At 37.8% G+C, this 112381-nt stretch overlaps 1 protein-coding gene, 2 long non-coding RNA genes and 1 pseudogene across 6 annotated transcripts in view; 3 read left to right on the forward strand and 1 right to left on the reverse strand.

Moving 5' to 3' along the window:
- LOC149807781 (sodium-dependent glucose transporter 1A-like) overlaps positions 1-1640 on the reverse strand; it is a 9809-nt gene extending 8169 nt beyond the window's left edge. Inside the window, exons 1-2 of one of the 3 annotated variants that reach the window (XM_089970551.1) lie at positions 1501-1640; positions 566-828 (exon numbers count right to left, since the gene is read on the reverse strand). In XM_089970551.1, coding sequence (XP_089826677.1) covers positions 566-820 — 255 coding nt within the window. In that variant the 5' untranslated portion in view covers positions 821-828; positions 1501-1640. Of the gene's footprint in view, positions 1-565; positions 829-1361 lie in introns of all 3 variants that reach the window. The other 2 variants (XM_089970559.1, XM_089970567.1) reach the window with 2 other exon arrangements.
- Positions 1641-1750: 110 nt separating this feature from the next.
- Positions 1751-9396, forward strand: LOC149807782 (uncharacterized). The gene is made up of 2 exons (XR_016423474.1): positions 1751-1915; positions 9085-9396. It is a non-coding gene; the product is annotated as an uncharacterized LOC149807782 (long non-coding RNA).
- A 22534-nt stretch (positions 9397-31930) lies between these two features.
- Positions 31931-63927, forward strand: LOC149807783 (uncharacterized). The gene is made up of 3 exons (XR_016416844.1): positions 31931-32076; positions 62268-62364; positions 63801-63927. It is a non-coding gene; the product is annotated as an uncharacterized LOC149807783 (long non-coding RNA).
- Positions 63928-68069: 4142 nt separating this feature from the next.
- LOC149807784 (3'-5' exoribonuclease HELZ2-like) lies at positions 68070-93229 on the forward strand (annotated as a pseudogene). Its single transcript, XR_016421468.1, has 10 exons — positions 68070-71733; positions 72473-72558; positions 73997-74134; positions 75970-76095; positions 76793-77161; positions 77937-78286; positions 84556-84870; positions 85988-86138; positions 87031-87198; positions 87749-93229. The product of XR_016421468.1 is annotated as a 3'-5' exoribonuclease HELZ2-like (transcript).
- The last annotated feature ends 19152 nt before the right edge of the window (positions 93230-112381 follow it).

Genomic DNA, 112381 nt, shown 5'->3' on the forward strand with positions numbered 1-112381 from the left:
GCGACTAAGTTCGAATTTATCTGGGCGGAGTTATGTTCGCAGTAATAATGTTGTTGTTGTAATGATGAATATGTGCTTGTGTATTTAGTTCGGAATATGGCATACATTCATTTACGTAATGTTTCTTGTAGTGTCTTTTGTTTATACAATTAAGCCTTAGGTAGAATAAAAAAATGAGCATATAATAAAAAGGTTACTGCATTTGTATGGAAAAATATGAACTCATTTTGTCGGATCGATATACTGCACTCCCAAGGTCGTGCAGTATTCCATCCCAAAATCTTGTTCATATTTTCCCATACAAATGCAGTAACCTATAATTATCGTGCAAAAGGATTTTATTTTATTACATACTTTATGACGTGTTGTCATTACGTTGTTCTATTTGCTATTAACCTTATGTTTACATTTACAATGAATCCAGTATGTAGTATCTATAGTCATTTACTAATTTCTCAATGACTCATACATACATGCACACACACACATGGACACACACATACACACACACATACATACACATGTGAATGAGATATAAATTAAAAAAAACACAATGGCAGCATACCCCCACAATACACGAAATACATATCCACACTGTCAACAAGAACTTTGATCTATAAACAGCATCCATTCTAATTTTCTGGATGAATCTGGTTCGATCATTCGTGACAAATGAGGCATCCTTAACTAGATTAGCTTCAGTTGTTTCAACTTCTCCATCAACATGCTTGAGGAATGATGTCTCCTCTTGGCCCTTATACAACTCAGAATTGACTGTCACCTGATTTTCTTGTCTTTCTTCATTAAGATTGCCCGTCATTTCCGATTCTAGAAATATGTGTTTAAATCATATTACATGGGAATGAGTTAAGAAGAAAAAAAGTCAACTGTAAATAATACCAATGATGAACATTTTTGTTGTTGTTGTTGTCATAATTCTTTATTATTATTATTATTATTATTATTATTACTATTATTATTATTACTATTATTATTATTACTATTATTATTATTTTTAATCTTATTTTAATTATTATTATTATTATTACTACTAGTAGTAGTAGTGTTATACTTCTATTATCAAAGACATGTATAATTCATGTTTATTATTATTATTATTATTATTATTACCATTATGTTTATTATTATTTATGATTATTATCCAATACTTTAAATCATTTTCTCTCGTGAGAAATGCCGAATAGGCTGCATCTATCGTTGAATATAAAATAGCTACGCATTGTCTGAGAGCATTTGATACTGCTTATAAATTGTGTAACAGATATTGTAATGCTATCTGTGATCTGAAATTTGACACCGGGAATAGTTCGTTTCATACAAAGTAAATGTAGATTGATTACTTGATTATTAGACTTGTCCCTGGACCAGTGAATAGCATAAACAGACGTTTTCCAATACTGGTCCTGTTTTTAACCAGTTTACAGTGCAAGAGGCATATTCCAATACAATGTGAAGTATAGTTTACAATATGAAGTTTACCTTACTATGTTAAAATATACGTGACCAAAGGTTGCTGTCCACGTCAGGGTGTTAGCTGGGGAATCGAGTCAAGAACCAGACGAGATAACGCTAGTTCAACATTAAATAAAACATTACAGGGAATTACGTCACAATAATACTTTCAGTTAAGATCCCACAAATGTAGTTCTAGTCTATTTTTAAAACATTTTTTCCTCTCTCATTTTGGCGGTGATAGAAGTGGGGTTTTTGAGCATTTTTGGTAGGGATTTAAAGGTAACTGTTTATTCTTGATAATATGAGCTCATGGTGTTGTTGTCTGTGTGTATTTCGAGGACAGTGCACAGTGAGTAATTAGGCCTTGATGATGATCCGGAAGTGAAATCTAGCAAGTCAACATTTGACAATAATTTTCACCGTGAAGTCATCTTTGAAGGTATTTTAAATTAAAATATGATTTGTATTGATTGTCACACAGTGGAAAGGTCAGTACTGAGAAACAAATGTAGAGAATATATAGTAAAATTAAATGTGTTCTACGTTTACGTCAGCACCGAGTACATGCAGGAAATACAGAGAAAATCGGACCCATTAATTCTAGCTGTTCATTATTTGAAAATTCCAGGACAAATTAGTATTTGTACAGCTAACTGTCTTACAATCTTTAAATAAAGTAGTTGCATACAGATAGTAGTAGTAGTAGTAGTAGTAGTAATAATAATAATAATAATAATAATAATCTTGTTCCTATTGTTAGTAGTAGTAATAGCAGTAGTGTGTGTGTGTGTGTGTGTGATCTGGATTTCTAGCGTAGCTTCAACAATTTTTCAGTCATATCGCTATGATGTCTGCAGTGTTGCAGTTTGTAGTTATCTAGTACTGGAGCATCATGCTGCAGACATGTAGCGTGATGTCTCACGGAGTCACATTATCCTTACACCAGGCTGACCGTCCTAACACTAACCTCGTAATGCTGAGTGCCAAGCAAGGAATCTGTTACTACCATTTTAGTAAGTCTTTGGTATGAATCGGCGAGAGATCGAACCCACGATCTCCATCATCCGAAGCGGACGCTCTAACCACTAGACCACCGGAGCCGTAGTAGTAGCAGCAGTAGTGGTAGTAGTAATTATTATTATTAATTATTAAGTAAAAACCATTTCAGTACAAGTGAAAATAATACCAGTAGTAACAGTAGTAATCCGATAAATCAACCTCCCAAATCTGTGTTGATACTGTTGTTCGTCTATTCCAGAGGACCAGTCTAGTCATCCGAGGGTTGGAGGGGCAGGTTCTGTTCTTTGCGAGCGCATGTGGCTGATGAGGCCAATCCTTGCACGGAATGTTCGTTTGCGAAAGGGACAAGGGATGAGTGGGACGTCTCCAGGAGGGTTGATGGCACGCGATTTTCTGGCTTGCCTTTTCAGCTTTGCAGCAGCTGTCCTACTAGATTCGCACAACCTGGAGCTTTTGTTCACGGAGGAACGCCAAGTGACTCGATCGCTTGCTGTTTGCTCCCAGGTATCAGGGTTTATGTTCAACGCTTTCAATGCAGCTTTCAGATTGTCTTTGAAGCGTTTCTTCTGACCTCTGTGGGATCCCTGTCCTTTCTGTAGCTCGCCAAAGAAGAGTCCCTGGGTCAGCCGGTGGTTTGGCATGCGTACAACATGTCCCGCCCAGCGTAGCTGCGACTGCATCAGAATGGTGTTGATGCTGGGTAGACCTGCTTGGGCGAGTACCTCAGTGTCTGGAACCTTGTCCTGCCACTTGATGTTTATGATTTTCCTTAGACATGTGGTGTGAAAGTGGTTCATCTTCCTTGCGTGGCGTTGATACACAGTTCACGTTTCTCATGCGTAAACTAGTGTGGAGAGCACAACTGCCCTGTAGGCCTTTAGTTTGGTCTGGATGCTGATGCCTCCTCTATTTCTCTATGCCGAAAGTTGAGCTGGTTCTGGCAATGCGGAGGTTCATTTCGTCGTCATTAGCGATGCTCTGTGACATTGTACTACCAAGGTAGGTGAAGCGGTACATTACGTTGAGTTTTAGGCCGTTGACGGTGGTGTTGGGACCAACAAAGGAGTTTGCAGGGACTGGCTGATGCAAGACTTCAGTCTTCTTGATATGGAAGGTGAGACCGAAGCTTTTGCAGGAGCTGAAGAACTTGTCAACGCTGCAAGTCGGATTCTAGCCAACGTTGAGGGCGTAGTCATCAGCAAATAAGAATTCCCTGATGGTGTCTGTCATAACTTTGGTTTTCGCTTCAAGCCTCCTGAGGTTGAACATTTTTCCATCTGTACGGTACCTAATGCCTACTCCAACATCTCTGTCTCTGAAAGCATTAGTCAACATGGAGCAGAACATTAGACTGAACAGTGTCCGTGCCAGAACACAACCCTGATTGACACCATTGGTTACTGGGAATGTCTCAGACGTCTCTCCATTGTCCTGGACTCTTTCCTGCATGCCTTCGTGGAAATGCTGTACCATACATATAAATGTTCTCGGGCATCCGTACTTTGTCATTACCTTCAACAAGCCTTGTCTGCTGACATTATCAAAGACCTTTGTCAAATCGACGTAGATGGAGAAGAGGTCGGCGTTTTGCTCTTCACATTTCTCTTGTAACTGCCTCGCAGCAAACACCATGTCGATGGTCCCACCTTTTCGGAATCCACACTGGCTTTCTGGCAGGAGTCCCTAGTCAAAGTGCGTAGTGAGGCGGTTCAGTAGGATTCTGGCGAGTATCTTTCCTGCGATTGAGAGCAAGGATATACACTGGTGATTGTTGCAGTCCTGGCGGTTCCAATTGATCTTATACAGGTGGATTATGGAAGCGTCTTTGAAGTGGAGGGGATCGTCTCTGGCTGCCACATCACTAAAAACAGTTGGTGGAGCCTTTCTGTTAGGGCTGTGCCCCTTCCTTGTAGACTTCAGCTGAGATAGAGTCTGAACCAGGGCCTTTACCACTGGATAGCAGACGTGTCGTTTTCTGTGTCTCTAGCAATGGGGGGGGGGGGGTCATCCAGTGCTTCGTTGATGGGTAATTGGGAGAGACGACTAATGGCTTCATGGTTGATGGACGAATGGCGATTTAGGACGTTGTATAAGTGTTCAGCCCAACGTTGAAGAATCTTGTCTTTGTCAGTAATTAGCTTATCCCTGTCTGCGCCGAGAAGGGGGGAAGAGCCGGAAAATATAAGTCCATACACTTCTTTCAGGGCGTTGTAGAAGTTCTTCATGTCATGCATGTCTGCGTAGCGCTGAAACTTATCAGCTTTGTGTCTCAGCCATGTGTCTCGCATCTGACGAGTTTTCTGCGTATATTGTACGCATCTTTCCAGGAGGTGGATTGGGGTTGTTGAGGTAAGTTGGGTGGAGACGGTGTTTCTCATCTTGAACAGCTTTATCTCGTCGCAGTTCTAATGGAACCAGTCTTGATACTTTCTTGTTGAGGGTCCTAGGATTTCCAAAGCTGTGCTGTAAACCAGATCTCTGATTGCCGCCAGGTCGGTCTCCACATTCTGATTGTCCAGAGGGGTGGATTTCAGACGTTCTTCGATTTCATCCACGAGAGATTGTTTGGTAATGGTACGTGTCAGCTTGGTAATGTTTAGTCATTTAGGAGCCTTCTTTCCCTGTTGGCGTCGTTTGGGCTTAATGCGGATGTTGAGCTTGGTGATGATGAGGTGGTGGCCTGTCCAGCTGTCATCGCAGCACAAGGACTTGGTCACACGCACATTTTGCCTGTCCATCTTCCTGACAATAACGTAGTCGATGAAATGCCAGTGCTAAGAGTGAGGGTGCATCCATCACGTCTGGTATTGGGTGGGAGGTGGAAGATTGTATTGGTGAACAGCAGTTCATACTCGGCGCATGTCTGCTTCAAAATGAGACCGTTGTTGTTACAGTGACCCACTCCGTACTTTCCTTGCACTCCATCCCAGGCAACGTGATCACAGCGTACATTTACATTAAAGTCTCCAAGAATGACTAGCATATCAGCCATTGGAACGTCAGCAATGACGGAGTGAAGATCCTCATAGAACTTGACCTTCGTTTCATCCGGGTTGGTCAATGATGGAACGTAGCAACTGATGATGGTAAGGTGCTTTCTTCCAGACAGGAGAGGGAGTTTCATGGTCATGAATTTGTCGTTTACTCCCTTGGAAAGTTCAGCCAATCTGTCAATCAGTGCTGTCTTCACTGCCAAGCTGACACCAGCCTCGCGGCGCTCTTCACTTCCTCTGCCGCTCCAAAAGAAATTGTATCCGGAACCCTTTTCACCGAGTTTTCCTTCTCTTGCAAGCCGGGTCTCGCTAAAGGCAGCAGTGTCCATATTGTGTCTGACGAGTTCCGTTCCTATTAGGATGGTTCTCCTCTGGGGTCTTTCCACGTCATCTCTGTCCATTAAGGTGCGAACATTGCATGTGCCGAGTGTGAGAGGAACAATCCTCATTTAATTCTTTGTATTTCGACCGCTGAAGTAGGGTCTTTGTATATCCGGAGCCCCTCTCACAGAGTTTGCCTTCTCCTGCAAGCTGGGTCTCGCCAGAGGCAACAATATCCACGTTGTATATGGCGAGTTCCGTTCCTAATAGGATGGTTCTCCTCTGGGGTCTTTCCGCGTCATATCTGTGCAGTAAGGTGCACAAATTCCATGCTCCGAGTGTGAGAGAAACAATCTCATTTTCTTCTTTGTATTTCGACCGCTGGAGTAGGGTCCATGTCAACCACGGTAAGCTAGACAGGGAGGTTTAGAGCAGGCAATATTTACGGCATCTTTTCTAGCCCCTTCCTCATGCAAGGCAGTGAGCAGTGCATTTCTGAAGAGGGCTGCTCGGTCGCTCAGGGGGCTGCCGGACACCACTGCTGCTCCTTGTCAGTGTTGAACGACCCTAATGGCTGAGTCGCCTGCGTGCAGGTTTGCGGCTATGGCTGCTGATACAGACCCTAAAATCAATATCATCACGGGTGAGGGGATGATTTATCGGTCTTTAACAGTAGCAGTAGTAGTCATGATGGTCGCAATTGGGCGGGCGATACTACTGGCAACCGCTCGGGGTGCCAGTCGGGGTGGGGAATCATCATTTGGCAGAGTTTAAAGCATTTTTCTCCAAGTGTGGGTGGGTGGGTGGATGAAGGGGCGCCCAAGGCGATGTTCGCCCTCGGCGCTGTTGCAACTGAAGCAGTACTGGTCGTAGTTTAATAATATTTATTCAATTGTTTTAGGGCACAACTAGAGGTTGATAAGGTATATGCTGATGTTGTCTTCATCTATAACCACAACAATCTAGCACGGGTTTTTATGCATTTAATTTTTTTAGCTTACGTAAATTGACATTTTATTATTTTGTAAGAGGCAAACCATATAATGCCTGGGGCAGCAAACTGATGAAAACAAATGAACCCTATATTCTCAGGAAATTAAACTAATATAGCTTAACGTACGCTACGCCTACCTCTGATTGTAACTAAAACATAAACACTAGTTTGTAATTAGCAAGTTATACTATTTCTCTCTGTCTCTCTTCTTTATCTCGTGATATAATTTGGTGGCATATGAGAGAGACCGGCGGCATATAAGAAAGACTGGTGACCTTGATGTATATAGTTTGGTCCAGGTGGCGGGTTCAGTCGTTCTGCCTCAATTTTGCCGTATTGCTACCTAATAGCAAGGAAAGAAAACTCTCTGTATACATTTGCTTTACAGTTCCTAGGCTGACAAGCACCCTTGACATTTCTGCTGACCGTGGAACTCAAATTAAAGCAAAAGCATTATATATATATATATATATATATATATATATATATATATATATATATATATATATATATATATATATATATATATATATATATATATATAACGACCTTTTGGCCTCAGAGATAAATAAATTGATTCTGACAGATTCAAATGACATGTATTTTGTTTTCTAAAAATTAATCATTCTTTGACGGTTTGATCTAAATCTGGAGGACAAAATGTTGCATGTACACTAGACGGTCTTTTACTAACGCTGGTTACAAATGAAATTACAGGCCCGGCAATATGGTAAGGCGAATGAGGCAACCGCCTTGGGTCCGCGCTTTCTGGCAATACATTTTTTTGCTTGGGGCCTAATAGTTACGAGGCATGTGTTGGTGGGAGATAGATCACGCTCATCCCCTATCGTAACTGTCAATGTTAATGCTTTAGTTCGTTTGACTTTTGGACCCGATTACTTAACCATTTACTGATAGTGTTAATTTCATTTATAAGTAGCTCATGTAGGTAGCTTAACCTGTTAATGAACAATAAAATAAATGTAAAGAAATAAATTTGGTTATTGACGAGCATAGACAAATATTAATCTGCAATGCTATGATGAGATCATTCAATCCAAGATTCATTTGTACGTTTAAAAAAAAACCAAGAATAACCTTTGCTTTGGATATTTATTTTCTCCTCAGAACTCGTCTTCAAATTTAGATGATGTGGAATGTTCAAAACTTTATATCGCCTACCATTGGTGCTATAAATTCTTTGATGTTGACGTAGCTGTTACGTTAATGGTGGAGAATCCCCTATTCTGTAAATAGTTGCGTTGCAGAAGCCCTCAACAAGAATTCATAAGCTAAAGGCTCTAGAAATGATACAAAATATCTTCAAAAAACCAAAATAAAAATAAAAGAATTAATACATTTATAAAGAATTAAAATTATAAGGGTTTAATGTTGGTTTTTTTTCTTCTAAATTTATCGTGGTTTAACCTGTCAGATGCCGACTTACACAGTCATATAACGCCCTTTAGCCGTTGATCGAATCTTCGTTATTGTTTGTCCAAAAGTTTGACTTTTGGTATCCAGTCTCGGACGGAACACATACACATCAACACGAGGTTTGAACTGTCTATTTAATTACGTCTGGAATTAGATGTCTTTTGTTGCCAAAACTTCGGACGATATTTCTTCAAATTCATACGTGTCATTTGCATTTACAAGTCATTTTCCCCCAAACTTAGGTTACTGATTAAGCTGTGGTCGTCGGTATTCGATATTGCTACAAATGGCAAACAATATCTGAAGTTAAAATATATGTTATTTTGTTAATATTTAGTGCATAATATTATTGTTGATCCTGGAAGGGTTTGCTATAATGCTCCCACAAAACACAGGGCGTGGGTAAAATAAATCACCACCTGCTCAAAGGAACTGTAAGATTCATAATCAACATGTCCCTTGTAAAAAATTCAATCTTTATGAAAAACCGCAAAACTAATTCCAGAGTATTTAAACGGATGTGCCATTGATCTTTCAAGTGACGAACTTATTTCATTATCGACTCGTGTTGGGAAAGTTATAGGTAGACATATTTGTAAGCGCCTATAGAAACACCTACATTCAGATCATCTTATCTTCAAATACCAATCGGTTTTCTTCGAAACAAATTATATGTTATTTCAGCTAATTGATATTTTCTATACTATGTGTACTGCGCTTGATAGCAAAGATGAAGTGTGTGGCCTTTTGTTGTGTCTGTAAAACATTTGATCGAGTTTGGCATAAACGTTTAATACATAAATTAAAGTGTAGTGACATTGATAGCTTCTTATGTATTTATAGATGTTGTATATCACTCCCTCGTAGATGATCCATCTGTCTGCACTCCTAACTTCAATCTTGCACGTCATCTGTGGACCACGCTGAACCGCTTCCTGACAGGACATGGTCATTGTGCAGCCAACCTTGTCAGATGGGGCCAGGCCACTGATTCTTCCTGTTTATGTGGAGCTCTACAGACCATGTCACACATTGTAAACAACTGTATACTGACAAAGTTACCCGGTGTACTGCAGGCTTTGCACCTTGCTGATGATGACGCGGTTAAATGGAGGAGCACGAACTGCACACGATAAATAAATAAATAAATAAATAGTCTACAAGCATTTTTTGTAAGTAATGCCGAACAAAGTAGCCTGTATGTTGCAGCTGACGAAACAACAGAGCTCTGTTTTAGTTCCGTTACTATTTATTATGAATATTAACAATATCCGTGAAGACCTCTTGGGTGCAACGACACTCGTTGTTGGTGATAGCTCAAATCAAATGATATACGATTTTGTCTTCTATTTCTTTTCGTTTTGTTGAAATAAGCTAAGAAGATAGATGATACATATAATACTAATCGGTAAAATAGTTATAAACAATGAGATTTCATCACTGGAAGATGAAAGAATAGTGAAGAAAAGAGAACAAATAGAAAGAGAGAATTAATTTTTTAGATCATATCAGTTGATCAATAATGAAATACGTTATTTATTACATACACATCATACACTATAACGTACATCATGCTATAAAACGTGAATTTGAGTTATAACACTAATTTATCTTAGTCAACAGGTTAACAATGGTTCTCACTCTTCCCATATCAACATAAATGATTCTTTCTTTTCAGATTTAATTGCAGCATATTTTTCCAAAGTATAGTGGTCCTTAAGAAAAACGCTCACCTCTTCTAAACCAGGCACAATCTTTTTCATTTTATATATATAGAAGTAATATTTGACCAGAAGAAAACAAAAATACAAAGGTTATTCATGTATTCCATCTGCACACTTATCTCCCATTATTATAGTCTTTGCATTTGGCACAATATATATGTTAACTTTATTCCGAATCCAGTGGGGTACACCATTCCACAACATGTTTATCACATCCCATTCCCAAAACACGTGCATTTTTGTTTCCGGTTTAAAAGAAATTGTTTTATACTAAAGCTACATTTATCGGTATCAGACAATTGTATTTTATTCAATAATTATTCCTTGGTATAATTCTGTGGCTAACATGAAATTGAAACCATAGTAATTTTGAATCTATTGTTGTTTTAAAAACTTTAGATATATGTTAGGCCACACATCAATTTTCAAATTGAAAGTTTCGTTCCTTTTCTTTTCACATGTTGGTTTAACATCCGATCTCAAGTGTGGTTTGTAAAATTCTTTACACCCTTTATTATTATGAAATACAATTTCCAGAGGAATAAATGGTCTAACCTGTGTCATTATATCTAGCTGTTGCCAAAGAACTTGATGCATTGAATTATACCTTGAAAAATAAAACCACATTTAGCATTAAAACTATAAAAATCAATAATAATCATTCCCTGCATGTCACAAATCAAAATGCATTTTGCTGTTGTTGTCATTGTGGATAATGTAATCAAATTTTTCATCACCAAAAAAGAACAGGTGTTTAACACCAAATATTTCATACTCAAACAAATTGATAAATAATTTATTAAGGGAGTTCCACGATTCCATGTTATTTTCAAAGCAAATATAAATTTATCAATATATATATTATTGCAAAGCTATCTTTAAACAGGTTGATGCATAACCTTTCTTTTAACTTGATCCACTTTTGACTTCCATATAAAGTTGAAAAAAATTCATGTAAGTCCTTTAAAATTATTTTGATTTTGCTTCAGTCCACGCAACAGTCACTTGAACTTGTGACCAGATGTTATAGTAGTTTTATAAAGGGGGTGTTCTGTCCCAAACCCCTATTTTGAACATGACAGCACTATTCTCCCCCCTCCCAAACCCACCAAGGACTTGCCATCGAATCGTCGCCGTCGTCAAACAAAATAAGGTATGATCCAGAAAGACCACCTTATATAAGACTACTGACATATTTCACATACAATTGATAGCAATTTTTATATCTGATATTTCACACAAAATTACTATACCAAACATTCACAAAAATTCCAGTCCGCTATTAATAACTCGTTGTGACTTGCAGGTAAAACTTCATTTCAATAAAATGAATGCGTTATTGCTAACATACAGAGATTTATTTAAAAAATATATTTACACTCCAAAGAAATTAGTTTCTCCTTCATACAGTTATATATCTAAATTTCCTCTGTATATCTGTAAGAGTTCGGTAGCCTTGTGGTTAAGGTATACGGAAAAACGTTAGATCGACTACATCATGTGTCCGAGTCCAGAAAAAATGTACTGTCTTGCGTTCTTGCGACAGTAGCTATTATAACTGAGGAGCGCCTGGCAAACATTGAAAAAGACGTGATATTCTTTGACGGGTAATTCTAAAATGATTAAAAGCTAAATCTAAACCAGATGCAAAAACTAAAACTAAACCAGGTGGAACTCGCCTGTCACCTCTGAACCTCAAACCGCCCGGCGTTCGCTTGGGGTGGGTGGGTGGTATTTTATCAGCCTGGACAGCTCTCCGAATCTCTAAAATTCCGTTTCGCACTTTAGCGAATTCACCTAGGTTGATTGATTGATTACTTGGATTTACGTCGCGTGCGCCCAAAAGAGCATGTGCGACGGATTTATTCCCGTACAGCGGGATGCTAAATGTTCCTGGGGGAAGGAATTAGTGCCACATCCCACTGCTAAGTTAACCGTCATGTCGTAGGACTGTATGTCCCTAGCGACCTGAATGAAGGGCTTTCATGAGTGGGAATGGGCCCAACACACACGCATGTCAACAAAGAGTTGTTTTCAGCCCGTTATTGACTGTACTAGGTATTCACCCAAGAGGTATGTTTACCCACGACGGAAAAATAAATATAATAATTACCCAAAATAAGAGATATCCAACGTCATTCAACCTTCTCGTCAGGTACTCCATTTTGCCACTTTTTTACAGAAACTACGTGACAAAAGACGATCTTAATGATCTCATGAACCAGCAACATCAAATGGAATGATATAGTTCGACGAGTACTCGGTTCGGTCACGGATAACATCCCTGTGTTTACTGACGGCGGTAGAATCAGAGACTCAAGTATATCGTTTACAACCATCATAAATGAAATCGCTAATCGTTTAAAGAATACTGGTGAAACAATGACAGGTGAACTCAGCATGAGCGGAATTAAAATAGTAACGCTCGGAGACCCAACATCCGACGAAGACGCGGCAACAAAAAAAAAATATGTGAACGTTAACTACAGCACCGTAGATAATAAATTATCCACGTTACGGGCCGAGTATGAGGTTCATGTGAATATGTTCACGAATCTTCGTAGAAATTTTAGAAAAATTGATGAAATCGCGGATAATTTCTTTGGTACTCCGCTCACTGCTGACATGAAACTCTCTGATATCAAGACGAACATTCATACAACTAAGAAAACACTCGAAGACATCGTAAGTAGAATTACTGATATCGTTAACAAAATTAGTCTGATTAAAATTCCTTATGGAGTTACTCAGGAACAGATCACCAACGTAGTATACACAGTGTCATCCGGATTCGCAACACGGTCACAGCAGAATAAAACTCTCAAACATACCGCAACAGTTACTGGTGTGTATAGACTGCGTTCAGTGCTGCAAAATTTGAGATATTTACAACGTATCCCTGGCGGCATTCAACCGATAACTTTTTCTGGGTTGTGTCTATTGTGTTAAATAGCGGAACCGAAGAAGTATTTATTCTGGAAGCAGCTGATACGAAATTAACCGCAACATCTTACTGGTGGTGTCTGGAATTTGTTGCTGACACGCCTCAATTGGTAACTGCGTAAAATAATAATGGCCTTAACAGAGTTAAGAACAGTATCAAGAGTTCAACAATATAGATATGATCAAGTACGTGAATGGCAATCAGCGTTGAAAACCATCATTGAAAGGCATACCGTGAAAGTAAAAAAATACAAGCGGCGTGTAGTTACCATTGATGTTGTAGTTTATTCAGTGTCCACGTTAGTTGCGTCCACCGGTAGAGTATTATCAGCGCTGACTCCGATAACAGCACTGATAGCAACAATATGTTTCATCATCAGCAGCAATTGCAGGTGTTTTTAATATTATCGCGAAAAAGTTATCCACGTGCACGAATACAAAATTGCACGATTATGTTACGCGGTTACACAAGGCAACAGTAGCATATTCTAAATTATCATCACTGATATCATCCAGCATCGACGACACAGCAATATCTGATTTCGAACTTACCAACATGGTGAAGATATACAATGAAGTAATTGATTCAAAAAAACCACCATTTGAAAGAAAATGAAAATAATAATTCACCGAACTACGTCAGCAGATAGCCGGAACACAGCTTCGTTAAGAACAACGATGATATTGACAAGCTCAACAATCCCTGAATTCAGTATTATTTTTCCAACTGCGATTTCAGTAAAAAAAAAAAAACGTTTCGTTCAAGTTTTCCCTCAACTTCCATGAAGGCATCAAGTGGAAATAAAAACCTTGACGTCCGTTGCACTTGTAATTTTATGTTGTGTTGATCAGGGACCCTACATGGAAACGAATACTACTAAAACTCTCTTTTCCTTCGATCGACCGAAACAGGCTTGCCGATGTCGCATGTGGGTTTGCGTGTATTTTTGACTTGAGCCATTATTTATACATTATTGATTTTGTTCAATATCGTTTTGAAAACGAACAAATTCTCTTTTCTATTTTCCCATCACTGCATAGGCTATACACCGCTGAGCAGTTTCTGAATTTGGTAGTCGTTGTTGAGCGCTTTATGAATACTATTACCAATCAGGGCTGATATTATTTTTGTTTCAAAGTAGTGTGTATGTTTTTGGTGATTGTCGAGTCGCTAATCGTCATAGTGGGTATCCAGTCGATATAATCGCCTGTAATTTGCAATCCAAATTTTGTAATCGATCAGCACCAACCATTTTAATATTATCTACGACTAATATCGAAACCGATTTATCGATTGGTGAAGAATGTGATGACAAGACCTAGAGCATCTTTGGTATCTTTCTAAATCTACGAACGAAATCATGAACAGCAACATATGAGAGATTTGGCCTACAAGGGTAAAACAAAAATATGTAAACAGATTATTATGACATAAAATTTCATAGAGGCTTGGGTTAGTAGATATCAAATCATCGAATACCTCGGTCTATGCAAACACAAGCATTATATAACCGTGAGCAATTTTAAATATTGTAACTACCACTGATGGCGTCACGGGCTAGATTAGCCTGGGTCATGGTGGTAGGCTGTAAATGTCAGATGCAAGAATGGGTTGGGTTTTTTGCGAATCAAGTTGTTGTCTTGCCGTTTCTATTAGATACATTAACATGGTAAAATCTTTCTATTCATGGGTAACTAGTCCATATTGAGTGGTAATACCTACTTGCTAGTTAAAGTTATATGGCCTAAGTGCGGCTTGTCCAAACCCAGTTATTTCCATATATATCCACGCGACCCATACCTAAGTGTTCAACGGAAAAACAACGGATTTATTTCCTTACGGTCGATATAGATGTGATGTCGATACTAAATATATATATGAATATAAAGATATACAAATAAATCCTTAAAACTGAAGTGCAGATTTTCCTTCATAAATGTACTGTTTTGTGGATTCAGATAGACCGACCGATTAGCGACATTTTTTAAGTCTTAAGTTATGTTGTTTTATCGACTCGGTAAGTCACTATATCTTGCGTCATATCGCTTGGAATGGTTACCGTAGTGTTAATGAGGAGTTCTCAATATCGACTACATATCATTACGCAATTAACATAACATATTCAATTGCCCGTATATGGTTAAATATGTTTAACTTGTGATAATTAGATAAAAGTTAAATCCAAAATAAGATATATAGATAATTGCTTGTAGAGCTAATGTAACGACAGCATGCATAAATGGCGTTGTCGTTTTAAAGCAGCACGTGCCACTTGAAAAATATTATAATATTTGCGTGCAAAGTGCCACTGATGTCGCTGAGGATGGGGGGGGGGGTGGGGTAGTACGGTTTGTGTTTTGAAGTAGTATATGGGCATTTCACTGTATCTACAGTCGAGAGATTACAGTTAGTTGAGGATGACAACACTATTTTGGATGGAATGTTTGACATTAAGTTATGAGATTAAACTAGTGTCGAAAGCGACACCAAACTTATGAGAGAGAGAGAGATAATACAGGTAGCAGCAGAAAGGGCGAACAACCTCAAATTGATTCACACTCCGTTTCGCAAAGTAAGCCTTCCTCGAAAATCGCAACCAAAAAAAAAAATCGCGATTGACTCATTACCTGGTATGAGACAATCATGTCAACGAACTTAATAAACTCTAATTGGCTTACCCAGCCTATCGCTGATAAGTTTTTCTGATCGCGAAAAATTGCAGAAAAGTCAGCGATCGCGTCGGTGCCAAGTTTAAGACAGCGCCCTTTCTGCTGCTACAAATTAAATCATTATTATATCAAGAATGGCAAACATCGGAGAAGCATTTACCGATAGATTAGCTCAAGAGAGACTAGCGGCAATACAGAAATATCTTCCTGTACGAGATAGTGTCAGACAAAAATTACAAGCGCGTCAAAATCTCAGCTTGAATTTAGACAAGGTACAGAACAATTATTTAAACCAATTGTCGAACCAACCTAAAAGATCGCTGAGGCTACAACAGCATCACAGCAGGTTATCGCAGCATTATCGAAACAAATCAGCGAAGCTATGGAGTCTGCCGATGAAACACGTGCTGAAATCGGGGATGTTAAAAATATTGTCGAGGATTTATCTAAACCAGAATTAAAAACTAGATATTTTACTCAGCAGGGTTATACGCAAGTTATGGCCGATCCTGCTGCTGTTGCTGTAAGTGGGTATCAACTACGGCATCAGCTTCTAAAGCCAGAATTTTATTACAACCAGAACACGAGTAGGACGCTGGGGTATTTCGTGAGTACAAGGATATTTCACAAATCAGTAAAAAATATAAGCGCGAATATGATGATTTTATTGAACGAGTTTATGAAATGAAAAAGCTGCTTGAACTCCAGGAAAACAACAATGGCGATCACGGAGACAATCATCACCTGACCCGGGTGTAACCGAAAGTGGTTTTTCTACTCAAGGAAGTGGTCTTATCACTTGTCCTAATAATATTCTCGATGACGTGCAACGGTTAAGTTCTCGTAGGAGGACCGCGTACTGGAAATAATTCTCCGGACATAATCAACGAAGCAGCTGATATCTGTCTATGGTTATTTCAATGTGGTTTCATGGGTATTGATGTTTACCGGGAATTTATTGATGAAATCGTGGATGGATACCATAGTGACTAATTGTCACCACGATTAAACGAATAACTAACAAATAAGATGATCATACACGACTCTCACCGCAAAACCCAGATGGTATGAGTAGTAAACTCACGATTACCCGTTTACAGCACCGGAACGGGTTCGGCAATGTTGTCAAGGTTTTTTTGACAAGGATAGCCCCAAAAGTAGGCCCTATTGCAAAACAATTATCAATGAAAGCCATTGATGTTATTCGTGAAAAACTCCTGGTGCGAATAGTAATATTGCCAGTAAAGCATTCTCGGCAATCAAGAACAGACTAGCACGATTAATACGCAGACCGAAAGTGGTCCGACCACAACCACCAGTAAAATTACAAAGCACTGAAATGATGCCTGCAAATGTCAGTAAAGTAATAAATCAAGCCGCAAATTAAAAACTAGCAGAGTTGGCTGAACTAGTAGAAAAAAATATAACTTAGAGTTTGATAGCAGGAAGTGGTCTTCGTGTTAGACCATGATTTAGATCATGGTAATTATAATAAAAAATGTTTAATCGGAAAACCAATACAGCATTTGACATGAATGAACCAGTCAAAAAAGATGAATCCATGGGTGATTATGAGCATTATTCTTATGAGGCGCGTGTACCTGACGCACGTGGAAGAATCGAATTACAAGTTCAGGATACAAGTAGATATCTTCTACCCGCTGAAGCATTTATCGAGGTCAAAGGCAGGCTCGTAAAAGCAGATGGTACCGCATATGGAGCTAATGATCGTGTTGGTTTTGTTAACAACGGTGTAATGGCGTTATTTAATATCGCTATATACGTGATTGACGGAAAATATATTGACTCGTGTCTTCAACACGGCGACGTTGCCACGACGATACTTGCTCTTGCAAGATATTCCGACGACCACATAAGATCGGCTGGTCCGACGATGGTGTTTTCAAAAGACACATCTGATTATCCAGAACACAAACACGACCGTAGGTAATGTGAGAAACGCTGCTGCAACCGGAGAAACGCCTGTAGTACTATCGATGAAGCTTCACGTCGAGCAATGTTAAACGCCGATGGGGAGTTTTCATGCGCGATTCCATTGTCTCATATTTTTGGATTTTGCAGAGATTTTCGAAAGGTTATATTTGGCGCTAAGCACTAAGTAGTACTTGTTAGAAAATTCCACTGACAATGATGCAATATGGCGAGATGGTGCAGTTGATTCTGGTAAAGTAATACTAACAAAACTTTCGTTGTGGATGCCAACAATGACTCCATCGATCGTTGAAGAACAGCAATTGCTTTCTTTTATGGAAAAAATGGTAAGTCGCTGTTATCATGGTTGGCAATGACCACATATAGCACCTCTGTTAACTCCGCTGGGTTGTTTACGTGGCAAATAGCATCACAAAAGGGAGTATCAGCGCCACGACATATATTTGTTGCGTTTGAGGCAAATTCTAGATTAGAGAGACAAGAAGAAAATCCAATGGCATTTGACTCAATTGGAGTTTCTGAAGTCTCTTTGAGAATAAATGGACATCAAGAGCCCTCCGAGAATATATTTCTGGATTTTACACACAATGATGTTACATGTGTATATCGTCAATTGATGTCTTATTTGGGGCGTGATCAAAACATTGACACTGGGTTGCAAATATCACAGATTTTACAACGTTGTATCCGATCTATTATTTTTTGTTGGAACACTTGGATTTATTCATAAGATCTGTCGATGATATAACCTTTCGAGCTCATTTAGCTCGAATACCAGCGGGTGCAGCTGGACCACCGGTTATTCCTGGTGGTGGTAGAGTAATTGCTGTTATACTCAGTGATAAAGCAATGTTACTTGAAGGCGCTGGTGGATATATGAGAGTCGTTGATGCACCGGTGGAAAATATGTAAACAATTATATCAACCGCGTTAATTATAAAAATGTCATATAGTCACGTTAATGTGGCTCTGACTCCCGGTCAGGTGAAAAAATTACAATCAAAAAAACGCGAGCACATGTGGAGCAATAATAACATTGAAGCGAGATCAAATTACTAGTAATCGAAACAAGTTATCGTTGACTAAAACTCAACTAAAACATTTCAATAAGGCGCTAGAAGCAAAAACCGGAGTTCAACTTGATTTCGCTCTAAGTGCCATCAAAAACATGGTTAAAACCGGCGGTATAATTCCACTTCTCGCAGCAATACCAGCATTAATTGCTGCTGCTGCACCAGCTGTCGCAAAAGCAGCCAGATTTAGGGTCTGTTGGAACTGCTGCTGGAATGGCATTAAAGAAAGCAGCTGGGAAGGGAATTTTACACATGGAAAGCATAAGAAAAGATCATCACGGACACAAACACCAACAAGGCGTCCAAAAGAGTCAAGTATGCCTCAGCCGGGTCGTCTAATACTACCAGTGGAACAATACGGAGCGGGTCTAAAACTACCAGGAACTCCGCCCTCATGATACAGAAAGTGTTAAAAACACAGAGCGTTTCGCCGTTGTCAAATTTTGATTTACTTGATGCTGCTAAGCAATTAAATATAAAAATTTTCTAGAGGTGTTTTATGCAAGATCAATTACCACAACAACCAAACAGCGTTGAAACAGGAATTATTAATTTTGATAACAACGATGGTCCAGGAACTCATTGGGTTGCCTACGCGATTGATCCACGTGGAATTGTTTATTTCGATTCGTATGGGTTAGCACCGCCAGTTGAATTTCTAAAATATGTTGGAAGAGTACAAAGTACTCCGTTTCAAATTCCAGTTTGATACTCAACGCTACCAACACAAACATTAACCAATCCACCAATATGCAGCCGTGAAATAATTAATGTACTTGACGCGTTATTAAAATCAACCAAACCACATCACAAAGTCGTGCACAAGTATACCGCAGACAGGTTTAACCGTCCATCGTCGTTTTAAACAACCCTTAAAGATAATATGGTTGATATTTACGGAAGATCTCTCAGCAAAAGTAAAGGCAAAAAACGCGATGATATTGATTTATTAAAATATGCGACTAAAGATGAACCTCTCTGGGATTGACCGAGATGAAGTTGTTGTTTTTCAGGACCGATATGGTGTTTTGAAAACGAGTAACATTAAGTGGAATGACATAGACGTGTTCTTCGTGATACCACCGATAACATCCCTGTGTTTGCTGACAGTGGAAAAATCAGAGACTCAAGTATATCATTTACAACTATCAAAAGTGTTTCTAATCGTTTAAATTAAATTATCCACGTTGCGGGCCGAGTATGACATTCACGAAAACATGTTTACAAATCTATGTAGAAACTTTAGAAAACTTAATGAAATCGCAGATTTCTTTGGCACCCCGTTGACCGCTGACGTGAAACTCTCTGATGTCAAGACGAGCATTGAAACGATTAACAAAAACACTAAAAGATGTCGTAAGTGGAATTCCTAATATCGTTAACAAAATTAATCTGATTAAATCTCCCCGGGAGTAACTCCGGGGCAGATTACCAACATAGTATACATAGTATCATCTGGATTCTCAGCATGATCACAGCAAAATAAAACTCTCAAACATACTGCAGAAGTAACAGGTGTGTATAGGCTGTCTGTGTTCAGTGCTGCAAAATTTGAGATCTTCACAACGTATCTATGGTGGCATTCAACCGACAAGTTTTCTGGAGTTGTGTCTGTCATATTAAGTAAAGAAAACGAAGAAATGTTTATTCTGGAAGTAGCTGATAAGAAATTAACCGGAACGTCTTTCTGGTGGTGTCTGGAATTTGTGGCTGAAACGCCTCAATTGGTTACTGCGTAAAATAATAACGGCGTTGACAAACACAGCGTCAACAACTACATTAAATGTTCAACAATATAGATATGATCAGGTACGTGAATGGTAAATAGCTTTAAAAACCATCATTGACAAGTACACCGTGAAAGTAATAAAATACAAGCATCGTGCAGCTGCCATCGAGGTTGTGGTTTATTCAGTATCTGCGTTAGTTACATCCACCGGTGTAGTATTATCAGCGCTAACACCAGTAAAAACTGCCGTAGCAATAACAATATGCCTTTCATCATCAGCGGCATTTGCAGGTGTTTTTAATATTATCGCGAAACAATATTCACGTGCACGACCACAAAACTCAACGACTACGTTGTAAAATTAAACACGGCAACACGCGTGTATTCTAAATTATCTTCGCTGATATCATCAAGCCTCGACGATACAACGATATCAGATTCCGAATTTGCCGTAATGGTTAAGACATACAATGAAGTAATTAACGCAGAAACCCACCATTTGAAAGAAAATAAAAACAACAATGACAGAATTACTTCAACAGATAACCGCAAATACAACTCCGGCAAGAACCACGATGATATCAGTAAGCTCAACCAGATCTGAATTTAGTATAAATTTTCCAAATGTGATTCAGGTAAGTGAGATCGCTCTTGCACAGTTGCGAGTATGCCACAGTTGGCCAAGTATCAGATCAAAATCAGTCGGTAGATTACAATCAAATAACTCGCTGGTGTTTGCTAAAAAAAAATTTTAAATCATATGGAACCTCCGACTTGATCGTCGGTGGGATACCGAAAGGAAGTTATCAAATCGAACAAATCAATGATAAATTACACGCAGAATAAAAATATCACCGGGGTGGAATCCAAGAAAAAAAATAACAGTTCATGAACCAACATTATCATCTGCAATTGAGATAACCTCTCCGGATTACGTCGTTGATATACATTCTTCATCGATCAGAACAGTGTTAGGTTCGCCTGAAGTTGCACGGCCAAAACCTCCATAGATATCAGAACCGGAAAGGTCTGATTATGCCACGGATGAAAGATGTCATGATGCATTTCCCCATCATAGGAAGGTATTTTATTTAGAATAAAAAATGCAACGTCGGATAGTACTTTCTTCTTCAATAATAAGGACCTTATGTCGTGGCATTTTACTGAAAGAACCGCTTGAGGAGGAACTAAAACTGTGACTATTGAACTAGGTCACATTGTTGCATACTTTAGAAGCATTAATCGAGACATAAAACACATCGGGATAATGTACAGCAGAATTTTCAGAGGCATATTTTTAATATAACAGGTTCAAGTAGCGAAATCATGAAACAAATTGAAATATTTAACCATCTTGTGTCCAACATGGAATACCTTAACCAGCAAATAATTCAGGCAATAATTGATCATACTGACAACGATAAAAATCGTTCTAAACAACAATTTTTAGATGCATACTCGATAAATGAGGCGGATCTACCAAAATTTAAATTTCCCGGGTATAGCGTAGCTGAGTTAAGAAAATCACTCATTGATATCATTGATGAGTTCTTTCCTGAAATACTTGCTGCATGGAGAAAAACACTACCGCAGGCAACTTTTCTCCGACACGACAATGACTTAGAGGGAACCGGCCGCCATGTATCTCCGGAAATCATAAATATATCCTCGGTGATCGCGATCAACCTTGTCTGTGATGAATTTGATGGAAGCTATCAGATAAACACATAAATATCCACACAAGCACAGCAAGGATACATCTTATATACTTTTACACCACAAGTACCATCTGGGTCTCTTATTCTGCAAGAACCAGTCAATCCCGTCTATATGCGATGTCATAATTCACTGTTATCAAGAATAAATTTCAGACTAACTAACCAATCCGGGAACTTGATTGACCTTCGTGGGGAAACGTTAAATCTTAATTTATATGTAAAATCTTAATGATTTCCAATCGTAAAAATCTACGATTATCAAGGAAATAGCACGTCACTGATGATGTCTTTCTGCAACTGTCGCTCAGATTCATTTTTAGACCGATTTTGTAATTTTGGTGAGTAATAAGGTAGCCAAAATAGTGCAAATCGTCAGATTTGTTAATTGTGATAGGTAATAAAGTAGTCAAAATCGTATAAAGCGACTGATTTATTCATTCTGATATGGTAATAGGTAGTCAAAATCGTGTAAATCGTCAGATTTGTAAATTCTGATATGGTAATAGGTAGTCAAAATCGTACAAATTGTCGGATGTCACAGAAAAAAATCAGAAAAAATAATAAAAAAATTGCTGTGAAAATTGGTCACTAACAGCACAAAAAAACAATTCTCCGTCCTTGTCCTTGTATCAACGAGGTGGACTGACATACTACTTTCCCTTTCATTTTATCAAGGAGTCTAACTTTCATTTTGATAACTTGAAAAAATTTTTCTTAGTTGCCTCACACGAGTATTAATTATCTTCTTTGCTTCATATTCAGGAGATAATTCTGATCTAATTTTTCAAATGCACAAGAGAGAAAGACAAATTCCTTTACTTCACTTTCTTTTATTGTAGCTACAGATTGACAAATTGCTGTCTGAATCTTCTTTAAGAATCCATATTCAGATGGTAAAGTATATCCTCCCGCTTCTTTTCTTTCTTGCAGTGTCTCAAAATCGGAAATAATTTTTTCAGGATTTAGTTAATCAGATATATTTATGCCGTCGCGCTCGTATTTTTTAATAGCAGAAATAACATCATGATATTTTCATAATTCATTATACATTATATTTTACACTCCCATGAACTCCTAGGGTGTCATATCACATCCTAGCAAGTCCAGAGGAGTGTACACTAAGGACAACACATCCCAATATGTACCTCTAGGGTACCTAAGTGACATCCTACAGGCTCAGGGGCATACGAAACATAACCCCCTATGTGAGGCTCTAACTTGTCAAACAACAGTTTATTAGACTCAAGATGGCGTGTTTGCGAAGGACGGCACAACACATAGTATTTACATCTGTAAACTCCTAGGGTGCCACCGCATCTTAGCGAGTTTATAACGATACAGTAAACCTTAATTAAGGACAGACGGCGCAATTACCCATGTGAAACTTAGCGAGTTTACAAGGATACAGTAAACCTTAATCAATGACACCACAACACTTAAATCTTAATTATCTTAATTCCTTTGATTCTCTATGGTGGAGGACGGTACAATACGTTTACAGTATTTACGGTAAGGACGGCACGTTGCATGTATTTACACTATTTATGGTAAGGACGGCACAATACATATAGGACGGTACAGTACATATGGGACGGTACAGACAGATACGGGGTTATTTTCTACGCTGAACAGATTTTGCACACCTTCCCCCTAAAATCAACCCATGGGAGCGCAAAAGGCGCCCGCCACGTGTTGACATGGCGGAAAGGTGTGTTTGTTGAGTTTCTAAAACCTCAGTAAAGAATACGGACCCTATAGTATATAAACTTTACTGATACCTAGAAATTCAGGACAGGTGTGACTTATATTCTTAATTTTTTTCTTAATTATAATGCAGAAAAAATACAGATGAACCAGAAAACCAGACGGATTCAGTAAAACATATATCGTCTGTGAAAAAAATCTTATTTATCCCAATAATCAATTGCACTTGCCCGGGTTGACAGTCCTTGACAAAAATCAGTGGGGAGATATTTTACCTCCTTGTTAACCATTACCACAAAATATTCTGAAAGGACAGAGAGGAAAGAATAATAACTTACCTTTGAGTATATGAAAAACTGTAATGTGTATACAATTAAGAAAACACTCGGCTATACAAGTATAGATTATTAAAGGTAGCATTGTGATGCGCAGTATCGAACAACGATAGTGAAACTAGAATTAGGTTAATGAGAACAGGAAACTAGATAACTCTGTTAAGCGCGTTACATATCCTCAGTAGAGTTGTCTCCGTTCATTGCCTGTATCTTTATATAAGAGAATGAGATCCAGTTTTCGTACTTCTTTGAAAAGGACGATTTGTTTACTTTATTTCCGAGTTTTTAAACGGAAAACATGCAGGTGTCAAAATACTTGTCAGCTGCATACATTGACTTAAATATTTTCTCGTTACCGTTCTCTATATTGAAAGATTTAACTGCCTTAGGCTTTCTCTTTCCCCCAGCATTCCCACTTGCAATATTCTCGCTCTGTGCGATAGCCTGTAAACTTTGAGGAGAATTATCGAGTTTGTTATTTTGAATATGATCGATCACGAGATCGTCTTTGATCTCCCTGTGAAAAACCTTGAATACAAACCCGTGATTGTAATAATATTTCTTCCCCCGACAGTAAATTTAAGATAACCGGCATTATCAACTACACCGACTGGCTTTTTTCTTATTACACCATCACGAGATGCTTCATAATTTTTTATGATGGGATGTCTTACAATTTTTTTTCCTCCATTTATATATAATAAAATTTTTGTAAATTATAACTTAGCTTCAAATCTGGCTATATGGTCTTCATGGGTTCTTATAACCTTATCAATGACCTTGACAGAGTCAAGATTGTTATTTTTGTATCATAATATCGTTTTAATTCTCTACATTTTCCCACTAAAACACGCACACAGCTATGTTTTTTCTCTAACTCCAACAGCACACCGTAAACACGGTTGTGGACCAAGACTCACCAGTCGCACACTTTGCAAATCTTAACAGCAGAATTCCTTCTCGCCGGATGTATTACAAGGAGTTGAAGATCCCACCATCAACCAAGTACACTGATTTCTTTTTTGAGCCATCATATGTATAATATGTTTTATGTAAATACTTGCCTGAAATATAATATGGAAGAGTTTGAGAGATTATCTAGAATCCACTCTTGGAAAACTTCTAGATTCGATCTTGACAGAAGAACCCCTGACTTGTGGAGGCGAACTCTGATCCGACTAATAATCTAATTAATATTATTAGGGATGCTAAAAAGGAATTTCGTGATGATGGGGCATCTCACGTATGGTCGATATTCAAAATTATACGCAATGACAAAGTCATTGACAAAGTCAACGACGAAGTCATTGATGTTACAATGAACGATACGCGAGTGGAAAAGAAAATCGATTATCTCAACGATCAAAAATATTTTTTTTCCGAATAAAGTTTGTTGTGATGGCAGAACCAGATTCCGTTGAGTGGATTATCCGTGACAAACGTGACCCTGTCCTTGCTAATGGAAAAACCGCTGTGTTAAGTAAATTTTCCAAGCCAGGAATACTGACTGGTGTTGACAGACTATATTACAAACAAGCGTATCCTATCACAGCGATTGTTTATGAAATTTATCAACTAAATGATAAACCCAACGTCGAAGATCTTGCACCAATGAGATTTTCATCGTTGACAGAGTCAAGGATGAATTCTGTAGCCGAACGAGTAATTGAACATTTTACAAATGCGATGCGTGGAAATGGGTAAATTGATTTAAGACGTGAGCGAATAAACAAATGGGCTGAATCGGATAAGGATACCGGAGCTACAATAAACGATGTTGCCGAGTTATCAAGTACATTAAAATTTCCAATATTAGCAGAAAAGTTAACCAGAGAAGTTTTATATGAATCAGCAAATAAAGGAAAAGGAACACCAATTGAAATCATTGATCATGACGTGCACGCGTGGACTAGCGCAGAGCAATATTTCCACGAGATCGAACTGTAAGATTTTACCCGTCGGAAAATTCCGAAAAAAACATGTTTGATTTTGTTCACGCGTTAGGTAAAAACGATACTGTGTCAGTGTGGTTATTTAAAAGTCTTCCCGATGAAGACTTTGATCAATCTGTACGACCCAACGGTGATTTATATCGTCAAGAATTTCTTCACGAGGAAATGAAAAACTCGCTGTAAGATTTTCAACAGAAAACATTAACGAGTTGCTCAGTAATTGTTTACAGTTGCATCAGTCGCGGCTCATATCGCCCGAGAAAAGAATTCGTGGAAACCAACACGCGTTCGATTTCTCGAGGATGTTCAAGCTAGTTGTGTCGAATACGGGCATGGCGGTTTGTGGAATACTAGGTAAGCTCGTGACGGTATGATATCCGTTGACATTATAGTTTGTTATCCGGGGAGTTTTTTGGTTACGAAGAATGTCATGGATATTTTGCGCGGTTCGGACATTTCATGCACGAGATGACAAGAGTTTCAAACAATGGTCCATTACCCGATTTTGATTTGACAGGATTCGCTTGTGTAGTGTCGTTTGAATTTGCTATGGACCTTCATCTATTTTGTTATATTTGGTTTGGCAGACATTTCTCAGAGTGACGCTGGGCACCAATAGTGTTATTACGATATATGCTTGACAGTAAAATATTAATATCGCTGACAGTCAGCGAGGCAATTATGTCGTATCGGAAGCAGACCGAAGTTTGGTTACCAACACCACAACGTATCAGTCTTGATGAGATCATCGAAGAATATAAACAAGCATGTCCAAATATTCCTATTGATGTCATCGTTGATGAGGCTCCTAATATTCTCAAGATTAAACTTGGTAACGGTGAAAAATCCGCAAAAGACCTTGATAGAAATATAATTGGTAAATTTACTCAGGGCGGTGCATATGATCATCAACGGCATTGTGCAAGATTGATTATGGATCCCGCCGAATATAAATTCATCTTCGATGATGCAACAGCAAAAGATATATTTTGTGATCGACAAGCTGATTACTTGTCTAACGGAACAAAGTTAGGCACAGTTGTTAGTTACATTGATGGAGAATCTCCTCAGTATACTCATTTAAGATCTTCAATGCTCGCTTATGTGTCTATACACCTGTTATCGATGATAAATATATTTCCTCTCACCGCAGTCAGAGTTGCCACGGATTCGTTTTACTTGAATAAAAAATATTGAGAATTACTGGATCGTTTTACAACCACAGATTTATCATGGGGTTCTTGGAGAATAAAAGAAGAAACGTTTCATGATTATGATTTATCCGCGGATGTTGCGGTTAAAGATATTTATTATAGCAATCAGATATCAGAATTGTCGTCTGCGCCGTCCGTGTCTGATCCAGTATCCAGACACAAGACGGTTGATTTAAGCGGACCGGGTGGTTCTGGTAAGACAACTCGGGTGATCGAATTATTTCGACAGAAACACGATGACATGATTGTGTTAACACCAACACATAGACTTGCAAGAGAAATGAAATAGCGAGGAGTTAATTCTTGTACTTATCACAGTTTTTTTTAAATAAAGCGGTGGCACATGGACTCCTGACCAAATGGGAGAGAAATATATTCCCGGGGTCATCATTTGGGATGAAGTGTTTACAGTGTCGTTGGAAACATTAAAAACATTTCTTGATTGGTTATTTTTAAAGAATGTAGCTGTGACAATGTGCTGCGATCACGGTCAACCGCCTCCGTTTGTCGGGCCATCTCCACATTAGTGGTTAAAAAATTTTGTTGATTATTACTCGGAGATAAATGATGATCATAGAGCACTTGATGACGAATTAAAGGAATAAAATTCATTGTGAAATAGCGCGTAAAATAATTCCAGAAACTTCCATGAACGACTTTCTACAAACGTGGAGACCAAACGATTTGATAATAGAAAGTATAAAAATAGTCAGAGACACACTTCAACGGAAGTTATTTCAGTTACACAAGGAGAAATTCTCAGCGTTACGTGTACCATTGTGTTATAGACCAGCTGATACACGACGACAGAATATCGTCGTTGATATACCAGGACCCTTGACAGAGTCAAGGGAGAAACAAAATCTGGTGTTGAATGATATCAACACCGTTTTAGTTGATGTCAATGTTGTTGAGGATGCGCTACATGCTGACAAATCTCCGTGGACGCTAGGATACGCGATGACAATTCGATCATCACAAGGATTAACTATAACTGATACAGTTGTTTGGATCGTTGATGATCTTATCGAATGGTCGAATTTAGTTTATTTGGCAGTATCTAGAGTTAGAAGAATTTCTCAACTCCGGAGAATTGTCATGGACGCATTAGTGATCAATTATGACCTTGATAAATGCTGAGGCGACAACGATATGATAAGAAAAAAATTAGCCGGTTACAAACAAAGTGACAAAAAAAAATAAACACTATTTTGATCTTGACGCTAAATTTATCAAAGTGCTGACACAACAGCAGAATAATCATTGTGCGAGCTGTAATTGTGTAATGTTATGGCAGTATTCGAGTAATAATCCAAGACAATTTACCGTGGATAGAAATGATAACAGTCGCGGTCATACAGCGAAAATACGACGTTGACCTGTCTTGAATGTAATCAACGTAGGGGTGCTAGTTAAGTGATCGCGGTGGTAATTGAGGATCATACCACGCTGAAAATTTTGTGTATTGTATACTCCAAATAGGATCAGTCACTCTGTTTTACCGCCTTCAAGTTCACCTGGTTCATATAAATATCTTCCAGTCACTTTGCCCAGCACCGGTTGTTTTGAAAAATCTCGTCCTTGTATTGTTATACGCGCGCTTTTGATTGCATTAATTGATTTCAACGCAGTTGTTCGAGTAATCTCATTATTTAACGCGGTTATCACACTTGGTAATCTTGCAACCCATTCGCGAGATCTCTATTCTTGAATGAATTCCTTTGCGTATTGATATCCAAATAACCGCTCAGCAAGTGTTCGATTAAATCGCTCAACAATTGCCTGATCACGATGAATTGCAGTATGCCCTCGTCTGATGGTGACGTTATGTTTTTCATTAAAGATGATACTGCACCCTGAAATTCTTTGCCAGGATCAACCTGTAACAGCTTTGGCCATCGTAGACCACCTCGTTGATAAATTCGTTTAAACGACGAAACAACTTCAGATGAAGTTTTAGATGATAATGGATCTACATCTTTATATCTGCTTGCAACATCAACGATGGTTAGCGCGTATTTGTATGTTATTTGACGTCTTCGGATTTTAATGGTATCGTGTGGTAGAAATAAAAGATCCTCCTGATGAACTTCGTTTGGAACGCCAACAAAAAAATGTGCATAATGAATTCGTTTGGGCGGTGGTAAATAAATTTGTCATATTGGTTGTCGTGCTAACCACACTTCAGCAGTAACACGTGTAACTTTTGTTGCTTCGGCGAGTTTACTAATCGCTGCTCTACCTTTCCAATATCCCCTTGGGGAATAATAAATCGATTCCATTTATAATTAATTATTAGCACCCTAGCGCTAATTTACCTTTCATTGCAGATCTTACTAACCAATTAGTCAATGATTCCTTGTAAGATTTATTCGTAATGGAATTTAGCGCGTGAATTAATTTCACATCTGCGATATGTGCATGCTGTAGATCTTTACTTTTATAAGCTACATCATCAGCATGACATGCTTTATCAATTGCGTTTATTAGATACTCACCTGGTTTTGGTTGGCAAGTCTGATATCAAGTCGTGTTCCAGGGCCACAGTAATTATATATCCTGGGAGAGAGAAGCCTCATACTTGGCACTCAGTTTGCAATACCTTTTTTACGATTTCCAGGAAGGCTTATTTTGACAAATAACGAGTGAGTCAATTAGAGGTTGTTCGCCCTTTCTGCTGCTTGGGCCTATATTGAAAGATAAACATATTCGGATAATTTTCTGACTCCATTAATGTTCGATACAATTTCGGAATTGTTTTGTCCGCTAGTTCGTCATATTTGTCTCCATCTATCATTGTTATTGACAGACAGTCTATTGTTCTGCCAAAAGGTTGAATGGTAATATAGTCCTCAAATACGTTGTGTTGAAACAGAAACTATATTAAAATGTAATATCCTTTTTTTAAAAAAAAATCTTTGTTTCACCGTTATACCTCTCGCTTTGAATTTTAAAAGAGTAATGCTAATCTTGTATTCAGATTCAAGCAGGAAGCTTTCGTGAAAAGGAGAATTGCTATTATTTATCATGTGCATAACTGCTTACCTACACACATACTCTGCACATACTGACACACACGGTACCTACATACATACACTGTACATACATACATACATACATGCATACATACATACATACATACATACATGCATGCATGCATACACAAACACACAGACATGCATGCATGCATGCACACACACGCACGCACGCATCACACACACATACATACATACATACATACATACATACATACATACATACATACATACATACATACACTGTACCTACATAGCATACACTGTACATACATACTGCATATACGGCACTATACAATACATACATTTTCTGTACATACATGCATACACTGTACATACATGCATAAACTGTACATATATACAACAGCTGCATATTTTGGAAATAACTGTGATTGCATATTATTACGAAAAATAGAAATTCAATTTGATTTATACTGTATTGATAGTGTCCCATTTGGTCGAACATCCAAGTACATCCCTACTAGAAAATAGTAGTTATAGTATTAGCTTACCCTCACGGTTGCTTTTACCCTACCCAACCCCATTAAAAAAACAAAAGGCATCTAGTATATATAAAAATTCACGAAAAATGATCAATTCATTCATCAATATATGATATCTAGCCTAATTATTGCGGGGTGGGTGAGTGTATATACCACAGTCATTTTCTTTGAGTTTCAATCCAAAAAGAGTCTGAACAGAAGTCCGCATATCGACTCAGTGATTCTCATATAATTAATGCAAATTAAATGAAATCAGAATTAGATGAGAATTAATTACTGAATTGATATGTAAGCGTGTCTGCGAGACACAAATGCCTATACCAGCAACAGTGTAGCATCAGATTTTGGCGTTGTGCCCATAGGGTATAGAAGTCAGAAATTGCAAGTAATGCGATGCGTGCCGCAACCCTTGGTACAGGGTTCGAATCTTCGTAAAGTAGGATTTAAAATTTACCTAACCTGTATGATAGTATTATTTTTAATATTGTAGATAGGAAAGTAGATGTAGGTAAGAAGGAACATAGGTAGGCACGCAGACAGGTAGTCAGGTCGGCAGATAGATGGATAAATGCCTCAATTAATATATTTATCAAGCAAGTGCGATGACTTCAAGTATTTATCAGCCATTGGTCACAGCAACAATCCGTCCTACTGCGCCCTCCCCAAACCCACATTGCCTAGGTCTTAGGGTTTAGACAGTTCTCCAAAGTGTTGTACGCATTGAATATCAATGTGTTAAATATGTAACTTAGTCAAGATGGGGGGGGGGGGCTATGATCTAACTCTTGAAGAAAGACGGTTGGTATCATCGAACAAATTAAGAAATACAGGAATAATAAAACACATTTTACCTTAATTATTGATTAAAACTTGAATGAATAGATAAACAATTCTAAAGTTTTCTTTCTGAAGATAAATATAAGGTAACAAGCGATACGAATTGCATCAGATATTACTTCTGAAAACCTGTGGGGGGGGGTGCACTTTGTAGTGCAAATATCGATAATGTAGTCAATAGTAACAAGAGATAATCTGCATGTCAGTAGCGCACATGGTATTATCTCAGAGCTATGCACGATACTAGATTAACAATTCCGTCCGACAATGACATAAGGACAGTGCAACTGCAGGAAGAGCAGTTGAACGAAGATAATGCTCAACTGACGTAGGAGATGACAATTATGATTGATCGAAATATCCTTCACGCAACAGTTGATTGCCTCCAAGAAACATATTATTTAAAAATTTTGCCACTTTGAAGGTAACTCGCCTAGACAGTGAGGTAAGAATTTATTTGAGCTTTTATTTTGTATACATATACCACCTTTGAATTTAGAGACATAACAAATGAACTTTAGATTATATGGTGTGTGTGTATATGTATGTGTGCGTGTGTGTGTGAGAGAGAGGGATAGAATTTATTTTCATGAGTTTTATCTCTTTTCCCAAGATAGGCAACATGGTGGTCAAGTACTAGGGAAACTACTAGCAAACTTTCTCACATACCCACGTTGTTAGAGCCGAGACTGTTTCACATAGACGGAAGTAAAATGTGTGAGTGATCTGTAAAAGCGAGAGTCGTATACCACTCTACCACCCGGGGCCAAACCCTTTTGCTGTTTGATAGGTGGAACTATGTAAAACCGGGTTACAGAGGAAACGGTATAAACATATGTCACTGCTTCTCTCCACGCACAATAGGCTACAATTTCACGTTTGTATTCAATACGGAAGATAATGTTTATTCAGTACTTTATGCGTCCGGCCCATATTATCAGATACAGATTTGCAAAAACAGGTTTATAAACGTATTTACGGAAGTGTTTCTGCAATAAATTTTGTCGAGATATTTACGTCATAAACGAGTGGGAGGAATCGGTATAAGGTGATAAATGTTTCATTTAATTGTCACTTGCAGTTACTCATTCTGTTTCTCTATTTTTCAATTCGACTAACTTGTTCTCTCAACTAAACCTCGACCGTTCATTTAGCATATAATTTATTTCTACTCTTCTTAGCTTGACATATTATAAACAGATTAGCGTTCCCTACCCGTTGACAGCCATTGCATGGATCCAGTTTTTGTCGTGTAAGGAATTTGCACAGTTAAAAATACTGTTTGAACCAAACACCGTGCTCTTTGACAGCTGGAATTAAATAAAGCTATATGATTAGTACTACAATGAATTTAACTTTAATTTAACTTTAAATTTAACTTTAAATTTAATTTAAATTTAAAGGACTAGAAAAATCTGAAGAGGAAGCCGGATTACCGAGGAACCAATTTAAAAATATTTCACTGCTTCTTTACATGCACAATGGGCTACAATTTCACGTTCGCACTCAAAACCGAACGGAATGTTTATTCAGTACTTTTACGCCTCCGGCCCATAATGTCAGGTACAGATTTATAAATGTATCCACTGAAGTGTTTCTGCACTGTATGTTGTCGCGATATTTCCGTCTTAAATCATTTTTGGAAGATCTAAAAGGTGCAAGTATATTTTAAAATGTAAATCTAATGTTAAATAGTTCTTAGTGTACAATTACGACTTGTATTGACTGTTATATACATTTTTTTGTAGAATCAGAATCAAATAGACGATGTCTGAACCTAGTGTTTCTGTCATCTTATTTCTTGAGCTAGCTATTCATGCATAGCCAAAACGATGAGAAAATAATTTTATTTGAAATCTTTGCTGGCCCAAGAGCGTCTGCTGGCATCATCATCCAGTTTCTTAAAAATAATATAATATTGGAAAGGATCCCACTTGTAGCATCAGAATAATTTTAGTCCAGTAGTTTTCACATCTGAACGTGTAAGTTTCACTCGGAGGGTATCGTTCACATTTCCCCGAGTCTCACATGATTAATCAGAGTATTTGGTACGTTAAGACATCTTTAACCAAATGTCTTCTGAATTAATTTTATTTCTGGTAAGTATTTACACCCAATGTTTCTAAACGGCAAGATAACATTGGTTTCACCATAGCATCAATCATTTTAAATGTATAAATATTTCCTGATAGCCCAAACTTCTTGCTACTGGTGTGAAAAGCAACTACATATTTGTATAAAATGACGCTGTTTCAATAGGCATTCCCTCTTAATACCAACACAAATACTTTTCAGAACGCCACCGTTTAAAAAGACAGTTGTTGTTGTCTTTGCTAGATTTATTTCCAGTCTTGTTTCAATACAAGATACATATATGGCATGAATTCGTTTTTATAGTAACATTGAAGTTCTAGCGCGATTAGCCACATACTATAATACAATAGGCGAAGATCTCTGAAATATTCTATGTGTTGAAAATAACCGTATCACAGTTAGATTGTAACGTTTGAACTAAATAATCAATAAAAGAGAAAAAATAATTCAGCTCTAAACATCCTTGTCTTTTTCAAACACTGCAATTTTAATATATGGTTTGTCCTCAAAATCAACAAATGAACAGTAAAACCCTCCACAATATTTACATATATACTTATAAACAATTGTATGTAAACTAAATATGTAATTACAGGTACTCTAGTGATTTATAAAGTCAACCTGAACTCATCTATAAAACTATTGCTTTCTGTCCATCTCCATCTATACAACCGTTTGTTGAAAATAGATGTGAATATTGAACACATTGTATTTATTAGAGAATGCCCCCTGTAATTGCTTGGGTCATTCCGAAATATTGGACATATTCTTTATAAGTTTGGACCATTCATTAGGAAATTCATTCTTTTCAAAGCTTTTATTAAAAAGCACAGTACGAAATGAACTAATGCAGGACAAAGTCAACTGGTAACAAATGACCGGAATCTTTTCGGGACCTGGAGTTTTATATTTCAGAGCCAGCAAACTATCAATAATTTCTTGACGTTTATTCAATTCGAAATTGTCATTCTCATTTCTTGCAGTACAATCATCCTCATCCGTATGTACATCTATTGCAGACGTTATTAATTAACTAAAATAGTCAAACCAGTCACTCTTTGTTACTTTTTATTCACTTACACATACCATGTTCCAGTCTTTTCCCTTCACCACTTACCATACGTTTTTGTGTCATTTTCTAACTTTACAAGTTGACTTCTCCTTGTCTTTTCATATAAAGACGTGTTTTTTTTTCTTCTTCAATTTACACACTCTTTTAAATGGTTTATACTCTGAACGTATGCGTCTAGATTACAAATTTGACTTGTTATCTTGTGTTACGTGTTTATGCTTCAATAAACAGTAACAAAGAATGAGTGAAAACAACAAGCATTGAAAAATTTAATAAAATAATTTATGTCTGGAACGACAATGGAAAAATGGAAAAAAGAACATACGGTTTTAATAAATCAAATCCTGAAATAATCCAAGAATAATCCACGAATTAAATTTTATAAGTCCTAGTAAAGTAATGTTCAAATGAATTCAAATTCGAGTCCCGACGAAAAATCCAAAATGGAAGGCGATGACGTATATTGTAGCCTTTATATTACGGATGTATCTACAGTTCTTTTTTGATCCACAAACAGTATAACGGTGTTTGAATTTCCGAATAAAATTTAAATAAATGTTTTTGTCCAAGTCTTCTGTATGAGGACTCAAATATTCCCAGAGAAACGAATTAATCTTTTAGAATCCAAATAGTCTGAAGAAAATTTAAAATATAACTCAACTGGTCACAAGAGAAAAACAAAACATCTTACGTGCCAGTGTTTAGAAGCCCGACTGACTAATTCCTCTATAGACAAAGGTTATACAGTAACTTGAGACCTAAAACAGATTCAGCGATGACGATCATCCCTCCAGAATTTCGAGAACAGCGTAGAAGTATTTACGTGTAAAGTCACGTAGTCCCAGTCAACTTTGATTTCACTATTATCATTCACACATTAAGAATGAATTAAACAATAAAGATGTTGTTTGCTTGATTCTCAATCAAAGTCAGGAACTAGGTCAGCAAAAAGATACAAAGTTCTATTTTTAGGTGTTTTAAACTAATCAGTCAGGCCAAACTAATTTCTGGAAAATATCAAATTCCTAGTAAACAAAATTACATTACTTTGACATGTAATGAAATTTTAAAATAATTTAAAACTTACATAGAGACAATTACATTAAATCAAATATAAATTATATCAAATATACACAACACTTCCCCCATAAAGAAATAGAAAGATTTATATGATAAAATTCACTTTTAACTATAGATTAGTTATACATGAGGTTAAAAAGAACTCTTATAAATTATGAAAAGTGCACCTGAAATAATACTTTTCTATACATGGGAAAGTGCATCTGCTATTAAATTATCATTTCCCTTGATGTGTCTGATATCAATATCATATTACTGTACCAACAAACACATCCATAGTAGTCTTTGATTTTTATTTTTCATCTTGCTGATGAAAGTATGGGGTTTGCGGTAAATAAACAGAATAATCGAAGAAGGAGCTGAACTAATGTAAACTTCAAAATGTTGTAATGCCAATATCAAAGCCAAACATCCCTTCTCGATTGTTGAATAATTTATTTGGTGCTTAGATAATTTCTTAGAAAAATAGCACACTGGATGATCAATACCATTTTCATCTTCTTGAATCAAAACTGCTCCAACCCCAACATCACTCACATCAATTTAAATGATTGGCTGAAATTTGGAGCTGTATGAACAGGTGCGCTTTTAACTTATCAAAAGCCTCCTGACATGTTCAGTCCAAAGGAACTTGTTTTGCTTACTCAATAAATTTTTCAGGGGTTCAGCAATTATAGAAAAATTGGAACAAAGGTCTTGATAGTATCAGGCCATACCTAAATATGGCATCAGCTGGGTTTTATTTACAGGCACAGGGAATTCAGAGATAGCCCTGAAGGTCCTCAAAAACATCTGTAATTTCAGGTAAAATAAACACATTTTTGGTTTACCTATAAATGTCATACAAAATACTTTTTTTTCAAAAGACTTTTGTGAAGTGCATATGTTAACATGGTTTGCGTTACTTCAAAAGGAAACGTAAAGGTAGGCACAAACATACTGGTTGCTTCTGGAAAAGACATCCTGCAATTGAACTGGTCGTATATCTGGCCATAGAACGCTCTTGTTTCTTCTTATCATATATATATATATATATATATATATATATATATATATATATATATATATATATATATATATATATATATATATATATATATATATATATATGTATGTATGTATATATATAATTGAAACATCCACTAGACGTAATATTTATATTTGTGGTGTGCTTAATCTTCTTCCCATAATGAATCTTCTTCTTGATCTCTTTACTCAATGGTCAGTTCCACTACGTTGTCCATCTTAAGCTGTCTTTATATTTATGAATGATGTGTTGTAGTAATAATTTCAGACACTGTCATTACTGTAAAGTTTTCTATTTAATTTAATTAAGAAATTACTAACCATAACGAGGATACAGCTTATGCACGTCTACGTAGGTAATATCATTAAATGTACCTGTAAAGTTTACTAAGTTAAACAAAGGAAACAACCGACAGCCGTTTCTGAAAAATTTAACGTGTTTTCTTTTGGCCATGGCGAAAGTTCTTGGCACAACGTAAATGCAATAATAAAACATCCTGAGGAGATTTTTAAGGGACCCACTATACTCTCGGAAAGAAAAATACGTTTGGGTCCAAGCTGTTTGCCTTGTGTCTCATGGAGTCATCGTATCTTATCCGATTGTAATCAGGTCATGTAATACTAATAATACCTGTCCCAATATTTTAATCTTCTCTTAAGACTTTTTATATCCTCTCGGTATGAGTCATGAATGACAGAAAATCGATATGACCCTATCCATGCTTGACGTAGGAATCAACCATGTCATTCAGGTCTGGCAGTTGTATTTTTGATCTAGTGGCTTCAAATAAAGTAAGGACGTACACATATGTGATAAATAGTAACAATAGTAACCAATAGTAACAGCAAGAACTATTTAGTATCGAAGTACATGAAAGCAAAACCATTTTATGTGCTTTTTAAAAATGTAACGTATGAAGATGATATAAAAACGCATGTACGGGATAGCAATAGGTGATATTTAGAGTGTTCTTATGACATGATAATTTTCTTTTCTTCCTTGGCAGTAATACGTTTCTATACAGAACAGCTAAAACGTATGCCACAATTTTACTGCGATCAGTAAAGTCAAAATTACAAAAAGAAAGTAGGAAATATATTTCCTTTGGAAAAATGTATTTGTTAGTGTCGCATGTAAAACATACAATGATGATACAAATATATCTTAACAGTGAGAAATGTTTTCTGAAAAAAGCCTGGAAAAATAAACTCAAATTTAGAAAGGCAGATCATATACACGATGATATCAGAAAATTATTTAAAGAGTGAGAATTGGAAATGGTGAAAGCTTTTTGTAACTAAAATGCTTAATGGATTTTTGTTGGAAAAGCGGATGCTATTGATTAAAACAAAACTTAATAGGTGTCTGAAATGGAAACGTTTAACACAATTATGAATACTAGAATGTAGAAGTTTGTCACTCAGTACGAATCCTGAAAATCGGATGATGTTTTACGAAAGCTAATTAATTGATACAGTAACAATCATCATGTATCAATTGATACGATGCAGCAAAAGTTAGCATGGAAGAAAACAGATCAAAATTATGGATCAATTTAGTCGGTTATTTGACCATTGGTACATTGGTAGTTCATAAATTCAGAATTGGTGAAACAGAGTTTCAAAATATGAAACAATGCTTACAAAGGCTTTATTTCTAACTTGATTGAGGAAATATGCAAATATCTAATTTCGTGCAAACAATTTTAATTGATAAGCGAGGTTAGAATCTGGAATATTTAAGGTATAGGATATAGAGGGCATCTTTTACCAATAATAGCTATTCTATACGACAAAAAAATGCATATTTCAAAATTGCAATTGCAAAATGACAAAGGCACCAAGTCATTTGTACTTAAAAAGGTATATGTCGTTCATTTGAGGAACACAAAACTTTGCATACAGTTAAGTTTAAAACTATGGGAGATACAAAGAGTTGTTAAATTTAATAAACAACTATGGTTTAAATGTTACACTTAACGTAATACAAATTCGAGACATTATTCGAAATTCAAATACCTTTGAGACAGACTTCTTTAAACAAATTAGTTACTCTGTCATTGTGTTTCGTGAAAGTAGCAGTCAGATGTGTACACGTGACGATACATTTTTCAAATACCAAAAACGAATTATCTGCAGGTGGAATAATTATTTGCAAACAAATGAAAAACTATGATGATAAAGTAAGACTGTGAACGATTGACACAAATTCACTCTGTATCCTTAGTCAGAAAGTAAACATTTACAGTGATATAAATGACAACATCAAGTTTTGTGACACTCACTAGTGACTACTAGAAATGAGTGAAGAAATAATAGAGTATTTACAGGTTTGGTGGTCCATAATTGGTTAATAATGCAAATTAAAATTTTAGGAAAAATATCTTTTGAGAGCTTATCCTATATGTAATGTAAAAAAAATATTGACAAATTTCTACTGATGCAATGTTAGTAGTTTTACAGGCTTGACTTAGGAGTACTCAGTAATGAAAGTAGCACCTGATTCATTTGGTGCACAATCAATAACACGTGTTTCATGCACATGTAGATTTAAAAAATGCCACGGGTCATATGGTGTTTTCCACACAGAAGCTTGCACCAAGGATAGTTGTGCATGGAGAAATGTAAGTCTGATCATCAGCACCCAGCAATTTTAAGTTATTGAATTTTGAATATGGTGTTTCCATATGTTTACTATGGGAGTTGAATTAGTACCGTGACTCCTACACTGCAATACAGTCATCCACTACAGCGAGGTCAACGATCAGATTAATGTCCGACATTACCACAGGGTTTATCCAGTACATATTGTCCATCATTACAGAAGGGTACATAATTATTTTAACCCTGAAGATAAGCTTGCAGATAAGGTCAAATGTTGAATCAAGATTAACAGTTACAGCGAAAACTACTGAAAGACCTAGTTTAACAATTGTTTTGTTCAAAACGGTTGCATTGGCATTACTCTTAAGCCAATAGTGATTAAAATTAAACCGTCTATTATTGTAACTGCTTAACGGCATTCAAAATCAAATTAAACGCTACAGTAAGAGGAGGGATTAGACTAAGATTACTTATTACAGCCAAGGCCATCTCTCATGACAAGGTCAGTCATTATTGTGATTTTGTGGATAACTATTCGAGTAAGGTTGACCACTACAGTCAAACTTTTACATTAATAAAGACCCTTAATGAAATGGGTGACCAAACTGATTAATACAGAAATGTCGCCAATTTGTCTCTTTAAAGTGGAAATTTTAATTTTTTTTAGAGATCTCTGATCTAGGTAGCGAAAATAAATCTTGTGAAATTTAGCTGAATCAGCTATGACCAATATCTGGACTCGAACCCTATTCGGTTTAACATGTCTTCTTACACTCAAAGTGCAAAAGAATTAGCTTTCAAGGGTTTAGTTACACCTATTGAAGGATATGCTTGTACAGTTTGGGACCCTCGTTCCCAGGTAATACAGGATAAAATTAAAAACTCCAAAAGGAAGTAACCATGTTTGTTATATCCAGCTAGGACTATACCTCAGGAAGTATTGAATAATTCCTCTTGGAAAGCATTAAATCAGCAAAGAAATGAAATACATTAACATTATTTTACAAACTTTTAATAAAACGAGATCAAAACCCCCGTCTCCAATTAGATCAGACCAAACGAATCAATAGAAACCAGCTCCAAAATACCTACTTGATGACCTGTATACGTGCGGATAGTTACATGATCTTTTCTCCAGGATAATCAAAGATTGGTATTTACTGATGCAAATATTATACACAAAACCAAATTGATAACTTTTCAAAATTAGTACAGATACATTTTTCTCTAAAATACGTCTTTTGTGAATGTCGACACTGCGCAGTGCAACCATGCTATTGTAAGATGTAGCTCCAAACTATTCAATATCAACCTGAATGTTATGATGACGGGGAAGACGGACAGGACACCATTTGAGAAAACTGCATTGCAAAAAATAAAATATTCATTATAACAAACAATGTATTGCCCTTGTTTGGGAGAGACATGAAGACTGATCGCTCATATTAAGACATGAGGGCAAAGCACTCTGCAATCGCTATTAGGTCGACAATGTTGCAACTCCAAATCCCAAAGGTTTTTGTCTGTAAAGTAATCTCCAATTTGATAATCTATTAGTTTCGTAAATTGTTGATTCGCAAATCACAAATCACACAAATCATCCCCCCAAAAATATGTTTGTTTACGTAGGAGTGGGTAGTAGAGGAGAAGAGGAGAATGTATTCGAGATTGTTGAAATTAATGGGGGGAGAGATTAAGCTATAACGCGAATTGGCTAGAGATTTGTACCATTTTGTTCGTTTAATTTTTCAAATACGCTTTAATTGACACTCCTTTATTTATTTATGAATACTGTTAGGTTTATTCGTAGTCACTGTCCATGGTTACAATACTAGCCAATGCATCTAATTAGAAAAAACTTTTATTTTTATTCCTAGACAGTTTTCTTTGGTACGCACACTTACTAAATGCTGGAAAAGACCGAATCCGTTTCTGATCAAAGTAACTATAAAATAAATTAAATAAATTATTCGATTTATGTTGAAGTAGAGGTCGATTCTATTTTATGGATTTAACCTCAGACGTGTCCAGTGATCACGTTAGCTGTGAACTCCATTAAAGCCCCTTGCTCTTCGTCAGACTGTTCGACCGTGATTCCTTGATGGAATATCTGTCTGAAATGCTTGTTGCATGTTTTCAGGGGCATTGCTCAGCTAAATTCCATGCAATAATAGTAGTATATGGGGTGAGATTAGCGACAATAGGAATTAGCATTACAGACCCCACCTGGGTAAGACTAGCGACAATGGAAATTTAATATTAACCACCCTGGGTAAGATTAGCGACAATGGAAATTTAACATGGGCAAAAAACCCTGGGTAAGATTAGCGACAATGGAATTTAACATTGGAAGAAAAAGACGTTTGGGTCTGTCTAGGGACAAGGGGAATTGAACATGGGGAATAGAGTTTGGGTCTGTCTAGTGACAAGGGGAATTGAACATGGGAATAGAGTTTGGGCTTGTCTAGGGACAATGGGAATTGAACATGGGAATAGAGTTTGGGCTTGTCTAGGGACAATGGGAATTGAACATGGGGAATAGAGTTTGGGTTTGTCTAGGGACAAGGGGAATTGAACATGTTAGAAAAAACTACTTTAGGGACAAGGGGAATTGAACATGTGATTTTTTTTTTTAAAAATTTTAAAAAAGGGGTAGGCAATGGAATGTCAATCTCTTTTCGAGAAATGTGGGTGGCCCTGAAAAGGGCCTTTGGGTTTCTTCTTCTTCTAATTTCTTCTATTTCTCCACCAGCTTCTTATTTTCTGTCCTACACTTTTTCTCTTCTTTTCTTTCTTTTCTTCCTCCTTTATCTCTTCTTTCTGTTTCTCCTCCTCTTCTTTCTTCCTGTTCTCATTTTCTTCTTCTTTTTTAATTTTTTCATTCCATTTTCTCATCCTTATCCTTTCCTCTTCATCCTCCTTCTCCTCCTTTATTTCTTTCATTACATCACTTATCATGTCCTTTACTTTTTCTTAAATTGTTGATCTCCATCTTCATTCGATGGGGACTATAAGAATAGTGATCCTCGTTTAGTCTCACTAGCATTTGTTCCATCATGCCCAAATTGTCCAGGGCGTCTTGCAATGTTTGCAATTTATCGAGGTGGTTTGAAGCCATCTTCTCTGTAGAATGGTTTGAACGACGAATACTGTGGGTTCTTATACGAAAAGCGCGGACGTGATGGAAAACATCCCCCTAAGACATAAAATTGAGATTACCTAGATCATGACCAAACAACGCGCGGACGTGAAGGAAAACATCCCCCTACTTTTCTCATTTCATATAATATACTATTCACATAAGAGAATCAGCAATAAACTAACCCCAAACCTACTATCCACACAATCTTACGTGATCGGTTACAAAACCCAAACTATACTCTCCACATACGCTAATAAACAATAAACAAACCCCAAATCTACTATTTACACACGCAAATCATTAAAACAAAATCCATAATCTACTATCCACACAATCGTACGTGAGCGGTTACAAAACCCAAACTATACTCTCCACATACGCTAAGAAACAATAAACAAATCCATAATCTACTATCCACACAATCGTACGTGAGTGGTTACAAAACCCAAACTATACTCTCCACATACGCTAAGAAACAATAAACAAATCCATAATCTACTATCCACACAATCGTACGTGAGCGGTTACAAAACCCAAACTATACTCTCCACATACGCTAAGAAACAATAAACAAATCCATAATCTACTATTCACACAAACGTACGTGAGCACTTACAAACACAAACACACAAACACAAACACACAAACACAAACACACAAACACACAAACACATACACTCACACTATGAAAAAGAGTCAGTGTTTATATTCACACTACTCTACCTACACACATTGGCAAATCGATTGTTATTTCTTTTCTAGAGTATTGGGTAGCCCTGAAAAGGGCTGATGGTTTTTAACTAGAGATGCACCTATCTAATGCTGGCACCTTCCTGGCCTGGCGCCACACACACATCTTCTTCCCCAGTCTCTTTTCACTCTTTTTTGGGGAAGAGCAGAGGCGGGATATGTGGCTTCAGAATCCCAATTTTCTGTCTCTGGGATTCTGAAATTTCTTCTCTCCTTTTCCTCCTCTTCTTTTTATCTTCTTTCCTCCTCCTCTCTCATCCTTCCCTCTTCGACAATGGCCTCCGCGGCCAGTTCGTTCAACAGGCGTCTGGCATATTCCAGGTGCATCTGGAGTTCTAGAAGATTTACAGTTCTGGTATTCATTCTCTTCATCAATCAACAAGGCTAGCTAGACTGCCCAGCGAGTTTCAATTTATACTGAAAGCGCGGACGTAATGGAAAACATCCCACTATAAACATAAAATTGATCTTACCTAGATCATGACCAAAACAACGCGCGGACCTAAAAGAAACACTCACTCACTTTTTTATACTACCCATTACTATCCTAAAAAAATTTCGTTAATCACTTCAATATACTATCCACATACGCAAAGCAATCCAATCAAACCCCCAAATCTACTCTCCCCACACCTCAAACAGCCAAAAACATGATCTTAATCTACTATTCACACCAACGTACGTGAGCACTTACAAACACACAATCCTATACACAAACACATACCCTCTCACTATAAAAAAAGAGTAAGTGTTTATATTCACACTACTCTACCTACACACATTGGCAAATCGATTGTTATTTCTTTTCTAGAGTATTGGGGTAGCCCTGAAAAGGGCTGGTTTTTTTTTTTGTTTTTTTGTTTGCTATGGCAATCTTTTAGTTTCTAAGAATGCGACGTCCTCTGAGGATAGACTTTCTGACGATAGGTCTGCTTCTTCGGAAAGAGAAGAAGAACTCTTTGGTGTCGATACGACAATCGACAAAGCCTCTCTCAGGTTCAGGTTCCTGCTGCTGCTGCTGCTGTTGTTGTTGTTGTTGTTGCTGTTGCTGCTGTCTCTGAAGTCTGTACTTCTCTGTCCATTCTTCTTTCTCCCTGTTCACTTCTTCTCTGAAGAGCTCTTCTATCAGGTCTTCAGTGACTTTTAGCATTCTCACTTTCTCTATTTCTTCTGGCTTCGGTATCAGACTGTGTCTGACCCTGTGCAAATTCACGTAGGCTTCGTTTAGCTTAGCTAGTTTGGAGCACATCTTCGTAGGAGGATGAGTCGACAATGGATGGTTAGACTGGAAACTGCCCCGGTTCTTAAAGTCAAAGCGCGGACGTGAAGGAAAACATCCCTTCACGGTTTTTTCGAGCCGCAACGTTCAATGAGTGTCATGAGAGGGATAGTAAGAAGTCAAAGAGCATAAATCAACATTCCTATAGCCAGCAAACCACAAAGGCATTTTTTTTCAAAACACAACATTTTTATTCAAATCACTTAACACTAACAATTCACAATTTTTTTTCAACAATGATCATTCAATTTAACAATAAACATTTTTTCAACAATAATCATTCAATTCAATAACAAACATTTTTTCACACTCTTTTAGGTAGACAACATGGTGAATGAAATTGAGATTTCCACTGTTGCAAGTCATTGAGTCATGGATGGACACTACGTTTCCTAGTTGAAGACAACAAAATAAGCATACTAGTCACAAAATCAACGATTTACTTTCTCATCTTTTCTAGAAAAATCACGATCAAAATAAGTCACTAAATGTTCTTTTGCTGATAATAAGTGATCAATTTCGATCTCGACTTTCTCTTTGAATTTGTCAATGAGGGCTTTGATGTAATGGATTTCTTGATTCGTTAATGGAGGACAGAAATGTTCACGCAAGTCTTTATACCACCAACGTAACACGTCTTTTTTAAACAGACTCCAAGCTTCGTCCAGATATTCGTTGAATTTTTCTTCTTGACTGATGTTTTGACATCCATAGTAATCATGCTTCATCCATATCGTAACTGTGTCTGCCAGGTATGTAGCACAGTAGGAGACCAATTGCTGTTCTTGTTCTGGACATCTCGACTTGATCATGATGTCCTTTTCGTCTTTGTCTTGGGATTCTCCTTCCACGGTCTCCTCACATTTCATGTCTAAAGTTTTTCCACTAGGCAAAGAGGGATAACAGTCTTCCATGGCTTCTAATAGTCTAGAATGACTTCTCTCAAACTGTTGATTTCTATGGTATTGTCGAATTCTGCATACAGGAGGACGTTCACTGTGTGATCTGGAGGTGGATTTGCAAACTGAAGTTCCACACGAATCTGGCCCGATTTTATAGGGTGGAAATGTCCCTCATCGCTGCCTTGGTCTGGAGTGAAATCAAAACCCCACAAAGCATAGCCTCCTGCATAATCGTCGTACGAAATACCGTGACTGGTGTTGGTTCCTAACTGTCCCGTGGCTTCGTACAGGGACAAGTACGATCTCAATTCTTTGCGACACCAAAGTTGGGCTCAAAGGGTCGGGTACACAAGGTCTTGCCGTCGCGACTGACTTCGATCTTGGACACATTGTAATGTTGAAACTCAAAAGGATTTTGATCGTGGGTTCCGTTGAAGGCTGAATTCCTGACGATACCAACAATCAAACGCTTGGGTAACTGTCCTTGGAACAGATGATCTTCGATCATAGATCGCTGTCCAGCGGCAATGGTGAACGTTTTCACTTCTACGCGTCGTATCGGATACTTGGCGGTCGTTCTGCTCAACGTCTGACTGACGTCGTTTCCCACTTTAGGTAACACTTCCACACGACGCACGTAAAGTCGGGCTTCTTGAATGATAGTTTTGTATTCGTTGGCATGGGCCATCAAATGGAAAGCGGCACTGCTACGATTCAGTCTCAGACGGATATCCACCCCGTTCAGCAAATACTTTTCTTGTAACCACATGTCCAAATGCAAACGATCCATCAGTTCTAAACTTCGCCCTTGCAGAATTTTCTTACGACGGTCGTTAAAACCCACATTGTGAGGATTGTCATCTTCTGTCAGGACTGTGTCGCTAAACGTGCCTACACCTGCCGTGTCAGGTTTCCATACCATGCGAGCATCCAGATGAGTATTCTTGGCTTCTTTTCCGTACGTCAAGAGATTTTCCAAGTAGGCACGATATGGGTAAGTATCCATGCTGCTGCTGACCAGTTTGTTATTCAAGTACAAGTCCACTTCGCTGAACAAGGAATGCATGAAATTGTTGACAGGATCTACTCTAGCATCGCCTCCTGGATTGGTGTTTTCCGTTTTGATCACTTTCACTTTCAAATACAGGTAACTGCTATTCAGATCGATGTAATCTTCGGGCTGTCCTTTGATTTCAAACTCGATGGGAGCGGAATCCGTCAAAGAGGAGACGGGATGAAATTCCACCGATTGGGATTCTTGCATTGTCATCATGGTAGGGGGCATGGCAAACAGATCCAGTTCCGACTTGGAACAAGCACAAGACTCTCGGTGCATCATTTTGTTCTGTGTCTCAATAATCGAAAACGTCTAAGTCTCGAACGGTTCTTATTTTCTTTGTCTTTCTCGCTTTAGACGTGTGAAGTCTGGTGAAAGGGTGTTTTCTTCGTCGTCTCTTTCTGCCTTGTCCTTGCTGAATGCTTGACTCGGTAGCGTGCAGGGCATTTATAGGTGTTTCGCGTCGGTCCAAAAGGTCTTTGCCCGTTTGCAGCAAGACATTTTTGCCTGCCCTCATGAAGGCTTCTTTAGGGTTTTGTTTGTCGATGATGACATTTTGGAGAAATTCTTTGCCTTGCGTCAGTGCCACATCTTTCAAGGCGTGCAATCCGCGTGTCACCATCGGTTTCAACACCGGGGCCACCGAACGAAAAGCCGATTTTAACATATCTCCTAAACCGTGTCCTCGCTGTCGAGCAACGCCACGGTACACTGGATACATGACTTACGAGTCGTGAGAGAACCGTTTTCGAAAATGGAGTTTCACCGTGACTTTTCCTTTGGTGAATGAAATATTTTGTCCCAGATCTCCTTTTATAGCAATGTTGACCGTGTCCAAATACGACTTGCTGACAGGCAAATAGTGAGGTTGGACAAATTCGCAGTGAACGTTATAAGTGTTTCCACCTTCCTCGTCAGTGACCGTGGCAGAATCCACTTTGAAAGGAATGACACGCAGTAACGGCACAGAGGTGTGTCCCACCACGTTGTACTCCACCACATCGGAGTACACGAACATCAATTCAGTCCTTGATTCAGTTCTACCGGGGCACGAAATAACTTGCTAAAAGTCTCGTTGTAGTAAACGATTGGTAATTCGTTTTTCTTGTGCATGACTATTCTCATGTCCATGTCTCCGCCCAACATGTCAAACAATTCAGGACAAAATAAAATGGACAGGATTTTACTCCCGTCAAATTTCATCGAGAAGCGACGAGCTGTTTTGTGGTATTCCATGGTGACACTTTTTTTGACACTCTCCAAAGCTTTCAGAAACACGACATTAAATCTGGAGGCTATGGTGCTAACCAAATGTTGACCACTAAAATAATAGCCTGGAGGAATAAACAAGTGATAGGTGGTGTACTTTTGATTTTTTGTGCCAGGGGTTTTCTTGTCATATTTGCCATAGGTATCCAAGTACTGTTGCAATTGTTCGTCATGAACCTCTACATCAAAAACATTTTGATTGGGAAGGACATTGAGAACTTGGGGCGGGTGAGTGATTTCTACTAAAGCCACTTCCCAATGGGCTTCGTGATCTAAGGGGATGGTCTGAGGTAATTTGGCCGTGTAACAGCACAACGTGTTGTTGGGAAACACCTCCATGGAACTGTCACTGGGTAAGGTTAAGTAAAATTGGTTTTGGTGACTCATAATTCCAGAGCTCTGTGGCTGTCCGAGGGGTTACTGAACGTCAGAGGCGTGTCTCCGCCCAAAATGGGGTTCTGGTTGTTGTTGGAGTGGTGACTGGCATTGGCACTGGACACAAGGTTCCCGTGGTTCCCGTTGGAAGAGAATTTAAGGGAGGGATTGGGAAGCAGGTAACCGATGCAACTGCTCAATAAAATGGTCCACAATTGTTTGTCTCCTTGTTGCAAGCTCAAATTGGCAATGGCTGCCCCGATGACAGAATACACCACGAAGATTTTGCAGAAAAAGACGATTTGCGTTTTAGGTACACGTTCTCCACACCACACCCACAAGGGTTGTTTTTGTAAATCTTGCAGAGAAGAACTGGGTGAAGGAGTGGTCGACGTAGCTGCGTCTGTGTGAAAGGGCATGATGGTCACTTCTTTTTATAGTCGATGACTTGCGAAGCGTCGATCCAAGAATCAAAACTGGGTGGATATCCTTTCCAACGTACTTTGACTTCTTTGACACGTCGTTTGCCCACGTTACGGGTTCTGCGTTCGAGAATGCTTTCGATGTCGTACACGTCGTCTTCTTTTTTGGTGACACGTTGTAACTCGGGCAAATAAAACGTTCCTTTGAGCACTTCTCCGTTCATGTCTTCCAATTTATAGACGGTAGGATGACGGCCATGCACTCGTCCAGTGACACGAAACAATTCGGTGGTCCAGTTAGGTAAGTAACTTTTGTCGAAAGTGCGTTTGATTTTGCCAATGCGCACCCAATCTCCTACGGCCAAGTCTCCACTTTTCTTGGGGACAGCCCTCGTCGGGGACGTACCAAACAGGCGCTCAAACACCAGCACTTCGTTGTCGGGAGTCACTTCTTGCGGAGCACGTCCAATGCTTCGATGGTAAGATTGGTTGTACGCTTGCACCAGGTGCGGTAAGATGTCGATGTACTTCAGATTGTGGTGATGCGTAAAATATTTCCACATGCGTTCTTTCAAAGTGCGTTGGAAACGTTCCACGATGCTAGCTTTGGTTTCGGGATTCTCAGTGGTAAAAAAATGAATGTTACGTTTCTTTAATTCTTTTTGGAAAGATTGGTTCAGAAATTCGGTGCCTTTGTCCGTTTGCCATCGAAGAGGGTAACGACCACTTTGTTTCAACACCCGTTGCAGGGCTCGCACTAACTCGCTGCTCGATTTGGAAGTCAAGGGCACGACCCAGGCAAATTTGGAAAAGACGTCGATGACACAAAACAAATATTTGTAGCCACGACTGTAGCTGGCCAAGTGAGAGACATCGGCTAAATCGGCTTGCCATTGATGATCGATGCATTCCACTCGGGTGCGACTTCTGGCAAACTTGCGTCGAATGGGTTTGTGTAAAGTGTAGGTAGCTTGTTCTTGTAACCATCGTTGCACTTGAGGTAAACGGAGACTTTTTACTCGAGTTTTGGCAGCACGATACAATATTTGAACTCCTGCGTAACCTGCAGGATGGGAGGGATCGTAGTAAATGCTGGTTAAGACTTTTTCCATTTTTTGTGTTTGTGTGTTAATAAGACACCCACTCTTGGAAGATGCTACTCTTTTTCTCTTGGGGTACTTTCTTGGATTACAATGCTTTGCGTGTGCGACCGGCAATAGGTGTTGAAGAGAAGGATGTCTGAGCGGGGGATATCGGTTCTTGTTTCACTTCTGTCTTCACTTTCTTTTTCTCTTGTGATGAAGAAGGGGTGACCATCATCTTTTTAATCCATCCAATTCTGGAGGTAGGCGGTGTTGTTAACTTGCGTACTTTTTCTGGTGGAGTTTGAAACCCTTCTTCTTCTTCTTCTCCTTTTTCTGTCTTGGTCACTAGTAGTGGTGGTGGTACTGGTGATGGTGCTGGACTTTTCATCAAGGTCTTAAAATCTTTCAGAGTGGGTAGAGCTCTTTCGTCTAAAGCTTTCTGGTGAAAGAGTTGCAGTCGTTGCAAGAGTTGACCGTACTTTTGCGATTTTTCTGTTTCGGACAAATCTTGGCGATCCATCAAGGACTGCAATTCGTGTTGTAACTGGGACATCTCGCTCAAATGGGGATTGGGAGGTAAATGCGGGGTGCGTTGTTCTTGCCACCGATGGTATTTCATCCATCGTTTGTAAGGCACTAAAGCTAGTTTTCGTCCTTCCATGGGGTTGTCAGGGGTCGATTCTGAGATCTTGGGACTTCCGAGGGCCTTTTTATCTTGTTCCCACCAGTCATCCCAACATGGTTCCCAAGACTCCTTTCAGTAAGGGACCTAACAACAGGGGTAAAATGCCACCACGTTGGACCAACATCTTCTTCTTTTGACGAAGGGGAATTTTCTTTTGAACCATTTGGCGAAGAACGTGACGATGTTTGCCTAAGCATTGTTTCTGGTGTTTGGACAAAGGGATCGTGCCTTTCATGACGTTCAAACAGCATTAGCACACGGTATCGATGACCTCTTTGGAGGCTGATTGAATGAGTTTTTTCGTAGAGGTGGAGAAGCTTTGGACAGGACAGATAACATGTCCCCATGTTTGACTAAACGAGGAGGCAGTCCTTTCCTTTTCTTTCCTTGGGGATGTTTAGAAGAGGGATGTTTTCTGGAGGGTGACATCTTTGAGTCTTCAGGAGCACCAAAAAAACACTGATACCCTACTTGGTCACACACCTTTTTTATACTGGAACGCGTCGCCACTGATTGTCTTTACGTCGTATCAATTTGACGACAGGCATGACACGTCGTGCAGGGGTACGCAACGGACTAAATCGAGCCAGTTCTTGCTTGGACAAATCCAGTAAACTTTGTAACATGCCCGATCTTTCTTGGACTTTGATTTTGGGAGAAGGTACTTTGTGAGCAGCAGCCACTGCCACTAAATTGGAGGGTCCTGCCACTGGGGAAGGTCTTCTTGGGGTCATCAACGGAGAAGTTCTTGATGTGATCAACGTCTCCAAGTACTCTTCAGTTCTTGGTGTCATCAACGGAGAAGTGGATGAACTTGAGGCTGCCGGAGACACGGTCACCGCCGTGGCAGGTCGTGGTTTGCGAGTGTAAAGTTGCGTCCTGGCCGAAGTGCCTCTCTTGCGACTAGTTTTCTTCTGTGGACTTTTCTTTTTCTGGGGGCTTCTTTTCTTTTTTCGGGGTGGCGTCTGGTAAGAGGAGGGTCCCGCCACTGGAGAAGTTCTCCTTGGGGACCTGGTCCTTTTCTTCTTCTTGGAGCTTCGTTTGACTTTTTTCTTGGGGAAAAGTTTGGGGGCATTAGGATCCCATCTTAAGAGAGAGCGAATGATGACCCCTCCTAGAGTACCGCTCCCTCCAGGTTTCAAAATGATTTGTTTTTTGGTTTGAGTGTCGATGCGGGGATCGGCCAGTTGGGTCAAAGCGACTTTGTTTCGATCAAAAAAGCGTTTGGTTTGATGAGGAATCTGAATAATTCCTTGGAGTAATTGACGTGCCGTCACCGTGAACCATCGTAAGGCTTCTTTGAGACTAGCTTCTAAGACACGAGCTCGTGTTTGTGGATTTTTTTCTCGACTGATGCCATACAAGGCACGAATCAGTTTGACGGGAAGATGCGACTGAAGGGACGTCATGTTCAAAATGTGTGTGAGACAGACGAAAAGGGTCTGAGGTTTTTATAGATTTTTTTTGTGGAGTGAACTTAAGTCGAGGACGGAGACGTGTACAGGACAGGCCCTCCGTCTTGGCCCCAGTGGTGAAACAAGTGGGTACGAAATCGCAAATCATCGGGGGTCGTAGGTTTCAAATCGACGAGTAAATAGGCGTGTGGAGTTTGAGTGGCATCGTCGTACGCCTTAGTCAACCAAGGTGTCCCTAACTGTTTGGCTAAGACTTGCACTTGCGATTTATCTCGAGGGCTTTTAAACAAGACCACCTAATGCGCATTGAGACTGATGGTGCGATGGGCTTTACTTTGTTGAAACAAATTTTGGGTGATGTAAACGACACTGGCATTACGGTGATGCCCTTTGCGCGTGAACCACAGTTTAATTTCTTCTTCGTCTTCTCCTAACATGTCGTCAAAAATGACCAAATGGGTTTGACGGGAGTCAGAGACGATGCCGTCGTCTTCTTTAGGAATGCCTTCCACAAACACGATGGAATCGCCTTGACTTTCTAGCAAGAGGCTGTACGCCGATTGCCACTCTTTGTAGCACCACACGATCCGCTGAGGTGGTCGATCGATCAAATGATGTTTATGTTCGATCAAACGTTTGACGAATTCGGTTTTGCCTGAACCGCTAGGTCCGGCAATGAGCATGTTAAAGGGATGGCGAAGATACAAAGCCCCCCAACTGGCACGATCTAAATGTTCGTCGATGACTTTGACAGTGGAGGAAGAGGGCAGAGACAGCAGAGGTAGCCATAGTGTTAGGAATGTCACTTGTGACACAAAAACAAACAAGACGAGAGTTTATATACTTTTTTTTCAGAACACGTTTATTGAATGTTTTAAACATGAATACGAAAGACAAAAAATACATGAAAGCCAAAGGCTTAAGTACAAGGATAAAAGGCACATGATAACCATCAACGTGGAATAAACACAAGTGTCTGTACAACATGTTTTGGGTAATGTTCTGACCAGTTCTATAGGGGGTAAGGTCACACAAGTGTCCTCCCGAAAGGGTCTTTCAGGGATGTCCACGACAGTCCTGTCCTGGGTGACGGGTTCTTCTGGTACTGTCACTAACACAGGTTGAAAAGTCGCAAGACTCACAATCGCATTCCACTTCAGAAGCCCCACACTTGAATTGTGCCTTTCTAAACTTGTTTTGTGTTTCTCTGAAAGTATTCATCTTGTTCACTTGGTCTTGGTAGTCACAATGAACTATCGATCTTGCCTAGGGTTCCTTTTTATATACAGACCAATACCGACGTGTCCATACGGTAAGGTGAAATGATTGGGAAGTCGCACTCGCTTCTGGTACACGATTTGATAGACTTTTTCCAAGGGTCGACTGACGATGTGGTGAGTGGGTAAACGTACAATCTTGTTCGGTTGAAAGGTGGTCACTTTAAAGTGTTCATCCTATCCGGATTGCAAGGCTACTTTCAATACCCCAAAGTTGACCACACGACTGGTACGATAATTCAGGGTCAATCCTTTCACTTTGCACGTCGTGTGCACTTCTCCTTGTGGGTCCCGGTATTCGTAGCCGTAATTTTTTGGACCGCCACTGACGAAACTTAGAATCTTGTCGTCGGGATGCTCGTCTGTCCAGGCTCCTAAACGGTCTCCTTCGATGTCAGGGTTTTGTTGACTCGGGTGATGGATGTAAATGCAACTGTCCGTGTCAAAGTACAGGACACGTTCCCCTAACAGTTCTAAAGCTTCGTACAATTTTAAGCGAGCATGAGCTGTCACGTAAGCCGCAATGATGACATTTCCAAAGGGGCCGTCTTGTAGAAAGTCCAGATCTTCTTTGTAATTGACCAGTATCAAATCCTCGCGAACGACGTCCACGTGTTTCATGTATTTGGTTTTGTCGTGAATCATCTGGAAGTAGCGGGAAGGTTCTGTCAAATATTCCGTCTTGGGTAAACAAGGTCGTTGTGCCATTTTACCACACAAGCAGTATTTATCTTTGAATGTCTTTTCGTCTTCGGAAGTGTGACACCAGGAAGGATAGCCGCTGGCTTCTTGTTTCAGTTTCAAAAAGGCATCCACGTAGTCTGCGAAAATGCCTTTCTGATTGGGGTCACCTTTGTGGTATTGTTGTGTCTTGGGAAAGTGACAAATTTCGTACACTTCTAACATTTGGTATCCCATGTCCAGAGCTTTGAACAATTCTACGCTGACCCACGTCCCCGTCAAGGCCCGTTCTTCCTGGGTGTGCTGACAAGGTTGGTCTTGGTTGCACGTTTCGGCACAAGTACGGCACAAAGGAAACATCAGTTTGCCTTGGCAATGGTGAGGTAAGACGGGATGGTATAGGTTCGTGGGAGGCAAAACTTTACACTTGATCAAGCCTTCGTATTGTCGAATGTTTTTCAGGTCGATGTGTTCCGTCAGCAATTGCGGGTGCCCTACGGGAAAGCGACAATATTTGCACACGTAGGGATACAGCGAACACACGTCCAAGTATTTGATTTCTTCTCCTTTCTCTTCGTCGGCTTGGTACAGCAAACAGGTGGCATTGGTCCTTCCTCCGTACAAACTATCCCTCGGGTTCAGCGGGTCCATGAACTGGTAACTTTCCACGAGGCGTTTAAACTCGGGATCGGTTTTCAAACGGTGATCGTACTCGTGTTTCCACATTTCCACCACTTGGTATCCTTGCTGTTCTAACTTTAGGCGTCTCTGACAAGTGTCCTGGTACAAGTCTTCCATGGTTCGTTGTAAAAACTGATTTTTAGTGCTACGATCAGGGTAACAGACGGGACATCCGTGAAATAAGCAACCGTTAAACTCGTACACGATCTTGGGGTTTTCTAAGTCCCAGCCATCGACCGAATACGTTCCGATGGTCTTTTCACCTCCTTCGTTGCGGGCATGCTGAATCCATTTGTCTTCCTTGTCGCACAAGTAATGTAACCAACGTAGGGCTTTGACCGAGTACTGACGTTTGACATAGTGGGTCGTTTGAAGGCTGATGACAGCCACGGTGTTGTCAGGCATGAATCGTTGTCGATACACTAAGGAACACGCTTTGGCAATGGTGCAAGCTTCTTTCAAAGGATCGACCCCTCCGTGTTCCATGAACAGTTCTCGAAATTTTCCACAGCAACGCCGTAAAATGTCCACGTCGGAACGACAATACTTTAACATTTCTTCCTGAAAGTCAAAAGGGTCGGAGGCGTGAGCATGGTACCAAGCGTAGAAAACTTCTCGTTGTTCGGTACGCATGTTGTCGGGGTCGTAATAGTGAGCCTCAGGTAAATGGGGTAGAACGGCGTGTTGATTGGCTTCCGTATTGAAAAAGTGTGGAAAGTACCCTTTAGCCATTTCTGTCATTCCAAACGTTTTAGGCATTCGACTCAAAGGCATGGCCAAGTAACTCATCGAATCTTTAAACTGCACTTGTCCCACTTGCATGAAAATGATTTTGGCTCCGTTCAAAGTGACTTTAGGACGTTCGATGCCTTGTTCCGTATAATACCTCAAAAGAAACTGTCCATCGTATCCGGAGAAATTGTGAGCCATCACTGTGGCATGACGATGACAATCTAAGTAACGTTCGATGTCCTCTTGGCTCCACGTCTTGTCGATGGGGTCTAAGACCCATTGGGCAAAATCGGCTAACGTGTTCGGTCCTCGAAAGATTTTTTCCCGTCCTCCAGGAATCTTGCTGCAGTGAGGGCAATGACTGAAGATAGGTTCTTGAATGCACTTCTCGCACGCTCGATGAGCCACGCAGAAATTAGGAACGTGAATGCCAGTCTCTTGCATGCATTCGAAATCGAAAAAGATGAAATTGCCTTTCTTCTTGTGTCCATCCTCTTTCTCTGGTGGGGGTTGGTATTTTTGCACGTAGCATTGATGTTCCAAGTCCACGATGTGGTGACAAATGCGACATTTTTTTTTTCCTGAACATACGTGTGTCTTGGCACTGTTGGTACGTAGGCCTTGTCCACACGTAGGGCACAATCTCAGGAGTTGACAAGCACATTTCTGCTGTGAACCTTGCGTCTTCAGATGTTGTTGGTAACAGGCAGGGCTGACAAACGTGCGCAGACAAGCAGGACAATGTACTCTTTCTTGTCCTTCGCTCAGACAGGGTGGAGAGGCCAAACATCCTGAGCATTTCCATCCGCAATGTTTGTGTTGCTCTCGATTGTTATAGCCACAGTCACATTTCTCACAGTAATAACTGTATCCCAGGAATCCGGTGATAGTGGTAATGGTATCGAAATGGTCATCGTGATAATAGACATGAATGTATTTTCCGTCCTTAAAGTTTTTGCCTCGAAACAACAGAGTTCCGCGCATTTCTTGAGGGTGCACTTTCAAGGTGTAGCATGGAGCTAGGACATCTTGCAATTTTTGCATCTCAGGAATGCCACACGGTGTGTCTTTGGACAGTCCGGCTTGTTGTAACAGGAGTTCTGCTTCGTTTCGTTGTTTGGCTCGGTCGGATCGTTGAATAGTTTTCCAGGCTCTTTTCCATTCTACCGTGTCGTTCTTGTTGGCATAGGTTCGTCCCACCACGATGGCTCGGGCTAAACACATCTGGTCTTGAGAATTGTGAATTTGGACGAGACTCTTTTTGGTGCTGCGAAGGTCGTTCACCAATAACACCTTATTGCGTTGTCCGGTCCCTTGAGGAGGAGAGACGTGGGCCATTTTCAGTGTGGCTTTTCCATCGGTGATGTCAAACTGATCATTAGATTGTTGTACGTGTTGAATCTTGTCCATGACTTTGGAAGGGGTTAGTTCTGCGGGTCTGCTAAACTCGATCCAAACAGGGGATTTCAAGCTGTCGTGATCTATGGATAGTGTCAAGCGATCGTCTTCTTTGGGTTGACATTGTCGCTTGAGTGCGGTGAGCAAAGAATCCCACATCTCGGTGATAAACCCTTCTGCTTTCTCCAATGGTACGTCGGACTTGAAATCTTTAAACTTCACTGTGTAGGTGTAAGCCGTGGTTCTAAATTTTCTAGAGGAGCGCTTTTCCCTCTCTCGAATGGAATAGTACTTTTCAGGGTTGACTAAGGGTGGTGAACTTTGTTTAGAGGGTTCAGATTCTGGTTCACTCATGTCCTCTTCAAAATCACTGGCATGAATTTGTGCCAAGACTTCAGCTCTGGTACGAGGCGATAGATCACGTTTCTGCCTCTTACTTTCTTCTTCTTCTTCTTTCTTCTCGAATGAATGGGATCGTTTCATCTTGAGTGCAAAACGTCAAATGACTCAAGTTTAAACACCATAGACTAATTTATAGTCATGGCAAACCAGCGTATATAAAAAGGTGTGTGTCTTATCCTTTCACTATTCATTTCACTCTCAAACCGAGCACAACGATGGAAGAGACTACCCAGATGGAACGTTTCATCAGAGCTTTGCGAGGGGTCATTAGAAAATTCTCTTCAGACCAGCCGACGGACTACTCTCCTTCCTTTCGAGATAAAAGTCAAGATACTTGCTATATCTGTCAGAAGAAAGGGCATTGGTCTTCAGAGTGTCCAGACCGTCAAAAAAGAAAAAAAACAACAGCGGCTAGAAAAGACAAAAGTCAAGATACCTGTTATTATTGTCAAGAAAAAGGACATTGGTCTCCAGATTGCCCAAAAAAGAAACAAGAGGAGTCAGAAGAAAAGAGGGATTCTTCAGAAGAAGAGAGAGATTCTTCAGAGGAAGAAAGCAGCCAGGTGAAGAAAAGAAACAGGAGAAGAAAAGAAGAAAGGAAGAAAGTGAGGAGGAAGAGGAGGAAAAGACTGTGACGGTGAAGAAATTGAAGAAAAAAAAAGAGAGAGTAAAAAAAAGAAACAGAAGAAGTGAATGTAATTTATAAAGTGTTCTGTTGTGAATTGTGAATTGGATTGTAACTATGGAGAAAAGAATACATTAATTATATAAGGTAAGTGTCTTTGAGTTTTGATTTTAAATAAGAAGCTACACTCACGCACTCATACACAAACACGTACTATAAGGGTAAAATGTTTTTTTTTTGTTGTTGATTTTTGAGTTATTGGCAAATTGAAAGGCTATCTCTTTTCGAGAGAAGTGGGTGGCCCTGAAAAGGGCCTTTTTTGGTGTAGGGGTGAGTTTAAGCAATCAACTTTAACTGCCTTAAGCCTTTGCCACGGCCGAGGCCTACTTCTGATGATGATGATTGGGTTGAAATCACTAAGGGTGGTACGATAGGCTTAGTCACAGGGTTGGCGTGTTTAGCTCGGGAAGGTCGTATTTTCTTCGGTCGTGATAAAGAAGTCTGATACATTTGTTTCAGACTTCTTAACTCCGCTAAAATGTCCAACAGTACCGTGGCCGTTTGATTTTCACCCTCTTGTTTCTTTGCTGCTACTTCTTCTTCTTCTTGTTTTTTTCTTACCTCTTCTTGTTGCTGTTGCAGTTGCTGTAGGAGAAAAGCTTGTTCCGCTTCCTTTTGTCGTTGCATAAATTTCTCCAATTCTTCTTTCTGTCTCTGTCTAAAATTCTCCACTTGCGGTAATGAAGAATGAGACGAAGGTTCCGGAACAAATTCTTGCGAGGTAAGAAAATCCACAAAATCCCAATGTACCTCTTCTGAAAGTAAGTCCGGGTTCCCTTGGGCGGTCTCCACTGCTGGTGCACCCCAGTGAATCGTTTTCTGAGTTTCCGTCATGTTGAATCACTGTCGCATAGATTGACTGCACACAGGCGCTAGCGAATCTATATAGACCACGTGACGTCACAGACTGCTCTCTTCGGATTGGATGCGGGCTGACTGAATTTTGTCACGCGTGTTTGGATTGGTGAATGAACTCAATCCGTTTCAATCCTTCCTCTCCCTATAAATAAGCGCAGTTCAGTGCAATCACTCACCTGTTCTCGGAGCCTCAAGATGTGGACCGACGTTCAATCTTCCACCCTTGTGTCAACAATGATGTTCAGGATGGACATACCCATGTATGTCCGGTCCAAGTGGACTGTTGTCGATAGGACAGATACTAGTCTATGGATGAGAAGAGTTTACATAGAAAGACAAGGATGCCTCAAGAGGGTACTTGTGTATGGACCTGCAGTTAGAAGGAGTTTAAGAAGAAGAAGATGTGGCAGATGCCGTCTATGTTAATATTAACATGAAACCAAAGGCCCTTTTCAGGGCCACCCACATTTCTCGAAAAGAGATTGACTTTCCATTGCCTACCCCTTTTTTAAAAATTTTTTTTAAAAAAAATCCCGTGTTCAATTCCCCTTGTCCCTAAAGTAGTTTTTCTAACATGTTCAATTCCCCTTGTCCCTAGACAAACCCAAACTCTATTCCCCATGTTCAATTCCCATTGTCCCTAGACAAGCCCAAACTCTATTCCCATGTTCAGTTCCCATTGTCCCTAGACAAGCCCAAACTCTATTCCCATGTTCAATTCCCCTTGTCCCTAGACAGACCCAAACTCTATTCCCCATGTTCAATTCCCCTTGCCCCTAGACAGACCCAAACGTCTTTTTCTTCCAATGTTAAATTCCATTGTCGCTAATCTTACCCAGGGTTTTTTGCCCATGTTAAATTTCCATTGTCGCTAATCTTACCCAGGGTGGTTAATGTTAAATTTCCATTGTCGCTAATCTTACCCGGGGGGGGGGGGGTCTGTAATGCTAATTCCCATTGTCGCTAATCTCACCCCATATACTACTAATAATTTTCGTCTGGGAGGGATTGATCTAGCAACATCATAAGTTTTCATGTATTCTACAAGCTACTCAGACCAAACCAATCCATCTATTTTCTCTTGAGGTAATTCATGGCCACTATATATATATATATATATATATATATATATATATATATATATATATATATATATATATATATATATATATATATATATATATATACCGATGGAAGCAAGAAAGTTTTCTCAACCCATTTATATTATCCTTGTTGTAGGTAACACTATTACTTGCAAAATTGTTCGAATAAACTTCTCCACTTTACCACTGGAAGCTGTACAGGTATCAACTGTTTTGTTTTCTTTAGGCATGTAACAATTTGGTAAATTCTCAGATGTGATGCCTGGGCTGAAACTATATCTTTCCTTTTAATATCCTATCAGTTGCACTGCAGGTGTTTTTCTCCACCAATTGTTTTCTTAATTGCAGTTGTTATTTGGCACACCTCGTCTTCAAAACGTGCCCATTTTGTATGCAGGTTGGTGAATGGTTTGCAGACCAAACATGGCAATGATTTAATTACAACCAGATCTCAATGCCAGTCACAATTCACTGCTTTATCCAGCATCAGGGACATTGCATTAGCATTACCATGTTGTATATCTAAACGGTACTGCAGAAGAAATGACTACTGGCTCAGCAGACCTGCCAATTGATTATGGGATGTCGTGATCCTAAACAACCAAGACATGCTGTCGTGGAACGTGTATTAGGGTGAATGAACAATTCAATTAATAGTTCTTAAATTGGTTTGTGAGCACAACCACTGACAGCAGTTTCCTTCTTGTGACACATTAAATTTCTTTCAAACACTTACTGGTGAAGACAATAGTCTTCGCCTCTTTCTATTGCTTTTTTTAGTCTAGCCTCGATTCTGAAGTTGAAGGCGTCTGTGTCCAGCATAAATGTACAGTACTCTGTAGGTGAAGAAAGGATCGGAACACTGTGCGATTTCGCTTTAATTCTTTGAATCTTGTAGATTCCAGTCCTGCTTACCTGTCAATAAGGAAAATTACCATTGCTCATTTCTATATAACCTCCTCACACTTTTCTGTAATATCGTACGAGCCAGTCCAAACAAACGGTTACATTAGTTTGTTATACTTCCCTGTGATGTGGCCTATTTCAGTTTTTATAAGTCTACCTCCATTGCGATGCAAATACACTAGTGGTACATCTGAAAGAGTATATTTAAGTCGTTGAAGTCTTAAAGCTTTGATGTCAGATAGTACGTTGGCTATATAATTACTTTCTTGGCTTGGTTATTATGTTTGGTTCCGAAGAAGAAATGTATGTAGATCAGTAATAGACGTTAATCAAATAGAAATCAAAAAGATAGTGGGTGAGTGTGTCCAAAATGTGAAAAATTACACAGAACATGTCAACTGTGACCTAATGCCTATATTCACCCTTAACACTTGTGTGTTCATTAGTACTTTCAAGACCGGACTATTGTTACTCATTTATGTCTGGTTCATCTCAATATCTGCACCAGAAACTTCAAAAAGTTCAAAACACAGCTGCTCGGATCATACTTAGAGTACCACGATCAGAACACACCTCCCCGCTGCTATGTACCCTACACTGGCTATCCGTTCGATCCAGAATCAAACACAAAATTTATTCTCTGTGCTATGTTTCACTGTCGGACTCAAGTCCAACATAAACAAAGTCATATGGACAGCGTTCTGTTGCATACCAGGGTCCAGCAACGTAGAATAAATTGCCCACTGAACTTAGACACAAGACACAATGATCACATTCAAGAGGGCTTTCAAAACTCACGTATTTCGACTGCAAGAACAAACTTAAAGACCTAATAATGTTTCCTATCTTAAATATTCTCAGCATGTTTTTTTTTTTTTTTTTTTTGTTTGTTTTTTTTTTTTTTTTTTTTCTAATTTCATGGTGTTTGTTTTTGTAATCATATCATTATATGCTTTTTATCTTATAGGTGTTGTCTAATGTTGTAAAGCGCTTAGAGCTTCTAACGATTAGGCGCTATACAAAGTCCTCATTATTATTATTATTATTATTATTATATATGCTCTCGTGTGTGTGTGTGTGTGTGTGGATCCTATTCGACCTCTGACATCATTGTTGCGTTTGAACATCTCAAAGGGTACAATATAAGCCAGCCCTGTAAATTAGAAGAAAATATTTTGATCGCCGACAATCATCTTTTGTACACTTAAAGATGCATATTTATTAAAAGAGAGATGTATAGTATGTACACTGTATCAGTGAAATACCATGAGATGTATACATTTTTCATTAAAGGAAACGAGGCTTGCCAGAGTTTCCTTTAATTAAAAATTTATACAACGAGTGGTATATTATTGATACAGCGTAGATACTATACATATATTTTATTTATACCTCATACAAGTTTTCATTTTATATGGGAGATAAAACTGACGGCCATAAACAGTACACTTTAGGGGAGTGAACTCTTCACAACCCATCGCATGTAGGTACGCTCAAACAAGAAGTTCTGTAGTGATTCATAATTTCCTGTACGCTTCATTCATATTAATTGCTATATGTTTCCTTTAGCAATATTAAATGAAATGAAAACACAGGACTGATAGGTAACATCCAATTTTGCTTTTAATAATGTGCATGCAATCATTGAATTTGCAGCGTTCGTTGTCATGAACAGTAGTAACACGGCGGCCATTTGTGTCCAGAGCGACACTATGATTGGAGCTAGAAACATAAAATAATGAAGGAACAAGAGGTAATTAAACAATTTAACCCTAACTACATTTCATTGATATCGTTTCTGTCCATATTTCGCTATTACTACTCACTGTCAGTGTCACTTTCAATTATTCTCCTACGTTTCCGCTGTGTGGGCACTGTTTGAGAATTCGCCTGTTGAAAAAAGGTGATCAAGTTAGGGATCTCGTTCACGTTTTGCGGGAGGTTCATCAAAAACGTATTTTGTACGGTGATGTTTGATCCATATAATGGGTTGCTGATAATCTGATTCTGTTGAACATTACACGTTTGGGAACTTGATATAATACCTTCTGTTTCCGTGCAGTTTGAAATTTCTTTGTTGTGGGGTGGGGGTTGACATCATCATTACTTGGGTGGCCGATGTTGCTCAGGTAATTGGAGTACGTCTGTTGTTGTTTGCCACTAATGTTTGAGTAGCTGTTTATAAACTGTACATTTTTTTGGCCTGAAATCTGCATGATATCAGTTGGGGGAATGTATTTGTCTATTAACTTCTGAATTAGGTACTTTCGGTTACTAGTTTTTGTTAATTTCTTTCTGTAATATTTGCTTTTTCTTTCATTTTTTTTTCATAATGCATCCAAGTTTGTTAATTCCAACTACTTGTTGCCTAAACCATTTTGGGTTTGTCCATGACATTGTATCCTTTTCTTGTTTTTGTCTGCCTTTCAATGAGTTCAAGATACTTGAGGCCATTCACATCTTTCTTTAGTGTAACATCTCCATTTCAGATTGTAATGTTCAGTCATTCCCCTCAAACCAAAGTGCACAAGGTTATTAAACCACAGCATGTTAACAATGACTTCAGGTGTTTCCATCCCCAATAGTTTTTTGCTATATTAGGCATTTATTTCTTTGTCTGTGATTGGTTGACTCCAATTGGGTTTATTTCCTTTTCCTTTATATTTTAAGTCTTTTTGCTTAGCCCGAAGAGCTTCCCTTGTTAATGCGAGATTTGTGTCTGTTCCTGATTGTACTTGCATATTTCTTGATTTTAAGGTGGTGATTTAATAGAGCTGATGATGCTTCTTAAGCTGTTCAGTTCAAACTCAGATCCATCTTTTCTCCTAACACTGAGTATAAAACCAGCCAGGTGCTGATCCAATTCAGATGGGTGTATCTCGTGTAAATTTCTTAATTCATTTTTTGACTGCAAGAATTCTGTTACTAGCAATACATCAGAAAGTGTCTTTTTTTAAAGTGTTTGCATTCTGCCTACTTTTTATAAATTTCATTATTTCATCAGGCTCTTGGTGTACAAATCTGTCTTCCCTAACAAGCTCACATTTGGACACAAAATGATCATTTTCATTTACAAATGTCTCAGCCATGTCTCTATCAAACTCTCCAATTAACTCACAGTTTAGTAAATTAAATGTTGCTTCATCGTCTTGCTCCTTATCTGATGTCATTGTTTTCTTTTTTCCACAGAGTTGCTGTGTTTGATTTGTGCCAGAGGGAGAGACTGGAAACATCAGTGTTGACAGAGATGACACAGGGTGGAGCTAAATAATATTTATTTCCTTGATTGAGTGGTTGTTTTTTTGTGTTTAAAAATGTTAGTTTCTATAAAAATATTTTACATGAAAACCATTTTCTTGTTATTTTCTCCTTTTTAAATGTAATATTCCAAGAAATTCATATCCATGTTTAGAGAGTATAATAGCAATAAAAACATGATCATTATGCATATTCATATGCCATGGGCACATCACAATTTGATATGCCAATACTATTGGCATTATCAAGTTGCTTTATATCAACACTTCAAATGCCATGTTTTTTTTAATGCATGTAGTTAAATATATATATATATATATATATATATAAGCTTTCTCTGGCTGTCAGTTAGTCCTGAATGACTGGCAGTCATAAATATTCAATATGTATCTATGCTTCTCAATACCCATTCGTTGAATGTTCGCTAGTTTCAAAGTATTGCTTTAGTTGTATTAAAGTTGGAGGAATGCAATATCCACTATAGTAGATAACTCAAAGATAAGACCAGATGATCTATTTATAAAAATATTGCCATGTTGCATTTTCGATTAACGAGGAAAACCTTGCTATCTGACGAGGGATTGAGATAATGTCGAGTGTCAATTACAACTGAAATGAATATGTTTCGAGTTACAGTTAATTGTTCCAAGAAGCAGATTACATAAAGTATTTGAATGTTGACTTCCGCATATCATTTTCAATGAACAAAGACCATTTCTAAATTGAGGGAGACTCATCAGTTTTATATGGTCAGGTAAGACGCCATTTGGATGGTCTTCTCTGCATGAATGTGCCATGTATTATCAATCTGTAACCGCTTCTGTTGCCTAGTGGTTAGAGCATCCACTTTCTATGCGGGAGGTCGTGGGTTCAATCCCCGGCCGAGTCATACCAAAGACTTACAAAAATGGTACAAACAGTTGCCTCGCTTGGCACTCAGCATTAAGAGGCTAGTGTTAGGACTGGTCGGCGTGGTGTAAGGATAATGTGACTGGGTGGGACATTATGCTACATGTCTGTGGCATGATGCCCCAGTGCTAGACATCACTATAAACTGCCACACTGCAGAGATCGTAGCAATATGACTGAAAAGTTGTTAAAGCTGCATTAAAAATCCAAATCACGCACACACACACTCACACACATCAATCTGTATGTGTTTATATATATATATATATATATATATATATATATATATATATATATATATATATATATATATATATATATACAGAGAGAGAATAAATGAAACCTAGTCCAACTGAACGCTTATAAATCTTAAATCCAGAACTATGAGACAAATATAGATACACTGTATAACTAAAATAGTTGGCTCTAAACCACTCCAATTGTTTCCATCGTATCAGCTAATGACGAGATGATGTATTAGTAAAACTAAATTATTGTCTCCAGTGGGGTCAAAATACTCTCTGGCATTGGAAAATGGTGTTTTAGCTGTCACCATTTCTTCCATAGTCCATTGTACGCAATTTGTAACTTATTATTATCATTGTTATTATTATTGTTATTACTTCTCCTTATCTTCTGAAAGAAATATCTGATAGCGGTGCCGTGGCTTGGATAGAAGCAATGGGGTGAATTGACCTTGGAAACGATTTCATGGAAATAATAATTTTTAGGTATGCATAATGGTAATAAATGCTCAGATAGTAATGAATATTTTAGGAAATAAATTGCACAAATGCAAAATCAAATCATGAAAGCTAAGCAAAGAATACATAAAATGCAATAGATATGTCGCAACTTTTTAAATATTTATTACATGCCCACCCACACACTTAAATACATACATGTTGTAGTTAAATAGTACTTAGATAGATAATTAGGTAGGCAGATTTATATCTCAAGCATATGACAGTTTTTGATTTTCAGACCTTAGTTTAAGATATTTTTTCTAAGACTCATTTGAATATGTCTAATTGCCGCATACTATGTTACTTTTTGTTTCAGTTTGTTATAGAAGGGGTTTGTTTTAAAAGTTTAGTCTGATCTCCTCTATAATGTGACTTTATACTTCCCAATTGAGATAACATAAAATTATGCCGTATTCAAATAATATTGTAACCACGTACAGAACCGTGTAATTATGAACAAACTCTCGGTTTCGAGTGTTAGAGTATATTGCAGTGGGGAATGAGATGGGATGAACAGAAAAATTAATATTATTAGAGTACAACAATAACAACCAGTACTGCGAAATTGTGTGAAGGGTCACCATTATATGAAAGTTCAAATGACAGTTTTCCAACTGGCTGAAGGAGTCGCAATACCCCAAATGTTCTCACGTTTTGGCAATTCATGAATAGTTTGCTTTTGTTTTCGGCACCCAACTTGACCTTTTATTTCTTCGTCATTAAATAAGATTGCGCTTGTGCACATTGTTGGACTTTTTTAATTTAAAAAAACCCTTCTCTTTGAAATTCAGCTTTACAGAGTAGGTTTATTTTTCTTCATCAGTGCAGGAGTAGGTTGTAATATGATATCATGTGTTATGTCACTGTTTTACATCTATCAATGTGTTTATGATGCTCTAAAAATCCCTCCCCCCACAACTCCACAAAACCACACCTGGTTATTCAGAGGAAGTTTGTGAAAGCGTGTAAGAGATTTAAGTTATAATTTCCATCTCTGAGGAAACAGGTGTTAAACAATGCGGGGTATTGTCAAATGGATAAACAAAGTATGTGTGGGATATATAGAATCTGTTGGGTTTTGGACTGAGACAAGGAAATCCCAGTCAAGGGGCTAGATTATTTGTCTCCCCACGAGTCTTTCCAAAGAGGGAGACATAATGTAACCCCGTGACTGCGATTTCTTTTTCTCTGTGCAAACTCCAAAGTAGATTCTTTTTCTCACCCAATAACTTCCTTTAAAGTAAAAAGGAACTTCTCACTTGTGCAATATAGTTCATCTGCAAATGTTTACATGTGGTGCATTAATACAAATATGTTAATGAGGACTGTAGCATGACTGTGTCATCCGAAGTACAAACTTTTTATGCGTAAGCAAAAAAAATAACATGAAACGTTGCATGGTATTGAGATATTATCACATTTAATATTTGGATGTTAGTTGAAATTAACAATAAATAGTTAATATTTATTACAAGAAAATATTTCATTTTCATCAGTTCTAATTAGAAAATTATATTGTAAATAATGAAACGATACACCTCTGTTGTGGCATATAGGCTATTATTATACCGAAAAGTTACATGTAGCATGAGTGTCCATGCTTGGGTTATTCACGGGTAATTAGTGATCTGTGTCACTACCATATGTAACTCTCCTTTTTGTTGGAGGAGGTGAAACTGTTTGTGACATACTTGTGTTGTCCTTAAAATTGATTGTAAATTTACCCCCGTGTTAAAAAGACCCTCCAAATACGGACCCTAGCGGATAACCATTTGCTAAATTTTCAAGTTCATGGATTCTTTGGAAAAAATTCTGTCTTGGAAATATGGCAAGTGCTACAGTGAAATTTGCTTATGGACTAATGTGTTGACGGATAAACGATTCCTTCTGGCTGGTATGTGCATTATATGCCATTAAATATTGTAGGCATATTTTTGATTCAACTGGGGCACAATCGAGATGCTTTACAAAATTAGAATAAAGCGTGTTTGACATATATATCTGGCTATTACTAAGTTTTCCGTAGTTGTTGAAGAGGGTTGGGAGGCTATTAAGTGTATAGGTATATAGTCTGTGTGCATGGATCAGTGTTTTATGTCATTTCACACAGCATTGAGGATGTTATCCTATCTGTAGCACAGTCAATCTTTAGGTCAGCGTCATTAAATGTAGCTAACAGTGATACTGACCTGAAAATGTACTGAGCTAGGCCTGCATATACGACAAAATTTACCATGCTGTGTGGAACGAGCTAGCATAATACCAAAAAGCTCGACATCATATGCGTGTGTGTCTTTGACTCTCTCGAATTGTTTTTGTATGGTGTGTTCTCAAAGATTGATTGACCTTAAGTTACTATGTTTTTGTTATATATTTGTTGTTGTTGTTTGATTTTTGAACAACTACGTCAGGCACAGCAGAAGACCACAAGGGTTTCTTTTTTTAAAAGTATTTCTGAGCACGTCGACTGGTCTGAGATGACTAGACTGAGGTAAGAAAAGTAACATTAGGAAAACAACTAGATTTCTGTGTCGCATGGGTGAGAAATAGTATGTCATGGCGTTTTGATTAAAACTACGAAATTATGATTAAGCAAAATTTCATTTAATCTTATACCTTGACCAGTCATTAGTGATTAATCCTATTATACAGGCTTATCTGCATTATCTATATAGCTTTCAAACGTTATATTAATTATCTATCTTACATTCCGTCTATGTAAACAATATTACATATCCTTATGTCTAATTCACATTTCCATGTAAACATATTATAGCTCTTTAAGGTCACTGATCAAGAAACAACACTAACCCAGTAATATCTTAAAGTCGGCAGTGTCAAGTACTGTGCTGGAAAACAATGGAAAATACAACATCAACAGATACTGGCAATGACATTTCATATTTCGAGAAGAGTTTACAATATCATGACAATAACACAACTAGCAAAGGTTCTGATGCGATATTAGATTATGAAATGTTGAATGAGGGTCTGGATCTGAACAGGATTGTTTTTAATCCGAGGGCATTGAGTAAGGAACAAATTTACTCAGAAGAAAGTAATGTGGAAGAAATGGAAGAAAAACTTCGAGAATCACCGGACAAATACATCATATGTACGATATATATTGAGACTCCAAATCACGCGTTCTGCATCCCAGTTGAATCCAGGAAGAATGTAAAGAGAATTGAAATCACCGGAAGATCCAAAGCAGGTCAGACCTTCACAGGGGATGAAGTTTTTGTGGAAATACTGAATGCAGGACACGAAAACCAACACCCAGAGAAAATGTATGGAAAAGTTTTAAGACGTGTCAATTGTCATCGTTTCAAAGAGATGAGGCGTCCAGTGTTTGTCTGCGTTCTTGATAATCACGCTGGGCATGTAATGATACCACTGTGCAAGACTATTCCTAAGATTCATATTTATAACAGTCACGCGAAAGAAGAAAGTCCACACAAAAATAATAAGAACGTTGTAGATGTCTACCGTTACAATAGTGAGCAAAAGAAACTCGTTTTCGAACGACTTCAATTTGTTCCTGATGAAAACAGAGACAGTTTTGTTTTTATCGTGGCCTTTCTAACATGGAGCAGACATTACCAGTATCCTCTTGGAGCAGCCGTTCAAGTTTTGACTAATGGATCCACGGACATTAATACGAGTTTAAAGGTATTAGATGCAATGTATGGAGTCCCGAATATATATGGAAAACAGACAGTGGAACATGTAAAGGATATTTTATCCAACTGTGACCGAAGTCAAAACTGTGAGAGCGACGGAGATAGAGTCAATTATTCACATCTTCACGCTTTTACTGTTGATCCCGTTAATGCTACAGCCATGGATGACGCACTGAGCATTGAAATCAACGAAGATCGAGATTGCGTGGGCGTTCATGTTACAGATATAACTACAGTCATAAAGAAAAATGATCGCACCGATGTGGATGCTCAGAAGAGGGTTACTACTTTCTATCCAAACATAGGAAAACCACGACGACTGCTACCCGAACCTCTCAGCGAAAATATATTCAGCTTATTACCCAACCAGAAAAGGAACTGTCTGTCAGTATTCTTTTATTTCGATAAAGATGGCAAAATGATTGGCTCCCCAAACATGTGCAAGACTATTATCCAGTCTCGTGTACAGCTTTCATACAACCAGGTGCAGAAAATATTGGAGGGTAAAGCGAATAAATTTGATTCTACTATAACCATGTACGTACAGCGACTTTTTAAAATCGCCACAGAGCTCCGGAAGAAACGGCTGGACAATGCTATGTTCGCCATCAGGATGAAGGACTCTGACACATTTGAAGCACACTTTTTAGTCGAGGAGTTCATGATACAGACAAACAAATATGTCGCTGAAAAGCTTTTGAAGGTATACCCAAAACAGGTTCCTTTATTATGCCAGGATTCTCCATCAAAATCCGACATAGAAAACTGGTACAGCGAATACGAAGGGATCGTAGATGTATTACTTTCTGTGCAAGATAGGTTACTTATGGAGGATAAAACACCGTCATTTAAAAATTGCCTTGGCAGTCCAGATGACCGAGTGGTTCACATATCTGATGCGTTCTTATCTGTCTTATGTACAAATTATGAGATAGACATTGAAAAGGCTAGTAAACTGATGAAAATTGACGAGTTCCATCCATTGCAATTCATTGCTCTTCACGAATGGTTGTCAATACAAAATAAGGCAACTTATATATGTTCATCAAAAGTGCAAGATATACCAGTGGATGCAAAATGCTTCATCACTAAGGTGTATCCTTATACACACTTCACATCACCGATACGACGTTATGTAGATATGGTCGTACATAGAATGGTACACTGCATGCTACGAAACGAGCAAAGCTGCTATACACAGCAAGACATTGAGAGGGTCTGCTGTAGCATCAACGAAAAAATATTCAGGGCTGAAATTTACGAAGAGAAATGTCAATCATTGATTGTTGCTGAGAGTCTGAGATCTCACCCTTAGCTATGCACGTGCGTAATTATGGGTGTATCTGATGAGGGTATTACTCTAATCACATATGATCTGGTCGAGTTTAAAACGTTTCTTCTGCCATTTAAACTTTTAGATATCACCACAAGTGCAGCTGTTACAAAGGATGAAAAGACTAAAAGAAATATAGTCACAGTAGAATGGAGAAAACGACTTTATGATCGCCACTACACTCCCCATAGACTGCCTTATCTAGACTACACCAAAGCAAGACAAATTGACCCCCACAAAGAGCTCGTTTTTGTCCCTGCGAAAGACTGGGCAACTGGACTCGATAAATTGGTCCTTAACAGACCGGATGAACTTACACAAGTGCTCAGAGATATAGCAAATCGTGTTCATCATTCGCATATACCTGATCGTGAAAATATCGTCAACGACGTAAGTACGGAGGACTTCCGCAATCGGGAAGCAGTGGCACCATACGCATCCTTTAGTAAAACCTTTTCTTACGGCCAGATAGTCACGGTACAGATATCAGCAGATTTTCAAAGGGGACTTTTGACACCACGCCCTCAGATCTTTGAAATGACTAAAACTATACACTTCTGCTTGCATCATACCGATGATCCTGTGAAGTGGCTCTATCGTTACTCAAAACTACGTACCATCCCGAAGTATAAACTTGTGGATGAATATAAAAGACGGTGGATTCCGCTTGTGTTGATGGAAGCCGCTGTATCTGCGGTGACTGAGGAGGGCTCATTCATTATTAACAACCTTTCAGTCCAATTCACAAAAGATTTCGATGGATTTCGCGGCAGGTTTAAAATCCCATTAAAATTCTGCCGAGTCAGAAATATTGTATTAGACAGGAGAGATTACGTGACCGACGATGATGAGTTGGATGGCAGAATGAGAAAGCCTGTAGTAAATAAGTCCCGTGATTGGTTGTGTGTTCGATCCAAGGTGACGACTTTTGAAAATCAGAACATTGACACTGACACTCACAATTATTGGTATTGGATTGCTCATGGTGAGGTTGCATCGGTTGAGACCGAAACTGCAGAAATGGAGTGTTATGGACACTCTACCAGTGCAACCCATGGAACATTGAATACAAGACAATTTGTATCGGTTGACTTTGAATTGCACCCTGATACTCCAGACATTCCAACTAGTTCGGGAGGAACCTGTCGTTTGCCATGCAGCGTAGAAATGTTAATCAAATCTGATGTTGATAGGTAAGTTGAAGGTATCCTTAAAAAAATGAAAAGTGCTAGTGCGGCTCTTGAGAAGTCATTACTTTAATTTGAGAAGTAAAAACTATGCCTTACTTTCCTCTTAGAAATTTTAATTTAAAACACGTATTACTTTTATCTTTCAAAAATTAAACTTCTAGATGTTTACTATTTAATGCTAATAAAGATGCGGGGAAACAGACAAATTGCATGCTTCAAGAGATTTAGAAAGCCAATTAGAATCGTTTTAAATCAATTTATTTTTGAATTATGTATAAAGTTTCATTAGATATCGTATCTTTTAATTTAACTGCACTTATTAACTCTTGTAAATAAAACTCGTTCTACAACACACACACACACACACACACACACACACACACACACACAGATGTGTTTCATCCCGGATATAATATTTGTATCCTGGAACTAATATTTTCCTAATCTGGATGTTTGTTAAAACTTGCACGAAGTTATGTTCTAAAGCAATATTGCATCACTGAGTTGGTAATATTTAATAGCTTCATAAACGGTTTTTAATAATTTATCAATTCGGATTTGACATTTTTACATAAAAATTATAGTTAAGTTTGAGAAAGCGAATAAATGGCAGGAAAATGTCAGTTGTTCTGATTTAATGATTCAGCCAGATATTTTTATATATATATTATGTCCTGTTACTTTATGGAAAAAAGTTACGTTTATAATTGGCATTGTTTATGAAGTTAACTTATTACAACAGGAGAACAGAGTCCTGTCTTCATGTTTTAGACGATGCCAGTGTACTAGCAAAGGCGATTGCCCTCGGCAAGATGATTCCAATGTTAGGTACGTAGATGTACATGGTAATGTACATGCTCTGAACAGTAATCGACATTCTTTTATTCTTTAATTTCCATTGAAAATAGTTAACATAACTGACGCAGAACCTTACTCATTTTCTCTATACTGTGCACGAATATCCAATATTTTTAGTACGAAATATATATATCTTTACAAATTAAAATCCGTACTGCTAAAGTTTTAGCTCAAAGCGATTTTTTTCCGATGAGATCTTCAACAAGGATTCAATAGCGCCATATAAGAAGCTTGCAAACCAAAAGTGCTCATCCGGGTATTTCAGTCTATTCAATGGAAATGCATTCACAAAGTTCAATCTAAAATGGAAATATACTGACAAGAGAAATATTGAATAATGCGGATTTGAACAATAAGCGAAGTTGCCTTAAAGAAATATCTTCAGTTTCTTCTACTTCACTATTTAAACAACCGTGTGAAAGTTTCTGACCTTCCAGTGTATCTAGTTCCACTCACTGGTAGCTAATAATAATAATAATAATAATAATAATATTATTATTATTATTATTATTATTATTATTATTATTATTATTATAAATATTTAATAAGCAACTTTCATACACTGATTGGATCTTTTCCTCTTTATTCTGGTACCGCTCTGGTGGCCTAGTGGTTAGGGCGTCCGCCTCGGACGCGGGAGGTCGTGGGTTCGATCCCCGGCCGAGTCATACCAAAGACTTACAAAAACGGTACTAACAGCTGCCTCGCTTGGCGCTCAGCATTAAGAGGTTAGTGTTAGGACTGGTCGGCCCGGTGTCAGGATAATGTGACTGGGTGGGACATCATGCTACATGTCTGCGGCATGATGCCCCAGTGCTAGACATCACTATAAACTGCCACATTGCAGACATCGTAGCGATATGACTGAAAAATTGTTAAAGCTACGTTAAAAATCCAAATCACATCACACATTACATCTTTATTCTGGTTATATCTGCAATGTAAAAGCTGAAAGCTACAAAAGTTAACACCGCTAAAATTCGAGCTGACCGATACACGCATGCTTACTGACAGCATGGTTAAAAGGGAACTTCTTTTTCGAAAGTGCTGTTTCGGACTTATCTATAATGTCTTCTCAGTATTGTAAATGCCTTAGAGACTTTGGTCTGTTATTGGAATATAGTTGATTTTGATTCTTTTTAATTTCCACTTTTGTTACTTTTTCGATTTAGTTTGTTTCAGATAATGTTTTTATGATGTGGCATCGGATAATTGACTGTCTGGCGCCTGTGTGTGTTTTGTTCATGTTCAATCTTTGTTTCTTGTTAAAAAAAATTGTACATATAGGCACAAAGAAGAAATTGTTTTGCAACAACCTTTTTAGTAGATCTGAAGGGATGTCTGTGGATGTGTGTATGCGTGATTCTGTTAGATTCAAACAAAAATGGCACTTTCCTTGTCGTTACAGATCCAGAACATAGTCGGGTATCAGATTTGAGTGCAAGAGAAGTACCTTTTTCATCTTTGAACAGAAACAATCAGAATCAAAATGAAGCCATTGACAAAGCCCTTTCATCAGCGTTTTCATTGATTCAAGGTCCACCGGGTACGTTTCCTGAAACGAGGCAGCGTTACTGCAGATCTTTAAAAATTGTATTATGCAGGTGTATTGTATTATTTGATATAGTTATGTTGGGATCATCGGGTAGGAAATTTTGCCAGTTACCGGTTCCGGGCACCAGATAGGGAATTAACCGGATGGTCGGGTATTTCCGGGTAGCACAAATCCCATAATCGTCTTGGTGGTAAGCCCAGGTCACCATTCCTGCCTAGTTTAAAATTATTGTGGGGTAATTTTTTTCATGGTGACAAAGGTTATATAGCTATTTGTGTTCATATACAACACTGTTTTATGATGTTCTTGTAACTGTGTTGAATTATGTGATTCTCACTAGCTGCAAGTCACACATTAATTATTATATTCGTTGTGTAATTTGGTTTGCTGGAGGACCGTTTTTACCTATGATCGCGGATGCACACATGCAAGACCAATATGTTCAATTTTTTAAGATACATTTGTTCTCCAAATTACATTATTAAATTATGGAATTATGTCTTAATATGATAGTATAAATTTCGACCATGAAAGATTGAATATTAGTATATTCATGCTTATAGCAAACGTTTTCCGTAACAAAACTCTATGAAGCAATAAAAAGAGTGAGAAGCGACAAGCTTGTAAAATTCAACAAATAATTTATTTTCGTTGAATACAGAGCGAATATGTAAAAATAAGAACGTACGGCATTGTGAATTTGCGAATTAAGTTCCAGACAATAATTCTAGAATTGCAGACGCAAGTCCTAATGATTTACGTTCTGAATAAACTTTAGTGGAAATCCTAATAAAATGCAATGCTGAAAGTGCTGATGTGGCTGTGGTGGCCCGGTCTTTATGTGATGTACCAACAGTCTTTTGTTGGATCGTAATATTACAATAAAAATAAGTCTTTATTTGAACTTTCACTGTTTTTCCGTGAATAAATAAGTTAAATAAATAAAATTCCAGCCCAAATGAACTACTGGACAAGCAACAATAGTATATTTGATTCTGCTGAGATCTTAAAACACGATTACATAATATTTCAAGTAGCAAGATTGCATAGTCATTTAGTTGACCTCATGTCACAACTAACACTATTACCTAATGGAAAATTTCAATCTGGAAGGTGCAAGATGTTTAGAAGATAAAAGCTTAGTTAAAATTGGAAGGTCTATTACTAAAATTATCATACAGAATGTGGAGTACATCATATTGGCTGATGATGATGATCATATTGGCCAAATATATTTATACGGGAATTCCAATAACCTGGACCCTGACCCAAATAAATATGTTGACTTCTATTAATAATTATCGCAGTATTAAACCCATACACACGGAGAATAGTTTAGCTACGTATTAGTTGTTTACAGAATATAAAGAGGTCAATGATTTGGGTCAAGTAGAAAACGAATTTGTTTTTGGACAAGGTCAAGTCCAACATACAATATTAAATTACAATAGAAGATAATGTCATATAAAAAAATAGGAAGCTAACAAACAATGCAAATTAAACATACATAACATATTATTATTATTATTATTATCATTATTATTTTCCACACGATAGTGCTTAATTTGCATTTAATCAATTAATACACATCAGATGTAATCTTTCAAAATATTTGTGAGAGAATGATTTATGATGTGAATTAACTTGCATTTCAAAATCTTTGTTGAAAGCATTTTAGTTCTCTTCTGCACATTTTTTATTTGAGACCCTTTTGTTGGTACAATATCCACACAAAGTTATTTTACAAAGCTTGGATGGTTTATTCAGGTTGATATCAGTATTCATTCCATTGTCATTTGTATTTACGTCCAATAATGTTCTTGTAGGTACAGGAAAGTCTTATACTGCCATCAAGTTGATATACCTGTTTAGCAAGATCAATTCCCAAGTAAAGAAGAAGGAACAAGTTCTTTTTTGCGGACCATCTAACAAGTCGGTAGATAATATTGCGAGTAAGTATAATCACTGCGATGCTTCATTACACCCATTGCCTGTATTCACCAAGGATATTTAAACTCGTACTTAAACTCACGCTCAAAACACACATATATATGCTATATCCTGTCTTCATGTACCAGAGTTAATACATTTTTTCTCCAATGGAGTTCTTACAGATTAAACTTCTTTGTGTGCTTTCAGATAAATCTCACCGGTAATACCTGAAAATGTATGTATTTTTGATCAAAGGTAGTTAAATCTGGTAAAAGCTGTATCCATCGATATTTTGTACAACAACAGTACAGCAGCATAAACATGATCTCACGCGAATCCTTATTTAGTACTGACTTACATTGTCCGTCATCTTTACCAAAAAGCTGTGCTATCTTATTATCTATAGTAAATAGCAAAACCATAAGCTGTTTGTCATACAATGGTACGTATCACGTGTTATCTTGTGGGAACACAAATTGATGAAGATGTAAAAGTAATTTTGAGTGTTGCTAACTTAAAAAAGCAATTAATAAGATTTGTCTCCAATTTGAATGTTAGTTCATCTGTTTTTTAAGAAGTAAGTTTGCAGCATTTTTTATTTTTTACATTTGTTTTTGCAAGTGGGATAGCTATTCCGATGCGTGTATGCAGGATTTAGAGAAAGTAGTTGGGTATCAACTAGGCACATGTATTATTCTGTTATTTCCTGTCATACAGTTTGGATGAGAGATAATCTTAAAGCCGATTGTCCAGACATTGTCCGACTGTACGGTCGTTCTATTGAGGCCTTGGAATACCCTATACCAGGAGCAGTGTTTACATCCAGACGCTCAATGCGAGATCTAAAAGCAGCTCAGAATCTACATGATGTATCTGTCCATCAATTAATAAGAAAAGATGATAAACCATTCGCTGAACAGATTAAAGAGTTTGATCGCAAATTCTCCATGAAGGACTACATTCCCCATTACGAGGAAGTTTTAGAATACAAATCACTGATTAGCAAGGCAACAGTGGAAGAGCTTCAACAGCATGATATCATCTTGTGCACGACAGGTGTTGCTACGAGCCCAAAATTGCTGATGGGTAATTGAAAATATTTCTAAAGGGTTTATTGCATGGTCAATAATATAAGATGCGAAAAATATATGATACTGTGGTTTATTACTAACATTACTCGTAGCCAGCAAATACAATTTTGTTTAAATGCGTGATTTCGGACTCTTGGCTCTTATCTTTGTAAAACTGAATAATAACGGTTTATTTCATTAAACAAGTTTTACTGTTTTCAAGAATTGTCCTCAGTGTAAAACAAAAACTACTAGAATTTAAAGAAGAAAATACAAATATTTAAGAAATGTCCGCTGTACAAGTCAGTTGTATTATGTATCTTCAGGTTTAAAACTAAAGAGATAAGAAAAACTATATTTATTAATGAAAATCTAGTGGGCCTGTAATGTGTATTTAAGGCTCTGATTTGCTTTGAACGGTGTTAAATCTAGTACACTCAATTTATAACGAAATCGGAAATAACGAAGTATGGGATAAAATGGAACACATCTAAAAGTCCTTTCCGGTATATAGTATAAAATATTTTATTGATCATAGCAACATTTGGATCTAACAGTATGATTTTAGGGTCTCTTGGGTTTCCATTTGTCCAAATCTGCATGTACCGATTATATTCAGCTAGACCTGCCGATCCAATGTATAGCCTACACAATTCTCTTGCCTAATCGAATGAACCACTTCGTTTCCTTCATAAGCTGATTCAGCACTTAAAGGTTTTATTTAATTGACGTACTGTTTATTGTAGACATATTTTAACAAAGTGTGCCGTGTTTTGTATTATTATCTACAGGGACCAATATATACCAGCTGATAATTGACGAAGCTGGAACGTGTCAAGAGCCTCAGTGCATGGCTCCTATAATAGCCAACAAACCTAAGCAAGTGGTATTGATTGGAGATCACAAGCAATTACAGCCAATCATCAAATGCAGAGCGGCAGCAAAGTTGGGGATGATCAAGTCCCTGTTTGAAAGATATGCCGAGGATCTGAAACTCACCAATTATGAAAGGAACGTACAATTTACGTTTCTGAATACACAGTACCGAATGGCAAGTACAAATTTCATTGTCAGATCGGTCGATTATATTTTGACTTATTCATCTCTAATTCATATTAAGATATTTTTTGAACACTGCTTTGCAAAAGATTATTAATACATTAAACCGAACATGAGATTAAGTTTTGTCCAAAGTCAGTAGAGAATTTGTTTTAAATAATAGCTGTATCATTTATACTCACAGTAAACAATATAAAAGCAATTCGTTTCCTTAAGTTTGTAAACTCCAGTTTGCTTATATCCGTCTTATGTTGCAAAGTTAATTTCTAGGCAACTTGGAGAACATCTGTATGAAGTGATTTAATGTATTAGCTATGTTCCAAATAAAAAATTGAAAGGTTGCCGTGTTAAGTCAGTCTCTAGTATTTTGTACCTTACTAACACATCATTTAAAGAACGTTACAATATCGAAGAAACTTTGGAGTATTTATACAGCACTGTCAAACAGTCTGTATCTTCGTCAGTTGCATATTAGTTTCCTCTTGGTATTTGTTTTTCGGGTCACTTGCTATCTTATTATAATATCATTGTGAGCATTCTAAAAATTGAGACTCTACTGCTTTTCCATTCTTTTCACTATGATGCTGATAAAATAAGCGCAGAAATAAGCTGGAACAAATGGGTAAATAGATTTGAAAATTGGATCGAAAATAACGTACAAATAAAGATAAACAATTTTCAAACATGCAAACAAAACGCAGAAAAGTAACGATCATCTTGCCGAGGAATAGACTACCGAAGATGCAGACAAACCATTTTACCGATATTTTAGGGCCGGCTGCAGATCCCAGTATCACTGGTCCCGCTACCTGACCGCATGCGTTACTTTATTTTAACTCGTGTCAAGTTTAATTGCTGCAAGGTTCACAAGTAACTCTTTATGTCACAACTTTCAGCTTTAAATCAACTCTTTTCAGCTATATATATTTACTGCCAAACGTATTTATATACAAATATATATATATATATATATATATATATATATATATATATATATATATATATATATATATATATATATATATATATATATACGTTTGGCAGTAAATTTGGGATAGCTAGGTTATATTAGACATTATTGATTATTGTAGGTATATGTTTTGTACTATATGATGTTGCTACGATGTATGTTAATTGATAATCACTACAACGACGAGATTTAAAAAGTTCGTAGCTTTCTTTCTTCTGCGAACATTCACTGATATAACTTGAAGACATATGTAATTATAAAGTCCATGATGATGAAATGGTAATAATTTTATTTTATTTCTATGCTATATTTGGAATATCATCCGCACGCCTTTGTTTCGATATAGTGATACATAATATTTTGCAACTAAAGATAGAAAAAAATACAATATCACATTAACTTCTACATTCAGCATCGACTCACTTTAAGATCAATCAATAAAACCGCTTTCCAAAAAATCTAATCTAATTACAAGTTTTTCGAAAATTATTTGGCATTTAACTTGAAATAAGCAAGCAAATACGGTTATTATTGTACATGGTTCAGGTTTGTTAATTTTAATATGTACATGACCAACCCCTCTATGACACCACTTCACTTAAATAAGACCTCATAATTATTTAATTGCAGCTAGGCTACTATGTTACTAATTATGACTATCCATTCCGACATTTCTCTTAAATGGCAAACCTTGTTTCAAGTGTTATTGCACTTACATGAGCTATTTTATAATATATAATATACACTTTTTGAAAGCTAAGAAATGAATATTATTGTTTTCCTAACAAAGGTATATATACTGAGTAAAATCAATACATTTTTCCTATTTAAGTGAAATTTTGATTTTGGTTTCCCTTTTCTGAACAACACAGTTTAAATGACATCATGAACACGTAACTTTAACATGCCATCTCTATATTCCATTAACGTGTGCACAATGATTGTATCCATATTTATTTCACGGAGAGGTCTCAATGTTCAGACATACCTAGAGTGCTAAAAGCTTTGCAGTTGTACAAGAATCCTGCGTAGTTCGAACCTTAAAAGCGTTTATGGTATTCAATACTCCTGAATTCTTTAATCGAACTTTATCAGTATTTTATAATGCCATTATCCGAACAATAAGTCTCTTGGCAACAAGTCCTTGCATATGTGCACCCAAGGCAAAATGTCGTTTATGGAATGTCATCCTTTCAAAAGCAAATTGATGTGCGCTAGATCTCCCTACGAGACGATTGCAACGACTGTACGGGCCCTAAGTTTCAATTCCTTCAAGGTTTAAACCAGGAGGCCAGCTCAGGTCCCAATCAGAATCCCCGCTTATAATTCCTCAACGCCCAAAGAGGAGGCTTACTGGGGAAAGTTGGCCAGTAAACACTAAAGCCCCATGCAGAAACCAGCGGTCAAATCTCAGTGGGTGAGGGAGGTACAGACCACCTACCTGCCGTCTGAAGACCTCTTGTCCCCGATAAAACTTTACCTTAAGTTCCCAGACCATAGTGGAATGTACCACCACAGATTGTCTGGGCATGATGCTGCCCCTGATAGTCTCACAAAACGGGAAATATATTTTATGTTTCTCCTAAGAGTTCGAGCGATTCTGCCACATACATGCAGTAAACCTCATCATCCATACGTCTTCATCCTCCAATAACTGGCATAACAGGTCTGAGGAAATTGCGGACGTTAGTGGAGGGGGTGGAACCGACGCTACGGATTCATCAGCGCACCCGTTCAGTTCCAATATAATGAAGACAACGTTGGTTTCCTGAATTCTCTTTCAATAAGGAACACGAATGTTTCCTACTGAGTGCCTTCGTGGAGAAGGTGACGTGGGAAACGTGTTGTCATTACTAAACGCCTCGTAGTGAGAGGGTGATTAGACGTACCCTACTAGTAAAGATTCTGTGCAAACGAGAACGTTTCCCATCCATTCAACACCGTCCAGGGGGAGAGTATCGGTCCCTCTCATTTCTGTTAGTCCCCGCCGGAGATGACGAAACGGGTCCGCCGTCTGTAATATATGCCATACATTGAAGACACTTATGGCGCCATCAGAGGGACGGAATTGTCTATTTTCCAGATATGGTTTCCCCACATCTGTAGGGATTAAAAACCGATATAGGGAAGGAATGTGATGCTGATCTAATTCGTATCCATAGCGTGTCGAGTACATCTCACTAACCACATCAATATTAACCTGTAACATAGAACCTGATGGTATCAACTCCTTTCCCCAGACTAATATTTGGACCAATTTATGGTGACCGATGTTGGAGGCCCGTGGCAAGTGACCTGTACCCGTTGACCAGTCACCAGACAAAGACGAGTCCAGTTATGACGGTCTGGTGGAAAATCCAACAGAGTTTTGGAGCGAAAACGCCGCCCGGATTTCTCAGGAAAGCACATTTAGCTAGCTATGTTCACCAAGATACTGCTCTTAAAAGGGTGTTGCTCCTCCTTCACAGCTGTGGGCCTTTTTGGTGTGTTTTTCCTCCCTAGGGAAGGACATATTATTCATAACGAATCAGCACTGAAGACATCGAATCATCGGGTCTTGTGATACTTCCGAATTACAGAATCATTTTTCTTGCCCCAAAGGTGAATGATCCAAACCTTCTCTGGTTAGACAGGAGATCTCCCGATGAGGATGGGGAGAATGGGAGATCTTTCATCCTCCATTTATTAGTGCAGCGACTTTCGTCCATGCCTCACACTTCATTTGACTAAATGCACAGATCGGACAATGGTCTGTGGGTACACACCATCAGCAGGCTAAGACGTTAAGGTAAGTGTCCCAGGGAGACTTTTTATACACACAGTTTCCCATCCCAGCTATATGATGCTCCGAAAGATAACAATTTTGCGTAAAACATATCCGGATCTAAAAGGGGAAGACAATGTTTACTCTGCCATCTGAACAATAAAGGGGAATACAGATAAGCATTGGTAAGCAAGCTAGTAGCAAAAGAAGCTAAATTTAACACAACCCCTCTTCCCGGATAGCACTCGATTATATCAAGGAACGAGAACACTAGAACTCGATGAAACCAAACCATCGGAGGCTGCTAAAAATACGTTTTAAAAACGAGAACTAAGTCAACCTTCTATCAGCGTTGTGTGTCGTGTCCGAAACGAGAATAGGAACTAGTATGCAGGTTGTGACGTATGAGTTAAATTAGGATTTTGTTCGATTCGATACTCTCGGAAAATAATGCAAAGCTGTAGTAGCATGTGGTATATTACTACTATTCAAAAGTTTCTATGCTCATCGAAATAGGGGAGCTGAAATTGTATTCTGTAAGTTATCACACAACTATCGCTAGATAGCGAAATTCCTACCGACTACAAGTACGACATCCATTTCACTGTTGTCTTTTGATAACTTCGTGTGAACAAACGATTACCGGGGAGTATGTAAATTTCGTTGCTGCAACTTCAACTATGGGCGATATAGTTGGAAGAAGGTAATATTTTAACCTTGTCGAGACATAACACGTTTAAAAGCTATTACTGGTTTCATACGAAATGCCTATATGATCGGAACATCAATTTCGATCAAAGTCAGGAAATCAGCAATGTGAATAAGTAACTAATGTTCCATTTCAAAGACATATAATAATGTGGATATAGCCTTGTGTTCACAACAGGACTGTGTGGCAGTGCAGTAACTTGCAAATGAAGACCACAAATAATCACTGGAAGAAAAACCTTTTTGAGATCAAAAGTTGTTTCCTGTCGTAAATAAAAGATTGAAATTGTGTAAACAAACAAGCTGGAGGCCAATTGTGTGTCGTGGCTGAAAACAAATAGCACCGTTAAATGTGTCGAAGACACTCATCCAAAATATGGTAGTGTTTAGGGAATATATTTCTGAAGACCACTTCCATCTGGGTACAATCTTTTGGTAATTTCAAAACAAATACTCAAGATAGCCGGTTGTGGAAACATTTTAAGCCCGTATCTTTTCAGACTTAAATACAGATATTGAGAATGTATTGTCAAATTTAGGATAGGCAATTATTATAAACCCACAACGGGTATCCATTTAACACACATACTTACAGGAAAATATTGTTTTTACTTATAGACGAATAATATCAAGATGGCCACGAGCCAACGCTCAGGCGGACTCATTCAATAAATCATGAAAAATGTGCGTGCTGAACATGTTGAAAGGAATACTGCGAAAAAACATGTATGTCTTTAGGACAATATCATGATACTCCACTACAATCACCTGGGTTTATTTCATTTCGACTAATGTTTTTTTTTAATTGTAAACTACATAATGAACTTCCTTAGATATCTACTGCGAAACGTAAGCAAAAATGGGCAATACTATGCTTAAAGAGAACATGTCGATATCAAAAAGCAAATATGCTGAGAAAGCAAGTCCGAACAACATTATACCTAAACAACGTATGACGAAGTAATTGTGTTAGTCCCATTGACATGAATGTAAGCTATGCAGTTCTAGTAAAGCATGGCTCCAAGCATCAAAACATGACTCCTGTATTCAGCCCGAGACAACATATAGTAACTTGAATGAAAGTCAATGTGATTGTATAGAAAGTGTCATTCAACCCGGAAGTGGTCAAATTGTAAGTAAGTACACTTCCTGATTGTTAAATCTTCTTTCGGTCAAAAGGAAGAAGATAAATAACATTGAATAAAACCCGATAAATGCAAGAACGAAAAATCCACTCTGTAGATGGCTTCATAAAATCATCCAGAACAGGCACCAGTTCTACGACATAAGTTACCACAAAGGTCATGTCACCCGTTGCTTCTGATATGTACATGCTCCATGTACTAATACAGGTCATAAAGTACGCTTTCTAATCATGTCTATTTTATTTTCCATACCTAAGCACCAAATTCTGTCGGAATTAGTTAAATGTCATTTGGCTTTCGGGTGACGTCATAATCATTCGTCTATTAAAAAGTCAACTTCTGCTTCCCCAGATATGGAAAGAAAACATTTACTGCCTATAGTTCATAATTGAGGACCCAGTTATATATTTTCCTTACAGAGCTTATCAGCTAAACATCTCAATCATTATGTCATCTAATTTATTATGCAGCAGAAATAACCTCATTTCGACAATTATGTTTGCCCTTATCGATGCAAAGCACAAATAAAATGAGGGAAGTTAAAAGTTCAGATGCGTTGGCATGAATATAAATAATCAAGCTTCACTGCTTATGTAATAAGGTTGTGAGTTTACTACTTTACGGTTCAAGCAAAAGTGTACTAAATACTACCAATTGTCACATTTTATTTTCATGTTATTTAAATTACGCCAAGTGATACCGAGACATAACCGACACTTTCAAAGCTGATTGAAAGTGTAACTACTACAATGACCTAACAATTTACTGTCTTAGTTATCGATATCGGTGAAAGGCATATAAAAAACATATCTAAGCTTCCAACGTATGCCACCCTTTTTCTTAAATACCAGCATCCACAGCTGTGTGAATTTCCTTCGGACGAATTCTATGACAAGGAACTGGAGACCGCAGAGTCTGTGTTGGTACGAGAAGAAACACTTCCGTCTCTTAGACTGTGGCCAGTTTCTAATGTGCCTCACGTTTTCTGTCACGTTGAAGGGAGGGAGGAAATGCTGACTGTTTCGACAGAAGAGGGAAATGAAAAGTCTAGAAGTAATCCTGAAGAGGTGAAACAAGTGGTACGTACATGACAGTTGGTCCTTTTTAAATGAATAGCTTAGGGCAATAATAAAACTATCAATACAAAAGAGGAAAGTCAATATTTTGTGATAAAATCTACAAAATATTGACTTCATGAAATTTAATTGGAGGTGAAATATTTGTTCTCTTAAATCGGTTTTTGTTCAAATGTTGGCCTATTTATATCAGCAATCGCTATATTCCGTTACTATTTAATTTCGACCTAAGCATTGTCCTTATTCAGCATCAGCTTGCCACAAGGGACGGTGGTTGGCTAGGGCAAATCAGAAAAAGTTTCAGCAAGTTTGGCAACATTTGACCTGTACGATGTTAACGTAATAAACGATTTGTTCTGAATCGGGTTATCCGCCTTCCGAATACAAAAACGCTTGAACACACTCATCATTCTTAAATCACATTTCCATTTAAAATTTCTGAAAAGGAGAATCACTCATTTTGTACAGAAGGGTCATGGATTCTGTAATTCCGGAATGCAGATAATATTGTAGACAAAACTGAAGTGCTATATAGCTAGGCATGTCTTTATATCTAATGTTTTACTCCAGGCAAATCTGAATGATTCATTTTGTCACTTTGAAAGTTTTTTGTTCAACTAAAGGCTAAATCGACAAATGTAAATTGAGAATATTGATCCGTGAGTGTGATTATAAATAATCTAATAGAGTTGCCTTTGAATGGGTGTAATTATGAATAATTTAATTCTCTAATAAAGTTGCCTTTGAATGGATGTAATTATGAATCATTTAATTCTCTAATAAAGTTGCCTCTGAACGGGTGTAATTATGAATCATTTAATTCTCTAATACATTTGCACTTTGCGTGAACGTTCCATTTGTCTTAAAATCATAAAAAAATTTCTTCTGACAGAAAACGCTTTGTAATTTTTATCATAGATACGAATGTGAAAGTGAAGGCAGGAACACCGTTACAGCTCATGACAAAAGATCTATATATATTTGACTTGTAGGAACGGTGCGGAGAAAAATGCAGTTAACATCAACATTCATCTTATTTCAATCTTTGCAACAACGTTGCATAGTTACAACTGGCTGAAATATGTATTCAAAGGTAACCTCAATGTACTCTTTCTTGTAGGTGAAGATCTTCAAACATATGGTTAAAGAGGAAAAAGTTGATGTAAAGAACATCAATGTTATTTCTCAATACAACGCACAATGCCACGCTTTGAGGCAAAAGCTCAAAAAGTATGAAAATTTCACAGTCAACACCGTTGTGGCAAGTCAAGGTATCTACTTAGAGGATTTTATCATATTTCACTGCAATAAGAAACCGTTGAATACCATGGCGGACGTTATAACATTGCGAGTTCCTTGATCATTAGAGAATGAGTTGAATGCATACTGTTCGAATGGCTTAGAATTATTACATGCCATGAAGGAGAAAATTTAACAAAAATATTTTTCACCCTGTTTATATTAATAAATTTTACATGCTGCACCGGATACCATTCAGGATGCTATTTGAAATCAAATATGACTGGTCCATAGCTTTTTATCTGATGGATGGTGTACATGACTGTAAAACAGAAATGCAGGGTTAGTTCCTGGACAATGGATATAATTTGTTATAATCCCGTAAACGTTTATCCGGCAAATTATTGAAGCACCATCGGAAAATTGTCTAAATGAAGAGAACATTTGAATACCAGTATACATGTACCTTAGAGACCTGACTGTGCTGCCTAAATTTATTTTCTTATTTCCCAGGGTCATACTTACTTCAAGACTGGTTTAATTACTAAATGATGATGTGAGATCAAAACATAAATACTGTAAATCTTTTAAACCAAATTTTAAAGGATTTTGCATGGCCCGCAAGTATTCTACTCGCTGTTGTTCTTGCACAGATAACTAAAATTACTGTTAAAGCGTAAGCTATCCAGATAATTAAAACCGATGATCAATCCCATAATTCAATGGCTGACTGTGTGATTCATATTGATAACATCCACATACAAATATATATCTCACTAATCCTAACCAGGTGAATCATGCATGTCATTTGATGATGGGATCCAACTGTTGGGTAGGGGATGGGATTTGTCAATATACCAGCAGGTTGATGTCATATATAAACAAATGATGTATACGATTGATGAACCAATACGTATTTTTTAGGTGGAGAGTGGGACTACCTCATCTTCAGTACAGTCAGGTCGTTACCAGCTCATGAGATAGAAGCAACCCCTTCGTTGGGATGGTGTGCTCAGAACCTTGGCTTCATAATAGACCGTCACCAGATAAACGTCGCACTTACTAGGGCCAAAAGAGGACTTATTATTGTTGGTAAGGTGTCCTAATTTCTAACCACATTAACAGATCATACATCTATTCGTATGTTAGGTAAACTTCACGAAGTGCATTTGTGATCTTTTCTGTCAATATAAATGATATGCAGTAAAGCATCACTATGCAAGAATTTTTCTTCCTCAGTACCAACCCCCCCCCCTTCCATTACAGATATAAAAATAAATGACCCCGCATTCACCTCCAAGCTCAATAATTAGAAGAAGAATCCAAATTCCAAAGTATTAATTTACCTTCCTGTCCTCTACAATACTTCGGTCCCTGTCCTAAGTGATGTTGGAGTGTGTGTGTGCAACATTACATTCAGATAAATAGGACTTCATGCTTCATCTCTAAATTTAAAAACAATTATGAATATACTATCATATGAAGTATCTGTATCGATTGTTTGATGATGTCAACGAAAGCTGCGATGATATTCAGGTAGAAGTAGTACCGTTACATACTTTAATCTTATGAAAAAAAGTTGCATTGCTAGATCGTAATAATGTAACTTTGTTTTCATCGAAACATTTTCCCTTACATTTAGGAAACAAGAACTTGTTGATGTGTGATGGCGTTTGGAAGAAGTTAGTGCAACAGTATGAGGCCTTCAACTGCGTTGTGTCATCTCTGGAATTTCCAACAAGGTCCAGGCCGACCTCAGTGTAGCATGAACCAGAAAAGAATAACCGCCAATAGGCTGCTTAGTATTTATTTAGATATTTACAAACTAGATTTTTTTCACGCGGTCTTTACCCATACAACATACATGGGTACAATCTTGTTTCACCATACATGTATTTTTAAAAATCAACTGTATCATGCATGACTTTCATACTAATAGATTCGAAATTGTCTGTTGAATATTGTAAGCCACCAGGACAGTATAGGACAAGATTCCTTCTAAGTCACAGTTTTGTTAAATTAGTATATTTAATCTTATACGACGTGCATAATCAGATATTCGATTAACGTTCGTTGAATATTGACTGAATGTAAAACGAGAGGAAGACAGAAGGAACGATTACTTAGACTTACGGTGAAGTTTTCGTTTATGTGTTTACGACTTCAATGTTAATTCATTGACTGAACGTCGAAGTGAGCACTAATGACTTGTAAGTGCGTTCTGTACACAAAAAACGATGCGTGAAAAATATATTGGTACATTTTATGAAATATTTAACCTTGCTTGTAGCAAGCGTAAATTATGTCTGCACCGGTTGCATGATTGTGATTATATGTGACATAATAATTTAAAAGAACGAGTTAATGACGCTGGAGGTTTCAAATTATGGACATCACTCCAGGCGGATACTTGAGGTGGCTTCTATTGCCAGTTCAAGTTATTGCCAATATCATATTTGTATTCACTTATAATCCTATCATCAGAAGGTCTTTGAAATCGCACAATTTCTGGGTTACTCTTCACATTGTATTCAACAAGAGTTCGACACCTATCTATGTCTGTCATATTTAATTTGTAGCTGTTCTCTCCATGATTATTTGTAATCTTTAAATGTATTTTGTAATATACCTTAGTAAAAAATCAGGTTCATGGTGCACATGATCAGAGACATTGATTTTGTAAACAATATAATACACAGCTAATACATTTTTAATACAGATTAAATATTAGGATCATTATCAATGGAGGTAAAATGTTTATTTACTTATGTCATGTATATTTAATTTTTATTGTTTGGTCGCTTCTTTCTCCATGATTATTTGTTATATTTAAGTGCATTTTGTAATATACCTTAGTCAAAAATCAAGTTCATGGTGCACAAGACCAGAGACGTTGATTTTGTAAACAACATCATACACAGCTAATACATTTTTAATACAGATTAAATATTAGGATCATTCTTAATGGAGGTAAAAATGTTTATCTTAATCTGAGTCTAGGACAGTGGAATTCACCAATGGATAAACTTTGTGTACCAGATGTTTTTCATGCTCTTTGTTATAATTTTAGTAATAGACCTTATCTTTTTGACGTCTTAGAATGTTCTAGATTTTTTATGTAATGTTATTTACTTGAAACAGTACCCGTTCTGATCTTAACATCTTGAAAGAAACTCATTCAGTTATGTTTAGATTTGCATTATGTAAGGGTTGTTTATTCAAAATATTATTTATTGGAAATACATAGTGCTCATCAATCACATTCTTGGACTGGAATATTAATTTGGAGTTATAGTGAATTCAGAAGAATTTTTTTAAAAAATCATTTTATTGTGATGCATTATAAGACTGTTAGAACAGCATCACACTTCAGGCCACATGCGCATTAGCGAATTTGAGACTACATACACATCAACACATTCAATGGAACGTATTTGGAATAACACTGGAATTCAATTGGAATTTTATACATTTGGATTTGTGATAGAACTTGTATGACTATTTTGGATTTAATTCACAATATTGTAAGTTATTTTTTTCACTTTTTACTCAGGGGAAATAAATTATTTGTTGAATGTTAACACTTCATAAATATAATGTATCAAATTTAATTATTTTTTGTCAAAGTCAGATTGAACATTATTGTCACGGACTTGAAATCAATTCAGTTCAGTAACAAACCAACTGACCTGAATGTTAGAAATGACTATTTAAACACATCACTAACACAGTCCCAGAGATTTCATCTGTTACCGGTCAGTCTAAGTCATTGTGAGTATTATTCCCACCTAGCTGACACACTCAATTCAATTCAGCATTATCATAATTCAGCTCAGTGTTGTATGAATGCATCTGAATATTATTATTGTCCATATATATTCAGTCACACAGGTACTATGTTATTCCGAATGTTAAAGTCTTAAAAGAGTTCTCCTTCTTGAGTTAGTATTTACCAACTTACAATCAACTCATCACTCCTCTGTACCATAGTCGCTAAATAAGCGACTCTGCTATCTGGTGATTTATTATCCAATTTTGGATATTGTCCCTGCGCCGACCAACTCTGTGGTCAAGTGTGTATGCTACGAGGAACAAGTAAGTCCCAAACATATGGACCCATTACTTTGTTATTTTACATGACTTACTGATGTCAGTCTAATACATCTCTTGGAAGTAATTTCAAACTAAGCATAATTCTTTCAAAAAGTGTGTTAATAATGTGTTTTAGTATTGCGCAATATTTCCGATGCTTATCGGAGCACTTCCATTGTCAAATCTTCATTTTCGGAGGTGCGTGGTTTTGCACGTTGTAAAGCATTTCAATTTCGGAAGTAAGTAAATCTTACTTATAGTTCGCAATCCCATAATGCTTCAAAAGAAATTGTTTTTTTTTTTAAATCCTCGAAACACATTAAGTTTTTCAAGTCATATTTTACATCAGTAGTAAACTGTACTGCAATTGAAGTCAAACATAGTCGGTCTTGTTAATATTTCACAAATCATGTCGGTCTTGTGTAAGATTTCGCTAAAATTCTTTTTCCAAAATGGTATTAACAAAATGAATGCATACGACATTTGTACTAACCATGACTTTGTCTAAACTTATCACATACAGACCTACACGTCAGCATAATGGTGATATTTTGGACATTGTTTAACTGCTAAAGGTACAATATGGTTATGATGTGCAACTTTACTGATGCATTTGTCAACAAATGAACCTCCACCCACCATTCGTTACGAAACGGGCATACTCAGTAATATTAACTGGACTGCATTTTGCTGGTACAGAGTCTGGTGGTAGCGGTGGGACATATATTTTAATTCTTAGATCCAAGGTTTTAAACTCTGGTTTAGAGTAAGTTGAAAATACCTGGACACGTGGTTACACAGAAGGTGTCTTGGTAGAGATATTTGTCGAGGGACACTGTATATAGTGCAACCAATAGTAATTTTTTAAAATCTCTCTTGCGTTAACGTTTATGAGTAATATATCTAGGACAGTATGGAATTTGAAGACGGTATTACAATGGCACGGGCCCAGTCGAAATATGGATACGCTATTACATTGACAGGCCCAGTCCGAATGTGGAGGTGGTATTACAATCGCAAGCCTATCGGGCCCAAGTGGCATAAAGTGGAAATATATCGGGTGGGGTGTGTAGCATGATTCAATCCCGAATGTCACAGGTTAGTGAAAGCATCCAGAAAATGCGTACTGAGTGTGTTTGACAGATAAATTTAACAGCAGCCCAATACATTTGCCAACATTACAGAATCTTGGAAATATTTCCATTGGGTCAAATATTCATGATTCTGTATTTTCAGTTTCGAGTACTTCACATACATTATATATATTTAATATTTCTTATTACACATTGTACATTGCATAGTGTTCATGTATATTCTCAACCAGAAGCACTAGGCTACCTGGAAATAATTGAAGACAAAATTAGTTTCATGCTGGCTGTATCGCAAAAATCCACAGTGTTATGGGCTAGACTATGCATTTCATGTATAAATGACTTAGGAACAACAATTTTCTTGTTCCCTGACCACTCATCACCAGCAGGTACATCAGGTGGTCTCCATTTTCTCTCAAGGACCTCATTTTTCACATAGTAATAAACTGGTACTTGTCCGACATCAATTTCTGAAACCAAGTCTTGTGTCTTCTCTGAGGAATAGTACTTAGGTGCCTATAACTCACATTAAGATGTGATGCATGCATATAAAGTAGCTGTTACTTTCTGCTCAGATATCTTACAACTACAGTCAGAAATTGCCTAGTGATTTCTGTTAACATAGTTATGAATCTCTCTCTGTGCTGAATTATTAATTCATTTAAATTATGGAATTTACCTATCTATTGTTCGAAGGCACATATATTAGGGGTAGCAGGCCAAATTTAAAATTTCATCTCGGGTTCATAAATACCAAGGTTTTGTGAAGGGAAGGTCACAGCATCAGAAGGAACAAATTAGGGAATAAAATATAATCCTTTTCATGGTGTTTTGCTCATAACAAGTGGAAACAACTTTTTGTATTGCCCGCAAAAAAGAACAAATTCTCCAAAAAGTGAGCATTTTTGTACAGTGTATATTTTGAATACAGATTCAGTAATGGAATGGGGTTTTTCGTGTGGATTAATTCTTGAAAATGTCACTAGGGTATATAATCAGACTTTTTGAACATAATTTACACATGCATGTGGTATATTAAAGGAAATGTGTCTCTGCCTACCCAGAATTTACAGTTTTAATACCTCAGAATTTGCAACTACGAGTGTATGTTCAATCAAAAACCCATATTGTGTGAAAAGCTTGTCTTTATTCATGTTTTATCCATGTGAAATAGAAAAACAAAAGTGATTGGCAAATAAATCTATAACAATAATGTAACAAGACAATCCAGGTATTTGTTCCTTATGACTGCCGACCTGTATGATAATGTTGGTTTTAGACTAATTCATCGTACAATATTCCTTTTATGAATGCCTCTTTATATTAAATATTTAATTTTCTCTAATATTTTCTATGAAAAGTTAAACACAGGACTGTATATATTTTTTATCTATGTATTGTGCTTTATTGCATAGGTGTATTATGCTGATACTTTTTATGTCATGACAATAATAACTTATTATTTAAACTGGATCCAATAATGATGAAATCACACGTGAAGATGTTTATTAGAGGGAGGGATGAGTACACTTAAAACCTTGAACAGTTTTTTTTTTAAATTATGTGGTGTTGGGTCTTTTTCTTCTAACAGAAAACAATCACATCTTTAGAATATACTTGTAAACATTTGTATTAATCTTTTTAACTACTACATTAATTTCATACCCAAATGTATCAAGCAAGTTCGGTACTATATTGTAGCAGTAATAATACAAATTGAGCTGGTTCCTGGTATTGGTAGTAACGTTATTTATATTCAGTATGATATATTTTTATAATTGCTGCCAAAGGAGTCTGATGTTTTATCAGTGATATACCATACAATCAGTCATCTTATCTATACTATAAATATCGCTTCATATATGGATGAATACGATTTTAAATAATAAATTGTAGTTTCTAGCTTGATATATATGGAAAAAAAGCATCTCTTAATTGTATGGAAGTGTTCTTTATGTTTAGATATAGAAAATATATATTCTTTCTGTTAGAATTTATTTTCTTATATAATGAAATATGTTCATATGTTTTTAGCATATAGCTATGCTACAGTATATGCTTTGTACGTGATGTGCTTGTTTCAAGTCATTTGCTTCTTGCTGTTGTATTGTAATTGGAGATTTAAAATGAAATTGGAGATATGAGATACTTGTCACGACAACTAGTGACAATACTTGCTGGCTACTGCATAATCATCCATGCCATAAATATATAAGAATTCTGCATAATTTGAACATTTACCTATATATATATATATATATATATATATATATATATATATATATATATATATATATATATATATATATATATATATATATATATACATGCCACTGTAAACTGCAGGTTAATTTCATTGGGATGAGAGAATAAACAGAATCTTCATCTCTGTAATGTTCTCTCTCTCTCTCGTGAATAAACAAGAAAGAGAAAGTATGGCCTTGATGTGCAGTTATGTGCAATTCGCTTAAACCATACGAAGTCTTTACTGATACAAAAAGCAGAATTTGCATTGCACTCTAAAATAATAAACATGGTCTAAATTGATACCATTGTAAATGAGAATATATAAACAAATTAGGGCCTTAAACCTTGCTTGTAAATGTCTACCCTATTCTGCCACCATGCAGAAACGGTAAATTAAACCCACAAAATATCCAAATAAAAATGGGGTGGGAAGGGCAGCGGAAATATAACATTGTGTAAATACATCTAATTGTATACAATTTGAAACATTTAATTTATTTTGTGCTTCTTGCAGGCCACCTCTCTTCCGAATGTTAATACTCTGAGAAATCAGCAGACTGCAATGTCGCAATACAATTCCATTGATATATTAAATGAGTTGCCCATACATGCCGTAAAGTGGTACAACCTCTTTTTGCTAGGGTCAGGGGAGTAGTCGTATTGTGATGTTATCACAATGAGGCCATTTTATGATAACTTCCGTGATGCTAACTTTGCAACGTGCTTTATGCTACATTATTATCATGCGTTTAGAATGTGCAGTCTGGGGAACTTTTGATATAACAAGTTTACATATAATATTCAAATTTGTAATAACTGACATAGCGTTTGCCATACGACAAAAAAAAAAGGATTAAATTCAGTAGTTAGCATCTTGCAAGATAAAATTACGCAGAATGAAAGAAGATCTAAGTACTTGCAAGTAGCCATTTACAGCTTGCATCAATGAAGAATAGAAAATTCAAGACATAATTATGAATGTAGCACTTGCAGGCAGGCACTGACAATAATGCAGGCGGAAAGTAGCACTTGCAAACTGCCACGTACAATTTGCATGAAGGAAGAATATAATATGCATGGATAGAATTATGAAAGCAGCACTTGCAAGCAGCCATTTACAATAATGCACCAAGAAAGATTAGAAAATACATGCATAGAATAATGGCGGTAATCCCCCTTCATACCCTATGATGTGGCCTATTTCAGTTTTTGTTAGTCAAAGCACTGTGATATTGTAGCTCCACTGCGATGCAAATACTCTAGTGGAACATCTGGAAGATTATCTTTAAGTCCTTGAAGTCCTAAAGATTTGATGTCAGATAGTGAGGAGGCTATGTACCGGTACTTACTTTCTTGGCTTGGTTATTATATTTGGGTTTCAAAGAAGGAAGTTATGTAGATCAGTAAGGGACGTTAATCAAATCAATCCCAACAAGATAGCAAGTGGGTGAGTGTGTCCAAAATGTGGACAATTACACAAAAGATGTGAACCCTGACCCAATGTCTATATGCACCCTGAACACAGATACAAATGCCAGCTACTAAGCCGAAATATGAATTCATACAATTACGAACAATGCTTACAACATAAGTCGCTGGAACATCACCACATTCGATAATGACGTAAAAATAATTAATTTCAAATACGAACAACATGATGATTGTTGATAATGCCAAAATATAATGTGTTTATCGTGACCCGTTTATATTATTAGTTTAATTCAGTGAAAGAAAATATGGTCCTCTCAAATTTTCTGGCTTACGACATACATACATCTGCAATTACAGTCAATAATACAGAATAAATAAAGCGCATGGCTATTTTCGTGGCGCATCCCAAATTATATCTCCTTTATAAAATATTTTAATTACCTCTTGTTGGTTTGTAGGCTAAATTAAATCTAGTTTTATTGAACGCTGATAACTCTTAAAACCAGAACTTTGAAACCAAAACAAATGCATTGTATTACTATTACTAATATAGGTAGCTCAAAACCACTCATATTGCTTTCATCATATCAGCTAATCACGGGATAATGTATTAGTAAAACTAAATTATGAACTCCAATGTGGTTCAAACACAGGATCTCTCGCACTGGAGACCAGTGTTCTAGTTTTCATCCTTGCTTCCATAAGTTCATCGTACGCAATTTGAAACATCAAATTATTATTATTATTATTATTATTATTGTTATTATTATTATTTCTCCTTATCGTATGAAAGAAATATCAGATAGCGATGCAATGGCTTGGATAAATGCAATGGGCTGAATCGACAGTGGAAATAATTTCATAGAAATATTAATTTGTAAATATTTTGTATGTGTACATAATGTTAATAAATGCTCACATAGTAATGAATGTTTAACGAAATGAAATGTACAAAAATAAAATCATTACAGGTAAGCAAGTAGTACATAAAACACATTAGATATGTCGCATATTCACAATATTTAATACCCACACCCCAACACATAAATACATACATCTTTTAGTTAGGTAATACTTAGGTAGATAGACAGATATATATCTGAAACATATTACAGTTTTTGATTTTGAGACCATAGTTTAAGGCATTTGTAACGTGACCAATTGCGGCATATTATGTTAATCTTTGTTTCAGTTTGTAATGGCAAACGTTATTTTTAAACGTTTAGTCTGAGCTCCTTTGTAACGTGACTTTATATTTCCCAATTCAGATAACATAAAGTTGTGCCGTGTTACAAATAATATTTTCGCCACGTGCAGAACCGTGTAATTATTAACAAAAACTCGGTTTCAAGTGTCAGAATATGTTCAATGGGGAACAAGGTGGGGTGAACAGAAAAATGTAAACTATCAGAGTACAAAAATAACAGCTAGTACTGCGAAATCGTATGAAGCATCAAACGTGTATGAATGTTCATACGACAGTTTTCCCACTGTCTGAAGGAGTCACATCACCCCAAATGTTTGGCAATTGATGAACAGATGGCTTTTGTTTTAGGCATCCAGCTAGACGTTTGAGTTGGGGTCGGTTGTTTAAACGCACCTTCACTCTGAAATCCAGCTTTACAATCTGGGTGTTTTGTTTTCATCAGTGCAGGATTACGTTATAATATGAAATCGTGTGTAATGCCACCGCTTTGCATCCACCAAGGTGTATATGATGCTCTACACGATCTTATCCACAAAACCTCACCTCATTATTCAGAGGATGTTTATGAAAGCGAATAACAGATTTAAATTATAATACCCATCTCTGAGGAATTTAACAGCGATGAAAAAGGTGTTAAACAATGCTAGCTGTTGTCGAATAAATAACCAATGCGGGGCAATGTCGACTGGATAACCAATGTGGGGTATTGTCGAATGAATAAACAACATGAGGTATCGTCGACTGAATAACCAATGTGGGGTATTGTCCACTGGACATCCAATGCAGGGTATTGTCGAATGGATAACCAATGTGGGGTATTGTCGAATGGATAAGCAATGTGGTGTATTTTCGAATGGATAAATAATGCGGGATATTGTCGAATGGACAACCAAATTATGTGTGGGATGTCATGGTGTGTTGATTAAAACTACGAAATTATGATTAAGCAACATTTCATTTAATCTTAAACCTTGACCAATCATTAGTGATTAATCCTATTATAAGGCTTATCTGCATTATCTATATAGCTTTCAAAACGTTATATTAATATCTATCTGACATACTGTCTATGTAAACAATATTACATATCGTTATGTCTAATTCAGATTTCCATGTAAACATATTATAGCTCTTTAAGGTAACTAATCAAGAAACAACATCGACCCATTGATATCTTAAAATTGGCAGTGTCGAGTACTGTGCTGGAAAACAATGGAAAATACAACATCAACAGATACTGACAATGACATTTCATATTTCGAGAAGAGTTTACAATATCATGACAGTAGCACAACTAGCAAATGTTCCGATGTGATATTAGATTATCAAATCTTGAATGTGGGTCTGGATCCGAATCGTGATGTTTTTAATCCTAGGGCGTTGAGTAAGGAACATTTTTACTCAGAAGAATGTAATGCGGATGAAATGGAAGAAAAGCAAAGAGAATCATCTGACAAACAGAGCCGATGTACGATATAACTTAACCTCCAAATCATGTTTTCTGCATCCCAGTTGAACCCAGGAAGAATGTAAAGAGAATATTTAAATCACCGGAAGATCCAAATCAGGTCAGACCTTCACAGGGGATGAAGTAGTTGTGGAAATACTGAATGTAGGACACGAAAACCAACACCCAGAAAAAATGCATGGAAAAGTTTTAAGACATTTCAATTGTCATCGATTCAAAGAGATGAGGCATCCAGTTTGTCTGCGTTCTTTTGATGACCAAGCTGGAAATGTAATGATACCATTCTGCAAGTCTATTCCTAAGATTCATATTTATGACAGTACGCGAAAGATGAAACACCTAACAAAAATATTATGAACGTAGTAGATGTCTACCAGTACAATAGGGAGAAAAAGAAACTCGTTTTCGAACGACTTCAGTTTGTTCCTGATTAAAATAGAAACAGTTTTGTTTTCATCGCGGCCTTTCTAACATGGATCAGACTTACCAATACACTCTTAGAGCAGTCGTTCAAGGTTTGATTAGTGAATCCACAGACATTATTACGAGCTTAAGGGTATTAGATGCAAGGTATGGAGTTCCAAATATATATTGAAAAAAGACAGTGGAACATGTAAACGATATTTTACCCGACTGTGACAAAAGTAAAAACTGTGTGACCGAGCAAGATAAGAGTTAATTATGCACACCTTTACGCTTTTATTGTTGAGCCCGATAGTGCTACATCCCTGGATGGCCATTGAGCATTAAAATCAAAGAAGATCTAGATTGCGCGGGCGTTCATGTTACAGCTATAACTACAGTCATAAAGATAAAGGATCCTGCCGATGCGGATGCTCAGAAGAGGCTTTCGATCCAAACAAAGGAAAACCACGACCACTGATCGAACCTCTCAGCGAAAATATATTCAGCTTATTACAGAAAAGTAACTGTCTGTCAGTATTTGTTTTATTTCGACAAAGCGAAATGATTGGCTTCCCAAACATGTGCAACACTATTATCCAGTCTCGTGTAGAGTTTTCATACATTCAGGTGCAGAGAATATTGGAGGGTAAAGCGAATACATTTGATCCTATTATAACCACATATGTACAGCGACTGTTTAAAATTGTCACATAGCTCCGGAAGAAACGGCTGGGCAATGCTATATTTGCCATCAGGATGAAGGACTTTGACACGTTCGAAGCACACTTATTAGTCGAGGAATTCATGATACTGACAAAAAAATATATAGCAGAAAAGCTTTTGATGGTATACCCAAAACAGGTTCCTTTATTGTGCCAAATCCGACACAGAAAACTGGTGCAGCGAATACTAAGGAATCGTAGATGTATTACTATCTTTACAAGATAGGTTATTGATGGAGGGTAAAAAAGCCGTCATTTAAAAAATGCTTTGGCAGTCAAGATGAACGAGTGGTTCGCATATCTGATGCGTTATTACCTGTCTGATGTACAAATTATAGACATTGAAAAGGCTAGTAAAATTATGAAAACTGACGACCTCCATCCATTGCAATTCATTGCTCATCACGAATAGATGTAGATGAAGAATAAGGCAACTTACAAATGTTCATCAAAAGTAAAAGACATATCAGTGGATGCAAAATGCTTCATCAAGAATGTATGTCCTTACACACACTTCACATCACCGATACGACGTTATGTAGATATGGTCGTACATCGAATGGTACACTGCATGCTGCTATACACAGCAAGACATGGAGAAGGTATGCTGTACTAGCAACGAAAAAACATCTAGGACTGAAATTTACAAAGAGAAATGTAAATCATTAATTGTTGCTAAGAGTCTGAGCTCTCATCCTAAGCTATGCACGTGCGTAATTATGGGTGTATCTGGCGATGGTATTGCTCTAATCACATATGATCTGGGCGAGTTTAAAACGTTTCTTCTGCCATTTAAACTTTTAGATATGACCACAAGTCCAGCTGTTATAAAGGATAAAAAGACTAAAAGAAATCTAGTCTCAGTAGAATGGAGAAAACGACTTTATGATCGCTAATACACTCCCCATAGACTGCCTTATCCAGACTACACCAAAACAAAATAAATTGACACCTACAAAGAGCTTGTCTTGGCCTTTGGCCCTGTGAAAGACTGGGCAACTGGACTCAAGAAATTGGTCCTTAACAAACCGAATGAACTTACACAAGTGTTCAGAGGTATATATAGCAAATCGTGTTCATCATTCTTATATACCTAATCGTGAAAATATCGTCAACGACGTAAGTACGGAGACTTCTGGAATCGGGAAGCAGTGACATCAAACATCCCTTCAGTAAAACCTTTCCCTACGGTCAGATAGTTACTGAACAGATATAAGTAGATTTTTAAAGGGTACATTTGAAACCATGCCCTCAGATCTTTGAAATGACTAAAAAATATACACTTCTGCTTGCATCATACAGATGACAAACCACCAGTGCAACCAATGAAACCTTGAATACAAGACAATTTCTATCGGTTGACTTTATTCCGACTAGTTTGGGAGGAACCCGTCGTTTGACATGCAGCGTGGAAATGTTGATCAAATCTGATGTGGATAGGTAAGTTGAGAAGGTATCCTTTAAAAAATGAAAAGTGCTAGTGCGGCTCTTGAGAAGTCATTACTTTAATTTCAGAAGAAAAAACTATGCCTTGCTTTCCTCTCTGAAATCTTGATTTAAAACACGTATTATTTTTATATTTCAAAATTATACATGTAGATGTTCAAAATTTAACGATAATAACGATGCGGGGGAAAAGGACAAATGACATGCTTCAAGAGATTTAGATGTATGCCTTAATTATGCTATGGAAGAATTTGAGATATTATCTACAATCGAGGCTTCTAAATCTAGATTCGATCTTGACAGAATAACCCCTGACTTACCGACGTGTGCTCTGGTTGATCCGACGAAAACATTGATTAAAAGTATTCGTGGCGCCAAGAAAACATTTCGCGACGATGGTGCAGCTCATGTGTGGTCAGCATTCAGAATCATGCATAATAGCGAAGGTGTTCTCGATGATACAATTAACGACCAATGATCAGTGACGAGTATTAATTATCTCGACAATCAAATATATTGTAATAGACCCGAGACTCTAAAGTTGTACAGGATGGATGGGAAGGGTGGTTTTTCTATGTCATAAATTTAACATGTTGTTCATGTTAATGAACATATAAACTGCTGAAAGAATGAATTTAAACATTGTAATGTATCAGAAGTGTATAGATCGCGACTTACCTTGATATCTGTATTAAACCGTTCATGTTTATGTCAACTGTGATTGCCGGTCATGTGGTAACATGCGTCATGAAATTCAACCTCGCACATCGTTAAATACTCACAAAATCTTCTGGAATCTTATTTCATATGAATTTGTCACACCAAGAAATATGTTTATCACCCTTAAATTCCCATGACAACTCATCATTTGAATAGCACTAAGCTGACATCACGAAAATACGTCTGCAGGCAAGATGGCCGACACTAGATCACATGACCGGTTCCACACAGTAAATTTGTCAAGTGCACATTTTTTAAATTAAATTTCACTTGTTGATTGTAAATGCTGGCCTTCTTTTATACTAGAATAAGTATGTTTTTAATATTTATTGGTGTATTCTTCGTTTTTATGCTGGTCAATATATTTTCAATGTTATCAGCGTTCTTCGGTAATTGTGTACTCTTCACCCAAGCTTAACTGTCTTGGTTACGATTTCAAGTACGTTGACGTTTGACGGACGCGACAAAAATACTTAATGTTTATATATTTGCTAATGACAGAGTGTGAACGGACAAGTGATGATAGTTAAATTGTATATTAACCCTCAGTTTGTGTCGCTAGTTGTAGAGTCTCTGTTCGGCACCACCAGACCTGTTCCGTGTCCCGGACAAGCAATGATTGGTTATGTTTACATCACAAGACTACTTTCCAAACTGTATAAACAGGAGTGAAATTCGAAATTCGGCAGATAACTGTCAACATTAGCGCTTTAATCAACATCTCTCCACCATTGAGGTAGTTATAATTACAACTTTATTGGACGGCATTAAAAAGTTCATAGATATTTGTAAAAATAAGACAAGTCTACAAATTTTAATTTCTTTATTCTCAAAAATAGACTAGAATTATATATAGTACAACAATAGGAATCAATTCAATTCAATTCAAACAAATTCAATTCACTGCTATTGATTCAAGCTTAATATAAAAGTAATATGGTACCACATAAATAAGCAGCTATCTCCTGCCACACTAAGCATTTAGGGTTCACTTTCAAAATTCTTACTCCGTGGGTCGTCCATTTCTCGCTGAGTGATTACGTTAAGGTTATGAAGGCCAGCATATTATAGCATTTACACGTAATCAAACACATACATTTGTGTATTGCATACGTTACACGTAATCAAACACATACATTTGTGTATTGCATACGTTACACGTAATCAAACACATACATTTGTGTATTGCATACGTTACACGTGATCAAACACATACATTTGTGTATTGCATACGTTACACGTAATCAAACACATACATTTGTGTATTGCATACGTTACACGTAATCAAACACATACATTTGTGTATTGCATACGTTACACGTAATCAAACACATACATTTGTGTATTGCATACGTTACACGTAATCAATCACATACATTCATGTTTTAGTCATATTTCTTATACTAAGCACCTTATCACAATTTCATAGTCAAAAATAAAAAGGTCCTGACTTTGAGCATTTTTGCAATTTATTATTACGTTTATACAAGTTATCCCATACCCCCCCCCACACACACACACACACACAATCTATTACAAATGGTGTCAAGAAGTGGGATGTCATAGTTTTATGTGACATCCAGGATCGAACCTAAGTACATTTTTCTAAAAGGTGGTGGCAACATCAACAGCGCTAAATATAAACCCATAATTACTTGAGGTCCCAAAGGAGAGCAAAACACCAGTAAATACCCTAGTGTTCATTGTTTTGACAATGGCACAAAGTCCCGACCCAGAAATTGAATTTAGACAGGAGGACGAAGATCTCATAGAAATTGGCCAAGGAGACATATATGTGGAAGAAAATGAAGTTTCCCACGAAGGCTATGATGAAATCTGTAATAACGAAGATGGTGGAGATGTAATGGAGTACGAAACAAGGCAAACCGCCAGGGGACCTAGAAATAGCAGAACAAGTAGTGTTTTTAGTATTAAGCCAGAACCATTTAGTGGAACTGAAGATTGGAAGAATATATTTCCCATTTTGAAATCTGCGCAGAACTTGGGTATTGGAAAGAATCGGAAAAAGTTCTAGCTTTGGCCGCAGCCTTGAGAGGACTAGCCAGAACGTTTTACATTAGTTTATCAAAAGAAGAAAAGAGATCTTACAACGCATTAGTCCGACAATTGGGCAAAGATTTGGCAGTACAAGACAACAGAGCAGATGGCTGTCACGACTGGAATCACGTAAGCGCTTGACTGGGGAGCCGATCGCAGCATTGGCGGATGATTTAAGACAGATGTCACAGAGGGCATATGTCAACCTTGATTCAAGAGCTCAAGAAGCATTAGCTCTTAACCAACTTTATAAATGTATTTCGCTAGAAATGAAATGCAGATGCATAGACAGAGACTGTCAGACCGTTGCACAGGCAGTCGAAATAACTGAAAGATACGAGGCCATTATGGGTGATCATGGAAGAAAATCAACCGTCAGAGGCGTGTTCAGTCATAGTGATCCAGGAATGAATGTAAATAATATACAGACAGAAATCGATAGGACACTTGAGAAGTCTATTAGATTGCTTACTGAACGACTTGAGCGACTGGAGAACACCAGATTTTCCAGACAGGGCCAAAATCAATCTTCGAGTAGGGATACCGGAAACAAGACCTGTTTCATATGCAGTATACCAGACCACTTTTTCAGGAATTGTCCCGTTTATAAGAAATGTCAAGCTCAGACCAGTATTACCAGTCAAAGTTACGGAAGCAAGCCAAGAACAGAAAATCCAAGGGGACAGGAAAACTTAAAGCCGTCACCTCTGTAGGCCAGGAGTTGATGGATAAGGAACGGCCTTCCGAAGAAAAGAATGGGACTGACACATATGAAAAATGTATACGTTTGGGGCATATTGGGAAAACAACAGGGAAATGGGATAATGGTCTTTTTGTGAAAGGTTACCTCTATGGATTACCAATACATTTCGTAATAGACAGCGGTTCTACCTCTACAATACTTCCATATGATCAATACTTGATGATGGATGATGATACGAAACCTCCACTAGAGCAAACCCACTTAAAGTTACTCGACGTAAACGGAAATGAATTAAGAGTGCACGGATGTTTCAACATGCCACTAGCACTTGGTTCCTCAGTTTATAGAACGACTGTCTTAGTTTGTGACATAGACCCCTATGCCATTTTAGGGCAAAGCTACCTGATGCAGCATGTCAGCAAAATTGATTAAAACGTTTACTCCTCTGCACAGATTACGGTGATATTCAGTGTTACACAGGGGGTGAAGCCAGCATGATGTGCCGTGTTGTTGTGAAGGAGACAATCACAGTACCCCCTCAATCTCGAATGTGTATACCAGTTTTAATACCAGGATCGGAACATCTGATACTGGCGTTATTGAGACCTCTCCAAAATTGTGGCAGGACTAGAAAATCGTACTCACAAGAGGAATAATACATTCAAAAGCTGAGAATCAAGCAGTACATATATTAAACTTTGGCTCAAAACCAGTTGTCTTATATCCAAATACGACACTTGAAATATGCGAGTCCTGTTACCATACTCCAGCTCCGGAGTTAACTCAGTGCAATGCAATATCTTCTCTGGAATCTCAATCAACAGCTGATAAACTGCCAGAACATCTACAAGATTTATGGGAAAGGAGCTCTGTCCACCTTAGAAATGAAGAAAGGGGAAGGCTAGCATCTTTGCTGATAAAGTACCAGCATATCTTCTCGGAAGTCATCTGATGACCTTGGAAGAACTGATCGTGTAAAGCATCGTATCAACACAGCAAATGCAACTCCTATAAGGCAGCCTCCACGTCGATTGCCTATTGGAAAAAGAGAAATAGAGAAGACAGAAATCAAGAAGATGCTTGATCAAGGAGTCATTGAGCCCTCAAACAGTGCATGGAGTTCCAACATAGTGTTGGTCACCAAGAAGTAAATTCCATCCCGATTTTGTGTAGACTACAAGAGACTCAATGATGTAACGGTAAATGATGCATATCCCTTACCCAGGGTTGATGAGTGTCTTGATGTCCTTTCAGGTTCAAAGTGGTTCAGTTGCTTTGATCTCAATTCTGGATTTTGGCAAATTGAAATGGCCTCTGATGATAGTGAGAAGACTGCATTCTCTACTAGTCAAGGTTTATACCAATTCACAGTAATGCCATTTGGGTTAGCAAAATAGTCCATCCACGTTTGAGCGTCTTATGCAGACTGTCCTGAGAGGTTTGCAATGGGAAGAATGTTTGCTATATATGGATGATATTATGGTCCCAGGGTCGACTTTTGAAGAAAGTCTCATAAGGTTGGAACATGTGTTTATCCGTCTGCCAGAAGCAAACCTGAAGCTGAAACCATCAAAATGCATTTTATTCTTCAGAGAAGTGTAAACTTCATGGGACATGTCGTTTCTGAGAATGGAGTTCACACAGACCCAAGCAACATCGCTGAAATTAGGGATTGGCCAGTTCCACAGAATGCCAAGGAAATTAGAAGCTTTCTTTGACTAGCTTCCTATTATAGGAGATTTGTCAAGGGATTTGCCCAAATAGGAAAACCGTTGCATAAGATATGCGAAAAGGGCAATAAATTCAATTGGTCCGAAGAATGTGAAACATCCTTCAACCGATTAAAACGGGCTTTGATGTCGCCTCCAATCTTGGCATACCCAAAGCCTGGACTACAATTTATACTAGACACGGATGCCAGTGACCTGTCGGTGTGGGCAGTTCAGTCGCAAGAGCAAGACGGTCTCGAAAGAGTTATCGCCTACATGAGCAAGTCCCTCAACAAGCATGAAGTTTCATACTGTATCACTCGGAAGAAGTTATTAGCAGTTGTGCTAGCCACTAGGAGTTTTCGCTCCTACTTGTATGGTCAAAAGGTCCTCCTTCGCACAGACAACGCAGCAGTGAGCTGGATGCGGAACTTAAAAAATCCAACTGGACAAGTTGCAAGATGGTTGCAGGAGCTGGGTACATACGATATGGAGGTTACTCACATGGCTGGGCACAAACATAGAAATGCCGATGCTTTATCGAGAAATCCATGTAAGGCATGTAACAGACAGCAAGAAGGGAACACAACGTATGACGATGAGACTTTTTGTCAAAACGCTGCTAGCCCAGTAGAACAGAAGGTAGTTACAGGTGTCGGAGACAATCTAAAAGTGGAAGCGCTCAGAGCTGTTACCAGAAGTCAGCAGAAGGATAAAATGGGGCAGTTAAAGAACAATGACGCGTGGCTTGCTGGATGGGATCCAGATGAAATTAGGAGTCTGCAACAGAAGAACCCAAATATCGGATTGATAATGACTGCTCTAGAAGAAGGAAAAGATAGGGTGAAAGGGGTTTGATTGATTGTTTTTTTTTAACGGCGCATCAGCACTCTTAGGCTATTTAGCGCCAAACAAAGTGTTACTTGTATAATCTTTTAAAACTTATAAAAGGTTCTACATCGACCAGCGATATAAAAGAACAAATGGTTGAAATTAAAAACGGTAAGATGGTAACGGTGCAAAATAAAGCTTCCCGATCAACGGGAGATGTAAAAAAGATGAATAGGTATTAAAATGGGACGGAATGTATATTGCATAAAACTGCACAAGGTGATAGCATAAAAGTCAGAGTTTAGAGTAAATATTTACGGCTTTCAAGAACTCGATAATACGAGTGATGTTTATATTATCAAAAAGTTCTTTCATATCATGCACAACGTAATAACGATCGCGCGTAGGTTGTAGGTCAAAGCACTCTATCATAAAGTGCTTGACAGTGAATGGTTCATTGCAAGAAACGCACTCTGGTGGGTCTTCACCTTTTAGTATGTGGGTGTGGGTGATATAAGTATGACCAATTCGGATTCTTGCAATGACTACCTCCTCCCTACGAATGGTTCTGTAGGAAGGAGTCCATTCTCCTAGAGTTGGTTTGATTGCATGAAGTTTGTTATTTACAGCATCATTCCATGATGCCTGCCACTTCTGACGTAAGAACTTTCTGATACAAGGTTTAAAATCTGTATATGGTATTTTAAAATCAGATGGTTCTTGAGAAAAGGCCATTTTAGCAGCGCGATCTGCTTTTTCATTACCTTTAATACCAATGTGGCTAGGTAACCAACAGTATATTATATTGTGGGAGACACTCAGCTCGGTATTTTTTACGAGTATGTTTTTCAATAATGGGTTCTCCAGTTTTCTATTGTGTAGTGACTGAAGTACTGATAGCGAGTCGGAGAAGATGATACAGTTTGAAATACGATTCTTTTCTATATGTTGCAGAGCAAGGTCTATTGCTCTGATTTCGGCTGTAAAAATTGATGCTCCATTTGGTAAGCGAACTTGCGTTGTGTGATTTCCACAAACAAAGGCTGCAGCGGCCTTTTCCTCATCCTTTGATCCATCAGTGTAAATTCTCGTGTAGTTTTTAAATTCGGTGAGGAGTTCATGGTAAGAGTTGTGGAAGATAGAAGGGTTTGTTTCGGATTTTTTTCCATCGTGTAGCGTAAAACGTACTTTTGGTTGTTTAATTAGCCAGGGTGGTGTTTCGGAGATGGATGTTTTCTGAATTTTTGAAAGATCTATATTTGTAGTGTCAAGGCTGGATGATATTCTAATGCCAAAGGAAGGCATGGCGTTTGGTTTATTTTCGTATAAAGTTTTGTATTTGGGTTGAAAAACAGCCGAAAAAGCAGGATTCAGAGGGTTTGATTTTAATTTGAGAGCATACTGTGCTGAAAGCATTTCTCTACGATGCGATAACGGTGGTTCATTCGCCTCAGCTAGAAGGCTTTCACACGGGGATGTTTTAAATGCTCCCAGAGCCAGTCTTATTCTCTGATGATGAATTGGATCAAGCATTTTAAGATACGATTTTCTGGCAGAACCATACACAACGCAACCATAGTCTAGTTTGGAGCGAATAAACGTTCTATATAAATTCAGGATGACTTTTCTATCAGCACCCCAGTCAGTGTGTGCTACTACTTTAAGTAGGTCAAGTGCTTTTAAGCATTTGGCTTTCAAGTTTTTTAGGTGTGGAATAAAGGTCAGTTTTCTGTCAAAGATAATACCCAAAAATTTTGTTTCCTCAACAACTGGAATAGGTGTTCCGTCCAGCGTGAGTTTAGGTTCATCGTGGTGTCGTCGTAATTGACAGAAATGCATACATACCGTTTTTGATTTCGAGAATTTGAAACCGTTCGTACTAGACCAATTTTGAATCTTGTTGATATTTTGCTGTAGTTGTCTTTCAATTGTATGCATGTGCTTTGACCGATAACATATGAGAAAATCATCAACATATAGTGAGCAATCCACACCAGGAGTCAAACACTTGGTGATGTTATTAATTTTGATATTGAAAAGTGTCACAGATAAAATACTGCCCTGGGGCACACCCATCTCTTGCTCGTGCAAATCTGAGAGAGTACAGCCCACTCGTACCTTGAATTCTCTGTCGGAGAGGAAGTTGGATATGAAAGAGGGCAGACGGCCTTTTAGACCTAGATCGTGCAGGTCTTTTAGTATCCCGTACTTCCATGTTGTGTCATAGGCCTTTTCTAAATCAAAGAAAACCGCTACTAAATGTTCTTTCTTGATAAATGCATCGCGAATGAATGTTTCTAGTCTAACCAGATGATCGTTGGTGCTCCGTCCATAACGAAAGCCACTTTGGAAAGGAGATATTAAATTGTTAGTTTCCAGGTACCATACAAGCCGAGAATTGATCATTCGTTCCATTGTTTTGCACATGCAGCTTGTGAGTGCAATAGGTCGATAGTTGGTAGGATCTTCACTATCTTTACCGGGTTTGGGAAATGGTATTACTGTTGCTTCTTTCCATATTTTAGGTAGGTTACCAGTAATCCATAAATCATTGAAGAGTTTTAAAAGAGATGTTAAAGATGATTCTGGAAGATGTTTTAAAAACTGGTAATGTATTTTGTCAGGCCCAGCGGAAGTATCATGGGCCTTGTCTAAAGCCTCCATAAGTTCTGATAGTGAAAACAGCTGGTTGTAGCTTTCCGAGTTGTTGGATGTGAATTTTAAACGTGACTTTTCTTTTTGAGTTTTCAATTTTTGGAAGGCTTCGGAATAATTAGATGATGACGAATTTTTAGAGAATGTATCAGCAAGAACATTTGCTATGTCACGTTTTGAGCTAAGATTGTTATTGTTCACTTTTAGATGTCGGAAAGAATTGTGTTTTCTCTTTCCGTTTATTTTTCGGATCGTGTCCCAAACTTTCTTAATTGAGGAACGAGAGTTTAAAGAGGAAACATATTTCATCCATGATGCTCGTTTACTTTCTTTGATTGTGCGGCGAGCTTTGGCCCGGAGAATACGATATTTACTTAAATTCTCGGGCGTCGGATGATTGTTAAATTTTTTCAAGGCTTCTCGGCGTTGCCGTATGGCTTCCTTACATTCCTTAGTGAGCCAAGGTTTTAGGGTTCTTTTACAGTTTGCTGAGGACTTGGGGATAGATTCTTCTGCAATGGCGGTTAAAATAGATGTAAAATGCTGAATGGGGTCGTTAACATTGAAAACTGTATCCTCATTCAGCCTGGTTTTACAGAGTGTTTCGAATTTGGCCCAGTCGGCCTTCTTTAAATTCCATTGTGGAATTACTTCATCAATTGTAGAGTTATGATTTACAAGGGAGATTGGGAAGTGATCGCTGCTGTGAAGGTCATCAGCGACCTTCCATTCATAGTCCAAAAGCAGCGAAGGAGAACAAATTGTCAAATCGATGCATGTGTATGTACCCGTGCCTGGGTGTAAATATGTAGGTGTTTTGGTATTATATAGACACAGATCGTGTCTAGAAATAAAGTCTTCAACTTTGTGACCTCTGTCACTTACATGATTCGATCCCCATAAAATGTTATGGGCATTAAAATCCCCGAGTAAAACAAAGGGTGCGGGAAGCTGTTGAACAAGATTATCGAGTTCGTTTGGTACTAGGTTAGTGTTTGGTGGTAAATAAATAGAGCAAAATGTAATCACTCGATGTAGAGTGACGCTTACAGCAATGGCTTCTAAATTGGTGTTTAAAGTAATGAAACTATGAGGAGCTCTGTTGTTCACAATAACAGAAACTCCTCCTGATGCCCTGTTAACATTTGGAGAGCAGGTGTTAAACAGGGAGTAGTTTTTAAATGTGATATTGTCTGTATCTTTCAAGAAGGTTTCTTGAAGGCATAGTACCGCAGGATCATGTTCGTTTAAAAGCAGGAGAATATCATTGTAATTTGCTTTAAGTCCTCGACAATTCCATTGTATGATAGTGTTTTTCATTATAAATTTAAATTAAAGATTGTGGAGCTAGGTTAGACCTTTCGCAGACGGAATTTGTTTTGTTATTTCTCTGGAGGAAGTACGGGGGTGAATTTTTTGTTTGTAGGTCTGGAGTTCCCTTGGGCGCATGGAGCAGATTCTTCTGCATCCATGCTCTCGATGCCTCCAAACCTGTTATAAAGTTTGATGGGGTCATCTGACCCCTTTTGTTGCCTGTTTCCGTGAGATTTTTTATTCTTTGGTGATTTAGGTTGTTGGGTATTATTAAATGTAGTCTGAGTAGATGCCGTGTTTTTCTGTGCTTGGTAATGGGGTGTGTTTGAATTTGGTGTTGAATCGGGTGCTTCTGTTTGTGTTTGAGCGTCCTTCGTTGTTTTAGGATTGCTCTTCACTACAGTGGAGAAGGATGGGCCAGGATGGGCTGTTTTTGCCTGTACAATTTTTCTGGCTTCTGGATAGGGAATATTATTTGTGTATTTTACCCTCTGAATTTCCTTCTCCTGTTTCCAGGTATCGCAATCCTTGGAATTTGCGTGGTGCTCTTTTCCGCAGTTGACACAATGCGGAGTTGCTCTACAATCAGATTCCTGATGAGCATTGTCTCCGCATCGGCCACATATTTGGCTCTTGGAGCAGCGGTCTTCGTGATGGCCGTATTTTTGACACTTATAACACCGAAGGGGGTTGGGAATGTAAATCTCTACCTTTACTTGCAAAAAGCCAACTTTCACCACTTTGGGTACAGTTGGCCTGTTGAAGGTGAGTACAATGGTGTTGGTGTCCTGCAGATTGTTATTACGTTTAATACGTATTCGTCGGACTGCAGTGACACCTTCATCTTTCATTCCTTCGATGATGTCAGCGTCGGTGACTCCAGCCAAGTCACGGCAGCGAATCACGCCTTTGGACGTATTCAGTGTGGTGTGAGCGAATGAGGTTACTGGGATATCAAAGAACGTTTTCATTTTCCTGATATTGTCTGATTGACCTCGTCGCTCACACTCAATAAGAAGACAACCCGATTTCAACTTTTTAACACTTTTAGGTGTGCCAATCGATCCTGTGATAGTCTTTTCGATGACAAATGGAGATAGTGCGGCAAGCGGTTTCGTGGCATCTTTTGACTGTATGACCATGAAGCGTGGAAATGACTCCACACTACATGGTTCATCGTCAGACTCTGATAAGGGTTTCGATCTTTTATTTTGATTTTTTTTGGAATTATCCATGATGGCTAGATTAAAAATTCAGCACCCGTGCTCCCCACCCACCAAGGAGCCCAACAAGGGGACACTTTTCAAGTGTCAGGGATACACAGATGCCATACTCAGTTGATAAAATTACCTTTGAATGACCCTGAAGTCGCCAATTTCTAAGGTCGGTAAAATTACCCCCCGATTGACCCGTTAAGCCACCGCCTTCTAGGAAGCCTTCTAAGACTTGGAAAAGTGAAATATAAAGGAAAAGAATATAGGGGCAACGGTGGTATCAAGAGAGATACAAGGAGTGAGAGAAAGAAGGTGAGAAAGTTAATAAAGACCTTCTAGGGCTCGGCGTGACCAGCCGATTTGTCGGAACCGGGCCCATCCCGACCACCCGTCTAAGAGAAGTAGAGGCCAAAGTAGTGTATTGCAGGGAACTGCTCAACTACCAGGATCCTTTCCTCCCCCGACACGGGACGCAACCCACGGCAAACAGGTTGCCTCTACTTAGTCGCCTTTTACGACACGTAGCGAGGCACGTCGGGCCAATTCTACAACCCCGGACCCGCAGGGGGATAGGGTGAAAGGGGAGGTATCTTCAGCAGTGCAGCATCATTAAAAACGCTATGGAGCCAGTAGGACCGCCTATGCTTACAAGGAGGCTTGCTGTATCGCAAATGGGAACGCGATGACGTAGGCACGAAATTTCAGCTCATTATCCCCGAAACCAAGAAACAAGAGCTTTTGGATCATGACATACCAACAGAAGCCCATTTTGGAGCTGAGAAAACTCGAGAGAGATTGAAGACTGGATTCTACTGGCCATATATGAAAGTATATGTTCAAGAATATTGTCGAAAATGTGACAAATGTTCCGCCCGTAAACCTTCAGAAAACCATAATAGAACCCCGTTAGGACAATATGTTGTTGGAGAACCTTTTGAACGAGTAGCAATTGATATTCTTGG

The sequence above is a fragment of the Sinohyriopsis cumingii genome, chromosome 1, assembly GCF_028554795.1.
Source record: "Sinohyriopsis cumingii isolate HCF-2022 chromosome 1, ASM2855479v2, whole genome shotgun sequence".
NCBI classification, from domain to species: Eukaryota; Metazoa; Mollusca; class Bivalvia; order Unionida; family Unionidae; genus Sinohyriopsis; species Sinohyriopsis cumingii.